The sequence below is a fragment of the Salminus brasiliensis genome, chromosome 16 (assembly GCF_030463535.1).
Source record: "Salminus brasiliensis chromosome 16, fSalBra1.hap2, whole genome shotgun sequence".
NCBI classification, from domain to species: Eukaryota; Metazoa; Chordata; class Actinopteri; order Characiformes; family Bryconidae; genus Salminus; species Salminus brasiliensis.
The window spans coordinates 19,921,443-20,027,281 of NC_132893.1; the positions used below are offsets into that span (position 1 = coordinate 19,921,443).

Sequence of the window (105,839 nt, forward strand, 5' to 3'; positions counted from 1 at the left end):
TTATACATGTTTTATACAGAAGTAAAAATTAAATAAATAATTTAAAATAAAATGGTAACTCTCAAAAAGGCAGTGGGAACATGCATCTTCTATAACTCTTCTGTCAGCACACTTACAATTTTCCCATTACCTCAAATGTCTTCAATCAAACAAGACCGATTTTGGTGGTGTGTGGAACATGGCTGTTTTTAGATATGTTACGCCATAGCATTGCTGCAGGCTTCTGTTTATTTTTATTGATAACAGTGTCGCAAGGTGTCAAAAAACACACAAAAAAAACAACTATGAGATTACTTTTTAACCCAGGCAGCAAACTTCCTGTAAGGCTCCTGGAAAACACACATACGAGCACACACGCCTGGCCAGCATGACAGGAAAGTGTGGATCACAACTGACAATTTTTCCTAATGCAGCATAATTAAGCAATTACAAATTACATAATGACCATACCAGAAAAACAGTTGAGCATGGTTACTGGCTAGCTTCTTATGTCTGCCTTTTAGACTGCATAGATCTGTCAGTTTCATAAATGCATGTTTTTACATATGCAGAGAATCATATGCTAATTCGTTGTTTTAAAATCGTGATAAAATGGTGAAAAGGAAAGACGCAAAGTGGAAGCAATATAAGCATTTCAGTTTCAGTTCTGAACAGCCTTCCAGAGCAAGTCTTAAACCCTTCAGTCATTTTAACATGCCAGATTTCCTGCTGTAACTTGTTCGCTGAATGCCTCCTGTTTGAAGCTGTTATTAAAGAAAATAGCGGTTAATTGGAGTAAAATTAGAGGCAATTTTTGTTTTCTTTCTCATTATGTCTTGCTTTGTACTTGTAATGTTTTAATGGAGACATATTATGAAAAACTCGCTTTTTCAGTGCTAGAGTATTTGGAGTGTCTACCAACCCACAAACTGCCCAATCAGACAACCTTATAGTCTTTTTGTGGGCTGCCTAGAAGACAAAATGCTGCATTCAACACACAATTCATATTCGGTTTGGCTTTCTTCGTCACAAGCCGTCTTATTTGAATTATACTGCCTCTATCTGGAAACCTCCACACACTACCTTTGCGAAGGCAGAGTTTCAAACCGAAAAATTGGCAGGTCATAGTTTTACGGGTAGCTTAGATTTTATGAAAATGAACCCTTAGTGTATATCCATCCCGATTTAGTAGCTGGAAACCTATGGACAGCAGGCTACAGCTGGGAAAGAGAGATGTGAACTCAAGGTGAAGTAAATGATCACTAAATGATCACTAGTGTAACAGGGACAAGTTAGAATACACTTAGAAGTAAAGTACAGCTGGGAGGAGTAATGAAACAGGGTGGGGGTGCTGTTGGTGCTTGATCCTTATGATATTTTGACCAAAACACCATCACACGTTTCAGTAAGACCAGAGGATTGTGGAGAAGGAGTGTAATATGTCACCATTAATTAAAAAATTCTTGACAGGTATATTCCCAGGAAAATGGTTTTTGGATTAGATTTACTGTTCTAGGAAAAGCCTTGAACTGCTGTAAAACAGTAGAATTTTATAAGGCAACATTCATAAGGTACATGGTACCTACTTTGGAAAGTCTTTCATGACAACTGACATAAACCCACATTTATAAAGGCTTATTTCAACAAGTGTTATTTGCCATAAAAGCTGCATTTGTCAGTTTTGATGTCTTTTTTTTTTTGCACCCAGTTTTCCTGCCCAATTTTTTAAAGCCCGTTTCCCAACCCACTCGTTAGTACTCTCCCCCTATTACATGTTATCATCCTGACACTAGGAGGGCTTGGACTTACAGATTGTGCTGGCCAGCATTACACTGGATGGCATTCAAGCAAGCCATCTACCTACCCTGCAAGAGAGCAGGGTAGATAGCATGCCAGTTACCCAGCAAGACAGTAAGCTAATTGTGCTCTCTCGGGCTCTGGTTTCTGATGGCAGACAACATGACCCGAAATTCAAACCAGCAGTCCTTGAGCCATAGTGGCGGCACCTTAATCTGCTGGACCACTCGGAACCTCAATGTCCTTTTGACTTTTCAGTGCCATAAAGAACCCTTTTTGGTCACGGTGCATTGCATTGCTGTAAAGAACCCTTATTAAAAGCTTCATTTGTGTAGTTGAGTGTAGTTGCAATAGCGAACGGTCTCCTCCTTCATTCTTGTTTTAGTCCCTGCCCACCCTAATCAGCCGAACCAGCAGAACCGCCCGACTCCACAGGCTGGCCCAGTGCACCCAGCCTCAGGGGTGTGGGCGTGGGTCTGTGTTTGTGTGCACCTACATGTGCGAGCTAGAAAATCCGGAAACAATCACTTCTCTGGATTCCCTCTAGGTTAAGGTGAAACTCTGTTGTTGCTGCGTCATAGAGGCAGTATGACGGCTGCAGCAGGGTGTAGATTCAGGTTCAGTGAGTGTCAGCAGCACTGGCAGAAGGAACATCCTGAGAAGGAACTCGCTGCCACCCACACAAACAGCTGCACTGTTTGCTGATCAGCTTTCATAGCCGCGGTTACTCATTTACCAGCAGCTCCAGCGGCTTCTCTTACAATAACCCTGCCTCCACAAGCTGTGACCACTCCCGACAGACTCCCGCGGTTTAAACCCCCCAGTGATAGACACTCAGAGAGACAGAGAGAGGGAGAGAGAAGGAGACTTTTTCTCACGCTCCACCACTTTCCAGATAGCAGGAGGATGATGTGATCAGTGGGCTCGGTGTGGATATCTCCTTTCCTTTAAGTTGCCATGAAATAGAGGGAGGTCTTTTTGAAGTGGCGGCCATGCATGGAGAGTGTGCACATGCTTGTGTGTGTGTGTGTGTGTATGTGTATGTAGAGCTTTGTCTCTTGTCCTCTGTAAAAATAAGATGTCACCACAGGCCCTCAAAAACCTTGTATCTCCAGAAAACGGCAACTTTACAGAAGATGGAAAAAACCTTCCTAACTTTCAATAGAAAGTCAGTGTAATAAAATCTTTTGGATCGTTTGGAGCTTTTCTATTGGGTATATTTGTCATATATTGTGGGAAATTTTCATTTTATTGCTGTTTTGTAACTAAAGCACTTAAAGCAGTAGTTCTTCATAAAATCACAGGATTTATCACTGACCCCGGATTCAGTCCATCAGCCAAGACATGCTTATCTCACTTGTGCTTCTTTAGTTGACAGCTGGACATGCTAGGCTAATGTTGCTAACAAACACTGGACTGAACAGCTACGTAAGCATTTGGTGTTTATTTGGTTGATTTTTGTTTTTATAGACTAAAGAAAGCCTATGAGAGTGTCTAGACCACCGTGATTTGTCTGCACCGAACAGATGAAGATCTGGTTGTATTTTGTTTGTATTTTTGGGTAGTGAGATGTTTTTTGGGCCTGTATTTCCAAAAATGAGACTGGTGACAGTCTAATACCAGTTTTTAGCAATGTTAGCCTAGTAATTCCCGTCATTGACTAAAGAAGTGCAATTCAGGTATCCTGGCTATGTCTTGGCTGATTTGAGTAATATGTGTTTGAGTAATATTCCCTAAGCTGTTTATGAACAACCTTTTAGTTATTTAATGGTTATGCATCGCTTTGTGGGTACACTATATGGATAAAAGTGGGGCAGGGACACCTGCTCATTCATTGTTTGAATGCAATCAACGCAACATGAAGAAAGTGTATTTTCTTCAGTGCTCACGCTTAGGTAAGTTTATTTACAAAACAAAGGGTAATTCATTTGAAATAATGACATAATTCTAAAATTACATGATTCATGATACCCATTTTTTTTTTACCAATTTTACTCATATGTTCACTTAATGTTCGCTTTGACAACTCTAACATACTCAAAATAGTTTTTTTTTAATTTTAATAGTTCCTGAGATGTGCTACTTTATAGTCCTAACAACCATAATTTATATATATATATATATATATATATATATATATATATATATATATATATATATATAATACCGATCCATTAAACTGTCACGTAAATGCATGATTCCTACATGCCATTATTGTAGGCTCTATAACGGTGTAAGATTGGTGTAACTTACAGACAGATACACATATTTTTTTCATATTAAGAAACAGCAAAACTTACCCAATCCAACCACGATCCATCCAACCACGTCCTTATAGTCTTTACCAGCAGCAACTCTAATTGCAGACATTAAATAAGTTTATGATTAAAACAATGGTCACATTTGAATAAATATCTAAATTCTGATCAAATTCAGGCACATTTAAGTAGCCCAGAATCGCCTAATAATGATGCCATGGCATGTCTGACTGTCTCTTATAAATTCTTTGGAATGTTTAGGCGAGCGAAGTCAGGTCAAACTATCAAAAAAATCACGTAAAATTAGTCTGAGGGTTAAGAGAGGGGAAAAGGATGGTATTGGATTGCCATCGATATCGGCAGATACTCAAGGCTGCAGTATCGGTATTGGTATCATATATAGCTGATATTGTGCCACCTCTAATACATGGATTGTCTTTTAGAATGAACCACTGTTTCTGTGACTTTAAGACTTTTAGCCATATGTAAATGACCTCTGTTCTGGCTAATGTGTATTGTGGCTCAATGAGAAAGCAGTCTGTGCTGAAACACTCGCACTCGTAACTTCATGAACAAGCTTACGTCAGAGCCTTGGTTTTTGTGACATCACAAAAAATAGTCATTTGAAAACAACCAATTTGTTTCCATAGCATTACTCTCTGAACCAGGGAGCGAAGCACATGCTTTAATGTTTAGTGTTTACACACCACATCAAAGTCTTTTCTTTCAGATAAGTGAGGACAAATGGGTTTTCCAGGATATGGGCCCTTTAAACCGAGGGAATCCCTTCTGTGAGTGACGTGTTCAAACTTTTGACTGCTGCTGTGTAGCGGTAATGCGCAGCGTGAGGAGCTTTTTGATGCTCGCAGATGGTTGCTGTGGTGTGTCTTCGGCGGAGCGGGATTTCGGGGGTGGGATGTCTCTCTGTGTGTGTCGGGGAATTTTGTTCACAAAGGGGATGAAGGGGGGACTCGCATGACTCAAAGGCGAGAAGCCAGTAGTGGGATCGGGGGTGGAGGAGGAGGAGGAGGAGGAGGAGGGAGCGGGGGGTGTGGGAGGAGGAGGAGGGAGCAGTGGAAGAAAGGGGAGGGTAGAGCGAGAGAAAGAGAGCGAGGGAGAGAGAGAGGGAGAGGGAAACACACTCACAGGCACATACACACCCCTCTTGGAGCTCTCGCAGGATAGACTACTTACTCCACATGGCTGGAGGAAGAACACTGTGGAGTTAACTGGAGAGAAGGAGAGAGGGAGGAAGAGCGGGCGAGAGACCCTGGGTCATTGTGGAGTGTACAGTGCTGTTTACAGAGCTTATCAGCTGGGATTCATTTATAAAGAGACAACTTAAGCACACTCCTGGAGAAGGTACGGCTGGGTTTCGTGACTTCTGAAGGTTCTTTACAGTGTTTGCTGGTATACGTGTACTCCGCACCTCTCACATGGGGTGTATTAAGTGTGTGTGTGTGTGTGTGTGCAGCAGTGAGAGAAGGAGAGAACAAGACTGGACCTCACACATTTGGCTTTTAACATTCTTTCACCTTGTTTGTACAAACCTCTCTACAAGTGCTACTACCTATTGTCTTTGTTGGACAACTGGTGCCTCTGCCTGGTGTGTGTGTGTGTGTGTGTGTGTGTGTGTGTGTGTGTGTGTGTGTGAATGAACTGTGTGAGTGTGTGTGGTAGGATTGTTTTGGGTCTTTGAGCCAAATGGCTGTGTGGTCGTAAAGCCCCCCACACCCAGACGGAGGTATTAGGATGTGATGGAAAGGGGGAGCACTCTCATCTGTCTCCCTCTCTCCCTCTCTAGTTCTCTGGTTCTTTGCCTCTCTCTCTCTCTATTTCTTGCTGAATGTCTCTTTACCACACTCTCTGCTGTAGTGTCCTCTCTTCTGAGAACTTGCAGGACGGCTTTGTGTGCGTGAGAGAGAGAGTGTGTGTGTGTGTGTGTGTGTGTGTGTGTGTGTGTGTAGCAGTGGCGTACTCCCATTCATATGAGTTTTGTCTTTTCTCCCTCCCTCCCTCCCTCTCTCTCTCTTTATGTATGTCTCTCCACCTTGCTGTATCTGTAGGGTCTTTATTTGTAAGTGGAAAAGAGGAAAGCTTACATGCAGTGTGTGTGTGTGAAATTAGTAGAGTAGTCCCATTCATGTGTTCTTCCTCTCTCTCTCTCTCTCTCTCTCTCTCTCCCTCTCGCCTCTGTTTCTGTATGTCTCTCTACCCTGCTGTGTACTGTAGTTCTTTTACGTTTGAACGGAAAAGAGGATAACTTGCATACTGCCTGTGTGTGTGTTTTCAGTGAAGTAGACCAATTCATGTGTCATTGCTCTCTCTCTCTCTCGCTCTTTCTCTGTGTCCCTCTTAGTCTCTCTCTCTCTCTCTCTCTCTCTCTCTCTCTCCCTCTCTGTCTCACACACACATTCCCTGGTTCTTGTTATTTCCCAATATCCTCTCTCTGTTTCTCTAAGTCTCTCTCCCTTGCTGTCTGCTGCATGATCCTGCATGATAAACTTAAAACTTAAAGCTGATGCCTGTGTGTGTGTGTGTGTGTAATCAGTGGAGTTCTGTCCTTCCTCTCTTTTTCTGTCTTTCTCTTTCTCTCTCTTTCATTCTGATTCCACAGTGTTCTCTTTTCTTCAGGTATCAGCTTCGGCTTTGTGCGTGCTCTCTCTTTCTCTCTCTCTCTCTCTCTCTACCCTTTGTCTCTTTCCCCTGCAGTTCTCTCTCTCTCTTTTTGGCCATCTCTATTTGTCTATCTATCTCTCCTCAGTCCCCGTCTGGCTGCAGCCTCTTTTTTGTTCTGCTTGTTAGAGCTCTCATGCCGCTCTCTGTGTGTGTGTGAGTGTGTGTGCGTGTAAGAGACATCAACACAGACCTCCCCTCCATGTCTTCTCTCTTTCACTTCTCTTTCTTTTACACCACTCACTCGCTCACAATAACTTTCTTAATCCCGTTCCGAGTGTGTATAAAGTGTGTGTGCTCCAGACTCCAGACTGTACGTGCTGCATTTATCTGCAACTGTCAGAGCTGGAGTCATCCCAGAGCACAGCACTCTGTCCGATAACTCGGCTGTAAACTGACAGAGTGGCCCTGCTGCATGTGTGTGTGTGTGTGTGGGCTGAGTATGTCCTAAATGGAACTGCCATGCCTGGAATGACTCTGAGACAATAGCTAGCATTCCAGTTTGAATGAGCAGACAGTTTTACGCAAGACTTTCTTCTACAGCATGAAGCGAAAGAGTTACAGATCAGATCAACTTCTCTGAGAAGACAACTAGATATTGGAACAGCCCTGTCAGGATTTGATTGCATCCAGCCACAAAAGCATTAGATAAGGTCAGGTGCTGAGTTTGGAATCATCAGTTATCATCTGTATCCCAAACTCCACTCCAACTCATCTCAAAGATAGAGCTCTATCCGTTCCACTACCCCACAGTCCAAAGCTGGGGGGCTTTATAGCCTTCTCGCTGAGGCCTGGCATTGGTCACGGTGACTTCAGGCTCATGCGTGGCTCCTCCAGAGTGCCTCGTTCTGTTGGCAGTGCTTTTCCATGGAGATCATAGGCTTCATGGAAGCTGTAGCCAAAACAGAAACGGCGAGAAAGACGAGACCGGACACGTGAAGGAAGTTGGACAGCGGGTGATGGAGGGAAGGGTGCAGGAAAGGAAGAGCAGCTCAGGAAAAGGGGAGCAACAAAGGGCAGGAAGGAAGTAAGACGGTCAGTGTGAGGGTGCAGAAAAAGAAATGAGATCATAAGCGAGAAAATCAGGTGAAGAGAGAAAGAGAGAGGGAGAGACTGACTGTGCTGTTTCCTTGCTGAAGTCAGGAGGTCACTGCTAAAGGATCTCAACTGTGCAGGGTCACTGCAGGAATCCAGACAGAGAGAGAGCAAGGGGGCGAGAGAGCCAGCGAGAAAGAGTGATGGTGGATCACCTGATCGTCGGTTTTTGATGTTCATGTTTACATCTTCCTTTTGTTCCTCACACGTATGAAGAGGACAATAGCAGGACGTTACTGAATACCCGTACCAGCGCCACTTGCTGTTGACCGCTAATGCTGAGCTTATTGCGAATCCATTTACAGCTGTTTAGAACTGTCTGATTGCTTTGTCTGAATGGTCGCAAACAAAGCCACTGTGACTGTTAAGTAAGTGGGGAAAATAAGAGAGAGACAACCTGTGGGTGAGAGACATTGTGATGATCAGCCAATTGCCCAACCCACTCGTTAGTACCCCTCTAGCACCTGCAATGCTCCCAACACTAGGAGGGGGAAGACCAGCACATGCTTCCTCTGATACTTGGCAAAGTCAGCCACTGCCTCTTTTCGAACTGCTGCTGATGCAGCATCACTAGACAGCCAATGCCCTCTGAGGAAAGCGCACCCCCCCCCCCCACACACACCCCAGCTCTGATACATCAGCTAATAGGGGGCCTGTGCTGGCCAGCGTGACACAGCCAATTGGCCAGCACATGGCCAGCTAGGCTCTCTCAGGCTCCGGCTACTGGTGCCAAAGCAGCATGACTTCAGCAACATTTCACACACAATGTTCCCAGTTAGACAAAAACTAAGGTTGTGGAAATGTTTGAAGTAACATCCCCAAAATGAAACAATTCAAAACATTGATTCGACTGTTTACATATTCATAAGGTGTCATTATAATAAAAAATGCTGTAATTATGTCTAACGAATTTTAAAAGCCCATATTAAGTTAAGGAAAAAAAGAATAAAGGAATAAATGTTACTGTAACGTTAGAGAGGATCGAGTGCCACAATAGGGTCCTTAGATTGTTTCAGAGCGTTCTGTGCCCCTCTTGCTCCCTCATACACACTCGATGCCTCTTACACACTCACACACACACACACACACTCTGTGCCACTCTCCGTCTGAATGGAATTGCTTCGTGTGCAGTGTTGTGGATTTGAGCCAAGCCAAACAAAGACATGCTCCTGCTCCACTTCTGAGGAGGCACGGAGAGCTGAGGAGACAATGAGCCCGTCTTACACTGTGTGTGTGTGCAAGCGCACACGTGTATGTGTGTGTGTGTGTGTATGTATTGCTGACTCTGGTTTCTGTGGTGCGCTGTGTATTTGTGCAGCTCCTTTCAAAGAGTGTGTCTGCTCTTTATCGCACTCAGGTTCCCCTGGTGCTGTCACACACACACACACACATACACACATGCTGCAGAAGGCTGATTACCCCTGCCCACCCAAACAGGGACAGTTGGCCCTTATCTGCGCTCTTCCATCATAGCCGCTGCTCACCGCACCTCAGGATGGATGGTGCCTTGGTGTTTTAAGGGTTGAGCATCACTTACCCAAGACTTCCTTCACAGGTTATCCCGCAGGGAATTGTACTGGAATCCTTATCCTTATCCAAGTTGTCTGAGGGGGTCACGCAGAAATGGAAAACAAACATGTTCAGATAAGGTTAGCTGCTTAGTTAGCAAAGCTTGCTGACAGTGTTTTATTGGATGGCTACTGACATTTAAAAGGGGTGGTGTGGGGTATGTGTGTGTGCTATGCGTTTATATGTACACTCATAAAAATGTCGGCATTAATATGTCTTCAAATGACCTATCCAAACTCCGCCCACAATTCAAATCTCATTCAGGGTAATGAATCTAGCCTGGAGTTTACATTAGCTACATCATTTTGAGATCCAGTTTAAATTGCTGTGCTGCCGAGCTCAGGGGTGGATTTGGTGCTGTTTGGGCCCCAGGCAAAAGGCAGAAAATCACCCCCCTCACCTTCAACCACAATTATTTATCAAAGGGGATATATTATACTCCTTTTTCCACAGGTTAACACAATTCCCTGGGGTCCTAATGGGATATCTTTGATGCTTTGGTCAAAAACCTCAAGGGCCCAGCTTCACAGCAACCAGTCCCTCCCCCTGTCTGAACGGCCCAGTTTAGAAAGTGTGTTTTAAGTACCTGTCCCTTTAAATGATAATGAGCCACTGCTCACCCCACCCCCACCTTGTTTATTAGTCCCCTCCACTGGCAAGGCTACAGAGTTTCTTAGACTTTACTGCTTTTCAGTTTATTCTCATTCGTCCCTGTTTGCTTTACCTAGCTGTCGTTTACTTCACCTTGAGTTCAAATCGCATACACAAACAGAGCAGTTCCCATGCTTAAAGTGGACATAATACCAGTGGCTCCAGCACAATTTTGACATTTTACATTTTACTTTTACTAAATAAAGATCAATTCTGTAATTTTACAGGCTGTACTAACTTTCTGCCTTTCGGCACAGACTTTTTTCACAGTTTGTGCAGTTTCTTATTGGGTTAAATTGAACTTTTAACCAACCTTCTGCGAAGCTTATCCAACCAATTATGGGTGGAGAATGAAACCTTTTTCTTTTTGAATGTATTGTACTGGCTATGGCCATTTAAACAGTAACTATGTGTGTGCGTGTGTGTGTGTTGTGTATTTGACCTGGCTGACCGTAGAGCTTTAGCTTTGGTGGGTCTGTGCCCACTCCCTCTTTTTTTTCTCCCCAAGTAAGTGCTAGAAGTTCACAGTATATTTGCCCACATCTGGGTTTATCTGTTTGTCTAGCTGTGTGTGTGTGTGTGTGTGTGTGTGTGTGTGTGTGTGTGTGTGTGTGTGTGTTTGTGTGTAGCAGCCTAGAGCTGCTCCTCTAACCCCAGGGCTCTGCTCAACCCTTCTGCTCAACCCTTCCACTGCAGGAGGGTGCATCGTGGTGAGAAGTGGGGGTGGATGGGCAATGGGAGTGTTTTAATGAGTGTGTGTGAGTGTGTATTGGGGTGGGGGGTGGATGACACAACTTAAATGGGTCATAGCATTGCCATGGCATGTCTAAAGCACACATTAAAGAAACCAATAAGAGAGTGCCCCGGGTCTGTGTGTGTGTGAGAGTGAATGTGTGTGTGAGTGAATGTGTGTATCTATACAGTGACCCAGTTTTCCCCATTGCGTTTATGCAACAATCACATCACCTAATGTAATCCCTGTGTTGGCTTGTCCTTACTATATAAAGTGCCATAAGCAAGCAATTGTGTATAGATATGTGTGTGTGTCTGTGTGTGTGCATGGGGGGTGGCAAACACACATGCAATCACTTATTTAGAGCAGTTTATCTCAAACATAGATAAAGTCTCACATGCCAGTTGTCAAACAAAGCTAGCACACAAATCTGAGCAGATTTAGTTCAAATAAAATGCATTTATGAAACAATTAAATGGTCCATAAAACTCACATTTCCTCACTTTTTGAAAATAAAAAAGATGGAATATGTGGACAGTGTTACAGTTTCAACGCTTACTGTTCAGTCCGTTTATTCAGGCGGCTTGTTTTGCATTCGTTGTTTTTGTGATGTTATGGAATAGCACTTTTCCATACAGCACTTTAGCTCCACCCACTCACACTAAAGTTATACAGAGTGCTTCAGGTTGGTCTGTTTCTTTTTTCTTTTTTCGATGAGGCACCAAACAGGACTGCCAATCAGAACAGAGGTCATTTACATATAACCATAGTCTTAAAGGCGCAGAAACAAAAACAGCCTGTTTTATTGAATAATGACAGCTATTGGTATTCAAAACCACATATGTATTAAAAGTGAACCATAAGGTTCAAAAATGACTTATCTATATATTTTAAATATCTAAAAATATGTTTAATGAACTCAAAGTGGTCTCTACAACAGTCATCATTAGAAATATCACATATCGACACTGTCATACACAAACTTTACAGGAGAAGGAAAAAACCTTCGTGACTTGCAGTGGAAGTCAATGTAAAAAGATTTTATTGCAAGTCATTTTTGCGCAATTCTGTTGGCCCGATCAGCATGAAATTCACACACAGTGTAAAGAACAACTGCCAGATTTCCATTATGTCAAAAAGTGAAAAACGGCAAAAATGGAGATTGTGAAGGTTTTTCCCCGACAGAGATAAAATATTGTTTATATTACACTTGAGGTGGTATAATTTTTTTCACAGTATGGCAGTAATAAGTGCCTTGTTGTCATTTGGATGATAAATTGTCATCATAAAGCTGGTTGAAGGTGATGCTTCATTATGATATTGTGTCAAGCTCCCCCCCCCCCAACCACACACACACACAAACTGTTCCTGAGCTCCATGCATAGATCAGCTGCACGCGCTCCTGTGCTTCCTGACCTTCCCTGCTGTTTCCCATTCTCTTAAGCTAATGTGTGTCTTCCTAATGCGCCGTGTCCCCCCGCCTCAATATTAGCATAGGAGTCTATGGCTGTTTAAGCGAAGAACCCCAGGGGGAGAAGGGGGGGGGGGTACAGGGGGGTTTGGGGGCTGGGGTTTGCGTTCTGGAGGAAAGAATCTGACATCTGAAAAGAAGCCTCGCAAATTTGTTCTTTCATTCTTTCCTTGTGATTTATAATTAATGTGCACTCTCCCTGGCCCTCGTCTCTCTCTTCTGCTTCTGCAGCTCTAGCTCTAGCTCTCTCTACCTCCCTCTCTCTCATTCCCTCTCATCTAGCACCCACTCTGACATCTGTGACCGTTTAAACTGGCTCGATTCAGACTATAGAGATGATTATGTCAAGAGTACTGACATTTTTCTGAGTTATTTATTAGGTATGTATCTGTATGTATGTATATTAGGTATGTATCTGTATTGGCAAGAACCCATGTATCACAATACATGAGTTACAATTCAATATATTGCGATATACTGAGATACTGTAAGCAAGATGATATATTGCATTTTTTTATTAAATCAAATTAAATATAAAGTATAAAAAAAACACACTTGCATATCCATATCATCTGAGTTAAAGAAAGGCTGACTTGTTATCCAATCAGAATAGTGGAATCTCAAGACTGAAGAGAACTCGTGAACAATGAAAAATCAAGAAAATTAACCATAGTTAAAAATTGTTATTTTGAGAATCGATACAGTGTTGCAAGATGTTATATCCCAATACTTTGACATATCAATATTTTCATACACCCCATTGTATCTTCAGAACAATTATTTTCTTAACTTTTCTTAATTAAGTTCTTAACTTCAGTGATGATCTTTCTTAGTTTTTTGCTTAAATGAATAAAAAATGACAACAAATTAATACATAAAAATAAATAAAGTTGAATAAATTTAATGAATAAATTCAAATAAACAAGTAAACAATACTTTACAATTTGATATGAGTCTATTAGCTTAACCATTTCCAAAGATACCCTGAAGCAAAACCCGCATCTACAGTTCATCAACCAGTTTACAAGGAAATCAGCCAAAACCTGTGTAGGTTAGAAGAACAAAGTTCACAGAAGATTACATCAGTAACTGTACTGGCACTTGGATGTGTAAATGTTCCTTTAGTAGAAAACATTGGTGGAATTTGTTTTTGCTGATGTTTTATAGGTTTTTATAAAGAACCCCCATTTTTAGTATTATGTAGAACCCTTTTTCTGTAGAGAGTGTAGTTTCAAAACATGTTATTCTCTCATTGGGTAAAAGTTGATCAAATCAGATGTCCTCATGAGTCAACTTTGGCCTGTAGGCTATACATTGGTCAGCCCTGTAATTAAGCCATAATACACTTGAGGTCCGTGCTGTTAGGTGAGATATTGGCACTGGTGTACTGCGGCCATTACGACTTACGACCACAGTACACCAGTGCTGATATCTCAAACTATAGCACCTCAATGTATTATTGCGATTCTACCACAGTTTTAGAACAAAACTATTCATATGATTACCCCGCTGCTAAAACAACTCCAGTCTACGCCCTTGAGTCATAACAATCGGGGAACAGTTCATCATTTCCCAACCATCCAGGTAGAGTTACAAGCAATGACCAAAACATTAGGCAGTGTTACGGGTTATATCGAACCCTTGGCTGCACACACTTCGAAAGCTGCTAAATATTAAGCAGACTTACTTTTATTTTGTTTTCACTCACATTTGAAGTATGGGACAACACTTCTGCACTGCTTATTTATGCAGTAGTACATTTGATGTCGTTTTAGGTTTTAGAATATGCTAAATCTAGCAAATCAGTGGGGAATTGTGCTAGAAAATGTGCAGAAAATGTGCATATTTACAAAAAATATTTGAGTTTGTGTGGATTTCCTCACTTGTTTTCACGCACCAGTGGTGTGCAAACTTTGGCCCACCACTGTATGTGAATGCATGCATGTGTCATTCCTCCGGTCCCCACCCACTCTCCCCCTCAAGTGTCATTAGTCTGTTTTTCCTGGCCTCCGCAAGGTGCTGCATACCAACATGTCAGATTCTTTATGGAACACCTTCATGTGAATGGAGTGCACTTATGCACATACGTGGTATGAAGCTGTAAATGGGCCATTGCTTTGGCTGAGATTAACGGACTAATCCCAGACATTCTGCCCCAGGTTGACCTCTGCTGACCCTGCACTGCTCTGGGGTCGATTGTACAGATTCTCGGGCCAAATCGGCTTTGCGCCTCTATGAGAGAAGTGCAGTGAATTGGATGATTGCTTGATTCAAGCGGAGGCAACGTAGTTTCCATGTGAGTAAAACACTAGAATCAACACAAGTCGAGTGTTTTGTTGACGTAAACACTGGAATTCACTTCAGTTCGGAGCTTGTTTAGTGTGGAGGGGCTCTAGTGTCCTCAGACAGCCTTGAGGGCAGCTTGATAACATGGCGGCATATTCCGTTATCTTCAGGGAATTATCTGTTCATTCTGGCTCCAGATCTTTGCTGAAATCTGCCGTTAAGTGATGATTCACTCGACATTTGAATGATTATAGCCGTTACATAATAAATGCATAACAACACTGTTCTCGGATCAGTACCCTTAAGCGCCCCGCTCCATTCTGTGCCTCTCTCCTTTAATCAGCTATGACCACCACAGACCGGATTAGGAATGCACCACAGCCGCAGGCAAAGCCACGGATCGTTCGCTGTCCTCTCACTTATTACAGCTGCTAATGCAGTTCGGTGACAGAGACTAAAGAACCGATTGGCGTGTGCGTGAGTGAGTGTGTACGCATGTGCGAAGGGGGGGGAGGTGTTGAAGGGGATGGTGGGGGGGTGTTGGTTATTGCTTTGTTCAAGCCTGTGTAAAGTGTGATGGAGCGACGTGCAGGGACCCAGGACAGTTGGCCCTTTACGCTACTTAAGCACAGCGGCGTGTCCGTCTCGGTGTCCGTGACTGACCGCATTTCACCAAACACTGAGGACCCTCCTTGGCCCCCACGGCCGTCCTCAGTGACCTGGAAGAGATCAGATCACTTAGCGGAAGGAGGCCCAGCGAGGCGCTCTGGCCTGCTCCACTTCTCTCAGCTCACGCTTCTTTTGAAGACCGGCCATCCGCTCTGCCCGCTGCCCGTGGCGGGTGCATGCTGCTTTTGTTGTGCTTCTTCCTTTTGCGAGGTGGCCTGTGCTCACAAAGAAGCCCCCTTAACGGGGGTGTAATCTAATCTAGAAGTGATGTATCGAACCTCAGTATGCAGCTGAAATGTATAGTGTGTGTATTCATGGAGGCCAGCCCTCTGAGGTCACCTGTAACACTTAATGAGGTTTTTAGATACTCTGGACACAGGTAAAACACTTAATAATAATAAGAGCAGGGAAAACACTCCAACAAGCAGGACCACTCGAATGGCTCTATTACTGATGCAATCAATAGTGACGGCCCTAGTTTCGACGTAACTGACAAGTGCTGTAGCCGTAAACTGTCAGTTCTGCCTAGGGTGTAACAAGTACAGAGGAACTGGTGCTTGAAAGCAAGTATGGTTGCATTCCAATAAAGTGCACTAGTAAATAGGGCTGCATGATATTGGGGAAAACTGACATTGCGATATTTACCTGAAAGTATACAGTGATTCAGCATGCTGTGATATTAATAATGCACTCTGTGTGTCCAAGGTTGGAGTCAAATAAATGATAATGGGCTAACTTGACATTGCACGACCTGCGATGTGACTATTGCGCATGCACACATTGTGATGACTGAAATGACGCTGAAACCATATAATGTGCAGCCCTTCTAGGAAAGTATTTGACATTTATGTAAACAAGCTGCCATTGCCATGCAAAATGCTTTTTCACTTTTTGACATGTTTTGATTCTGGCAGTTCTTTACATGGCCTAAAAGTTTCATGATGAATGGACCATTAGAAATGCTCCAAAATGACTTGAAATAAAATCTTTTTACATTGGCATCTATTGAAAGTTGCTAAGTTTTTTCCTTCTCCTGTAAAGTTGCCAGTGTGGAGATGTGTGGTTTCTTGCGGGACAGCAACAGAATGTTAAACAGTAACTCAGAGCAAACAACGGGTGGTGTGCATACACATATACATTATGCAGATACAGATACTGTACATAAATACTTAGTCTCATGCTTGTATGTGCTCTCCAGACACAGGAGAATGTATGTAGAAGTATATAAGACAAAGAAACATGGCGTAGTAAATACCCTCATACGTTACTGTGGCTGTACAGAGCTACTATACATTTACATGCTCCAGCAGTGAGACTCAGCCTCAAACCCCTACAGCGTATCTGCCACTTGTACGCACACACACATGCCCGCCCGTGCACACACTGACGTCAGTCTACCTGATCACACGCTCCACTGATCTGGTATCTCTGCTTAGCTCTGCTTCCTGAGGCGCTGTGGCAGAAGGGTTGAAAGTGCTGGAAGTTCGTCTGAGCTCAGTGTCAGAAAGCTCCGTGTTTTGCAGTCTGAGATGGACGTCCTTCTCTCGGCCTGTCAGTTAGGCTGCCTTTTTTTTAAATGCAGACGGGGGGATATAAGGTGTGCCAGGACTGAGCTATGTGGAATGCACTCAATAACAGATTTACATGCGTTCTTGTCCACATAAAATACATTCACACTCACAAAAGCAGATCAGCCGTAACATAGGTGTTATAGTCTTGTTACAGTGGCGTCTGTCATAGTGTGGGAAATATTAGGCAGCGACAAAGCAGGACAAAACGAGCAAGCATAAGAATCTGAGCCACTGTGTGCGATGTCTAGACCAGGGAGCATCTCCAAAGCATCTCCAAAACTGGCCGATGTTGTGGGGAGTCAGTACAGACCAAAAGTGCTCTAAGCAAGGACAGCTAGTGAATAGGCAACATGGTCGATCTACACAACATGAGGCAAATGGCTGAATGGAGTAAAGCTACACTCAGTTTAGAACCCTGATTAGTCTGTTTGTTTTTAACCCAGTGGTTCTCAGTCTTGGCCCTGCACAGTTTAGATGCCCCCCTACTCCCAACACACCTGGTCAAAGTAATGAACTAGTGAAGAAACCCTTCCTGGGGTGAACTGGGAGTGTTAGAGTAGGGCAGTTATAATGCAGGACCACTCAGTTTGCTAATTGCTCATTTACTAATATAATCTATAGTGACCGGCCTAATTTCGACCCAGCTGATAATTACCATAGACGTAGATTGTCAGTTGTGCCCAGGGCTGTGAACAGCATAGTGTGTAAGTCTCAAAATCAGTTAAAATCTCAGATAAAAATGGAAGTGTGAAGCCATAAATATCCTCTAGTGAAAGTACAAACGCATCTAAATACATTCAAGTATGGGATAATTTAGCATAGCTGAGGGCGGGTTCCTTCAACTTCAATAATCTCCTGGACTTTAAGGTTTGTAGAGTTCTCTAGAATAGTAGACTAGTTAGCCAGTATTTTCCACCCTGGTATTTCCTTGTTTCTGTGACGTATTCTTTTTGAAGAGAATTCCAGAGGGAATGCTGTTGGGAAGCCAGGATCAAGACAGAAGTGTGAAGACAGAGTCATGTATGTTTGTCAATGACGTGTTCTGCATCAACACCGGCTGTGAAACATGGCAAGTCACTCATAGACAGCGGAGGTGTGGAGTAGCAGAGGTCTCTGTGTGTGTAAGTAAGATGATGGGTGTAATCTATGGTTTCTCACAGATATAAGAATATGGTCATCTATTGATGTATCTATGTGTTTAGTGAGCTGTTGTTTCAGTCATTTCTTTCATTAAATGGACTTTTAATAAGGTGGTAATGAGCAATTGATTTATACCGTGTGTATGAAGCTGCTGTTTTATAGACCAACAGCAACAGCCCTGTTATAGTGATAGTTGGGTCTCACTGGCCCACACACACACACACACACACACACACACATACACACATACTCACATACACACACACACAGACTCGCAGAGATGAGGAGATAAGACAGGCTGTTGCTGTTGTCTCCTGAAGAAAGATGGTCAATGCTAGGATGGGCCTATTGTATTGAGTAGCTCTCATTACAACCAACCAATTCCCAGGCTGAACACCTCACTTGCAGCTTAGATGTTTGCTGTGCATGAAGAAGATACGTCTCACAAAAATGCCGTCCTATTCATGATGGAAACATTGGAGTGAACCCTCCAACCATTTGGATCCAGTCACTATTTTACTATTTTCTTGAACCCTCTTACACTAAGGAGTATTACTCAGTATCCACAGGGACGTCTGTACGAACCGATGGGGCTATTCTTCTGTAATAGAGGTTTGTAATTAGCTAACATTTGGGAATTGGGCAGTTAGACCCCGTTTACACCTGGTCACTTCATGTGGCTAGTATTGTATCCTGGTAAGATTTTAGCCACATTGCTTGTGGCTTGACCATATCCAGATATAATGCTGATACTCAAGACATATGAAGTTACTAGGTGTAAAGGGGGTCTTAGTGTTCTCCTCCAAGCGCGCTATGGTGATGTTGCGATCGTGGCAGTCTGCACGTTACGGACTACATGTGCATTGACGCAAAGGATTATGGGAAACGTAAGGCGGCAAAGCATGCATTAACACTGCCTTCAAACGGAGAGAGTGTTCTACAGCCAGTGGCTTTGATTGTGTAGCAACAGTGTCTTCACTGGGGATGTAGGTTGGTGTTTTCTACAAAGGCAGAAGTGTCCAGTGAAGAACTGCTACTTCACTCAGTCTGTATGAGCATTTGGGGTATGTGTGTGAATGGCTTTGTGTGTGTGAATGGCTTTGTGTGTGTGTTCTGTGTGTCACCTCACTCTTTGCGTGCGACATTTTTAGACTTCTCCAGGGCCAAAAACAAAAGCTGCAGTCTTTCACCCCCCTGCTTGTCCTGTCGTCTCCTCCAGCAACTCTTTGTTTGTGGGCTGAGTGTGTGTGTTGACCCAGCTGCAGGAGGATGAGATAACCCCCATGCAGCCGTTTCTTTCTTTCCTTCACTTTACTTCCCCCTCCTCATGATCTCTCTCTCTCTCTCTCTCTCTCTCTCTTGTGCACGCACCTCAGTCTTGTCAGGACTTGTATTGGCTATGGGACTTCCTGAGAGTTCGCTTCAGGTGTGTTTATGCTTAAGAGAAGAACTGCCCACCCCCTACCTCATATCTCTCTCTCTCTCTTTCTCTCTCTCTCTCTCTCTCTCTCTCTCTCTCTCTCTCTCTCTCTCTCTCTCTCTCCTGCCAGGTGCAAGAGCCAAAGCCTGATTCTGCCACTCACTCATTGTCACATACAGGCTGTATATGTGTGTGTGTGTGTGTGTGTGTGTATGCAGCAGTGTGTTTGTTTTTTTAAGTGCCAGTTCCCAAGCATTCTCTCACATCAAACTAAGCATGACAACCTATATATTTAGTTCGTCACTAGGGTGGTCTGGGGTGGTCTTGGGCAGCGCTGTGGATTTCATGCAGCACTATACTGACGTTGATAAAGTGCCATATGTCGTGGAGCCAAGAAGTAAAGGGATTCCACCAGGCCAGCAGTCAAATGTATGTCCTGCCATGTAGCTTGTAAAAGATGGCGGGTGAGACAATGCATAAAAGTTGGGCTTTTCACTTTATTTTGATGGTCTATTGTAGATGCCTTGTAGATGCTCACCTGACATGAATAGCTATTAATGCAGTGTGCAAATGCATGCTTGCACATGCACTTGAACCTAACCCCAACCTCAACCCTACCATTGAATCAATCCTAAATCCTGACCCTAACCCTAAATTGCATTTAAGAGACATTCAGTTGAATGTCAGGTGAGCATCTACAAAGCTTCTATAATAGACCATCCAAGTATTTATTTTTTGTTTCTGAATATGAATTTAAATTTTTGGAAATAAAATGTTTTAAAACATTCATTCACATAAGGCAGTGATACTTTGGCAATACTATAAATGTGTTAATCCCAATCCCAAACTGAATATAATCACATTCAATTCTGCTTAGTTTCCCTTTCTCAACTGAACTGAATTGAATTTTATTTTAAATTGAATTTGAGTTGAGTTAAACAGAACTGAATCAAAATTAAACAAATGTAATGGACTGAATTCAATGGAAGGGAACTTAAAATGAACTTGAAAATTAAATTTAATAGAACTCTACTAATCTGCACTGATTAAAAATAAAAAAATGATTAACAATAAACTGAGCTGATTTAAACTGAACTGAAGCAAAATGAACTTATCTGAACTCTACTGCATTTAATGGGACTAAAAGAACTGAACTGACGTAAACCTCACTGAACTGAAATGAACTGAAGTGATGAACTATCTGCCCAAGTCTAAATGGACTCAACTGAACTGTGTTGAATTTAACAAGACTCATCTGTACTGAAATGAATGTAATTCCAGATAACTCAATTAAACTAAATGAAATGGAATTAAACTAAACTAATCTGAACTGAACTGAAGTGAACCAAACTGAACTACACTAAATCTAAGTGAACTCTGTTGAACTGTGCTGAAGTGAACAGAACTGAACTGTATTGAAATGAGTTAAGTTTAATAAGAACTCAACTGAACTAAATTAATATAAAACTAAACTAACCTGAACTGAATCGAACCAAACTGGACTAAACTGGATTAAAATGAACTCAACAATTTCACAGAAATCAGCGGAACTGCACAGAATTAAAGAACTGAATTGAAGTGAATTAAGAGAATGTAACTGAATTGCGGCGAATCAAACTGAACTGAGGCGAAACAGGCGAGACCTGGGCTGTATTGTGTTGGGTGACACTGTTGTCTCCCTCAGACTTATGAAGAGTATGAAGGGTGCAGTTGCTTTCAGAGCGTTTCATCACTCCTCTCCTGATCAGCGGGGCGCCCTGCATCACCCTCGTCTGAATATGGAGGATTTAGCAGCAGCTTTGCAGAGAGATTGCGCACACGCCCGCTAAAGACAACAGGGTGTGACAGCAGGTGCGCTGGAGACGAGCCGTGGGCTTCATTCTGATTCAGAAGAGACACCTGGAGTAAATCTCATTTAGGAAAATTGGAAGAATTTTGGGCACAAAGTCACTTCAGACGAGAGAAACAGGCATTCACAAACATCTACCCATGTGTAATTAGTACCACACTAAAAACTTCAAAGCGTAGGTATTAGTTACACAGCGGTTATTAAAGCTTTTAAAAGGACTGAATAATTCATTCTCAGATTAAATGGTTGTCATTAGGATCTCTGTTGCTTCCGTATCTGCTCATTGGTTTCTGTAATGAGTTGCCTTGGGCCGGATTCACTAAAGTGTCTTAAGAAAGAAATTCGTAAGATGTGCTTTTTTCTTAACATCATACTTATAGTTATTATTCAAAAATCTTCTGAAGAATTTTATGATTTTTTCTCTTTAAGAAAAATTCTAAAACCACCAGTATTTAAAAAAAAAAAATGGATCTTATTTACTAACTTAATAAGAAACTTCGTAAATTTATGCTTGAGAAAATCTTAAAAATAAATCTGCATCCGATTCATGATGTGTTTCTAAATCGCAGAATTGTTCACAGCTGTGCACTTATAATGACTGATCTCAGTGTCCTCATGAAATTCAACAAATCCCAAATAAGACAACACTGGTGAACATCTGGTGAATATGCGACACAGTCATCCTATTTTCCTAAAAATAATTTTCTTTCTTATTGACTATTTACTTCACCATCACATTTGGTTCTTCTTTACTATGATTTTTAAACACTTAGTTTGATTCAGTTTTTTCTCGTTTTGCATAGATTTTAGTAATTATTGGAAAAGTAAAAATGCTTCTCACAATGTCTAAATGTAAATATGTCGTAAATAACTTTGGCAAACTTTAAATTGCATTCAAAAACATTGGACCTCATTCATCAAAATCATCCAAAAAATTCCTAAAGGTTTGTTCCTGAGCAAAGTTCAGCAACCAAAATCCAAGGGTTTTGTAAAGGCCAGAATTGTTTAAAGCTCTGCTCTTATAATGATGAATCTCTTTGTCTTCATAAATTCAACCAATCCCCAATAAGAAAACACTGGTGAGAATTGGAATTTTTGTGAAAACTGCATAAGTGAAATTCCTTCTTAAGATCGCTTGGCCCATTGTTATGAACTTCTTAGGGTTTAACTTAAGATTCTTTGTAAGTGTTTCTTAGGAAAGCTTTTGTGGACAGGGCCCCAGCCTTCCTGTGCTTTTTGAAGAGATGGGGTTGTAAATGCTGGTGTGCTGCGAAAGGGTTAATGTGATGATGTTGTGTTATTACTGCCAGAGTAATGAGCACTATGGTGTGATGTGATCAAAACTAGGGGGGAATCTCCCCTCTTGGCTCTGGTTCCAGTCTTGTTGCAGGCAGCTGCAGTTTGCTGAGTAATCAGTTGTAATGGCAGATGATTACACCGCTGTGTCCGCATCTTCCGCTGAGAAATGCCGCTCTTAGAAATATTGAGGCAGCAGTGTGTCAGACGTACCATACGTGACCGAGGACAAACATACCTACAGCAAAACCCAGAGCTGACCATCTTCTCCAGAATGTATTCGACCAGTTAGACCACTTCCTATGGCCTGTTACTCCGGTGCCGCACGTGGTTCTTTGAGCGAGAACCACTTTTGCCTCCATGAAGAATCATGTATCATGTTTGTAATAGAGATATGTGAGTATGAAGAACATTTGAATGGATTCCAGAACTTTTCATTTGCTTAAAAGGTTCTTCACACTCACTTATCTCTGTTACAGACTTGGTTCTTTGTGGAACCAAAGGTGGTTCTCCTATGGCATCCCTCAGAGAACTCTTCATAGCGCCAAAATTGTGAGATGTGTAATTGTGTGTGTGTGTGTGTGTGTGTGCATCTGTGTGTCTTTGTCTCTCTGTGTGTATTTCTGTCTCTCCCTCCTTCTGTGAGTGTATGTGTGTAAGTGTGTGTGGGGGGTATAGCTCTGTGTGACTGTGTGTGTGTGTGTGTGTGTGTGTGTGTGTGTGTGTGTGTGGGAGTGTTAATGATAACGTTCTTCAGCCAAACTCTATTTTTTGTCTGAGCAGTCAAAGCCCATCTGTACCACCACCCCCCTCCCACCTGCTGCATGTCATCACTCCATCCCTCTTTCACCCCAACACACCATCACTCCATCACCCCCTCCACTTCCCAAAAACAGAGGAGAGAAATTAGCCCCCATCCTCCTACCATTACCCCCCACTCCACTGCCTGTAACCAGGTAACCACGGTCCAGACCTGAAGAGATGGGCTGTGAGTGTCGGTGTGTGTGTGTGTGTGTGTGTGTGTGTGTGTGTGTGTGTGTGTGTGTGTGTGTGTGTGTGTATGTGTCAGCATTTATCAGCTCTGTTTCATACTTGAACACAGTACAGTTGCAGCTAATGTAGACAGATGCTCAGCTTATGAGTCAAGCGATGTGAAAGTGGTGAAATAAGCAGATGTTTTCGGGGCATTTCGTAAAAAAAAAAAAAAAGCTAGCTGTGGTGCCGTCCAAAGAGGTGAGATCAGAGTTAATCTGGCAAGGTTGGGCCTGAAAGTATTAAGAGCACGATAGCAACGAGTCCAAATAGCTGCCTGATTATCAGTCTTTGTCCAGCCCCCCTGATCCTCTCACATTTCCTCATTTAGCCCTGGCCTGTGGACATGCACTGCTCTGTCAATTACAGGCCCAAACTGCACCTCGCTTCAACTGAGCAGCTCCACTAATCCACACAGTGTTGTACTCGGGAGGGGCAATTTTCTCAATTTAGAAATTGAGTTATTGATGCCTGCCTAACATAATGTAGGTCCCTAAACAACTCTGACCTACCAGGACTCCATAAGACCTCTGAAGGTGTACTGTGGTATCTGACACCAAGACATTAGCAGCAGATCCTTTAAATCCTGTAAGTTGCGAAGTGCGGCCTAGACGGATTTCATCAGGGAGTCTGGGTGGGATCCCTGGATCACTTTTGATAGGTACTAAATACTGCACACCAGGAACATCCTACAAGACCTGCCTGATGTTTTGGAGGCATTCTGACCCAGTTGTGATCAGTCATCACAATTTGGCCCTAGCCAAAGTCGCTCAGATCCTTACACTTTTTTTCTGCTTTCAACAGTCTGTTGTCCATGCACTACCAGTATGAGCCGACGCAGTTCCGTCTAGACGACATGGACGGGAACCCAGAAAGCATGAGAATGTTTCCAGAGCATATATAGCACGACAGCTGCCACTGTCTTTATTCTCCGGTTCATGGTGTAGCAAATTTAGAGTGTTTAACATCCATATTTAGGGCTGAGTACGGTTACAAAAAATCTATAATAATTTGAGAACTACTGTCAGACTTCACTACTAAATATTTCAATCAAAAAAGGCCTTTTTTAGGAAACCAAGTTTACGAGAGTTGTCTTCTTGAGGACATAATTCATTTGAAATTGATTTGAAATCCACGACTTCATGATTGGCACGTTTCTTCACGTCCTGCGTTGTAGACAAACACGCCCCTCGAGTGCCAAGGTGCTGGCGAAAGGAGCGTTGCGTGCAGTGAACACGTACCGCAAGAGATTTCTAATCAATGTTTATCACTTCACCATTCAGTGGTGGTTTTAATGTTATGGCTAATGGTAGTTAGATCTGTAGGCCGCAAGTCTTATGTAGAGATCCTCAAATAACTTGATATTAATCTGGTGAAATGGTGGCCATATTAATAAAAGTTTAAGCTTCTAGGCTGGTTTCCTTCAAGCACTTTCCCTAAGATCATCTAAAAGGAAGGTATCACGCTGAAATCACACTCTTTACGCCTTACAGGATTGGATCTGATTCGCTCATGTTCTCCCTCCAATACGGGATCCAGCATTTCCCGCTGATATCGGCCTCCCTCTTCCCCCATCAATCTAGCCAGTCTGGGCATCTGTTAGCTGATGTAACAGAATTGGCAGTTAGTGTTCTCCTCCAAGCGTGTTCAGCTGTCTTAGGATGTTGTGTTAGCTGCAGTTCAACAAGAAGTGGTGGGCTGGCTTCTTGTGGCTTCAGAAACCACATGCTGGCTTTCACTCCTCCAGCACTGGTAGTGTTGCGTAATAGGGGAGCTTGCTCAATTGTCATTTCTTTAACATTAGAATTTAATTTTAACCCCTTGTGTGCTCACTAAAACAAGTTGTAGCGACTGTAACGAATATAAATCACAGCCTGTTAACTATGGCTTCTAAAGCCCCCTTCAGAAACATGAAATTCTTTAAAATCTCGGGTAAGGGCTTGACGGATCCCCTCGAGTGGAGTTCGCCAGCTGCCTTTAGCATAAGCGTGGAGACGGAGGACTTCTCCTCCTGCTTGAAAGGCTTTAAGGTGGGAGCAGGGAGCCGTGCAGGCTAATATATGGTAATCCCAGCGTCGGAGACTGATAAGTATGACTTTAAAGGGTCTACGGCGAAGCCATAAACCTTCAGAGATAGGGTAAAGCAGACACATATAAGGTCAGAATACAGTGCTGGGCCTGATCTCTGCTTGACTGTAAAGGGTGTGAGCAGTGTAAGGCCTCGGTGAAGAGTTAGATCAGACTCTGATCAGAGCCGCCGACTTTTAATGGAATTGCAGGACAGGGAGCTAAAAGAAAGAGCTGGGTCCAGGATTATGAGACATTGCTATCACAGGTATTGCTAGGCTCTGATAAAATGTGAGGCAGTAGCAGCTCTCTGATGCAAGGCCTGAACAAGACTGTTTGGACATTTCTTAATGTTGTCTGATGATTAACATGCATGGGTCATTGCACCACAGCACATTACACATATTAAAATCCCACTAGATCAAGGGAATTTTCTTGTAATGCATTATGTTTTCCATAAAATAGAACATAGAAGATATGATAGCATTGCATAACAGTATAGAGAGATTATTGTAGCTTTGCTACACTGATTAAATGTCATTTTATTATGTCATAGTTCGTTATATGATGGTTTACATTTAGGTTTAGTTTAGCCGTTGGATTTCCTATCCAAGCTAGCTTGCTAAATACTGGAACTCTTTATGGTTGTATAGTTAGGGAGGATACATATGGGCACCCGCACACTAGCATGCGCAAAAACAACATTACAATGGTCACTGCTCACACGAGAGGTCACCAAGGGCGCAAGACTGATCAGCTTCAGCGTGGCAGGCGTGGGGGAGGCGTCTTCCTGTTTCATTAGAATTAATAGACAGTAAATATTTACCCGCCCCAGAGACTAGCTCCTTTCTACCAGTGCCCAAGCAGACCTGACATGCAGGGGTGTGATTGCAAATTATTTTGCAATCATTTTATCTCATTTCCAACTAATGTCTTATTACTTTGACTACATACAGCACACGTTTCTTCTGATGTCTATTAACATTTGACATTTGCCAAAAAATTACACAGGCTTTGATAGTGCCACGTACCCCATATACACAGAATAGCTCTTAATAATCCAAAGCGAGAGAATATTCATATTCACGTTGCATGTGTGTGCGGGTGTAGCCATGCATTGGAATGGCATTTTTGAACCTGTATGGGTTTTTTTTTTTCTTCGTTTTCCCCACCCTGCTGGGATTCCATCTCCAGCTCTCCAGGCTGGAACGTTATCTGCCCAAGCTGGTTTTTGAATGGAAGTGAATTGTGCTGCTACCTCCCAGGTTGCTTTCATTGGCCTCCCTCTATTCCTTTTAATTCAAGATCTAAATCTTCACCACCATGGTGTGACGGATGTGTTCAGTTACCAGGCAATGAGGCTTACAGGGGAAAACGAAACCATGTAAATACACCAGAACCAGTGCTGATAAGCTTCTCATAAAGGATTTATCCAGAAACAAGAATATCTCGTTTGCTCTTCTCCTCTGCCTTCTCTCCATCTTACTCTCTTTCTTCTAATAATAACCCCAATAATAATAATAATAATAATAATTTCCGCACAATGTAATAATTTCAAAATACTGAGAAAGTTTATTTCAACATTAGTCATTATGTCAAAATACTGAGAAAATTTGTAATTTATTAAAAAAAAAATAGTCATTGTATTATATATTATTATATATTTTTTATCATTATATCTGAGACATTTGTCATTTCAACATTATGTTTTGTCATTTTAGTCATTATTTTTAAATGCTGAAAAGAATTTTTACAACTTTACTTGGTGAGAATGGACTAACAGTTATGGCATGCTTGTGTTATTTTCAGTACACATAATGTACCTAGTAATTAACAGAGGCTTATACCCCTGTTATCTGTGTAGAGAGAGAGAGTGAGAGAGTGAGAGAGTGAGAGAGTGAGAGAGTGAGAGAGTGAGAGAGAGAGAGAGAGAGAGAGGTGTTGGGTACTGCTTTGAGATGACGACTGCTACTACTACTGTTTTCAGTCCCTGTTTGTAGCTAACTGTTATACTGTGCCTACTTTAAGCTCACTTTGCTACTACTGTTTGAGGTGAGGGTGTGATGGTTTAGGTATGCAGAGAGGGCTTTGTGTACTATGCTAATGGGCTGCCTATAAGCTTCTGTTACTTCTGTAACTATATAAGCCTTGTAACTCCAGTGCAAACATAAAGAAGAGCTTCAGACAACAGACAATGTATGTGCAGATCAAATCTGGGGTAGGGGGATTGTCTGCATTTGGGGTAAATCAGTTTTTTTGTGCTGAACTATTGCTTTAAGCTAATCTCAGTGAACACCGACCTTCTCACCTCCTCCTCCCCACCCTCCACCTGTTTCTCTTTCCCCCAATGGGGAATCCATTGAGGAATGTGAGAGCTGGGGAGGCAGCCTGAGGGCCCTGGGTGGGGTAATAGTGGGTCTGTAGAATGCCCAGAACAAGGCTGCACACTATACTGTTAAAGTCTGCAGATATTATTTTTGTTCTACTGTTTAAATTATAATGTTCAATTCATGAAATACATCCACAACAAATAACCCTGGCATTCATTCATGTTCTGTATAAACAGGTTTTATTCGGTCTTCTTTCCACAAATTAAGACGGTTTAATAAATCATCTCCTTTTCCATGTATAAACACACATGCTTAATGAATAGAACGTTTAGAATTGCATTTCTACTGTTTTAATGAGCTACAATTCACAAAAAATAAAGATAAAATAGCATAATTCTTTTGCAATTACAAGCAAGCAATAACCACAACTTCTAAGGGACTGTTGTTATTGTAGCATTGGCCTTGGCAATACGCTAATGAGCCCTCTAAGCATTTAACTAATCAGGGGAAGCCAATCTGTAACCCTGCCACATCTAGATTTCACCAATGTGTTCGTAATACACCCAACAATCAGAAAGAATTATTTGTAGATGTAATCAAAATATGTTAACACTGTGTAAGACAGATATCAAGGAGAACCTGATATACCAAACACTAAAACATACTATAAACTCTTTCTTCTGGCCTACGAGTAAGCACCATTTTTGTAATTTAATGTACTTTCCCTATGAATAACTTGACACCTCACTGATGTTGCTGTATTTTATTGATATTGTTTGAAAAAAAGAACACAGATTAACCCCTTAAACAGCTTATGGCCTACTGGCAGGCCGAAAATGTTTTATTACAAACTTCTATTACCAAAGAATATGCATACACATATGCATACATAAGTCCCTGTAGTTACTGAGTTACCTTTTTGAATATGTCACGTATCAGTTGCATTTAATTGGTACAAACAAAAATAATAATACGCACTTATCGATCCAAACTACACTCAGGAAAAAACACAGCGCATCCAACAAGAACTTAAGTCTTCTACACCTTGTATACAGCAGGGAAAACATGGCAGCAAACAGAAAGCACAGATTCAGATGCAGCGTGAGCATACACGTCCTCTTGCGACAGATTTTAACCAATAAAACAAAAATTCAACGTCAATTATCATTCCACCTGCACAATGGCAACTAGGGGGCCTGTATTGTACTTTTAATTACAAAAGCTACCAATTAAGTCCTTATATTTTGTTGTACAGTATATAACATAGGTTACAGCAGTATAATCCGTTATTACATAATATGTCATTTTTTAGTATTGCATATCGTAACATGGCACTGTTGTGGTGTAAAAGATGAAGCTCGTCAAGCCTGTCTGGGTTCTACCTGCCGTGCTTTGATGCTAACTGTTTTCAACACACAAACACATACACAAACACACACCCCTCACATTAGCAACGTTTTCGTTTGCTGCATTCAACAGGTGGGATTATGATGGTATTTTGGGTACAGGGTGTGAGTGAAAGAAGGAGAGGGAGGGAAAGTGGGAGAGGAACTGGTTCTCTCCTGTTGGGACAGGCTAGGGTTTTTGTTTGTTAAGCATGGCTGCACCTGCCCAGCTTTTAGTGAATAAAAGAGGCACCTCTGTAATACTGAGTAAAGTAAGAAGATGCTATAGCAGAAACCATTATAGCCTGTTACCTGAGAACCCCCCCCCCCCCCCCCCCCCCGGTTGCGTGAGAATGAATGTGTGTAGAGGAGGTGAAATGGTAAATGCTGGGTGGGGACCTGTTTTTTAACTCAGCCAACAAACTAGTATGAACCACTTTAGGATTTAAGCCGTATTCAGTAATTATTTTATCAACTGCATTAACTAGTAAAAAAACTAATACACGTAAATAATATGAGCAACTGAAGTGTGGGCCCGCAAACAGGCTCTTGCCGTTAGACCTGGGAGATAGGGCAATGGTATTTGTGCTAAATAATATTGGACATCATACCTACTTGCAGTTTAATGATTAATGTTATTTAATATGCATTATTTCTTACTTGCAGATCATTGAAACAAGTTGAGAAACTCTGCCGAATAAACGGATTCTAAACCTCCATTAGATGCCAGATGACCTCTGTTTGTAAGTGGAGGACATTTTTCTGTATGGTTCAGTTTTGGTGAACAGTTCTTGCTGTGTTTTGGTCTTGTTTTGTGGAAAGACAACCCATCCTTTTCCATTTCTGTCAATTTGTTTCAGTGTTTGGCATTAAAATTAATATCAGAAGTTCATCAATGAGTTGTCTTCATGTGTCGTCGACACATAATGTAATCTGAATGTAAATGTAGTTATTAATGCTGCCGTTCATTTACCTCTGAAGTTGGAGTTGGGAATGAGTTGAACATTCAGATAATTGTACACTATTTCAAAACATTTCCAAAAATAGGTTAGATGAGTTTACCACTATTGGTTTGACAATGCTTTACTTGTGTTTTATAGTGAAGCTAACCAAAATATGTCCCACTTTTTATGTGCACTGTTAGCTATACCACCTGTTTACACAATATACAGTGTTTTGCACATCCAAACATCATGAAAACACATCCACTAAGAAATTTAATGACACATAAATAGATGCTAATAAACTGTGTAATACTACTGCTTTTATTACTGTTGGATTTTAAACATGGGATTGGTGAGGCTCTCCCAACTTTCTGAGTAGCAATTCCAACTTGTAGGTGCGTTTGAGTTAAAATCTCCTACTTGGAGACTCGAAACACCTGAAAACCAGGGCTGAAAAGAACGCAGCCTAAGCACATTCCAATCTAAGCTACGTCCTGAATCCGCTCAACTGCACACTCGGGAATAAAACATATAGTGCATCCAACAAGAACCTAAAGCTTGTATTTTTAGTGTAGCAATAAAAACATGGCAGCACAGGAAGCACTGATTTCGCATGCTGATCTACTGTACAACAACAATATACTGTATATATTGTAAACAGTATAGACTGTAACCTAAGCAGGCAATAAAACTTTAGCAGTGTAAACAGGGCACAGGGCACACTTACAACAATTAACACTCTGATTGAAAGCGAGTGCTAAACATTACCCAACATGTACAGTATAGCTCTTCTTCCCCAAGAAATAAAAAGCGTCTGTTAGCTTCTGCGAAATATTGCTCTCCGAATGAACATGAATGAAGACAGGAGGAATACCCTCAATAGAATAAATGGTCAAAACCGCTGGCAGTGAGACTGAGGAAGGCATCGTCTGTAGATTTCAGTAAGCTAATGACTCAGCAGTGTAGAAAGCAGACCATGTGCTGATTGCGTTTGTCTCTTTGTCTCTGCTCCCTCAATTAGGCTAATAGGGCCGGGCTGAGCGCATGCTGAATTACAGACTCAGGCTAAGAGAACAATGGAAGTCCTCTTTCCTTGTCTTCTCTCCTCCTTCCCCTCTCTCTCTCTCTCTGTCTGCTGTACCGGTGGGCTTAGGGGAGTTCTGTAACTCCGCTCTTTGCCCTAGGCCTTAAGCGATAGCGAACCGAAAAACAAAAGACTGTACGCTTGGCTAATGGGACCCGGTGCAAGGGAAGAAGTGTGCAGCCCTGTCTTTTCCCCACAGCCGTTCTTCCTCCGTCTGTCTGGGAGGTATTCTTTCCATCCATTCTTATTCCTCCCATCCCACACTCGTCAGCATTAACAGCTGCCCTTTCCCTCCTGATACAGCCCAAAAGGAGGGAGGATTATAATGACTGAGTGTCTATGGCTTTTTCCCCAACCTGTCTAAATGATTTATAGCCAGGGACGTCGTTAGTGCATACATTTGACTACAGATAAATGTGTGGCCACCGCATACAGGATGTAAGGGCACAGTTAAAGGAAGCACATTGAAATGCTAGAGTCTTGCTTTGTTTAACCTTTAGAAGTTGCATTTATGGCCAGCTATAATAAAAGCAGCTTGAATTGGGTTATTTGGCTCTTTACATTGTTATCACATGTACTAGAATTTTGGAATTTAAGACTCAAATAAATGTGAATGAATGGAAAAGGAATGGAAAATGTCGGAAATGCTGACTCAAAGCCATTCATACAGAATGTAAATCAAATGTAGATGTAATTCACTGTGTAATTAATTCTGAATATAAAATTATAATGTGTAGAAAGAAAAGAACAAATTGCACAACAGGAGCAGTAACTCTCAGTATGTGTGTTATGCTTATTACTGCAGTTCAAAAGCCATCCAGTATACTGTTAAAAAAAAGTGACAACAAATGGCTCTGTGAGCAATGCCGTAGAAGAACCATTAAAAGGTTTAGGGAACATTCACTTGATGTACTTTAGGAACCTAAACATTTTTACCCTTAAATAACAGCTTTAAAATCCTGGTGATGCTCCACTCACTTATAATAGAGAGAAAAGAGTTACTGACATGGCCTTTAAATAATGCCCTTTAGTGGCATCTCAAAGTGAGAATGCCTGGTGGTAGGGAGAGCCCAGGAGCAAGAATTGCCAATTTTCCATAGTGTTGCTTTAAAGGTTCTTTGCGCTTTCACATCAAACACGGTTCTTTATGGAACCAGAAGTGGTTCTTCTACAGGATCCATTTGTAGCATTGTTATTTTTAGGAGTATAAGCAGCAACAGTTTTAATAGTGATAGAGCGAATGAACTGAAGTGTGACGTGAACATATTTAAGGTCTACTATAATGTGAAAGGTGTCAGTATAAGAATCTGTTACTTTACATATTTGAGATGTTGAGAGATGTTGAGATGTTGTTGAGAATTCCTGCTGTGTTGAGTTTATTGCATTTTGAGGCAAGGTGCTGTGAAGGCCAAGCATAAATTTACAATGCATTAAAGAAAACCAGCAATTTATTTATTCATTTATTTTGTTTATTTATTTTCATTCATTTTCCATGTATTAATAATATCTGTTCCATCCAAAAACTTTGTTAATAATCAATCAATAATCAATACTAATTTGAGAAACAAATACTCGAGTATTCAAATTATCGGCCGAGACTGAGCAATAGTTACACAAAAACGTTAGACCAGATGTTGCAAACTGTTTACAATGGGAGGGGTTATAGGTGGGTTGTGTATAAGCTATTAGACCACTGTTATGAGGAGGAATGAGGAGGTGGGTGAGTCTTGGCCTCCTCTTGGGGTTTGGGAGGGCCATGACCTCCTCTTAAAGCCCTTCTACATTACTCTACTTCCAAGAGGCTATTCTTTTCATACAATCTGCCTTCAGAGAGATGGAGAAGGGGGGGATGCAGGGGGGTGAGAGTCATTCAGTTCCATAATCCCATTATCCTCCTCTCTCTTTCTCTCCAAAACCCTGCAGATCCACACTGCCAAATCTGCAGATGGGGTTGGTGGGGAAAGGGGGGGACATAACATCCCTCTGAAAGGGAGATAGAAAAAGCAAGAAAGGAGGAGTTGTGGGGGATTGTGTTTAAATTTTACATAAGCAACAAATGAAGGGTTTTAAGACAGTCAGGGTGGCCGTGCAGGATTCCGCTGCTTTTTGTAATTGGAAATGCGCTTGCAAAGGTTAAGTGATGACGCTCAGCAGCGCTGCTGCTACTTTTCGCTGTCTGACTCTTGCATAAGCACTGTTTGGGTGGATCGAGATTTGTTTTTCCGTAGGGGGAGAGAAGCGTGTTGATTTAGAGAGTGATGACTTAGGCAGTGCTGTTATGTAGGAGTGGGGGTTTGCGCAGTTTCGTACCTTTTCAGGACTAAAATGTCCTGACTTTGTAGAAAAAATGAGAAAATGCTGTAGTGTTGGGAATGCCGGTTTTGTAAAGCCATGTTCAGAGATGTGCAAAAGTCATAAACAGTGATATTTTTGTAAAGTTATTATCTCAGCACTATGATGTGGTAATATATTTGCTGTAAAGTAGTAGAGTGTGGTGCTTGTCAGTAAGGTAACTAAAGTGATGGTAGAAGAACCGAGTTAGATGGTCTGGTTGCTGATCTTCTCAGTGAATTCCAGACACTGTATGGGTTTGTTCAGTTCCAGCAGCAGCTCATCTGATTTCCCATAATGAAAGACTGACTTGATAAACTTAGTATTAGATTGGAACTAGCTAACACACTCACAGCAAGATACTATTCTAAGAAGACATTTGCAGAAGACAGTGCATATTTAAATATTTAAGATTGAAAAAAATGCCTTTGCCGAGTCCCTTTATCATGGAATTTTCTCTGATTGACAGAAGCCCCATATACTGTAAATAGTAACTTTACAGGAGTAGAAAAAAACATAACACTCAATAGAAGTTAAAGGAAATAAAAAAAAAGTTTTGGAGCATTTCTATTGATCCATTTAACATGAAAAAATGGCAAAAACAGATATATATATATATTACCACCCCCTTCCTTCGTCACTCATTGTCCATTGTATCAGCTCCACTTACCACATAGGAGCACTTTATAGTTCTCTAAGCACAGACTGTTGTCCAACTGTTTCTCTGCATACTCTCTCTGACTCTTTTAGCCTCCTTTCAGCCTGTTCTTCCATGTTCAGGACCCCACAGGACCACCACAGAGCAGATATAATTTGGGTAGTGGGTCATTCTCAGCACTGCAATGACACTGACGTAGTGGCATGTTGGTGTGTGTTGCTCTGGTACGAGTAAAAGAGTGGTGCTACAAACTGCTCTCATATAGTAAGCGGAGCTGATATAATGGGCACTGAGTGTAGAAACACGCCGGCGGTGTTAATGTTCTGGCTGATTGGTGTGCAATCATGTCGACGTGAACCAGAAATTGAAAGGAAATGTTTCCAACATCATATTTTACTGTTTTTATAGACATATACATATATAGACATATAGACGCTAGCACCTTCTATGTGTGTGTGTGTGTATGTGTTTTAATAACAGACTTCAGGCAGGCGCATCCCCCACAGTGAGGAGGAGGTGCTGTCCTACTAAGTGCTTGTGATTAAAGTTCCCTCTCACCCTCACTCTCTCTCTCTCTCTCTCTCTCTCTCTCTCTCTCTCTCTCTCTCTCTCTCTCTCTCTCAGTGTGTTCTGTTTAGTGTCAAAGCTGAAGCCTGGTGACAGTGAGTCAGACACCCCATAATGAAGCCTGGGTGCTGTCCCATATGACCATATGTCCAGGGCCCAGTTCCCCAAACGCTTTCCAGAACTGTATGACACAGCGGCACAATAGCATAACCTATACTGGTAGCTCTGAAATGGCAGGGTGGAAAATAAACATGCTAAAATCCAGTACTGAATATTTCTTTAAAAATAACAAAATTTTAAAAATGTAATTACTTACAAGTCATGGAAAATATTGTAATGTGCTCCTGTTGTCATTATATATAATAACATAAAACACAAACTTTTATAGTGGCATAATTTTTCACATGACCAATCATTGCCCGTATATTATATGACCATGGTATCATGAATGTGCAGTACCATGTTAACTAGCTAGCCTGGACAGTCTTTCAGCTACTAGCAAATAACAGGAGAATTTTTCATTGAAAAATCATGGAACATTAATAATAACATTAGTTATTATAACAAAATGTTAATGTTATTGTAGTCAATTTTCTTTGGTCCATTCATTAAGGCGATTTATTACTTGCCCCAGATGTAGTCGATACACCAAGACATGTTTGGTATCGTGATGCATGCTTCTTTAGCTTAGAACGGGAGATGCTAACATTTAAAAAAGACATTTTGCTTCACGAATTGATCCAAATCCTATGTAAACTAGCCTAGAAAAGCTTAGCAGTGCTATTTCAGTTTCAAACTGGTCCATAACATGGAATATCACACACTGCATAAATGGTGGTTGGTGTGGCGCAACACATACCACCACTACCTGCCACTGAGCTACGAAACCATGTTGGAGACTGGGGTTCGATTCCCGGTCTGGGTGACTATGCTGTGCTAAACCAATAAGAGTCCTTGGGCAAGACTCCTAACACTACATTGGCCCACCTCTGTAATATGAGTAACCATGTAAGTCACTTTGGATAAGAGCGTCAGCTAAATGCCATAAATGTAAATGGTCAAATCTGCTGTTGTTACTCAACACGGCTACCCCATCATTCAGCTCAATGGGGAAAATAAGTCACACCTTGTTCTAAACCACATCAATTTGTCTGTTAGAAGAATTAAGACCTAGGTTAAGACCTGTTGAATGTGTTGAGAGACGTTTTCGGGAGGGCATTTGTTAGCATCGTTAGCCTAGCATCTCCCTTTCTGTACTATGGAAGAACACATCAGATATGAAACCTGTCTTGGCTGATGGGCTGAATCATGTTTGGATCTTTAGTTGTGCACTAAAGCTGCAAGGCTACGTTTGAGTAAGGAAACTTATTACGTACTGTTATTTCTAAAAGGTTTGTGGACACCCTTTTTTTTAGTGACTTTAGTTGCATTAAGTTATGGTACTCAGTTATACAAACAGCTTGAATGGGGGGGGGGTCTCTTATTGCAAAAAAACCTGTCACTAACACCCAAACAATCTCAAAAGAACATGGCTAGGCCCAATTGGGCTCTAAGGGCACTACTATGTAACAGAGTTCAGCCTCGTAAGAGTCCCTGTTGTGGCCTTATCTGTCATGCTTCTCTCAGCCACACTGAGCTCTTTTTACACTCCCCAGAGCGTGTTCTCTCAATCGGCTCAAGCTGGAGGTCGCTAGGGGTGGCCCAGCGGTACGTGGAAAGGGGTGAACCCTGCACGTAAGCCAAAGGTCACCATACCCGATATAAAGCATCGACTGGAGGGATATCAAGCTCCCCAGCGTTATACTGTGGAGCAGAAGAACTGCATACCCTCGAGTGATGCAGCCCCCTTCAATGCCTTTGGGATGAGTAAGAGCTGCATTTCCGATCCAGAGCTTGTCATTCCACATCAGTATTGGACCTGTGGCTAAATCCTTAACTTAGGGTGAAGCTGCCTTCTAGAAGAGTAGAGACTCATTGCACTGGATGAGCAGGTGTCTGCAAACATTTTGCCATATAGTGTCTCACTTTTAAAGCTTTCTAAGCTTTGTTGTGTAGCTTATCTGACGCAGCACATCAAACACCACCTTCAATGCAGCTTCCTTTTCTTTGTACATTGTACACTCTAAAAGGGCCCCACTGCTCCCTCCAGCAGGCCGGTGAGATTTCTAACAGGTTATTGCAGTTTAATCACGCTGCAGGGGCATGCCAGCTAGCACGTGAATGAGAGGAGCGAGGGAGGAGGTAGAGAAGAGACGGAGAGTTGGTTTACTCATTGTTTCTTGTTTGTTATTATTATTTGATGGCATTAATCTTCCTAACCTGATTTGATATGGCCAGCAAAAGGCAGAGGAACTGCAGCTTCTGAACATTTGGATCTGCTTGAATTACATAAGCGGAAGGTCAGGGGTTCGACAGCAATAGATGGGTAGATATAAAAATAGAGAGAGAGAGAGAGAGAGAGAGATTAGGGATGAGATAATGAAGGAGAGCGAATGTGATATAGGATTATGGTACCATGTCTGATGTGTTTTCATGAATTAATGGGGATAATCAAGAACACAGCTGCACTATACTGGTGGAAGAGCCACTGTTTAGCAAGGAGGCTAGGAGTGTAACTAGTCGTTGGCAGGTACGTGAGTATACTGTGCTCTAAGGGGGTCAAAAACCCAGTAGACTTTATAGATGTAGGAGTGGTCTATATATACTGGAATTGTTTTCTTTTATGTTCAGTTAAGGCCACACCCACTATTAATGGATGCATTGAAAATTACAGCTGTCAGTATAACTCTTGTTTAGGGTCTGATCCAAACCGAGGGTCTCCCATTTGTCTTCTATCAAAACTACTTATTCACATTAGCCAATCATAGAAAAATAGAATAACAGGGGAGGGGCTTATGCTGTACATACACTCTCATGCCCACAATCATGCTGAAATATGTTCTTTTGAGTTTTTGTTCTGAAGTAATACTTATAAATAAGGGCTTGTCCGAATAAAAAGAATCGCACCAGACCTGAAAATATGTGCATAGTTACACATTTATTAAATATTCATCTCTTCAGAGAATACATCATCACTTTTTAAAAGTTGCTACAGCCCCACACACAGCACGTTTCTTCAGATATCCGATCTTATGGAGATATGCAGAGTGTTTCTGTATGCAAACTGTGACGGTGGGCTGTTTAATCATAAGGAAATGGTAAACCCAAATCCTACTGACCAGCCAGCAATGCTGCTCTCAGGGCAGTATTTCTGTGGTGGAGTTTCCTCCAGCTGTTGTAACAGATGAGCCGAGGCTGCAGGAAAGGAAGAGCAGGCCGTTTTAGAGGAAATGATGCGGATGAGGGGTGAGGAGAGCAGGGAGGATGAGCTGGGAAAAAGAAGAGAGAAGAGCAGCAGGAAAGAAAAAAGAGAGGAAAGAATAACGGGGCCATCTCTAGTTTATGTAACTCTACAGTGGGGTCGACTGCTGCACTGCAGAGATCTGCACATCCTTACACCAAAGCTGGAGCATCAGCCTCTCTCTCTCTCTCTCTCTCTCTCTCTCTCTCTCTCTCTCTCTTTCATTCTCTCTTCCTGTTCTGTTCTGTGTGTGTATGTGATCAGTGATCGGTCCTGCTGACCTCAGTAAAAGGAACAGGACATGATCCAGACAAACTGACCACTCCACCCCCCCCCCTCCCCAAAAAAATACACACACACATGCATGCATCCTCCTCTTCTTTTGGTTCCGTGGGAAACATTTGTGTTTAACCCATAGGGACGGACTGACATGCACACACACACACACACACACACATATATGAACACACACAGCTACAATAATATCAGAACCGGATGGGTTGGAAAAGACCAGATTCCTGCTCTGTTTATTTACTTTATTGCTTAATTTGAAAATTCTAGTTCCCCTTGACATCATGTTAAAATGTCATGAGACCAAAAGAAATGCTTCAAAAATACTACTTTTGAATAGAAGTCCGTAGGGCGGTGCTGGATCAGTACAAATTACTTTAAAAACTTGTTTACCCAACACACCTTTATAACGGAAGTCAATAGGCAGATGTTAAAGCAGGTCCAGTTACTTTAAAAACGTGTTGATTGGAGGCACTTTTATCATACAAGTCAATGGGCAGACCCTGAAGCTGTACAGATTCATTTGACAATTTGTGAACTCGAAACACCTATAATGGAAGTCAATGGGCAGATGACAAAACTATAGATTTATTTGAAAATTAGTTGATTGGTAACACACTTAAAATGGAAGTCAGTTGGCAGATGCTGAAGCAGGGCAGAATTATTGGAAAACTTGTGAACTCAAAACACGCTTATAATGGAAGTCAATGGGCAGATGCCAAAACTATAGATTCATTTAAAAAACTTGATTCAGCAGATGTATAATGGAAGATGTATAATGGAAGTCAGTAGGTAGGTGCTGATTCAGCGCAGATTCATTGGAAAGCTTGTTGATTTGAATTACACTTTAAATGGAAGTCAGTGAGCAAATGCTGAAGTGGTTATTATTAAATTATTGGAAAGCTTGTTGATTTGAAGAATTCAGTTCAGGCTACTTTGACAACTTGTTAAGTTGAAGCACACTTATAATGGAAGTCAATGGGCAGATGTTAAAGCAGGTCAAAGAACTCAAAACACTTATAATAGAAGTCAATGGGCAGATGGCAAAAATATAATTATAATGGAAGTCAGTGGGCAAATACTAAAGCAGTTCAGGGTACTTTGCAAACTTGTTAAGTTGAAGCACACTTATAATGGAGGTCAGTGGACAGATGATGAAGCAGTGCAGGTTAATTTAAAAGCTTGTTAACTCAAATCATACTTATAATGGAAGTCAGTGGGCAGATGCTTGGAAAATGCTGCAGAATTACATTAATGGAAATGTACACCAGCCGTTTTCCAGATGAGCTTCAATTTGCTGAGCAAACAGTACACTCCACTGCCATTGCTTTGTGCTCGCCTACTATCTCTCTCTCTCTCTCTCTCTCTCTCTCTCTCTCTCTCATTCTCATTCTCTCTGTCTCTCTCCCTCCATCTCTTTGGGTTAGTGGAGCATTGACTATGTTCTTCTCAAGGCTAATCCACACACTACATACTCTGGGTCTCGCACACACTGCATAATCATCCTCAGTTCTTCATGCTTACTGCAGTATGGAAATAAGAGACATCTCTCTCTCTCTCTCTCTCTCTCTCTCTCAGCATTAGATTTAGAGGAAATTAGGTCATGTTGGCATCGAGAGAGATATAATTGAGTTTGTGCTTCTGTATTGCTGCAGATTTACTGTGATCTTTACTCACGTTTTACCTTATAAAGCAGAAGCTCATAAAGGGATATATGCTACTTTCTCAGCTCGCTTGTGAAATCAGGGCAGTTTGTTTTCCTTCCTTGCTGTTGGAGATAATGTGTGGGCTTGTAGGCGAGTTGGCGCTTTTGTGTGTGTTCGTGTGAGTAAGAGTGTGCATGTGACCTTATGTACTAAGCACTTCGCACAGGGCTTTATTCTTCTTTACCTTAGGCCATGTGTGTTGTGTCTTTCTTTTTTTCCCCCTCCATTTCCGACTGTACTGTATTCTTCTATTTTTGGCACTGAACACTGTGGTACAGTTCTCTTCCCCTATAGAACTGAACCCTTGTCTTGAAGTCCCTTATTTAAAGATTTATAAACAACCTCTTTCATCTGCAGGCTTTTCCATAGGCATGACATTATTCCCCCTTTCTCTCCTTTAGAATCTTGCCTGAGCCGAGCAGCTGCGTAAGACCATGAAGTATGTGAAGAGAGACGCGCCGCTGCGGAGATGCCAGTGATGCCAGTGTTCCACTTCAGGTATTTCATCACCCTTATATGCAAAGACAGCACACAACCGCAGAAACTGTGATTAAAGCTCCAGTCAGGGACTGCAGAAACTCCCCCATGAGGTCTGAGTGGAAGGAAGGCCGTCACTGCTCTGTTTTCTTCCTCCCTTTTTTCTCCGAAATGGCTTTAATGGGAAGAAGTGTTCTTCTCCCAAGTCTTTCCAAACTTTTAGCACCTTCTGACACTGATCAGTCACCGTCTGACCCCATAATAGCCACATATACTGAACCTGGCTGTTCCTCTTTGAAGAAAGCGTATCACCCTCAATATGTGCTGATCATTGTTAGATGTTGACGTGTTGTCAGTAACCAAAGTTCAGCATCTGTGGCACCACTACTATGGCCCGGGGGACCTGAGCCATTCCACTTTGCCATCAGTGGCCAGAGTCAGAGAGTGCACAATTGACTGTGCTCTCTCTCTGTGGGTGGAGAGCTGGGCACCTAATGCTTTTCTCCGAGATTTTTGGCTGCCCGGCGATGCCGCATTGGTAGCAGTTTAAAAAGAAGAGGTGACTGGCTTTGCATGTGTTGGAATAGACGTGTTAAATTCTTACCCTCCTAGTGTCGAGAGCATTGCTTGGGGGGGCTTTGGACGAGTCTGTTAATTGTCAGTACCAAATTGGGAGATAAAGGGGAACAAATCAATTGGTTTTTAATGGATTTTTCACTAAAATCAGCAACCAAGACTCCACATTACAATTTTTGTCAAATTCAAAGTCAGACTCTAATGCCTATCTGACGTCAAATTGACGTCTGGTGCCTGCAGGGCTTGTGTAACTTATCCCTCTGTTTTTCAAGCACCACCTTTTTCCACATATCACTGTGACCTCACTGCTTTTATCCAGTGTTGCTAACAGAGCACTCTGATAGTAGCTGTTAGCTAATAGAGGTCTCTCTCTCTCCAAAGTTTTTACATTAATGTGAATTCAGTAGCAAACCATTATAAGACAACCCTTTAGATTCCATTCAAACACGGTGTTAAAGCCTGCTTTTTACTGTGTATCATAAATACATGCCGGTGTTGCCGGAGCAGGAGGTCGGCCTCAGCAGGCTGTTGTGCGTCAGAGATATATGAGGCTCTGATCACACGCTCTGCGTTGCTCTCACTCCGAGGTGTGTGTTTGTGTGGGGGTGCGCATCTGTGTCTGGATGGTGAGACTTCACTCTCCTGCCATGCACTGATTTTCTCCTCAGCAGACACTTTCTCTCCGAATCTCTGCTCTGAAGTGTGCACAGCTTTAGAAACTGTACTGAACTGCAATGGAAAGTGAGCCTTCAGCTCTGAGTGTTTACAGCCTTGAGGGAGGAAGGTGTAATGCGCTGGTCGATCGGGTTTGAGAGCTTCAGAGCCAATGTGTCACTGAGACAGCTCAACAATAGGAACAGTATGTTCTTCTTTAAACCAGCTGGTATGATAAATACTGTGTTATGTATCTTTTAAATGGATTGTATCTTGGGAAAACTAGCCTTTTTAAAAATTGGATCGATGTACTATGTAAACAAAGGGCAAAGGGCAGAATGTGGAGGGTCCTGGGGATTCCAGGACTTCCTAATTAACCTTTAGGACCCTCTGAAAGCCTCAACTAGATATATATTTAATATATTTAATAGATGCTAAAGTAAGAATGTAGGAAAATTCTGTTACAACATTTTATTTAAGCCTACTTTACCCTAGGAATGGTACATTCCTGTGTAACCAAACCGAAAACCTGCAGGGACATCACACTACAGGGTGGCGTTAAATTTAACTGATTTACCCAATTAACTGCTGGCTTTCCAGCCTTAGCTTAAGCTGTATCACCTCAAAGTGGAGTGCTAGACGCTCAAAATAAGCAATTTCTTGCTGTGTGGATGTACGAGCCTTCCAAGGATCCAGACATCCAAGAGAAGTGGATAAACCTGCCTTTTTGCCCCTAATATCCCTGACAATTTCAGTGCAAATGTTGGAATTAATGATGCATTTAATTGCTGTTGTTTAAATGAGGCACAGTGCAGGGCAACCAATCAGAACCGAGGTCATTTGCGTAGATCAGCTCTTAAACCAAACCAGCTTGTTTAATTCCCTTTAATTCTCTGATTGTGCCTCCAGATGCTAAATCATGGGGAACGTGGAGAGCCAGAATGGAGATCATGCCTTCTACGGTGAAGAGGGGCACCTGTCCCGGAAGCAGACGTCTAGGTCACTCCGGATCTCCAGCAAGCAGTCACGTCGATCACGCCACGCCTCATCCAGTAAGGCCGAGCACCGCAGCTCGGAGGCCAGCACGCGGTCCAGCAGCACGCCCAGCATCCCGCAGTCTCTGGCCGAAAACGGGCTGGAGCCCTTTGACGGAACGGACACGCTGGGAGAGTTCAGCGACCCTATCTGGGTGGACCGGGTGGCCATGAACCTGCGGCCCATGTCCTTCCACGACCACCCGGGTGGGGACCCAGCCACCACACCGGGCTCGGAGGATGGCGGTGACACGGTGGTGGGAGATGGAGAGGATGATGAGGGCCTCTACACGGGTGAGGAGACATACCTGCAGAGGGTCAGCGATGCACCTGGGGACAGCAGCAGCAGCAGCTTTAAGAAGAAGCGTTCCAAGTCTGCGGACATGTGGCGGGAGGACTCGCTAGAGTTCTCACTCTCCGACCTCAGCCAGGAGAACCTGACCAGCACAGAGGAGATCCTTCAGGATACTCACAGGGAGGATGGGGACTTCCACAGGGGACGTGAGAACCACTCTGGGGAGAGGGCCAACTCTTTGGATGAACTCTGCACTCAGAAGGCCGCCACACTTCGTGGCTCTCGGAAACCCCGCTACAAGTATAGCCGAGATGGTGAACGGACCGCAGGGGGGGAGATGACTGACGAGATGCTGTCCCCAGGAGAGGAGGACAGTGGTGGGTACGGGGCGTACACCCTACCCTGTCGACGCTCCCACTGCCTCTCTGAAGGTCCTCCCAGCCACCAGGGGGCACTGTGTTCCAGTATGCAAGGGAGGCGGGCCCAGACCTCGCATGTGAGTACCTAATAAATATGATCAATTACACACGTTTTCACTCAATTAAGCCATTCTCCCTGATGCACCCGGGACGTACTCTGGGGCCTTGTAGAAAAACGTACTGTAGTAAATATACAGCAGGAGGCAGTCAGGAGGTAGAGTTATTAAGGGCTGTATGAGAAATTCTCAGGTGTTTAGCAGAATCAGATGTGCTAGCACAGTCTAGACACTTTCCTGTTTCACAGGTAGGTAAACAAGTCATCCTTTCATGTCACCATGACAACAAAGAGACAGAAGCCTCCTCCTTAATGCTGGATCAGAACAAGAGAGAGCGAGAACAGTAGCTTTTATACAACACTGTGACAAAGCTCCTGTTTTTCACCCATTTCTGGTGGGGTTTAATGATTGAAAGAGAATCCAGTGGTTCCTCCCTTGAAACGCCTGCTGCCTTTGTAATGGTAATCAGGGGAAGCTCCCATAGAGAGCTCAGTGCAGCATGGGCTGTGTTACATGGAGAGTTCAGAATCTGCCACATTCAACTAGTTTGAGGGATCAGCAAGTAGAAGTTCAACTGAAGTAAGTTAAGCAATGACGACTGAGTCCTGTAGGTTCATCCTAAATGCTGGGAAAGTTGTGTGTTCCCATCCAGTAATTTTAAACATGCTCTTTCCCAAAAGCGTTCCTCAATGTCATGGCCTGCATTTGCCATTCCTTCTCAGCATTTTAAGAACCATGCCGCCCCAAAGCACGTCTCCAGAAAACGCAGGGAAGGGTTTTTCTACCTGCTTTGGGACCAATTTATGACTGTCTGTCCAGCTTCTTTACACCAGTGCTGTGCACTGATTTTGACTTCATCATGGGCTGGTAAAGTCACTTAACTGAGTATCTGAGTCCATTGTATTCATTTCTTAAGGTACATTGCTCTAGGCTGGGTTCCCCAAAAGCCTTTAGCACAAGGATCGTTGTCAGATGGTTGAGCGAGCATTACATTAAACGGCCTTGTTACCATTTGAGATGATAGATGATCAAAGCTGGAAACTGGATTCAATTCCAAAATTGAGTAAAGTAGACTTCTCCATCCTAATATACAATGTTTTTACTCTCTTGGAGGTACAGAAATGTTCCATTTTGCTAGCTGTGATCTAAACATCCTTGCACTTCCCAGAAATTTCTCCACTTCCCTCACTGTAATGTCCTGGATATTGTACGTCCTGGATCTTGTGAAGGTAAATTTCCTTGGGATTCTAACTCCGGCTTGCGTTCACATTCACTGTTAGTTGTTGATTCAGGTTACACTTGTGCACCTTCTTATTTTCCTCAATCACAGTGAGCATAACTCTTTTCTGAAGTCCAATCCCAATAGAAACTTTCCTTGCTTCTTTTAAAAACCTGAAAGCCCTTCAACATGGCAGCTGGGATTCTCCTGAGAGCTGGGGAAGTCTTGAGGTGTGTCCGAAACAATGCCCTATTTAGGGGTTTCGCCATTCTGCCGCTGTGTCCGGAACATAGTGCAGAATTTTCAGTGCTATGTAACAATCCTGAAATGCATTACAAATGTACAATGTTCACTACCGCACATGGAATACCCATAATTCATTGTGTTGTTCGGTTTGAGGTAGGCCGATGTCCAGATTGTTTATGCGACCCAATTGCAAGTGATTTCACATGAATAATAAGGCATCCCTAAGTTATGGACCCTATAAAAATGCCCGATATAGTGAATATGGCACGGTTTTGAACACAGCTTTGGAGTACCTAAGAAAATGACCATCCATTACCCAAGGTAACTTTACTGTATTTGACCCTCTGTGTAGGACATCACAGCTGGCGAGGGAAGCGAATACGGTGATAGCGGCATAGACGGCGTGGCAGCCGAGGCAGAGCCCCAGTCCCGGCACTGCAAGGCCATGTCCGCCTCATTCTCTGTCTACTCAGCGGCCAGTGGCAGCGTGTTTGCTGGTAGCGACAGCGGCAGCAGCAGTGGCGGAGGAGGTGCAGAGCGGTCCGGCCGAGACCAGGGTGTGTACGAGAACTTCCGGCAGGAGCTGGAGCTGAACTCACGGCAGACACGCGAGGAGGAGGCGGGGTCAGCTGTGAGTGATGAGAGGAGCAGCGGCACCATGAGCTCTGCCTACCAGTCGGATGCTCTGCTCAACATGGCGCAAGGCACGGTGCGCAAGGCCGGCGCGCTGGCTGTCAAGAACTTCTTGGTGCATAAGAAGAACAAGAAGGTGGAGCCAGCAACCAGGCGCAAGTGGAAGCGCTACTGGGTATCGCTGAAAGGTGAGGCTATTTTAAGTTGCACCCATTGCTGACACAGATGTGCAAATGCACACACACACACACAGCTTGTCTAAGCCCTGTGGAGAAGTACTGCCAATAGAATAGAAATCTCTGGAGCAGACAAACATGAACATGTCTGGTGCCTTGGTGCATTGAGCTGTGGAGCAGTGGAACTGTGTTCTTGGGACTAATGGTGCCCCATCCAATACTTAGTTGGGATACATTGGGGATGAGGTGAGCTGATGATCATCCAACATCCTGACCTCACCACACCCTTGTCACAGAAATGCAATCAAATCCTTACAGCCATGCTCCAAAACTAAGTAGAAAGCCATTCCTGCACAGTATAGAAAGTTACTTTAACAAAAGCAGGATGAACTTTTTTTGGTAATACCCTTGATTTTTATTTCAGAAGAACCAATGAATGAGCAGGTGTCCAAATACTTTTGTCTACATGTGGTTCCGAAATTGTTCTTAGTTTAAACAAATATAAAACAAATTTTTAATGAGGATAAAATCTTTACCTTGTATAGAGGTCATTTAATATTTAAAGATTCAAGAACCTCAGCATGAGATAAATGTTCTATACGTAGCACTGCACATCTGAGCCAAGATCCTTTGAGGGAAGCTTTATTTTTAACACTGTGAGCCATTAGCTCTAAGTCAGTAAGTTCAGCGCGGAATGTAAAGAAAAATACAGTGGATTTCTTTGCAGTAGTGCTGATCAGAACCAACCATGTTAGTGTGTTCATGTGTTCTGAGGTTTATATGTAATATTGATGATTGTATAGGATATGTGTTTCTTTGAGGACTGTGTACCCTTCAAACACCCTGCATGTTCTTCTTCGGCCTAAATATGTTGTAAAGCTATATCTTAGGCCAAACCCTTATCTCCCAGGAGTATCATAAAACTGCATTTACGGCATTAGGCAGTGTATTCCATGTAATAGCTAGATGTGAATGAGCCTTTAGAGGCACTTAACTCTTCAGATGACTGGTTCCTGTTAGAAGTGACTAATTCTGAGTTGGAGAGTTTCTCTAGAAGCATTTCACAGGGAACCAGTGAATAACTTTATTTATTCAGACAGAAATATTTTTAGGACAGAGAATTTTAAGGAATTTCCCTTTAATTTACATACCACATGATTGCCCGTTTAAGTTGTGGGTAGAGCTACAGCTTATCCCTACACATTTTTAATGCCCTGCTCAGTTAACTGCTCAGTTTAATAGTTTAGGTACTTGGTAACCCTTAGATATCTAGAGTTTTGCTGTACATTTAACAGACATGACCGTTATTGTCAAATACTTTGCATTTATGTGCGTATTACACGTTTCTGCCTTTATTTATTTTTTAATATTTTTACATTTTAAGACAATATCATAGATCTATGAACCAGCAATAATTCATATAAAGTTTCACAATAATATCGTGAATGGGATTCGAAGGGTTGAAAAGGTTAGGCCTATCTTCTAACCTCTGATCATGATGAATGGATCACCTGAATGGATCACCATGTCCTTGGTGACTTCTTGAAGCTCAGACTGAGTTGGCCTGTTATGCCCCAAGCGTTTTTCTTTTTCCTTTTTTTCCCCTGAATACCCATGATACCACCCGGATCTTGCGCTTCAAAAGACTACCCCTGTGTCCTCCTAATTCTATTCACTAAGACATGTAGGGTCAGACCAGTTCTTCAAAGAACCTTTGTCCCCTTCGTGGGGCATGCACTCTTAACCAGGGTCAGCAACTGCTGCCACAAAAGCATTCCACCGCGCTTTTGTCATATTCCCCTCAGGTCAAAAAAGACATGAATGCACCTACCCACCTGTATTTTGTTTGATTTAAAAAAATAAAAAATTTACTGGCTAATCGCATCAACACTCCTAAACTCATTCCTTCCCCCCCAAAGCTTTTGATCTGGATGTTTGATGCTTGTATCTTCCTCCTAACTCGATTCGATCAAAATCTAATTTCACACTCAAGTCCATTCTGATTACATCTCATTCATTATCCCTGCAACAAAAAAAAAAGAGCGCCAAAAATAGCACCAATGACATCCTTTCCTGTCCTTTGCAGAAGAAATATAATCAAATTATTCCAAAGTGCTTCCCCAAGACCTTGTGCTGTCTGTTTAAGGTAATTCGACTCAACCTGGCTGCCTCAAATCAAATCATCGTCACCCTCCCACACTCCTCATCCCAAAGAGAGACCCTCATTTTCTCACTGCCACGGGAGGGTGGAGATAAATCTCCACGCTTGTTTCCCTTTAGATTCCCATTTATTTATTCAGGACTCCTTGCAAATCTGTTCTGGCCTCTGTGAAGGCTGCCCCACCCTGCCCTTGAATTTTAATGGTTCCAACTGCCTGAGATGCCTGTCTGTGGATTACAGCTAGCAAACAAATGTGACTTGAAGGTCTAACCAGTCAGTCTCTCCCTGTCTTCTAATGGCAGATACAGTGATAAGCTAATGTCTGGTTGAAGTCTGGGATCATCTCACAGTACACAGACTTTTACATTGATAATCATTCAAGGGGATTTCCACCAATTTGTCCATGTAAAGAATCATTCATAGAGGTTTGGCGTGTGATGGTTCATTGTAAGGAGGCATGCTGTCTCTGATGTCTTCATAGTGATGGTGATCAGAACCAATCAGAACAATAGTGTTGCTGTCCTCTCTGTGTCCTCTCTGTGTCCTCTCTGCATGTTGTGCTGGTAGCTAGCGAGAAGAGCTTTAAGCCTAGCGCCTGCTCGCCAAGAACCCGGTCGGCCCGTTTTCATTCTCAGGTTGGCCCAGCGTTAGCTCTCAGGTTTTCTAGCCACTTCCCCAGCTTTTGAATGTCGCAACACAGCCCGCTGCTTTTGAGCACAGGTATTCGTAATGGAGACTGCTCGAGTCGGCCTAGCATTAGCGTTTAGCCTTTTTTATTTAGAGTCTCGCTTCCATATTCTCCCAAAGTAGCTGTTCGTTTAGCCTCGAGAAAGGCTTATTCAAATGGGCTTGATGGATGCAATTTTGGGCTTTTGGAATTGGCTCGTTTTACAGCCCTGTTTTGGTTATGCCCTGCTATTCAGCTATGTCAAGGTAAATCATTGTCCACTCTAGAGCACCTTTCAAAATACACTTTAGGCCCAAATGTGAATGTAAAACAATGCTGCAGGCGTCAGGCATATTAAAACATTTCATGAAAGAACTTTTTTTTTGGCTATGTAGTTTTTAAGAGGCATTAAACGCATCACACTCCTGGCTCCTGTCACCACCACTATAAACAATCTGGTCAATTTCTCTAGAACATAAAGCACTTCAGAACACATCACTCTGATTGACTTTGTTTGCACCATATTTAATGGTTAGGCAGAGGTTTGGAAACATTATCAAAATGCTCCTTTAAAAAATTGCACAATTACTCAACAATTAAAGGAGTCAATTGGCCGTGGCATTGATCAGCATGGTCCTGGGAACTGTTTCCGTCCTCATCTTCCTCGCTTCTTCTTTTCATTATTATTAGCCTCGCATGCTGATTATTCGAAACATCCGTATAATCTCTCTCATCTCATCCCTTCTCATCTACCCCTTCCAGGATGCACGCTGTTCTTCTACGAGACCGATGGGCGCTCAGGGATCGATCACAACAGCATTCCTAAACATGCAGTGTGGGCTGAGAACAGCATCGTCCAGGCTGTTCCTGAACACCCCAAGAAGGACTTTGTGTTCTGCCTCAGTAACTCTCTGGGAGATGCCTTCCTGTTCCAGGTGAGTGTGTTCTGATACCAGCGGAGTGTTATATATTGGGGTGCAGCAATACACACTGCTTCAAATGAATTTTAATAGAAATACTTGAGTGTGTTTAACATTGTTAAATTCAGATGTTAGATGAAGATATTTTTGGACCAAATATAGTTTGGATCAATAACAAATAGCCTGTGCCTGCTGCACCACTCTTTAACAACCTCTACAGTATATAAGTGGAGCAACTGTCTAAGTGCTGGCCCTTATGTCCACAAAGCTACTGTCTCTGGGTGGGCAACGTGCTTCTCCAAGCTCATTCCCATGTCTAATGATGTGCGCTACCAGCTGTTTGAAAAGATAGATGGTTGGTTGCATCATGTTACTCAGAAGAATCACATTCTAACCTTCACCCTGATGGAAGAAGTACTAGCTCGTGGGTGAGAACCGTGGGAGTCATTTATGTGACTATTTTATGACTGAAAACTACACTTAAGATGAGCGTCTAAAATAGACCATTACCCTCAATCTACTGAAACACTCGACTAGCCAGCAAGACTCCAACACTCTGTTAATAACAGCATATCACACAGTGTGTATGCGCATGTGTATGTGTGTGTTTGTAGTGTGTTTCAGGCTGGAATTGTTGCAGCAGTGGACCGAATTCATTACCCTCTGAAATTTGCTCTTTTAGCCTGTTTTGCTAACATTGCCACCTTCAATTACCTGTCTAATGCTTCAGATTTGTACAAATAAGGCAGCGATTTTTCTAATTTCACCATTTGATCAGTTATGTTGGATGGAGGAAAGGCCTGCATTTTCAGGAGTTGCTTCTTGTGAACCCTAAATATATCCTTCATGCTAATGCAGGGCATCTGCATGCATCCCTCAGTGACATTTTGTCATATGGCAGATGATCGGTATCATTCAGCGGGCGATTTTAAAGGTTACCACGTCAGACTTGACTTTACCTTTCCACCGTTTCTCCTATGAATGTCAATCAAATGCCTTGTTATGTTGTCGTATTGAAAATGGGATGTGACCACCTTGCACACACAAGAATAATGGATACTCTGATGAGTTTACAGCCTTAAATATTGTGGAATTTTAGCTTGGATGGAGAGGATCTAGCTGATGTTTGCTTGTAATTACAGTCCCCTATTGGTTTGCCAGTGAACAGCAATTTCCTTTTAAGGCTGTCCTTTGAACATGCTGATGAATATGATGATTACTTTTTGCTGGTCTACATGTTGATATCTGTGTGTTTGTGATCAGACGTCAGGGCAGACGGAGCTGGAGAACTGGATCACGGCCATCCACTCGGCCTGTGCCACGGCCGTGGCCCGGCAGCACCACCGCGAGGACACTGTGCGCTTCCTACGCTCCGAGATCAAGAAGCTGGAGCAGAAGATTGACATGGACGAGAAGATGAAGAAAATGGGAGACATGCAGCTCTCAGCTGTCACAGATGCCAAGAAGAGGAAGACCATCCTGGAACAGGTACCTGACCATGTCTGACCTGATATATTGAGAGGGCTGTGTTCAGAGACTTTGGCTTTGTGTCCTATAACTAGGTCTAGGCCTTATCTTCATGCTGTTTATCATCTTCGTAATAAATGACATCAGAGTGCCTGAAGAACGCTGAGCAACTGGACTTTTAATAGACATTTTGTTTGATATTTTGATGCAGATTTAATAAAATAGGAAGCCACCTTCAGCTTAAACAGAATCCAGAATAAAGGATCACACTCTTACAGATCCTCAGGTACATCTTTTGACCTGCTGTCAGCTAAGCAGTTGCTAAGCACTGATTCTAGGGTCCAGAAGATAAGACAGATCTTCAGGAAAGGGTGCTTGGATTATTCCGGAATGATGTGGAGATCTTAATGATTTTGATTGGCAGTACATGAGACCACACACACACACACACACACACACTATATGCCCAAATGGTTTATGGACATGTGATGATACATGTGCAAATATATCTTCACGCACTCCAGGCAAATGATCTGTTCAGCCTTTTTCTAACATTCCACTGCCGTGCTTTTCTACCGTGCCTGCCGTTCTGTTCCAAGAATGCTGTGCTCCTTGTGCTCAGTGGAAGCATGTGGGCCTCGATGCCCAGAGGGCAGAATCCTGCCTGCACTGAATGTGTGCAGCTGTACACAGCGTACACAGGTGGGTTAGCTGCTTCGCTGAAACACAGGTGTGTTCGGGCTACTGTTCTTCGCTCACTGCTCAGGCTCGGCTTTCTGCTGAGTTTACTCAAAGCTCATTGTGAAAGCAGTCTCAAGGACTCACTGTGGTTATAGTGGTGCCTGTTGGCCTCTCTAGGTGGCATACATTGCTTGAATCCTATTGTAATGCCTGACTCAGTGTTGGTCTTTTAATAGCTGTTTTGGTGTTCGCAGTAATTTGCAGGTTTGTTGTTTAGAGGTAATGGTTGATTATATGGGAGAAGCTTTTGAGTAGGTTTACAGTGGACTGAGAGCTGCGAGTAAATAGAATGAATAGAACTGTGAAACTGAAAACTGCCTGAATTCTGTAGCCAACGTAGCAGCGTTGCTTATTAACAGCGTTGCTTATAACTACATTATGTGGTAGTCTAATGCTAATGTTAGCTAAGCTATAGGTGTAAGCTAGCTAGTCATGTTGATCTTGTATGAAGTTAGTGTGTGTAAATAGTCAGTGATGTCTGCATTGTAGGTTTAAGCAAGTCTGTTTTGATTGTACTTATTTAATGTTATTCTAATCTGGCTTTGATCGGGGCACTTTACAAATAAAGTGATGTAGCTAGCTAGCCTGCTTATTGTGTAGCTGGCTTATTGTGCTTATTATTTATAGCTATGAGATCTTCACATTTGTTACCACCGTCTCTCGTTAACGCCCTTTGTCATGTCTAGTCAGGCCATGCACGATAATCACAATGTTTTGGGGGAATGGCTTTGGAAGTGGGCTTTTTTGAATCACTTACTGCCTGGGGCCCCAAGTGGTCCAGCGGAATAAGGCGCTGTCACTATGACGAGGATCGCTGGTTCAAATGCTGTTAGCCATCGGCAGCCGGGGCCCTGGGAGAGCACAATTGGCCTCGCTTTCTCCATGGTGGGTAGATGGCACTCTCTCCCCACATGATTCTCAGCGCTTCCCTGGCTGCACACGTGTCGGAGGGGGCGTGTGTTGGTCTTCACTCTCACTAGTGTTGGTAGGATTGGGTGTGATAAGGGGGACAATACATATGGGCTTGGTAATTGGCGATCCATACTGGAGAGAAACTGGGTAAAAAACTTAGAAATACATTTATTTGAATTAAAAAATTAAACGATAATAATAACTTGTGAGAAGGACTTGATTTTAATCAAGATTTGATTGGATAGTAAAAAGCAAGAGTTTCAAAACTCTTGATTGGTGTTTTCACTCAATACGAGGTGGAGGTTGTGGGAGGTGGAAGAAAAACAGGCTGTGATACTACTAGGAAATTTTACAGATTAGAATAGATGCACTTGTGATTACCTGCGTCGGTCGAATGTCAGACGGCCAGAAAAAGTTACTGCACTTTAACCAAAGATTACAGAAAAACTGTGATTTTGCATTTTGAGTGCCACGATCCAATGAATCTTGTGCTTAATATGACCAAGGACATAAGATAAAAAAATTCCATTTTGATGTAAGGTTGGCTGGAAAGTGTCCCGATCTAATGCTCTAGCAACAAGTAGACTAGACTAGACTAGTCATGATACAGCAGTAAAATGCAAATGTTTGCAATTTATATGCATTATATTGTATAGTTCTATCCCTATCAATTATATATAGTAATATATAGTTGTAAATCATGTTACTGAAGTGCAGATGAGGTGGGTGTCCATGCTTAGAAAGAGAGATGTGTGTGTCTATTGTTTCTGCAGTTTCAGAGCTGGAGGTGCAAACTCCTCCATGGTCTCTGAATAGAGTCAGAATAATGCCTGTGGAGGAGGTGTGCTGACTAACCAGCGCTGCCAAAGCAAGCAGCATTACTAAAGCCCCTGTCCACAACACCTACTAACACTCCACTGTAGCTGAAGAGCTCCCTCTCCAACCCATTTACACAGCTGAATCATCTGTAGAGCAACAGCCTCTGTGTTGTTCAGCTTTAATAGACAGGAATGGATGCAGGCACGATCTGTCCGAATAGTATTTTTCCACAACATTCCATGAACATGGATGAAATTCCATCTTTCTCGCAAGACCTTGTGATTGTTTTACCATGGTAACTGCCTAGCAACCACCAGGGATACCATAAAGACCACCTAGCTACACTATAGACACCAAATACGGCAACACTGTACCAACTAGTTAACTACACTATAGAAACTTCCTGGAATACCATAGCAACCATGTAGCAACACCATAGCAACCACCTATTGAAAACAGTTTCACCCGAGTGACCTAGCACTGCCTGGGAGTGGGAACCACTTAAGCTGGGCAAGCTTTCTTACACTCTTCTAGTTTCTTACTGTGGCTTCTTTAGACTGATGATATGTAAATGTTCTCTGTTCTGAACCTATGGGCACCATTCCTAATACCAGGCATGGCCTGGAGTGGTGTTAAGTCCCCCAGCATTGAGCTGTGGAGCAGTAGAAACTGTGTTCTCTGGAATGGTGGTGCTTTAGTACCTTTGGGATGAGTTGGGCATGAGGTGGGATGGAGTGGGGTTGATTTAGGAAGAAACAATGAATGAGCAGGTGTCCCAATACTTTTGCCCATGCAGTGCATGTAAGTAAATGTATTGCAAAATAACTGTGCTAATGACGTTACAACAAAAATGAAATGTTCATAATAAAGAAATTTTTACAGAATTGTAAACAGTAGTATTTCTTACTCAAGTTTTCCTCAGCCTTACAGGCTACTCTAATAGCCGTGTTGTGCTGGTTTTTAAAAGGTACACGTTTTTGATTTGTAACCTGTCCCGTATTTTTTCTCTTGCTCAGATCTTCCTGTGGGAGCAGAACCTGGAGCAGTTTCACATGGACCTGTTTCGTTTCCGTTGTTACCTGTCCAGCCTGCAGGGCGGCGAGCTGCCCAATCCCAAACGCCTGCTGGCCTTCGCCTCCCGCCCCACCAAACTGGCCATGGGCCGCCTGGGCATCTTCTCCGTCTCGTCCTTCCACGCCCTGGTACGAGTAAACACACATTTACACATTAAGATGCTGCTGGTTAATATTACTGATTAACGTAGATTTGGTTTGAAAAGTGGTGGTTTTTTCAGGTCGTTGGAAAGACGTCTAGAAAAAGACGTCCCTCTACGTCTAGAAAACATGCTGCATTGGGTGGCAGTCCTTCACTGCTTTCTTTAGAAGCGACGTAGGGATATTACATTTTTGAACAGCAGCGATTATGTTCAGAAAGATTAGTTTGGGTTTTTACACAAGATTTTTATCAAATTTTTTTCATGGCTATATCAGGGCTATATGCGGTCCCAAAAAACACATTCACTTTGGGCTCAATTTGGACCAAATCCGACAAACACAGCCCAATTTCTGACATCTCTTTTTTAGCTAAATAAAGTCCATGATGGGCCAACCAGATTTAGCCCAAAAATGACATCTGGTGCTGTGTGGGAAATTACTATATTATAAACCATATGCTGGAATTACATATTTATAATAATTTTTCGATCTAAGATTTCATTACCTGGGATACTGTACATTCTGGGTTTTATCATCGCTTCGTTCTTGATGGATTTCTCAGTCATTTTAGAATCATCATCAGCTGTGTTTATCATTCTGCACACATTTCTAGTTTTGTCCTGCTGAAAAGACGTCCGAATGCAGCCACAGAAAAGATAAGCAACAGAGTCTCTGAAAAAAGATGCAGAGACTCAAACTCTTAGTCTTTAGTTTATAGGTTTGAACACTTGGACCATTATGCAACTTTAAAATAATTGAATATGCTGTGAAATTTTAAGTACTCATCACTCCACGTCATCCCCAACTCCCCAAGTCATCACAAAAGTATTGGACGGAGCACCATCGTTCCAGAGTTCCACTGCCTTACAGCTCTGGCTCATGTTTATCTCCTCTGTAAAGTATTTTTCTATTGTCAATTCTACAATCAAATCCTCACAGCAATGCTTTAAAATCTAGTAAAAAAAAAACCTTGACAGTAGAGACAGTTACTCCAACAAAAAACGTTCTTTTTAATACCCTTAAATTTCAGAAGAAACAATGAACGAGCATGTGTCCCAATACTTTTGTCAATATGGTGTATCTTTATTCATGCATTCCCTATCTCACACACACACATTCTCACACTCATGCGTTCAAGTGCTCTCCCTTAAAACTCCAGTTCAGTACACACAGCTAGAGGCGTGTGGCCAGGCCAGGACATGAACACGGTCTCGCTGCACTCTGCGCTGTACTCTGCGCTGCACTCTGCTGTGAGCACATCAGTGCTGAATTACTAAACTCTGTACATCTGTCGTTATTGCAGCCAGTTCTGGAATGTGCAGACTGACGTGATGTGATGAATGTGTGTCCCAATCTGTATAAAAGAACAGCAGGAGAGCATGAACAGAGGAGCTCCACCAGTCGATCAACATTGCTCTCACCAGTCTGTCAGCATGGGAAAATAGCAGAGAGTTATGGGATATCACTCAGTCACTAACTCACAGACAGAGTTCGTTCTGTTCTCTTCTGCTTTTATTAATATCATCTTTTCTCATTTCTGGTCACATGTTTAGCGTTAATCGCTTTGGCACAGTGTATCTAATCACAGTCATGCTGATAAAGCACCGCTTAACCTGAACTTGGAAAATAGAGACAGACAGACAGATAGAAAGAGAGAAACAGAGAGAGTGGCAGAGGGGTGGGGGGGACACAAACAGAAAGAGACTTAGAGAGAGAGACAGAGGCGAAATGGAGAAGGAGACAGAAGGAGAAAGACAAAGAGAAACAAAGATGGACAGACAGAAAGAGAGACAGAAAAAGAGTGACGGGGGGCACAAACAGAGAGAGACTGAGAGAGAGAGACAGAGAGAGAGACAAAAACACTAAGAGAAAGAGAGAGAGAGGCAGATGAAGAGACACTGAGAGAAACAGACAGAAAGAGAGACAGGTACACACAGAAAGGCAGAGGCTGAAAAAGAGTCAGACAGACAGATACAGTAGGACAGAGAGAGAGAAATGGAGAAGGAGACAAACAGAGGCAGAAAAAGAGTCAGTTACAGACAGACAGATACAGTAGGACAGAGAGAGAGAGAAACAGAAAGACAGACAAATAGAAAGAGAGACAGAGAGAGACAGAAGGGGAAAGAGACAGAAGAACAGAATGAGAGAAATCGACAAAGACAGACAGACAGAAAGAGAGAAAGTGAGAGAGAGAGAGAGACAGAGAGAAACAAAGACAGACCGAAAGAGAGAAACAGAAAGACAGACAGAAAGAAAGAGAGACAGAAGATGAAAGAGACAGATAGACAGAATGAGAGAAATAGACAAAGACAGACAGACAGACAGAAAGAGAGAGAGAGAAAGAGAGAGAGAGAGAGAGAGTTTCATCATCAGCAGAGCTGCAGTGGATAGTCTATAATTGGCTTGTTGTGTTGAGTTTAACTGTAGGGACCTTTCCCCACATAATGTTCCCTCTGTGTTCCCTCACTGAGAGAAGAGTCCCCTCATTGTAGAAGAGTTTACCTTCCTGTTTATAAATCTCTCTCTCTCCCCCACTCTTTCTGACTCTTGCTCGCCCTTCAGCTCCCATCTGAACCCCAAAGTAAATGAACTAAACACTGCTGATGCAGATCGGACTCTACAGAGCGTTCCGCTCATCAGCGATTGCACGCTTTCTCGTAGTAGCTTAGCAATCGTGTTTTATGAGTGAGTGCGTGAGCGATTCTCTAATGACCTGTGGGACTTTAACGCTCATCTGTGCTGGAGGAGCACAGCCTTGCTGTGACTTCTCTTAGCTCCGGCGCTCTGCCCCGATGTGAATTAACCCAGAAACGCCAGACTGATTCTCCGTGTCTGCCTGAGCTGTAAAGGGACGGCATAGCATTGCGGCGGTACGTGTCTTCATGCTGTGGCCTACATATATCACCTATCATAGATCACATATATTCTCTAGTCTCAGAGCTTAGGCTCTTTACAATAAGCAGGCCATGTGGATTAGTTTGGAGCAGTGCCATAGAAGAACCGCTTTCGGTTCTCTACAGAACCTTTCAGTAGCCCTGTTCGGATTGGATTCGTGAATCAGGGGGATGTCTGTAATTATATTTCACACGTCTACTTAGTGATGAAACTCTTGCATCCGGACGGCAACCGAATCACCACAGGACTGAGTGAGTGCAGTGCCCGAATGTCTGCATCACATGGTTATATGGTCGCGCTCCATTCACAGGTCAGAGGTACACTGGAGGACGTCAGTTTCAACAAAAATGAGGTGACCACTGCCTGAAAAAATCATGGAGATGTGATTTTTGGGACCACCGTTGTCAGAGGAGGACACATGAGGACACAGATTGTCAATCTGGACCCATGTAAATTTAATCCTATTACTATCACTATTCTATCCTATACTATCCTATTACTATCCTATTACTACTACAATCCCCAGGACAGGTATTCACATCTGAGATACCCTTAAGCCAGGCACCTAACCCCTAATATCCTGAGGTAGCCGCCCACCGCTCTGGGTGTGTGTTCTTACTGCCCTAATCTCTAGTGTGAGTGTGGAAGTGTGTGTTTACTGCCATGGATGGATTAAATGCGGTGGTGAATGCCACATTTCTGCTGTACAATGGCGATGACGAGTGCTTGATCTTCATCTACGTCAATTGGTATCTTTAACTATGTCGAAAGCAGTTATAACATAGTTCATAAAGTCCATATCACTGCTTTCCAATGAAAAACATGTATCTCCATTTTTGCCTGTTTTAGTTTTCTCCATCATTTGAACCTTGTAATTCTGGATGAATAGGCCAATAGAAATGCTCCAAATTGCTTGGAATAATCTCTTATTTTATATTGACTTCGCTTCAATGCTAAGAACAGTTTTGCCTTCTCCTGTAAATTCACCATTTCATTGACAGCATCGACATGTGGAAGCCAAAAATGCCCATTTTAATTTCTCATTTAAAGGTGCACGTATTTGTCACTGTACAGCGAAATGTGTCCTCCGCATTTAACCCATCTGTAGTAGTGAACACACACACACACTAGTGAGCTAGGGGCAGTGAGTACACACACACACCCAGAGCGGTGGGCAGCCAACTCCAGCGCCCGGGGAGCAGAGAGGGTAAAGGGCCTTGTTCAAGGGCCCAACAGTGGCAGCTTGCCAAGCCCGGGAATCGAACCCACAACCCTGTTATCGATAACCCGGCGCTCTAACCGCTGAGCCACCACTGCCCACTTTTTGTGACATCACAAAAACACACTTTTCCATATGGTATATCTCTCTGTTCAGTCTACAGAACTTTAACTTAACCTAAGATTAAATGTTAATAAAGTTATAATGTTTGTATCCGGTGAACAAGGCACACTACAGGGCAACCAATCAGCCTTAAAGGCACAGTAACCAAAAAAGCCTGGGCTGGTTCCTAAATGGCCGAACGAGCATCACATGTAACTCTCTTTCTACCAGTTAGGATCATCTTCACAGTAAAACACCTTTGGGAATATTGGGTCCCTGTTGGAATCCTCACAATAAAGAGATTGGGAAATAACTTTTGGATACATGAAACCCCACAAATACACTATATGGACAAAAGTATTGGGACACCTGCTCATCCATTGTTGCTTCTGAAATCAAGAGTATTAAATAACTGTTTACCCTGCTTTTGTTAAAGTTACTGTCTCTACTGTCAAGGGAAGGCTTTCTACTAGATGTTTGAGCATTGCTGTGAGGATTTGATTGCAATCAGTGACAAGAGTGTTAGTGAGGTCAGGAGGTTGGATGATCATCATTCCAGAGAACACAGTTCCACTGCTCCACAACTCAGTGCTGGGGGGCTTTATACCCCTCTAACCCGTGCCTGGCATTATGCACGGTGCCGATAGGTTCATGTTTATCTGTTCCAGGGAGTCTTATTCTATTGGTAAGACAAGTGCTTTTGCACATCTGTGTCAGCAGTGGGTACAACTTAAAGTAGCAGAATGCATTCATTAGAAGGGGTGTCCACAAACATTTGGACGTGTAGTGATCTAAAATACAAGAACATTGACCTTTTTGTAGGTGACGTGTGAGGTTTGGCCTAGAACCCTTCATCTAAGCCAGGAACCTTTCAGGAACCTTTGTTGTTAAGAGTTAAGACCATACAGTGGTGCTCTTTATATAGAGCATTAAATGGTCGTGATCTATAAAGTTGTTAAAATAAGGGTTGAAATAAGGGTGGCATTTGTCATCATGTTTGTGTAACATGGTTTAGAGACTTAAGGCTAACTAGGCTAGGCTAGCGTTTGTCAGTGCTAATGACTGTGATTAATGTATTAATCTCCAGGCCTGGAGCCATTTGAGGCCCCTCTTGACATCTCATGTCATCTTCTTGCACCACAAGGGAAACCTGTCAAATGCTTTTAAGCCATCACATGCTATTAAGGGATTTACACATCAAATACTGTACTGTGTACAGAATAACAGATGTGTGTGTATGTGTGTGTGTTTGTGTTTTGCAGGTTGCAGCGAGGATGGAGAGCGGAGTCCGGAGACGGACACAGGCCTTGTCACGTTCGTCCAGCAAGCGCAAGAGCCGCTTCTCGTCGCTGTGGGGTCTGGACACTACCTCAAAGAAGAAGAGCAAAGGCAGACCCAGCATCAACCAGGTTTGCTTCCCCATTCACCTTCTGATGCATATAAATATATAGATATCCACCAATCAGCCATAGCATATCACCATGGTAACAACATGTAAAGTGGTAAAGTGAAGAATTGTATACATATATCTATCTAAGAATCTAAGCCACTTTGACAAGAACCTCGATTGGTCAGATCAGTTGTGGTGGCACCAGGGGGGGCTACTCAATATGACGGGTGTGAACGTCAGGCTTAAGAATTACAGTGTCAGCAAACAGATCATAGCGTTAATAGTGTGGCTAGTGTATTTTGCTGGTGTTTTGGTTAATGGTGCTTTGGTTAGAGCCAATGAGCAGGCCATCTCTAATGACTGTAAATTCAAATATGACTTTAAATCAGAAATTAAATTTTAGCTACTGAATCTACATACCACATGAGATTTCCATCTGCTAGGTAAAAAATCCCATTCGCTGGAAGTTTATAGAGGACTGAACAGCATCTGGCTGCTCTGGGACTCTCGCTGCTCTGTTTACTGAGGCTTACATAGCGCCTAGAAACCCACTCATCCGTACTAAGCACTGTCATCACTTTGTCCCGGGTGACATTTATCTTTAATGCGCATAAAACCAAAACCGAGTTGGATAAATGAAGGATGGTCTTTTTTCTGATTTTTGCAAAGTTTAAACCTTACGTATTCCAAATGTTTCAATAGAGCAAACCGTTTAATGACAAAGAATACCTTAAGCCTTAATTCAGTTGGACTGTTTCAAGAATAAGACATGCATCTCCCTAACATTTCCCGATCAGACGATAAACAAGGCCGTCCCCTCACTGCTGCTCTCTGTTTTAGGTGTTTGTGGAAGGAGAGGAACCAATGAAGAAAAGCATGGAGCGCATGTTTGAGGATGCAACCAAGGAAAGCTTGGTAAGGGAAAAATAACAGTACATACCAGTGCTCTGTGTGCTAATAATGGAAAAGTTGAATAATGGAATTTGTGTTTGTGTTTTGTGCTAAATGGCTTTATTGTGTTCTACCATAATCTACAAACTATAGTTGCAAGAGAAAGTAAGGAAACACTTCATAATTACCTGACCTTGCATTTTGACCATGATTACTGATAAAATAAGGTCTGATCGGTTATCTAAGTCACAATTTTAGACTAATACAGTCTAACTAAACTAAACATGCCTCAGTTGTACTGATCTAGAAAAAACTGGCTAGAAAAAGTAAGTGAACTCATATGAATTCATAATCTGTAGAACCCTCTTTGGCAGCAGTCGCCTACATCAATGTCTTAGACCATTCCTCCCTGCCATCGAGTTGCAGTTCATCAACATTTCTGGGATGCCTTGTAGGCACAGCCCTTTTTAGGTCATGTCACAACACCTCAATATGGGTAAGGTCAGGACTCTGACTCTGGCCCTACCAAAACACAATTGTTATATATATATATATATTATATATTATAAATAGTTGATTTACTTGTGTGCTTTGGGTCATTGTCTTGTTGCATTACCCAACATCTCTTCAGCTTGAGGCCATGGACTGCTGCTCATACATTCTCCTGTGAGATGTTTGGATACATTTTTGAATCCATTGTTCCCTCAATAATCACAAGGCCTCCAGGAAGCCTCATACCATGATTGTCCCTCCACCATGCTTCACAGTTGGGATGAGGTATTGGTGTACAGTGTTCTTTTTTTCTCCAAACATATGAGATGTCCATAGAACAGTTTTTTTCCAGGAGTTTTGCAGGAAAATCCAGGCCTCCCTTCATGAACACTGTTGTTGTTCAATGTTTTTTTAATAGTGGACACATGAATAAAAAAGCTGTTGTAGTGCTCCACTGCTATAGGGCCTGCTGTAGGTCTTTTGCTGTTACCCTCTCACTTCCTTGTGATCTTATCAGCTGTCCAGCTGTTTTCCACTGATACACACTTTTTGGTCAGCAGGCAGAAGGTTCAGCTGATGGAATGAGTTGTATTATTTAATATGATATATTTATTCAGAAAAAAACATAACATGCTTGAAAAAAAACTCACATGGTGAGATAGAGACCGAAAGAAAGGGAGGGTGGGTAAAGGACGGGGAGGGATTTGGCTCGGCTCTAGACTCTGCCACTGGGGGTCTCCTGAGACAGACATGGGGGATGCCAGACTCCTGTCCCACCAGACCCATCCATTACAGGGCTGGAGAAGAGACAGATGGTGCGAGAGAGAACAGAAGAATGACTCTATATACTGAGTGTCTGTGTGTGCACAAATGTGTGTGTAACCACAATCCCCCACATCCCCATTCCTCCCCGGCATTCAGTGTGTGTGGGCTTGCCGTCATATGGACCACCGTCAGTGTCGTGGCCAGACTGCAGTGAGAGAAGAGGGCGGGGGGGGGGGGGGGGGGTTTCTCTGTCACTCGATAGTGGAGGATAAGCTATCAGTGGGCAGGCAGCATGCTTCTGCTGACAGCAGACCTGAGCTGCTGAAAGGCCTCAAAGCAGAGGGCCAGCAGCCTTATGTGCACCCACTCTGCCCCCCTGTCACTCACACCTCATCCCATCGATCGGCCACCAGGGGCCTGGACTGCATCTCCAAGGGGCACAAAGGGATCAGATACCGTCGTGATTGGGTGCCAAGTTAATTAGATTGCGTAGATTAGTCGCAATCGGATTGGACGCAGCGTTCATTTGACACTCTTCGATCTGGGCAGCCCTGTTTAATTGTGATAAGATTGAGTAATGGGTGCAATAAAAGAGCGCTGACTTCATGCTTCAGAAATTTCCATCTGGTTATTAATCTTAAGGGGCATGTATGCAGATTTCAGTTTTCCCCTTTGCTGTCCACTCCTGACATTTGTGTGGAAACAGGCATAGTTTTTTGTGACCATTTTCCAGCCTTCCTTGATCCCTTAGAATGAAACAGGCTGTTTTTGTTACTGTGCCTTTACAAGACATACGTGATGGGGTGCTTGAATGACACGACTATCTAAGTGTTGACCGTCCGTGGCTAAGACTCGGCCCCTCTGGATAAGTAGCCTAGCCCTTACTCGCCCCCATTACTCAGAGCCCAAATGCTAGCCAGTGTGGCAGTCTGTTAGTGGATGTAACAGAATTTGCAAACATGTTGAGCTGTCTAATGATATTTACAGTTATGGCATTTGCCTGACTGTGCATCAGGCTTTTTTGTGGTGGCCAACAGTAGGAGAAAGGGGTTTGTTTTCGATTACCATTAAGGTAATATCTGTGTAGAACAGTAGAACAGTGCACCACCACTGCATGACTATACTGACTATATTAAGTTATACTACACCATGGTTATTATGTTATGATAAAAACATATGTTGCACGCCTAAGCAATACAACAGTATAGGTGGTTTGGTGAAATTTTTTATCAATAATTTATAAATAGTTCTGACCAGAGGAGGATGGGTCCCCCTTGTGATTCTTGGTTCCTCCCAAGGTTTCTTCCTCCAGCTCTGAGGGAGTTTTTCCTTGCCACTGTTGCAGTTGGCCTCCTCACTGGGGGTCTTTTTATGTTGTTGATTTCCTGTCTTTTACTTATTACTGATTATGTAAAGCTTCTTTGTGACGACAACAACAGTTGCAAAAAGCGCTATACAAATCAATTTGACTTGATTTGATTTGATTTGAAGTTTTCTTGGTCATTCAGAACTCTGTTTGACCTCCACCGCTCCTCTTAGATGCCATTTCTTAATTACGTTATGAACTGAGGAAACTGAGGTGACCTGAACCCACTTTTCTGTCTTTTTTTTTGGGCCAACAAGTGAGGACAAGTGCTCTTTGTCTCTATGACATGGGCTCACATTCAAGTCTATGCAATTATACTTCAAAGAATATGCTACTTTACCATTGTGTTGTCTTTATTTTATTTTTTAATTTTCTGCATCTTCTGCTTTCAGAAGGATCAGAGGGGGTCCATGAAAAGCCTTCCTCAGCCTAACTCAGACAGCGAGGTTTGGCTTCCAGACTACCTCACGCCGTCCTGGCTATCTCTGCCCAACGATCAGCCTGTCCTGGCCATCGTACAGCCAGGGGAGATCGCATTGGAGACATTGGAGGCAGTGTGCAAGGTGAAAGTCTCACATACACACACACACACATACACAGAGACACACCCACAGCCCTGTCAGGTCAAACTAAACCCTGAGGGAGGCCGGAAAATATGCAGTGTTCTCTTGAAACCACAGGCAACACATTGTATTCATGCTTTCGACTGCATTCTCTCTCTGCTGCTATCTTTAAATTCTCCACTATCTTATGTCAGTCCTGATTCCTCTCATACTTCCAATAAACGCACAGTGAAGGACATGCAATGCTCGCTTCTGCATTCCTCAGAGTTTTCTCAGCCGGAGGAACTGAACTTTAGTAACATTGCATTACAGCTAACCCCACCGTGTGGAGGCTGTACTGTAGAATTGCAGTAACTTAACTGGTAGAGAGAGAATTGTCAAAAGGGTGCTCGCTCTACCATCTTTCCGCTCTGATGATTGTGGAAAATTGGGCCCTGTCATTTGACCTGTAATCACCTTAACACAGCCCAACCTTCTCATTTTCCCAGCCAGCCCCGCTGGCAGACTATAATCCTGATGTGGGCTTCAGATAATCCTTTGCTCAGTGTGCTGCATCCACACCGGGAACAGGCTTCCAGTTTCTCTGCGGTTATCTTGTCTGTCTAACCTGTCTGTGACTGTGCAGAGGAAATCCTGTATGTGGGCTACTTGTCAGTTGGAACAGAAAAGTGTCTGTTTCTATCTAGATCCTCATCTGGCCTTATTTCTCTGGATTTAGTTATTTCTCTATTTCTCATGCTTTACTCAATCTGGAGGAAGAAGACCATAAACAGTGAGCTGAAATGGTCCATTGCACAGGTTCCAGCAGTTAGCATCCTGCTTCTGCCAGAGCTGTTCCTGCAATTAGCAGCAGTGCAGTGTAAGCACCAGCTGACTGAAGTGTCTGAGGTGCAAATGCAGGATGTCACAGATAGTGAATGCTGACACACCAAGGCCATTCAGCTGTTCAGGAAAACAAAAACGGCTTCTCTCTGATCTGAGCTGAATTTTTAAACCTGTGATTACACACATAGCCTGACTAATCTTAGATTAATCTTATATCTTATATATTATATATATATATGCAATGTGGGAGCTCTGGATTTTTTTTTCTTAAATATGCAGCTCTACGTGTATGCCATCCATTTTATTCCAGGCATATCATCAAACTAAGCTGAGTTACCTGAATTTGCAGACTATGAATGGCATAAAGTCACCCAACAGCAATGTAAAAGACTAGTGGAGAGCCTGTCAAGAAATGAAAGCTGTGATTGGCAGTCAAGCACCATTTCACCATAGTGATTTTCGAATGCTCTCAAAGTTCAAATATTGGTTTTGTGTTGTTTTTATTTGAATAATAACTTCTTTGCAGTATAATTTATTATAATAATTTCTTTGCATTATGTTGTCCATGGTTTATGAAACACAACGCAAATGTTAATTTCCCTTAAACACATTGCCTATAAATAGTAAAACCAAAGAAACTGATAAAGGAATTGTTACCTTCTATCTTCTGCTTTGTAGGCATCAAATTCTAGATAGCTGCCTAAAGGAGCTTATGGCTACTGATGGTTGAGTCAAGGTTTGAGGACAAAGTTTGCATTACATGGCCCTCCCATAATTTTTTTTTTTTTTGTAAGAAATGCAAACCCACCCGAGAGCTCAAATCTCAAATCCGGTTTCTTAACCATATGCCTTTTGGACATCAGTTTGACTCTTCGACTTTTCACAGTAATAAATAGATTAAACAGATATTTTGACCAAGGGTTTAAGGGGGTGCCGAAACTTTGCATGTCACTGGATATGAAAATGCATTTCTATAAAGCGCCTAAATCAAGCAATGGCTGCAGAATTGTAAATAAGTTATTTTGCAGTGTACAGTGTCTTACAGTATGACCTTTTAAATCCTAGAAATGGTTTTCTGTCAACGAACGTAATGGAATACGGTATGAGGCACTTACTGTGAATACAGTATGAGGCACTTAATTTATAGCTTCAATTTAGCCAGTGATAGTCTTGGAGTTTTTAAAACTTTAATAATTAATGGCCAGTGTCCTTTTTTAAACACCAGGCCTTTGTATACGATATAGCTGACCCTGCTGCTCATAATTGCTTTATAAATGAGAAAGGCAAAAGCAAACATCATAGAGTTGCCAGCTTGGATCACCGCTGGGGTGCTAGGAAAGGGACAGAGTTGAGAGGAGATCAAAAGGTTCAGCATTTCTCAGTGCAACCATACAGAAATGAAATATGCTGGAAAATATTCATCATTACATATTCTGTTTATGGAACGTACTGATAAAACGACTGTAACCCCTACTTTAGCAGCTTCAGCATGGACACTAACTGTGTTTTTTCCTTTTGTCATATCTTGCAGGCCCACAGCCTGGATCCTTCCAAGCACTATCTCCGCCTGAAGTTTCTAATCGACAATCAAGTGCAATTGTATGTCCCAAACCCTGAGGAGGAGCTCTGGGACCTGGTGAGTTAGGCATACTTTAGGCAGTGTATGGCTGAAAAAAGCAACATGTGGAATTGTCTTGATTCAGATGTGTACATTGTTTCCATAGAAATACACTCTGTGTCCTAATGTTTGTGGACACCCCTTCTAATGAATGCATTCATTAAGCTAGTAGAAGTCACACCTATTGCTGACACAGATGTGCAAATGCAAACACACAGCTGTTCTAGCTGTCCCTGTAGAAAAGTATTGCCAATAGAATAGGACTAGGACTAGGACCAGGTGTGGGCTAGAATTGAGCATTGAGTTGTGGTGGAGCAGTGGAACTGTGTTCTCTGGAATGAGGGTGCTCCATCCAACAATTTTGGGATGAGTTGGGGATGAGGTGTGGATGGGTGTATCATCCAATATCCTCGCTAACCAACCTCACTAACGCTGTTGTCGCTAAATGCAATCAACTCCTCACAGCAATGCTCCAAAATCTAGTAGAAAGCCTTCCTCCCTGGACAGTTGAGAAAGTTACTCCAACAAAAGCTGGATAAACTCTTTAAATGTGCAGGTGTCCCAAAACTTTTGTCCATATTATGTACATACTAAATAATATATATTCTAATATAATAGTATATATTATAATGTTATATAATATTCACATAACTACTGTAAAACTGTGATTCAGACTTTAGGGTGTGTGTTCAGAACCATTTCATGTAACATTTTCAAAGGACAGAGCTGACGCTGGCACATTTCTCTAAAATATCACATTTTGCTTTAAGAAGTCACTTTAAATGATTCTGAATTATATCTTAAAGAAGTTTACATCTCATTCAGTTGTGAACGTTTAAATATCAGTGGAATTCCCCTTTAGCTGCTGTGCAGAACCGTACACAGAGAAGCACATTTCACGTTGGACACGGTGGGGTGGGCACTGCAAAGCTCTGCAGATAAAGGCGAGGTTGAGAGCGTAACTGGGATGTAGGTTATGGTGTGTAAGAACGTCCCCACTGAGAAAGTGCTGCTGCATATATTATGAATTATGTATACTGCAGATACATGAGCATGAGAATTCACTCTGAACTCCCTTCACTTAGTCTCTCTCTCTCTCTCTCTTTCTCTCTTGTTGGAGAAAACTGTTCTTTTCTCATCTCTCTCTCTCTCTCTCTCTCTCTCTCTCTCTCTCGATCTCCGTCTCTATTTTCTCTCATGTCAGTGAAATGATCAAAGCTCACCGTTCTGTCTGTTGGGTGCGCTGCAGGATAATGATGATTTGGTGTAGATGTAAACAGCAGATTTTTGCAGTGCTTCTTTCCTTTGTTTGCTGCTTCATTTCTGAGCTGATTTTGTATTGAAATGTCTGAAAATGTCATCCTGATCTCTCCCTTCAGCTCTACAAAGAGATTGAAATTTGTACCAAAACTACCAAAGTCGTCCAGTTTGACAGAGACGAGTCCTGCACCATCGGCTATGGTAGGAACTTTCTGCTGTTTGTATTTCAGCAGCTCTGTGTGGCTGAATCTTCTCTGTTCTTTTCTCTGTTTATTTCTCTGCTCTTTTATTCTCATCTCACTTCATTTCTTCTTGTATCATATAACTTCTGTTCTCTCCTTTTCTCATCTGTTCCAATTTCCTTTCATCTAATCTTTTCTTTCTTCTCATTTCTGTCCTTTCCTTATCTGTTCTGTCCCTCTGTTTCTCATCTATTTCCCCTTTTCATCTGTTTTTTCTCTTCTTTCCTCATCCATTTTCTCCTTTTCTCACCTATTGTCTGCTTATTCCTTATATCCTCTCCTTTTCTTACCTATTTTATCCTTTTCCCATCTTTTTCTCTCATTTCTTATCCATTTTCTCGTCCTTTTCTCTACTGTTCTCTTCTTTGTCACCTATTTCCCCTTTTCCCTCTTTTTCTTTCATTTTCCCATCTCTTTTTCTTATTTTCTCATCTATTTTCCCATTTTCCCATCTTTTTTCTCTCCCTTTCTCATCTATTCTTTCATTTTCTTATCTCTTTTCTCCTTTTCTCATTTTTTCTCTTCTTTTCTCATATATTTTTTCTTTTCTCATTTTTATCTGCTTCCCCATTTCTTATCTCTTCTCTCCTTTTCTTACCTATTTCCCCTTTTCCTCTCTCCTTTTCTCATCTCTTTTTCTCATCTATTTTCCCATTTTCTCTTTTTTTCTATTTTTCCATTTTCTAATCTCTTTCACTTTTTCCCGTCTTTTTCTCTCATTTCTCATCTATTCTTTTCTTTTCTCGTCTCTTCTCACCTTTTCTCATCTATTTTTTTTCCTTTTCTCCTCTATTTTCTCCTCTATTTTCTCCTTTTTATAGTCTCTTCTCTCCTTTTCTCCTCTATTTTCTCCTTTTTATAGTCTCTTCTCTCCTTTTCTCATCTGTTTCCCATTTTCTTATCTCTTCTCTCCTTTTTTCATCTCCTTTTTCCCCTTTTCTTATCTTATCTATCCCTTCTCATTTCATGACATACATTCTCAACTTTTCTCCTCTCTTCTCTTCTCTTCTCTTCCTCGTCTTCTTTTTTCTCTCCTTTTTCCCATTTCATCTCACCACTTCTCATTTCACTTCATGGCATATCCTCTTGCTCTCATCTCACCTTTTCTCATCTACTTTCATCTCTTCTCACCCCTTCTCACTTCTTCTGTTCTTTCCTCACTAGGCTTCTCTGTAGCTGTTGTGGATGACGACGGCAGACAGCAGCTCCATATCACAAGTGTAAAAGCCAGTGGCTTGGCCTTCACTAAAGGTGAGGAAATCGGCTCGATCTGGCCTCTGTGTAAGTCTTTCATCAGAATAAGGAGGCTAATAGAGAATCACCAGCTACATTCTTTATTTGGACTTAACCAGTGGGGGCTCCACTGTCATTTTCCTTTAAAAATTGGGAACCAAAAACAATCTAGCCTGTGGGTCGGCACAGTCGTTTAGCTCAGCATGGCAAATTAGTATCGTGGCTGACAGCTGATAAGCGCTGTAGGCTACTAAGGGCCTAAGAATTCATTCACCTAGGGTTGTTACTACAAAGAGGCAGCCTTAATCTGACCCTCACTTGGCATGTTCCAATAAAGTGCCTTACTCTGCCAGTTTGCTGAGACATCGTTCAGGGAATATCAGGCTATTCAGACCAAAACAGGCTGACCCAAATCTCCACTGGGCTGGAGGAAATTCATTTAAAAAGCTTTCACATGAGGCTAGGATTAGCAGGAGAAGCAAATTAAACCCATTCCACACTGCCAGCGAGGTCGCGCCAAGCGGGCACCCATTAAGGTCGGCCTTTTTGGCCTCCAAATGCCAGCTCAGCTCCATCTGACCTCAGGCCCTGACTTCTAACACCTGATTTCGAATGCGAAGTGATCATGATGAATTCCGAGGCTGAAGAATGGAAACCAGGAAAGGTTCCACATCTCTTTCAGACATAGGATTTAATAGTGAAGCATGCTGCATATGCTGAAAACTGAATTTACCATAGATAGATAGATATATAGATAGATAATATATGGACAAAAGTATTGGGACACCTGCTCAATCATTGTTTCTTCTGAAATTACGGGTATTAAAAAGGTTTATCCTGCTTTTGCTGGAATAACTCTCTCTGCTGTTCAGGGAAGGCTTTCTACTACATTTTGAAGCATTATTGTGAGGATTTGATTGCACTCCGCGACAAGAGCGCTGGTGAGGTCAGAATGTTGGACGATTTCCGGACAGGGACCAGAGACGAGAGATATGCTTTTGCACATTTTTTGTCAGCAGTGGGTGCAACTTAAAATAGCTGAATACATTCATTAGAAAGAGTGTCCACAAACATTTGGACGTACAGTATATGTCATGTTAGTGTGCACTTCAGCAAAACCTCAAACCACAAGAGTGGTATCATTTAGCTGTGATAATACAGAAACCCCCCTGAAAGGATAGAAATACAAGCATGTGCTTGTGCGTGCCAGCCACAAATTGGCACTGGTTACTCATGCTCATGGCGTCCAGAGCGCCTTGCGCCAGTATTGGAGTGGAAAAAGTGCCCATGGCTAGACTGGGTGAGTAACCAGGCCAGTGAGCGCAAAGCCAAGTGGACAGCGTCTATACTGGGAAAACAAAGCCCCTTTTCAGAGGAAGCATGTCCCCCAAACACACTGACTACAGTGGGACTGAAATTACAGCCATGCGCAGTCAGAGATGAATGGAGGTAGAGAGTGTATCGCCTCCTGGGCGGCACGCTCCAAATCCAGGCCAGTTTGGATGCACAGCGATGGCGGCTCTCTTTGATTGCATCACGCCTGCGTTTATCATCGGGGGGCACACAGCAGAGGCGTCCAATCGAAAGCATGCGCTATGGCCAGCGCTTCCCTCCACATGCAACTAGGTCACACTCTCAGGCTACACCTGCATTGCCCTTTGCGTCTCAGCACTCGGTGACCCTGCTCTGTTACATGGTCTGAGTTGCTGTGGCTCCTGGTGAGCTCTGGGGACTGAACTGGCAGTCTCCTAGTGATAGGGTCAATATGGCACTATTTTGGATGTGTGTGTGTGTGTGTGTGCGTTGTGGTGGTTAGAGTGTTATGAGAGGATTATAGATCACAGGGTTATGGGTTCAATACCAAGGTCCACTAAGCTGCCACTGTTGGGCTCTTAAGCAAGGCCTCTAACCCTCTCTGCTCTAGGGTTGCTAGTGGCATGGTTAAGCCTGTGCTCTGACCCCAGCTTTCTAAAGCTGGGAAAACTCCTTGTGATTTTTTTTAATGGCACACTCAAATTTTGGATGATCTGAAATACAGAAGTTATTAAAGACGGTTAGGTAGTTGGCTAGTTGACCACAATTCTAGACCATGTATCGCATGATCACATGACCTACTTTTGCGCTAGTTATGTTGCGCTACAGGCAATTCAGTGATAGGCTAGATCTGTTGTTTTTTTTCCCTGTGATATCTGGGCCTGATATCAGTACGGAGTAATTTGATTTATGGCATCTTGAGTGAAAACACCAAGTGTACTTTCTGCTTTTGTGAAAGCTGTGTGAATGCACTCCAAGCCTGTGAATGTGGGACTTGAAACCAACGCCATATTTCCCCTGGTGGGTCCCACCATGATCATCAGTAATCAATTGTAGTGGCAGTCTGGCCTAATGAGTGCTAATTGAGCTATCGGATGCTAATTGGGCAGCTCATATGCTGCTAAATGATAATCAACAGAATGGGCATCAGAGGGCGAGAGAGGAGGCTTCTGTTTCTCTCTTCACTTTGGCTCCATTGTTCCGCTTTACAATGTACATGTCCAAATGTTTGTGGACCCCCCTACTAATGAATACATTCAGCTACTTGAAGTTGCACCCATTGCTGACACAGATGTGCAAATACACACATACAGCTGGTCTAGCCCCTTGGAGAAGTATTGCCAATATAATAGGACTCTCTGGAGCAGATAAACACGCACACATTGGAATCATGCCTAATGTCTGGAGTGGGCTATAAAGCCCCCCAGCATTGAGCTGTGGAGCAGTGGAGCTGTGTTCTCTGGAATGATCCAGGGTGATGGGTGTAGGGTGATGATTATGAATGCTCTTGTGGCTGAATGCAATCAAATCCTCGCAGCAATGCTCCTATTTTTTTTTTTATTGTGACATCCCTATTGTTAGGTACAGCACTAGGCAAAAATATTAGTGTCTTGAGTGTGCACAGTATGTGTTTTAGCAAATTATATGTGTGTGTGTGCAGGTCTGCGAGCGGGCGATGAGATCCTGCAGCTGAACAGTAAAGATGCAAGTCTATTGGAGCTGTCGGACATGCGGGCCGCGTTCTCTCTGCCCTCCCTCACCCTTACAATCAGCACCATACCTTCGACCGAGGACTGCCAGCATTGCCCACCGCTGCCTCGCCGCTCGGACATACCGCACCACCTCTGCACGGACATCTTCTCCCAAAACCAAGGTGCAGTCATGTACCTTACAGCCTGAGTCGTGACCTCCACCTCAGTTCAGTTTCACATAGGAGAGAGTTCCTGTTCTTAAATGTAATCAGACTGGAGCCACTTTTATTATGGGTGTAACAAGACAGTGAATCGTACTGGATCCTACTGTATCATATTCATGCTGTACTGAAGACAGGGGTGGAACAAATACATGAGTCATTAAACCTTAAATTTAAAACTATACAGTGGTGCTCAATCAGATTCCCAAGAGGAAAAAAAACTTTCATTTAGACCTTTTAACCCATTTAGTCCTTTTAAAGACCAGCAGATTTCCCTTATTTCTTCCTTTCGTTTCATTGCACCTTTCCCCACTCCTGACTTTGACTAGAATCTGTTAGCTACTTCCTAATCTGTTGGCTACTTCCCAGTCTCTTAGCTACTTCCTAGTCTGTTAGCTACTTCCTGGTCTGTTAGCTACTTCCTAGTCTGTTAGCTACTTCCCAGTCTCTTAGCTACTTCCTAATCTGTTAGCTACTTCCCAGCCTGTTAGCTACTCCCAAGTCTCTTAGCTACTCCCAAGTCTCTTAGCTACTCCCTAGTCTCTTAGCTACTTCCTGGTCTGTTAGCTACTTCCTAATCTGTTAGCTACTTCCCGGTCTGTTAGCTACTTCCCAGTCTGTTAGCTACTTCCCAGTCTCTTAGCTACTTCCTAATCTGTTAGCTACTTCCTAGTCTCTTAGCTACTTCCCAGTCTGTTAGCTACTTCCTAGTCTGTTAGCTACTCCCTAGCCTGTTAGCTACTCCCTAGCCTGTTAGCTACTTCCTAATCTGTTAGCTACTTCCTAATCTGTTAGCTACTTCCTAATCTGTTAGCTACTCCTAGTCTGTTAGCTACTTCCCAGCCTGTAAACTACTTCCTAGCCTGTTAGCTACTCCCAGTCTGTTAGCTACTTTCTAGTCTCTTATCTACTCCCTAGTCTGTTAGCTACTCCCTAGTCTGTTAGCTACTTCCCGGTCTGTTAGCTACTTCCCAGTCTGTTAGCTACTTCCCAGTCTCTTAGCTACTTCCTAATCTGTTAGCTACTTCCTAGTCTCTTAGCTACTTCCCAGTCTGTTAGCTACTTCCTAGTCTGTTAGCTACTCCCTAGCCTGTTAGCTACTCCCTAGCCTGTTAGCTACTTCCTAATCTGTTAGCTACTTCCTAATCTGTTAGCTACTTCCTAATCTGTTAGCTACTCCTAGTCTGTTAGCTACTTCCCAGCCTGTAAACTACTTCCTAGCCTGTTAGCTACTCCCAGTCTGTTAGCTACTTTCTAGTCTCTTATCTACTCCCTAGTCTGTTAGCTACTCCCTAGTCTGTTAGCTACTTCCCAGTCTGTTAGCTACTTCCTAGCCTGTTAGCTACTCCCTAGTCTCTTAGCTACTTTCTAGTCTCTTAGCTACTCCCTAGTCTGTTAGCTACTTCCCAGTCTGTTAGCTACTCCCTAGTCTGTTAGCTACTCCCTAGTCTCTTAGCTAGTTTCTAGTCTCTTAGCTACGTCCTAGCCTGTCTCTTAGCTACTCCCTAGTCTCTTAGCAACTCCCTAGTCTCTTAGCAACTCCCTAGTCTCTTAGCAACTCCCTAGTCTATTAGCTACTCCCTAGTCTGTTAGCTACTCCCTAGTCTGTTAGCTACTTTCTAGTCTCTTAGCTAGTTTCTAGCCTGTTAGCTACGTCCTAGTCTTTTAGCTTGTGGCTAGTGTGTTAGCTAGTTTCTAGTGTGTTAACTGTTGGCTACACTGTCAGCTCCTGCCTTGTGTGTTAGCTGGTTAATAGTCTGTTGTGACCAGTCTGTTCACTTGTTCCTAGTCTGTTTTCGCTTGTTCCTAGTCTGTTAGCTTATGGCTAGTGTGTTAGCAAGTTTCAAATGTGTTCAATTTTGACTACTGTATCAGCTCATGGCTTGTGTGTTAGCTGGTTAATAGTCTGTTGTGGCTAGTCTGTTAGCGCTAGTGTGTTAGCTAGTTCCTAATCTGTTAGCTTGTGACTCGTATCTGAGCTAACGGCTAGTATGTTAGCTAGTTAAAAGTCTGTCAGCTTGTGACTAGTGTGTTAGCTAGTTTCTTGTGTGTTACCTAACTACTGTATCAGCTTGTGGCTAGTGTGCTAGCTAGTCTTTTGTAGGTTAGCTTGTGAGTGATGTGTTAGCTTGTGGCTAGTGTGCTAGCTAGTCTTTTGTAGGTTAGCTTGTGAGTGATGTGTTAGCTTGTGGCTAGTGTGCTAGCTAGTCTTTTGTAGGTTAGCTTGTGAGTGATGTGTTAGCTTGTGGCTAGTGTGCTAGCTAGTCTTTTGTAGGTTAGCTTGTGAGTGATGTGTTAGCTTGTGGCTAGTGTGCTAGCTAGTTTTTTGTAGGTTAGCTTGTGAGTGATGTGTTAGCTTGTGGCTAGTGTGATAGCTAGTCTTTTGTAGGTTAGCTTGTGAGTGATGTGTTAGCTTGTGGCTAGTGTGCTAGCTAGTTTTTTGTAGGTTAGCTTGTGAGTGATGTGTTAGCTTGTGGCTAGTGTGATAGCTAGTCTTTTGTAGGTTAGCTTGTGAGTGATGTGTTAGCTTGTGGCTAGTGTGTTAGCTAGTTTTTTGTAGGTTAGCTTGTGAGTGATGTGTTAGCTTGTGGCTAGTGTGATAGCTAGTCTTTTGTAGGTTAGCTTGTGAGTGATGTGTTAGCTTGTGGCTAGTGTGTTAGCTAGTCTTTTGTAGGTTAGCTTGTGAGTGATGTGTTAGCTTGTGGCTAGTGTGTTAGCTAGCTAGTCTTTTGTAGGTTAGCTTGTGAGTGATGTGTTAGCTTGTGGCTAGTGTGCTAGCTAGTTTTTTGTAGGTTAGCTTGTGAGTGATGTGTTAGCTTGTGGCTAGTGTGTTAGCTAGTTTTTTGTAGGTTAGCTTGTGAGTGATGTGTTAGCTTGTGGCTAGTGTGTTAGCTAGTCTTTTGTAGGTTAGCTTGTGAGTGATGTGTTAGCTTGTGGCTAGTGTGTTAGCTAGTTTTTTGTAGGTTAGCTTGTGAGTGATGTGTTAGCTTGTGGCTAGTGTGGAAGCTTGTTCCTAATCTGTTAGCGTGCTAGCTCAAGGCTAGTATGTTAGATGGGGGCAAAAGTCTGCAGTCCCATTCTTTTGTCCCTTATTTTGTACCATCATAGTGTTGCATGCTCTAATATTTTAAAAATAGAAATATTACAACGGAAAAAAATAGATTCAATCTGATACACTCTTGTGTTGCGTCAAATGGTGAATTCTGGGAATTTATTTCTATTATTTGCGGTCCTACAGAAGATAGGCCAAAACAACACTCCACCATAATGATAATGGTCAGCTCCTGATGCTAAAAATGGAGTGTTTTTTAGCATCAGTAGCTGAGGAGTGTTTTTACACTACTGGCGGATATCTATTGTGAGGAGTCCCGTACAAACCTGAGCACAATATGGCTTGTGAAGTGGGTATTTTTTATTTCCGTCCAGTCATAAGAGTTGTATCACATGTACTGTTATTATAACGACCGTCCCTCTGATAAACTAATTCAATGGGACTTTTAAGGAGGGAACACTCAGGAAATGCTCAATACAGTGCATTTCCAACTCCAGAGTCCAACTGTAGGCTGATTGTATCCTGACTTGTGGCCATTGCTCAATTTAAAGACTTTAATAGGGTCTCAGAGCACAAAGCTCTAATTTGTGAATTCTCTGCCTTTGGAGGATTTCTGAAATTCATCTGTAAGTTCATAATTTATGGCCGATTTGGTTCATTTCGTGCCGCATGAGGTTTGAACATGTGTATCCCTGCTTAAAAAAAAGATTGATTGAGCTTACATTTGTTTGATCTGGCTGCATTGGGGATAAGACGGCTATTAGTTATTAGGCCGTACTTTTTAACTGCAGCCCAAATCGTTTTTGGAAATGGAAGGACAAGAGGACTAGTCGAGTGTTTTGCCAAATTGCGTATTTGGCAGAGCTCTCAGTTATGTCTGTATTTCACCTATAATACCTACTGAGTATTGAAATGGAATTTAGTCTGTATTAGTGCGACAGCAGTTCATCCCGCTCTCTGTCTCTCGCCTGACCCTACGCTCTTGCTCCCTCTAGAGGACATTCTGGACGAAGTGCCTGGGCTGGTGTTGGAGAGCCCAGGCCGCGAAGGCGTGGAGGAAAGGGCCGGTTCAGCCACAGAGAGCAATGGAGATGGCCTGGGCTACGAGCCAGACACTGAGACCGGACACAAGGTGAGACAAGATAAATTTAAGTCAGTATACTGTGCCTGCAGTTGTTCGTTTTGCATAAACAAGATAAGGCACTGTGGATTAGGGGTTTCCACAGAGCGTTTGGACAAGCCAGAACATCACATTTACAGATCTGCTCCCCAACCAAATCCTGATGGTATCCAATAAAAATGTTTCCGGGTTTTCGGGTCGATTTTTCATGCACATGAGGAAGTCCAAAAAGATCAGTTCGGGTACAATTTAACCTGACCTGATTGGATACGTTTTCAAACTTGCCGATACGGGCTTGGTTTGTGCACATTACGCTGTTTTCTCCAGTTCTCTGGTTTCCTACCACCTCCTAAAAATGCACACGGTAGGTGAACTGACTGAACTGGCTAAATTGTGAGCGAATGGGTGTGTGTGGTACCCTGTGTCAGCCTTGTGACACCATGTCCAGGGGGTGTTCATGCATTGCATAGGCTTGGGACCTGGCTGTCCTGCCTTGTGGAGCACTCCTGGTAGGTGCTGATCACTGCATACAGGGAACACACCACTAGCACGTCGTCTAGCCGTCACAATTTGGCTTTTGTCAAAGTGTCTCAGATTGTTATGCTTGCTCATTTTACCGGTCACTTACTGCCTAATTCATCCATGCCTTGACATGTGCCACTGTAACCAGATCATTCATGTTATTCACTTCACCTGTCAGTGGTTTTAATGTTTCGGCTGATCGGTGCATGCATATTCCAATTAATTACTGCAGATTCAATGAAAAAAAAAGTATCTATATTTTAGTTCGTTTAATTAAGCAATTGTGAGAGCATTTATGTACAGTATGCACCGTAAATGCCCTAGACCTCAAATCCCACCAGTAAATACCACATTCACAAGGCAGGGTGCTATTGCGGGGGGACCTGATAAGGACAACTACTCACAGAGCCGTGGGTCACTGAGAATGCCATACAGATTACCCAATACTGGACCACAATAGAAGGGTGCTGCTGGCGTGTTAGTATCATTATCAGTCTATTCAGCAGTGCTTCAAAGCTGTCCAGAGCCAGGTCTCGGAGTCTCTACCTGTAGCACATGTTGCCGTGTTGTCTGCGAAGCGGCTGGCTTAGTTTTCACCTGACCAGGGTTCAGACTCACGTGGAGTGTCCTGCAGGTGTGTCACAGCCTGTTCTCTCCCGTCAGCAACCTGACTGAAGCACAATGGGGCCATCTCCTGTTACACTTCATTATAGACACCTACATAGTGTCTTCTTTGGCTACAGCTTGTTGTGAGCTGTAGGCTTGTATAGCTGGTAATATTTCAGCAAGGTTTCACTTACACAGAGCACACTACCTGGCACATGTTGAGGGCGGGGATATTATTGCATTGGGGTTTGGTGGTAAACAGCTGAGTGTTTTGCTGCAACCTAATGTGACGTCAGCAACCTGTGCTTGAAGTGCACGGAGGGCACCAGAGGGGAAGAACACACACAGACAACACACACACACAGTGTTTGCATTCCTACATTTTTGGGGCATTTTAACTTAGTCTTGGTATTGAGGTGTGGTCATCATGCTAATACTAACAAAGCTAACAGTAAACTCAACTCAACAAGAAGAATGGCTACTATTAAAATCTTAAGTGAGAATTTTTTTAAAAATTCCATAAAAAAAAACGATTAGTTATATATTTTTAGATGTTTTCTAATTTAAAATATATTTACATAATTAATTATGTTCCCCATAAACTGCTAAATACACACACACACACACAAGCAGTGTGCCCACTGAATTATGGTGATGGTGCACACACAGCTTGCAATACTATCTTTGTGGGGTGTTTCCATTAATTTTAGTAATGAATGTGCGGCCAGCAGTGCTAATGCTAACAATGCTAATGCTAAGCGTAGCCTCCACAGCTCCACTGCCTTTAAATAAAATAAATAAATATATTTTTGGAAAAAAAATACATTTTTATCACATTTACAGTAAGAATTTCTTAAATATAATTATACTAGGAAATTTGTCTTAGATTTTGTTTTAATTTTCTGATACTGCATTATATATATATATATATATATATATATTATATTTTTAGAATATAATAAGTATATAAAAATATATATTTTTACTTATTTTTCAGAATCTGCTCCCTAAACTGCTACATACACACAGACACAACAGCTATGAGCACTAAATTATAGTGATGGTACATTAATGTGTCCTATTGAGGTCAGTCGGGTCAATAAAGAGTGCAGCCAGTCATGTGAGGGGGGAGACGGATACATACTCACTGTTTCTCTCCTTGACTCTGTGTGTAATGCCTCTATGTGTAAAAGGGCTGGATGGATGTCTTTTGTATTTTGTCTGCTTTATTTTTTCACACAGGAGGGAGCAGAGGGAATGTGTGTGTGTGTGTGTGTGTGTGTGTCCTTTTCTAATTAAGATGACGTCTCATTCGATCACGCTCAGCGCAGTTGATTTGCCTCAGTGTAGGTTCAGCAGCCAGACTACAGTCGCCACGGTTGTCACCTTGATTACCTAAACCTCCGCTTAAAACTGACACCCGTTTCCTTCCCTGTAATTCACAGTTCCACAGATCACACAGATCACAGCATACATCTCACAGAGTGACGCTTTCTACAGTCAGTGAGGAGAAAGGACGGATAATACAGCGATTCTTTTTCTTTCTTTTTATCCACACATACTCTTCCACCCCCCCCTTTCTCTCTTCATCCTCTCTCTGCAGTCTCGTTAACTGCTCCCTCTCTTTCTCACTCACTCTTCCTCTTTCTCTTCCTCTCTCTCAATTCTCTATCTTCCCTCTCTTTTTTCTTTCCCTGTCTCTCTCCCTTTCTCTCTCTTTGTCCCTTACTATTTCTCTTTCTCCCATCTCTCTCCTCTTTCTTTACATGCCCCTCTCTCTTCGTCTCTCCTGATCTCACTCTGTCTTACACTCTCGCTCGCTCTCCATCTCTCTAGATCTCACTCTGTCTTACACTCTCGCTCTCTCTCCGTCTCTCTAGATCTCACTCTGTCTTACACTCTCGCTTTCTCTCCATCTCTCTAGATCTCACTCAGTCTTACACTCTCGCTCTCTCTCCATCTCTCTAGATCTCACTCAGTCTTACACTCTCGCTCTCTCTCCATCTCTCTAGATCTCACTCTGTCTTACACTCTCGCTCTCTCTCCGTCTCTCTAGATCTCACTCTGTCTTACACTCTCGCTCTCTCTCCATCTCTCTAGATCTCACTCTGTCTTACACTCTCGCTTTCTCTCCATTTCTCTAGATCTCACTCTCTTACACTCTCGCTCTCTCTCCATCTCTCTAGATCTTACTCTGTCTTACACTCTCGCTCTCTCTCCATCTCTGTCTTACACTCTCGCTCTCTCTCCATCTCCCTAGATCTCACTCTTTCTTACAATCTCGCTCTCTCTCCATCTCCCTAGATCTCACTCTGTCTTACACTCTCGCTCTCTCTCCATCTCCCTAGATCTCACTCTCGCGCTCTCTACTTTTTTTATATGCTCCTCTCTCTCTCGCTCGAACTCTTTCTCGTTCTCTCCATCGCTCTGCTCTTTCTTTATATGACCCCCCCCCCTCCTTCTCTTCCTTTTGTTTTGCACTCTTGGCCTCTATTACTTTTTAGCTTTCTTTCCTTCTCTCTCCTCTTTCTTTGAGTCTCTCTCTCTCTCTCTCTCTCTCTCTCTCTCTTTCTCTGTGTCCTTGTCGCGTTCGCCCGGCCAGTCGTTGTCAGTAATTGAGAAGTGAATAATCAGGCTGTCTCTCTGGCCTGCGCTCCGGCACACCATCTGCTGCTGAGCTGCTCGTTTAGCCCTAATAACGCCTCGCTGTCTGTGTGTTCATGTCTGTTCCAGACTGAACACACTCCGGGTGCCCTCCTCTTTGACTTTCTCTAGTGTTTTACCACCAGCATTGAGACGAGCACTGCGCCATAAGAACGGTCACCAGAAATCCTGGAAATGTCCTTTAACACTGGTCTGCTGGGTTTGATGTCGCTGCATTCTGACTGGGCCTACTGCCAGTACTAATGTACACTGGACCTGGACTGTCACCACCCTCTGTAAATACACTAGTCTAAGTTCATGTGCTTAACAAAACATCAGCCAAACAATGAGGGTAAGCCCTATGCTAACTAACCCTGCTGCTACATTATCATAATTATATTTATGTTAATTAAATAATTTCATCATTACATAATGAAACTGGACTGAAGTGTCTAAAATGGTACAACACACTGATCTGAGAATCAAACATCATCTTTTTCTACATTGGAATTAGTAGAAAGACACCATAGTGACAATGCCTTAGAAACAAGCTAGGATATGATAACAATCACCACAACAATCTCGGATACCAAAATTGGATATGACCCTAATCACTTAGCAACTCATTAACAGTCTGCCATAACCGCAACCACCTGGACGCTCCATACCAACCACCTAGAATGCCCTGACAAAACCCTAGCAACCACTTTTTAAGCTACTTTAATAACAATTGTCTAGCCTACCATAGCAACACTTGGCAACCACCTGGGATACTGTGGCAACTGCCTAGCATCTACTGGAATACCACAGCAAACCATCTAGCCATACCTCAGCAGCCCCTAAGCAATTCCATAGCAGCCAACTAGCTACACCATAATAACCACCTGGGATACTATAGTAAGTGCATAGCAACCACTAAGCAACTCCATCGCAATCCCCACCAGCAACATAGGAGACAATAACAACCCCAGGCAACCTACCTGGCAACCTCTTTGCAAGCGCCTAGCAACTCCATAGCAACCAACTAGCTACACCATAGAAACCGGCCAGCCACTCCATAGTAACCACCTAACAACACCATAGGAATCACATGGGATACCATGACAACCACTTAGCAACCACATAGCAACATCATAGCAACCGCATGGTACACAATTGTAACCAGTTTGTAATATCATAGCAATTATTTTGAACAACCAAACAATTAGTTACAAATGAACCTAAATCAAAAAAATTATAATTATTAATATTCATATAATATTCTGCTCTCAATCCTTTTCTGGTGGTTGTTTTTGCTGTTGTTAGCACCTCCCCCCCCCCTCGACTAGTCCAGTCTTAGTTATTCTAGTTACTTAGTCATTAGTTCTGGAGAGACACCAGAACTAGTGCTCAGAGCAAGGGCACATCAATTTCCCCACTGGAAGGAGGTGATTATTTATTAATGCGAGCTATCAGTGTGTCTGGAGCGTCTCACCTGCTGCCACTCAGACGTGAAGTACCTGATGATTAGTAGCTGGCGGCATGATTCCGGAAGCAGCGCGTTAAGTCCAAACAAGCGCCATATTTGTCCTCTTCACCCAGCTTGTTAAAGCAATTGCTGCTTCTGTGTAATCAAATGATCATCTTCAACAGCTTTATTTAGAGCCCAGAGGACCAGCTGCACTTGTATGCGTGTGGGCCGGAGAGAGTAGGTGGTGGGGGGGCAGGACGTTTAGACCCCATCATCCTACCCCCTCCCCCACACCCCCTCACCCTCACCCTGCCCCTACCCTTTCCCTTTCTAAATTGCACTGCTTGTTAGTGTTATTATCTTATAACTTGTTTTTTTTTTAAACTGGAGATGAATGGCAGTGGAAGGAGGACGCCTCCTTTAATTAGGCCTGCATTCTAATTGCTGGATTATGTGCGTCGATTCAGATTGCTTTGTGCTGATAAATTACAGAGATGCACGCCGGAGGGAAGTGGAGAAGAGGAGACATACTTCATTAGTTTTCTCGTCAAATAACGTCTGTGCGCATTTCTGATGAGGCGGCCTGGGTGATAAGGGTTGCCCTTGAAGCGCAGAGCCAGCCAAGCTTGCGTTATTTGCGATTTGGTGCCCGCTGATTCCAGTTCTGTTGACTTTAAGCAGCAGTGAAACACTTCCTATTCATATAGCAACAATTCTGTGAAATTACACATATGGAACTACACAGTGACCAGGAAATGGCGGGGGTGGGATATATTAGGCAGCAAGGGAGCAGTCAGTTGGTGCGTTGGAAGCAGAAACAATGGGGAAGCATAAGGATCTGATCCACTTTTTAACAAGGGCCTAATTGCGATGGCTAGACAACTGGGTCAGATCTCCAAAACAGCAGGTCTTGTGGGGTTTTCTCAGCATTCAATGATCAGTACCTTCTAAATGTGGTCTATGGAAGAACAAGTGGTGAACATGCCAAATGGTCATGCTCCCTTAAAGCTCATTGATCCAATCCATTGAGGCCCAACCTCGCAACTTCCAGGACAACGCCCAGCATCTGCTGGTTTCGTCTTGGTACCATGTACACCAGAAGAACCTCAAAGGTCTTGTAGTGCAGAGTCAATGCCCCGACGGTTCAGAACTGTTGGTGCCACAAGGGTGCCGAAACAATATTAAGGAGTGGTGGTTCCTCAACTGTGGTAGCCTCACACTCTGGTTCATACAGCTTGTGGATTCTTGTTACAGTGGAGGAGGTTTTTGAGGTTCTTGAGGGACCACCATGCTGGTGGAGCTAATCGGGTAGCCCTCACTGAGGAAAAGAAACAGACACAGATGAAGAACATTTCCCAGCAAAACTGCTGAAGCTGCTGAAGTTGCTCAACAACAATGGACTGGCCACTCCAGTGTAGTATTTTATGTCCGGCAAAATGATCAGCCAAAACATTAAAACCACCTGACTAATAATGTGTAGGTTCCATTTGTGGCACCAAAACGGCTCTGATCTCTCTGAAGGTGTCCTGTGGTGTCCTGACACCAAGACAGATCCTAGAGCAGATCCTAGAAGTCCTGCACGTGGTGAGGTGGGGCCTCCATGGATCGCCTTGGGGCTTCACAATCCTAGTGTCGGTTCACCGGTTGTCCTTTCTTGGTCCAGTTCTGGTAGCGTCCTGGGAACACCTCACAAGACCTGCTGTTTTCGAGACGCTCTGACCCAGCCGTCAACAGAAGAAGCTACCGAAAGACATAACGTATGCTATTAATGAGAAGCTGATGAACACATGACCACAACAAATTCAGGGCATCACTTTTTCCAGTCTAGCTCTTGTGCTGTGAGGGCTGGTGAGGTCGTGTTTGAGCGGCCGGGTGATAAGAGGACGCCTCTGCTCTCTGGGGAAGGAAACATTTGCCTTCCTGTCCCATGTGTCACTGCTCTGACAAGATGAGGGCCCAGGGGTTTCCTTAAGCAAATGAATAAGGACCTTGTCTATGTGTGTGTGTATGTGTGTGTATGTGTGTGTCTGTGTGTGCGAAGGGAGGGTTTGCGGTTAAGGTGTTCAAAGCTTACTGTGTGTCCTAGTTGAGATTCCTTTGGCAGCAGGAGAGTGTGTGAACAGGCTTGGACTTGCTTCCTCTCTGTCCTGCTTTCGCCTCCTCTCCCTTTCTCATACTTCGTTGGATTTCCCTCTCTCTAGCCATGGAACTGCCTGCGTGGATGGAGGTTTGATTCCCTTTCTTTAGCTCATTTTGTGCCGTTTATCTCGTTTTCCGCCTAAAACGCATTTCGGCTTTCTCGTGTCCTTGAAATGTGCGCAGTGTTTGATGTTTCCATATAAGGCAGGATTATAAGATCAGGAGTTTCGGAGCAGCAGTTGTTTATCCCAGTTGTCTTGCGAGTCTTGAAGTAATGGCTTTAATACGTGTGCTGCCTATTCTGCTTTGGCTCTAGCTATTCAAGCCTTGGTTCTAGCATGTCTGTTGAGCTTTGGTACTGGCTGGTATATTGGGAACTGTGTGCTGTTGCTGTCTAGTACACCCTGGTTTGTAGCATCTGTGAAGCAACAGTTGAACTAGAACTGGAAACCGCCTGCTTCTGCCTAATTCTATATGTTAGGTCGCCTCTTATGAAGCGTCCCTCTGCTTTGTGCGCCACCTTGAAGTGCACCACATGACTCCATTCTCCACCTTCCTTGACATACACTGGCAGCTTGGAATCCCTTGCCATATTAACAACCTGGACGGTACCTCAATTTGGCACTTTTTTTGAAGACTTTTTGTGGAAAATAAAAATCATGTTGACACCAAAAAAAACAACATCGGCTTGACGTCAACCTCCAACATCGGACAGACCTAGATTTTTAGTTGAAAATGAAAGTTTGGTTGATGCCGAAACCCAATGTTACCTCGACATCAACCTCCAACATTGAGCAAATACTTCATACTTCATTTATGAATGTCAATAATCTTGTCAGTTCTTCAATCTTTTACAGCTCTGTTTATCATTCAGGACATATCTAATGCTCCTGGTCTCCTTCATGTTGTTTGAGGTGGCACCAAACTCACATATTAGAATCTTTTTAGATATTTACCTGCAACTGAACAGGTTTTAAATAGCTGGAAACCCTTTATTTCACGGCCTCGAGTAGCATTTGGAGAATTTTTGTGAATGGTGGACCTGCAGGTTTAGTTTGTATACATCTGAACTCAGGACCATATGCTTTGTCTGGACCAACAAGGATGGTGTTTCTACTAAAGTGGCCAGTGCAGTAAAAGTTAAAAGTGCAGCAGCAAGCATCTGTGCTGCTGGGCTGCAGTCAGACTGTTGTAATTGGATGTCGTGGTGGTGTTACAGTGTGTGATGTGCTGGGCGAGTGGGGGCGAGAGACACCGCTGTTTGATGAGCCTTTCTCTCCAGCCCCTGCCCCTCCCCTCCTGTCTCTCATCCTGCTGCAGATGGGATTATTATTGTTATTATTCTCTCTCTCTCTCTCTCTCTCTCGCACGCTCTGTATCTCTTTTGGTCTCTCTATCTTTTGCAAATCTACTTCCGCCAGAGCTCTGTTCTCACTGTCCGTCCTCCTGAGAGAAGCTTAGAGAGAGAGAAAGGGAGAGAGAGAGAATAAGAGAGACCAAGACTGCGAGGGAAGTGTGAGCAGGGAGGAAAGGAGGGGTGAGCTGAAACTGATAGATCAGGGTAGTGGTGTGGGGAACAGAAAAGAACAGAAGGTTCCTCCCTTTTTGAGCACTGCCACAGCGTAGGTTCTCACACTCCTTGTCCACTTCGCGGAGGAGATAAGCTGAGGGTGGAGTGAGGGTTGGTCTTTCCTTTAGAGGTCACCCAGTAGTGACCTCTGTGACCTTTGTATGGGCCAGCATGCCTGTGCTGTGGAAGAACAGGAGCTCTAAGCGCTCCTCTGACTCCATCTGTGACGTGCTGCAGCTGGTGAGCCTACCTACACCTCAGTGTTTATATGCGTGTGTGAGTGTGTGCAGAGCATGTGTGTGTGAGTGTGCACGTGCCATTCAGAGTGTTGCATAACCACTCTTGCTTTGCTTTTTCAGTCTGAGTTTCTGTTGGTTTGTGTTTGTGTGTTTTGCTGGGCTGACAATTGATTCAAATAATGAATCGCAGTGAATCAAATAATTTGGGAGGGTTTCATTGCGAGTCATTGCACGTATTCAGTCACGTTTCAGCTATATGAGGAGCCATTTTTGACGTTTTTCACTTTTTGACATTATGTGAATCTGGCAGTGATTCTTAACTTATCAAAATCTCATGAACGGACCTATCAGATTGCTCCAAAATTATTTTGACATTTACGTCCATTAATAGAAGTAGAAGCTTTTTCCCTTATTATGTAAATGTAAAGGGATACTTTGGCATGACAGCGCCGATTTATAGGCATATACACTGATCAGCCATGACATTAAAACTGGACAGAAGGTGTGAGGTAAAGAACATTGGTCACCTGATTAAAGTAGCACCTGTCAAAGGGTGAAATCTGCACGTCAGGCTGCTTCTTGAAGTTCTTGAAGTTGAAGTGTTGGACGCAGAAAAAACGTCAGGCAGGTCATGTGGGGTGTTCCTGATATGCAGTGGTCAGTATCTACCAAAGGGCTCCAGGGAAGGACATTGGAGGGCACACCTCACAACTTACTGGACTTAAAGCATCTAATGCTAACATTAGTCTTGGTGCCAGATACCACAGGACACCGTCAGAGGTCTTGTGGAGTTCATGCCTTGATGGGCTGATGATGCCTCATAGCTGTTTTGGCAGCAAAAGGGGGACCTACACCCTATTATGCAGGTGGATTTATTGTTATGGCTGATCGTTGTGTATCCAGTCAGTGATTCCAACTCCTCAACAGCGGTAGCCTCACACTCCTAACGCTGGTTCAGACAGCTTGTGGATTCTTGTTGTAACAGGTTTTTGAGGGACCTGTAGCTGGACCATGCTGTTTCTACTGCTATTGCTTTGGCTGGTTGTTGATTTAGCCATAGGTCTCCTGTGAGCACTGTCCAGCATAGTCTGCTGAAGGTGCTGAAGGTATCGCTTGCCACGCCATTCAGAAGCTGTATTTGAACTAGAGGGTTACAGTCATGGATACCTACCACAGCAACATCATTACGACATTCAGCATGGATGTTACAAAGGAGAAAACATTAAAAAATAATAATAATAATGAATTAAAAAGGTGTTGCGTCACCACATTACCACATTAGCTCTTTTGTGTTGGTCATTTTAAGGCGCTATCTGTCTCCGTACATCATGAATCAAACAATTAATCATTTGCTGTAATTCATTTCTGTGTCTGTCCATCAGTCTGTCATTTGCTTATCTCTGAGCTCTTCAGTGGCTGTCCAATTAGATTACGGGGAGGCTGATGGGCTGTCAGTCTGTCTCTCTGTGTTAGTCAGGGAAGAGGCCACGTCTGTCCTTTACCCCACCCTACACCGATTCGTTCCACTTCTGGCCTGGAGATTGTGAGAACTCAGGTTTGCAGGGGCTGAAGCAAAGGGTGGGCGATGATGTAAAAGTCACTTTTACACTACATTTATGATATTTCATCTGATCCAGATCTAATCCGGAGCGAGTTGCACTTGAATCATGTTACACAGGTCAGTGAATGTAGGGTTGGGAGACTTGCCCAAGGATTCTTATTGGTGTGGCGTGGTATGACCGTCCATCCAGACAACTGAACCCTGTTCGGCCATGGGGAGAGCAGCGTTGTTATCCACTATGCTACACAAGCGGCGATAATTGATCATATTACGTGAGGACTTTCCCACAGTACGTCGTAAACATCTCATAACCTTAGGAGATAAGGGTTGTACCTTATAGCGTTTCTAGTTCTAGTACAGTTTATGTCTTGCGGAAAGCGTGTCATGGCGTAATTTATAATGATAATAATAAAAATGAATACAAACTAATTAAAGAAAGAAATAAATGAGTCACAGAAGTAAAACATGAACAAATTCATTAAACAAATACAGTAAGATACATAAATAAAGGTGGTGTGGCCGAAAATCTATGAAATAAATAAGTTAATACCACATTTATGATAATAAATAAATGATCATCTTAATATGGGACAAGATTTGTTTATTCATGAGAAATAAAAGACTGTTAACTGTTATAGAAGTAAAAAATAAATACGTTCATGAAATAATGAAATAATATGGGGCACAGAACAGTGAATAAAAAATGAATGTGGTCCAAAATGTTCTAAAATAAATAAATAATCAAATAAGCATATTCATATTTATATGCAGGAATGCTCAAACCAGCCCATGCTAATGAAGTGGGCAATACTAATGTAAATCTAGTGTGTTGGTCCAAGCCAGTCTGTCTGGTTAAGCTTCATGACTCTGGGTTTTGTGGAGTCGACTCAGACTCCTCTACTCCGCTTTGTTTAAACCAGGACTGCCCAAGAGCCACTGATAAGGGATATAGCAGAGATTTATAACACTTTTAAACATTGTTTTAAACCCAGGTTTGTGAGCTGTTACAGATCTTATTAATGCAACAAAACCGGCCTCAGCATCATAGAGCCTATAGCGCACAACGGCACTGCTGAAGAGAACAGCTCAAGCAGCTACAAGACAAGGGGAAGTGCTCCTGAAACAGTCTGATCACAAGTCAGCTTCTAATTTGTGCACCAGAATGTAACTGCACTGTCTTTTTTTAGGTGGAACAGAAACTGTAGTCAGGTGCCTAATGCTAGCCTAGAGCTGCAGTACACACAGTAGGTAGGCTTGAGATGCTAAACACATGCTCCACAGTAGCAGTTTAATTTCAACACAGCAGCTTTTAGTATAATGTCTAACGTCATCTGACTCACTGTGTCAATGATGTTGAACCAGTTGACATTACATCTACATGCTTCTCGTCTCAGAAACTGCTGTTAGCCTTGACTTACAGTCTCTGTCAACACAGCAGGAGCTGGACGGGTGGCACTGCTTTCAGAAGTGTGTCAGTTTAGGCTACCTAATTAGCGAATTTGGTTGAAATACAGAATTACACAAACCTATCAAATAAATAAAAGAATGCTCATCTAATTATTTATGTTTTGATGCCCCACATTATTATTATTATTATTATTATTATTATTATTATTTGCTTTTATGTTATTATTTATTTATTCATGTTTTTCCCCCCATTTGAATTAATTGATGTATTTTATTTCCTCTATTGGCTCCATATATATGTGTCTGCTAACATCTTTACCACAATGTTTTATGGTCAATTTTTGCCGCTTGTTGTTGTCATTTTGCTATACATAATTTCTTATTTCAAAATTTCTTACTTAATTCTATAGTATATAGTTACATTTACGTTTAAAAGGGTCTAGTCAGCCCTTTCACTATTTCCATTTGTGTCAATGTGAAACACGTGGATGTGAAAGGTAAAGGATTGCATTTTCAAAAAAATAAGGCCATACACACCAGTAACTGTTAATCACATTCAGATCATAATAAAAATGCTCTGCTTTTCTATACTACTGTTTAGAGGTTTGGAGTCAGCGTTTTTAGTATGATGAACCTCAGCTGATTGCAGATAAATGTATAAAACAATTCCACTCTTGTCCGATGAAGAGTGCTGAACGGCGCTGAAGATCATTTTAAAATGATCTTGATAATGTCCAGGATGCCATGTTTCAAAAGTAGTGATCAAATCCCGAGGGCACAAATTCAACATTAAATGATTAGAAATGAATATTTGCAACAGCATTATTGTTGTATATTTTTGATACTTGAAATATTGACTAATATATTGACTACATCTAAAAAAAAAACACTTTGTATGTAATTTATGATATTTAACTATATGCTGTATAAATTATACATTAAAAACAACAAATTATGAACAAAAAACATGGAAATCCACTTATGTCAAGGAGATCTTGGTTACTATTAAACTAAATAAAACTAGACTTGATGCACATACATCATGAAGGAACCTACAACAGGTTTAAGTCTCAGATGTTCTCAGATCTTTGACAGATCAGGATGTTCGCATGATCGGTCCATTTTGACAGCAGGGGTTTCCATAGGTCTTGTCCACAGAGAGTCAGTGTGGCTGCAGGATGTAAGGTGTGCCTCTGCTTGGCCTGTAAGAAGGCCTGAAAGCACATCAGCTCTTTTCAGAGGGAACCTTGGCTGTTAGGACCGGTAAGCCTCAACATGGCGTTAATGTAAAAGTCTATTAAAATTTGCTGGATAAAAAAACGTAATTAATGATTAGAAAATAGACACAATACAGCATGATTAGATACTGTGTAGTATGATGTCTAATTGCAAGCTGTAAGAATATTTAAAGCTCTGTTTGTGTGTGTGTATACACTTGTGCACTTGTGTTCAGACTAGATAGGGGCAGTTTGAAGGGTGAGAAAAAGATGACGCAGAGCATGCGGCCGGAGGAACTGGTTGAGGTCCCGTGATGGAAAACTGGCTCTGTGTTACATTTCCCAGAGGAGAGCAGCTGGACAGTAGCGGAGGCAAGGGAATAAACACGGAAATGGAGTGAATGCTGGAATAGAGTGCTTTGCATATCAGAAGGTATCATGGAAGGAATGATTTACACACAGCGGCCTTCTGAAAGTTAACGCTAAAGCCTGCCTTATCATTATACTTCAGCTTGAAAGCCCAGTGTTTGGTGTCAGACTGCAGAAATGCTCCAGATACCTTGTTTAATCCATTTATCCTGGCTGATTCCTGCAGTGCATGCTGGGATGGCGTCCTATATTTCAGTTTGGATGGTGAAATTACATTTTTGTTTGCGCATCTTCGATTGGAAGGTGCTCCACAGTCATCAATCACAGAGCTCAGGCTATTTTTCTGTTGTCTGATGTGTGTGATGGGCGTTGAATTATAAAAGTGCCTTGGTCGTTTTAACTGCGGATATCAAGTTGGATTGGTTTTCTTCTAGCCGTTTGTGTTTTTAGCTCATCTGAGCCGCTTCTTGTTCCGTTCTGTCATTGTTAAGGATGTTTAATGGGAATCATATCTCTAATTGCCTTGCTCTCGTTCTCTGTGTGTGTGTGTATGTTTGTTTGCCTAAAACTAAACTGTAGCTGGCAAAGCCTGCTTGTCCACATTTATCTCTCTTGACCAATCATCAGCAAATAACACAGTTGACGCAGATCATCAGCTGTAAAGACAAAAACAGAGCAAATGCTAATGTTAGCCATGTGTAAGCGTTTTTTTTATAATAAGAGAGAGAGACTGCAACCACAGTCGGTCAGGTTGCAGCTTGCTAATCACTAAATTAGCTCTTCAGCTTAGGGGAGTTGACCACTATATATATATATATATAGGGCCGTGTGTATGTCCTCTTTGTGCATAGTAAAGCTACTGTGTTTTCTATTGCTATGGAACATGCACAATTCTACCTTTATTGTTGGATGCGCTGCCGATCACTAACAGTTTTCAGTGATTTGTTTGATCAGTGTAACCAATGAAAAATTACCAATATATTCCTAATCATTTAATTTCTTGCTCAAATGGTAGCTTGTGGCAGAAGCACAGCAACAAATCCATGCATTTCAGCTTTTTTGCATCATCCTAGATAATGACTAGCTAGAGTTAAAAGACGGAAATCGCTCCTTCTTTGCCGCTGCATTAAAAGGATTAGAATCAAGAGAGTAAGAGACTTGTCTAATGTCTAATCTAGGATCAGCCCAACCCTGATTTGATCATCATATTTCACATATTCCCCTCACACTGGGACTGTAAACACAGGCTTTTATGCACTTGATGATATCACCAGCATCTCAAATGCAGAAGTGAGAGGAGGGCCAGCCTAAGGAATGGGTCCTGAAAGGGGGTGTGGCATTCTAAACCTGAACAGACAAGTCATGATCAGTTCCTTTGCACCATCTTGCCAGCGTGTTCATGTCTCCGACTGCTTGCTATGTTTTTTTTACTGTTTTGCCTTCCTGTCCGTTCAACTTCCAAGGTATTAGGCTTAATTACACAGTTATTTCTATAAATGTTCATAATTTAGCGACTATAGTAACTACAAATTATTGGTAACTTCCTCTAGTAATATGAGAGGGACACAACGTCTTATGGTCGAAGGCCGTGTGAGTAATTCAATCTCTCTCTTTCTCTTTCCAGAGTACGGAGCAAGTGACCGCATTCTGCCGCAGCCTTCATGACATGAATCCTGCGGAGGCCCTGCCATCTTCCTCGTCGTCTTCCTCCTCCTCTTCCTCATGCATACCCAGCCCCATCTCACCCATTCCCGCACCCGCCACCCAGCGGCAACTGTCGGACGCGGACAAACTCCGCAAGGTCATAAGCGAGCTGGTGGACACGGAGCGCACCTACGTTAAGGTCAGCCCCCACTGGAGTCATTTCATTACTAACACATTTATTATTATATTGTTTTAATATGAATAAAATCTACTACATAAACATGATTGTCTCTCAGTTCACTTACCTTTGCCAATATTTATGAAGATGTAATAGATATATTTTATATTCAGGTTTCATGGTCAGCAAGTCTTTAGAGTGTTTAGCGTTAATGAGAGGGGTTTTACTTTTTACTTAGGGGCTAAATAGACCTAAGAGCTGAACAGGCCTTGTGTAGAGTTTAAAGTGCCCACACTTAAGTGCCTGAAGCTACACTATAGCATGTGTTCAGTGACTGGCTAAAGTATAAAGACACATGATTTGTTTACTTACTAAAGCCAATTAGCCTCTGCTTTGACTGCAGGCAAGGACTGCATATTCTAATAATGTGGCATTACCTCTGAAATACCTTAATATCTCTCTCCTTTCCACCCCATAATGTTTTCTCTAGGACCTAAATTGTCTAATTGAGCGATACCTAACACCTCTGCAGAAGGAAAACTTCCTCTCTCAGGATGAGGTGAGTGCCACAAGATTGCATGGTCAGAATCCATAGAACTCATAAAACCTAGCTTGTGTCGTTTCCAAACTGTGGTTGACCAGTTGATGACACAACTGTGAACCAGGATAAATGGGACAATTGTAAAGAAAAGTGTAAGAATCATAAAACATGTTGAAGTGACAAAGTCACGGTCATTGTTGTGTGCATTTGCAGCTGGACGTTCTCTTTGGGAACCTGCCAGAAATGGTGGAGTTCCAGGTGGAGTTTCTGAAGACTCTGGAAGATGGAACCAGACTAGTTCCAGATTTGGACAAGCTTGAGAGAGTGGACCAGTTTAAGGTATCGTTATTTATATATTAATATATATACTGGTTCTACATGGCACATTATCAGTTGGTGTCAAAAAGCTCTCAACGGTACATCGAATGATCAAATGATCAAGTTTCACAGCTGTACTTGTACGTGTCCTTGTGTGTCAGCAGTACTGGTTCTCAATCCTATGTTTTCCAATGATCAAGTAGTTCTCAGTGTTATATTATAGAATTAATTGGTTCTCAATGGTACATTATTATCAAGTGGTTCTTAATACTACCATTATTAAAATATCAAGTAAACCATAGTAAACTGCCTTCTTCTTGTTCTGCTCCACAGAAAGTGCTCTTCTCACTCGGCGGCTCCTTTTTGTACTATGCGGACCGTTTCAAAATTTACAGTGCTTTTTGTGCCAGCCATACAAAAGTCCCTAAGGTCCTCACCAAAGGTAAACCCACCCTACCACTCAGCCTCCTATTTCTCTCATCTTTTAAAAACATGCTGTAGAGAAGAGATCACAATGCAAAAACATGTCACTCCTCATTGTGAGACAGTCCACGTGAGCTTTTCACACTGATTGAAACCTAGTACTCTCCTTTTTGTCCTGTGGACACCTTCCAGCTCCGGGAGCAATATTCTCACACTTGCACCTTTTTTTTTGATGTTTTGAGAGCATTGGACCAAAGTTCAGTAAACCCTATATGCTGTTTTTCTTCTCTTGAGAAGCTGTGGTTTGGCTGATATGTGAGTTTCTTGTGAGTTTCTTACAGTAAACACAGGCTACTGTTACTGGTTCCACAGCGTCTTTTCCAAGGGGAGTCCCAAAGAAGGCCTTTTTCTGCCTCTCTGTGCTTGTGCCAATCCCCAAGGCCCTTGTTTACACAGCACAATTTCTTTTCATAAGGCTTGGCAGGAAAGAACAGTGAATAACTAAAGATGAAGTCATGTTCAGTGTACAGCAGAGAAAGTGTACGGTGTTCAGCCAGCCAGCCATCCCATCCCGCTGGGCTCAGTGCTATAGGCTGGGCTGAAACAGAAAGGGTAACTGTTTAATGTGCAGTCTGAAGCACCCAAGCATGTACTTTTAGAAACGGGAGGTGAGCCTTTAAGTCATTGAGGAATTTATAGATTTCCATTTTTTGAAAAATACTGCCTCGCTGTGGTGACTTCTGCACACTCTCATGGGCATTTAGCCCTCAACGAATGTCAGTCAAAGTCAAAGCACAGGGTACATGCCGGTATTGTTGAAATGCATTTGAAAGAGGGTTTTTTTTTATTGCTTCTGAAGCCTCCATCATCTTTTTTGCAGCTAAGACTGACCCGGAGTTTAAAGCATTTCTGGCTGAGAGGAACCCCAGACAGCAACACTCCTCCACTCTGGAATCATATCTGATCAAGCCCATACAGAGGGTGCTGAAATACCCTCTGCTGCTGCGAGAGCTCTACTGCCTCACTGACCCGGACAGCGAGGAGCACTACCATCTCAATGGTAAGTACAGTAGCTCAAGGCCAAGTACTTATAAAAATGATACATGGAATTTGCCTGATTGAAAGGGGTCCAAAAAATGTCAAACAAAATAGACTATATGTCCAAATGTTTGTAGACACCCTTTCTACTGAATGCATTCAGCTGCTTTAGGTTGCACCCTTTTTGCAAGTCTACACCCACACACACACAGAGCTTGTCTAGTCGCTGTAGAGAGGTATTGCCAATAGAGCCCACTGTTACTGTCCAGTCACGAATGGCCTGTTAAAATTATCAGCCAAAACAAAAATTTTATAGCATCTTATGTTTTATTTATAGCACAATTATGTGGCTTCAACCTACAAAAAACATTCATAACAACTGCCATAAGCCTGTACAGCGTTTTAACGTGCGTCTCGAGTGATCTGAGCAGTGCACCTGGCATTTTAAATGTATCTCCTGTGACCGCTGTAGGAGGAGCATGGCACACATTAATATACAAATATCTAAAAATAATAATAAGCCACATTATTGCCTTTATCCGTTAGTTAGTTAGTTTGTTAGTGTGGCGTGATCAGCTAACTCATGCAGACGGTGTGGTCTTGTGGTTATTACGTACTTTCCAGCTGGGGCAGTGATGCCGTTTATTTCTGTGGGCGGTCAGGGCGTTGCTGTTGGGGCTGCATCGAGATGCTTTGGCACCTCTGAATGTGGTCTGAGTGATCGGATTACAATTCGCCCATGATGCGCATTGTATCACGTTCACACCTGTACTTTGTGCTGGCCGCTTATGATTGGATCACCCAGGACGCTGTTAACGGCAGGTGTGAACGGGGCCTTCTAGAGTGAAATTACATCAAAAGTTGTCAAAAACAGATTCTGACAAATGATGCTTGGACTAAACCTATAAATCTATGTCTTGCTGACTCGCAAAAGCCTTGCATCTCCAATTTCATCGTTTTCCACTTTTGACATTATGTGAATCTGTCAGTTTCTCGATGAGTGGACCAATAGAAAAGCTCCGAAATGACGTAAAATCTTTTTACATTGACTTCCATTGAAAGTTAAAAAGCTTTGTTTCCAACTGCCTGTGAAGTTGCCATTTTGGAGATGTTTGGAGATGTTTTTTGTATGACAGCAACAATATGTACATGCATGTCAGCTGTCATTAAAGACTTGCCGATCTTCAGCAAAGAATTACCAAACAAAAAGTGAAGTTTGTTAGTTGAAGTAAACTTTGGATGCGTTACTGTAGACTCTTCCTTACTGTCGTCTTTCATCCTGTACAGTTGCCATTAAAGCCATGAATAAAGTTGCGAGCCACATCAACGAGATGCAAAAGATCCATGAGGAGTACGGAGCTGTGTTCGACCAGCTTATCAGCGAACAGAGTGCAGACAAGAAAGAGGCAAGAAGGCTGTGGTTTTGTTCACTTTGTGTGGAGTAGTGTGGGTTTGATGGTTTTGCAGTTACTGTGCAATATTTACAGCTTGTTTCACACAGCAAAAGAATAATCCAATGCCTGCAATTTCCCAAATTTCTCCTGCTCCAGGTGGCCGATTTGTCTATGGGTGACCTATTACTCCACGCTACAGTGGCCTGGATTAACCCCCCACCATCTCTGATGAAGGGAAAGAAAGACCCTGAGCTCGCTGCCTTCGGTAAGCTAGAACGCGTGTATGAGTGTGCATGCGTGTGTGTGTGAGGGTGATGGAAAAGTGGGCCGCCGCTTCCCGGAATAGCATCCTGTCTCTTATTCATCAGTCCATGCACTTCTGCAACTGCCGTCTTCGGGCCCACCGGCACTGAAGAAACCACTTTGTCCGGTGGCACTCTGGACATTAATATTGCAGTCGCCAGGCTTCATGGGCTTTCTGCAGACAAGGAACGTTTGAAAGCATTTCAGAGTAGCGGGAAGATGCGGAAGGTTGATTTGCCCCGCAGATGTGGGTTACTGATTTTTCTTCGGGTCACGTTTTGCTCTTTAAAATGCTAAACTAAAAGGACCTTAAAAAAAAGAAGAAAAAAAAGAAAACACAGAGCCTGAAGCTTTACTTAGTCAGCCATCTGTGCCGGGAATTCTTGTACAATTTGACATGGTTTTTCTCATTCCAGACTAATGCCTTTCTGCCTGCTCTTCTTTTTCTTCCAGTTTTCAGGACAGCCGTCGTTTTTGTGTACAGAGATTGCTCCAAGCAGAAGAAAAAAATCGTGAGTGCTTTTCTTCCCCGCTTTTCCTCCATTATGCATTAACAGGCTGCTAGGCTTGCCGAGCAGCAGGCCCGGCACTTTTAGTAAGTGCGAGCTCTTCCATTATAGTGCACACAGAGCGAGGTGCCTAACAGCAGCACTGCTAGCACTGTCACTCCTAACATGTCTTCCACATTTTCTCCTTGTGCCATAAGTGACTAAAGGCTTTGGCACCTGACATGGACATGGACAAAAACCAGATTAGCCCAAATGTAGTCCATCAGCCAAGACAAGTTTGCTGTCTGACCTTTTGCTTCTTTAATTTGGCACTGAAGCTACGAGGCTAATGTAGATAATAAGTAATGGAAGCTTATACGATCTGTGTTAGCATAATGAAAAATGCACGTTTCAGTGATTTCTGAAAGTGTATGACGGGTCATCAGTCTTACCTAGAACTATAGTCTATACAAACTGCTGGGGCTATTTTTTGGTAATAATGATAATAGACGTTTGCAAGAACACCTTTGGTGTACGAAGCTATAAATAAGAGTAGTTAAGCACAGGGCTTGACTTGAATGGGGTGCAAAAGCCCCCCAGTAAAACTTCCATTCTCTTTAACACCCTTAGGATCAATGTCATTGTGTGAAGTCTTATTAAAGTCAAATGGCTGTGGACTAGAAAAGAGCTTATTGTCTTATTTTATGTAAACAAATCAACATTAGATGTGATAAGAAAGTCATAGTATAGCAAATGTATGTTATATACAGGACTGTGCAATGTTTTAGACACCATTATTAATTAGTAAAACACAAATATTAGAATTAATACAATAACTTTAATACAAAAAGCAGTGGTTTTACATCATTGTGCTCATCCAGCAGCTGGTTTGTTAAATCAGTGCTTAACGGTGTAAAAATCAGGTGAGCTGGTGACAGAACTGAGCACATTCATGCTCTGGCTCTCGCTGGAATAGCAACCATTTAAAGTTTAGCTTTATCATACAGGATCAGAAATCACATAATCTAGACACCAGCCCGACACACTCACGGATGCCAGTACTGGATACTTTATAAACTGTCAGTTTTTCATTACTTGCCTCTCATTTCTGTCTTTCTCTTCTCTCTGTAGGGAACTTCTCATAGAGCTTCAGTGTCTGATGAGCGAGACCCGTTTCGATTCAGGCACATGATCTCCACAGACGCTCTCCAAGTCCGCACGCCCACCAGTGAGTTTCTTTCTGACACACATTTTTCTACACTCTACAGCCTTCTTTTCTCAATATGTTGAAAAACTAATAAACTCTTTAATTTTAGCAGAAATCTTAAGTCGCATAATGTAGTTTTACACATTGTATCCAGGTTCTGCAATCTGTGGACTGATCCGATGCATGTTTTCAGAAGCATGAACTCACCTGAACTGAACTGTTGTGTTACAATAACTCTCAGTATAGTTAATTTCAGTTTATTCTACATAAGTAAATGTAGTTCACTGAACTCATCATTTGTATTCCTGCTCATAAATGCTGACAATAAACAAACCCTGTTGCAATTGATTAAACATTAAGAATGTGATATTAAATATTTAGATGAAGTGATTTAAGCATTTTTTTCGTCCAGATGAATTGGCCGTGGCCTTGCAAAGTGTCATGTGGTGCGACCCTGACTTATCATAAATTAATGAATTTCCTTCATTTTTTTTTTTTTACAAATTCTCAGTGATATAACATTGGTAAACAAAGATTTTGCATTACTTAGGAGTTAATAATTATCTTATAATAAAGGACTATCTTATCTTATCTTATTTTTATTCCATAATGTGACTAAAGTAGAGTTTTTTCCAAATTTGAGAGAATTATAAACCTGCTAGCTGTCTCTGTGGGACTTGGCAAATTGGCATATTTTGCAGCATCCTCTTTTTGATCAATGCAGGTGATTTTTTTTATTTCATGGTCACACCACATGATATCACAGGACAGGACTACATAACACATTGGAAATCATGCCAAATAGGGTATGCCTGCTTCTAGGCTCCCCCTACAGTCAGGAAGTGTAATTCGCGCTTCGAGCAACCCCTAAGGGACCTGCTTTACACATGCATTTCTTGACTAGCTCAGTGATACCAGTGAAAGAAGCATGTGGACCGAAGGTGATGGGTAATAAACACAAGATTTTACTTGGGTAGATTTTAAGTATGACTTGGGTCATGCAGCGCGACACAGTTCTAATGTGCATTGTCCTGCTGCTGCTCCAGACTTACATAGTGCAGTCAGCAGCTTGCCAAGCCCAGAATGACAATGACTGAGGCACTATTCTCTCTGTGTCAGTGGAGCATCATATTGATTTTGTAGCTGTTCTTATAAGATACAAGTGCTACATAGTGTTGCTTTAAAACAGCTTGAGCTTGATGCATAAATTAGCAGTTTCTCTGCTGTTTTTGCAGCACGAGCCTTAATCATTCTTGCAAACCCATTTCTCATTCTCATTTCCCATCTGGAGTTCTCACAAACCTACGTGCAACTAGAGACACACACATGAGAGTCCAGGCTATTCCTATCCATTTCCTGAAAACATTTTGCTCTCTTGCTCTGTTACTAAATGTATACAATTCCCTTTACATTTACTCCCTTCTTCACCCCGTATGGAGGTCACATGTGCTTCACAAGGCTTTGTAGGAGCAGCATGGTGCGTCTTTTTATTTTTTTACGAGCTCATGGCTGGATTGCCGTGCATGTGAACAGGGAGTAACTATGACCATTGCAGTTATTGACCTCCATAGAGGTCAGTGCTCTGCTTATTAACTCAGCAGGCCAATGCTCTGAAGTTCGGTAACCTTGCCCCTGATGCCGAGAGAGCTTTTAAATGTTCTTCAGGCATGCTTAGTCTCTCCGGAGTTTAACTGTTAAGCATCATTCTCTTACTCTCTGACCGTTCTTCTGGAGCGGCCTTTTGTAAACCCTTCCAGCACATGTTTTGGTAGTCTAGGTTAAAGTTGAGGTTGCATTAAAGTCAGTGGATAAATACTGCTGTGGCATGTTTGTGCTTTTCTACAGACTCTGAAGGCACGGCAGTGTGTGAGATCGTTCACGTGAGATCAGAATCTGAAGGGAGACCAGAGAGGACTTTCCACCTCTGTTGCAGGTAAGTTCTTCATTATAGAACCATGGTTTCTTACAGATAAGATTAACAAATTCCTGCACAGATCCCATGCTCTCAAAAGCTGAATTCACAAAAGTCACCCTTCACATTGTAATACACTGTAATTCTCGCACAGAATGTCAAGCATATCTTGATTTAGCACTTTTGATCGTCATGGGCGCGTTTACACTTTTACATGATCTCATTTCAGTGACGAATGAGACTTCTGTACAGAAAATGTCCAAACATGTAAGGCTGCTCTGTTCTGTTCCAGTTCTCAGGACAGTAAGAAGGACTTCCTGAAGACGGTGCACTCAGTCCTGAGGGACAAACAGCGTCGGCAGTTGATGAAGACGGAGAGTTTGCCTCTTAATCAGCAGTACATTCCGTTTGGAGGGAAACGCCTGAGTGCACTGAAAGGAGCCCGGCCCACTATGAACAGAGCAGGTAGCTGAAATGTCCTGCTTATCATAAAAGCCCAGACAGGTTTTCTGTTTGACCTTTGCTTCTTTAATTTTGCACTGGAGTGATTCTATATAAAGATGAATCAAGGCACAGGCAAAATTCAGGCTTAAAGACTGCGGTTACTAATGTTTTTAGCTGTGTGACATACTTTTGCTTGGACAACACTGTGCCATACCCCCAAAACACGTACATTTTTGATTACTTTAAGGCCGATGTGGGTTGATTTATACACGTTTGCACAATGCCGACTGGTGCTCATAGGTTTCTATGAATTTTTAGCTACTTAAGCTCACAGATTCATTGCAAAACTAAGACGTAAACTCCTGTCCTGGCTGGTTTGATACATTTAGGTTAAGAAGGATAACTATGAACTAAGAGTTCATATTAGGGCTGGCGCGATACCGATACTGCAACCTTGAGTATATGCCGATACCGAAGGACATGCATCTTTTTTACCTCATCTTAGACTCCTAGATCCCCTTTTTTAGGCTTTAAAGAATTTATATGAGACAGTCCAACATGCCATGTTATTGTCAGGTAATTCTAGGCTCAAAGAATTATCTAGGCTTATATATATAGGCTCTATATTTACTAATGTAAATATTAACTGAATTTTTTTCAAATTTTACCATGTTTTGATCATTAATTTACTTCACGCCTGCAATTGGAGTTGTTAAGACTATAACCACATGGTATAAGTATTGCTGCTTGTTATAATCTCTGTGTCTGTCTGTAAGTTACACTGATCTTGAGTTATGAAGCCTGCATTACAATGCATTCATTCTTTTTTTTTCTGATATCCCATCCAGTAAGTTTGGCCAGTATCGGGCCGATACTGCGATTGGTGCACCCCTATTCAAATTCAAGCATATAATCCAATAACCATTCATCTCCCATTGTTGTTGTTTTTTATTTGGCTTTTGAGAACTGTTGCAAACCCCTATATTTGCACCTAACCGAAATCACATAAGGAAGCTTACGCTAATGCAAAATTTCTCTCCCTTCATCTTCTGCAGTTTCAGATCCCACTCGAACCCTCGGCCGCAGGAAGCTGATCCGGAACCGCTTCACCATTGACACGGACGTGGTCTTCGATGGTAACTCCAGCCAGGACTTGGCCTCCTCTACGGACTCCCCACCTCAAAGCCAGCCTTCGCCGCCCCAGAACACTCGCGACACCGACCGCTGGGTAGAGGAGCAGTTTGACCTGCGGCTGTACGACAGGCAGGCGGACGTGAAGGAGACAGACATTCTCAGCGATGATGACGAGTACTGCGAGTCGGTCAAGAGCTCTTTGGCCGAGCCCAGCCTTGAAGAGTCTTTCGAGGCTCTTATTGCAGAAGGGGAGGAGGACGGGGAGGAAGAGGAGGAAGTGGAGGAGGGTGAAAAGGAAAAAGACAGCGGTCTGAATCAGGGCTCAGAGGACAAGCTGTCACTCAAGCTGCCTGAGAAGTCCCACGGCCCGCTGAGGCTGACTCCGCTGCGGAAGCAGTGCGCTGTGGAAGGCGCCGCTGCAGAGAGGGAGAGGGAGGTCATCTGGGTCCGCAGAGATGACTTCAACAGCGGCTGCAACAGTGACATCTTCTGAGCGGGAAAGAGCAAGGCCATGGGAAGGCCTTGTTTATGGAAGCGTGGAATGCTGGACGTCGGGGCCAGTTTTCTAGCCATGGATTAAGCTTACCCTTCAACGGAACGTCAGTGAAATCTCAGCCGCCAGTGTAAATAATTATGAAACCCTGACTGAGCTCAATCTGTGTCCCATAAATCCATAAGCTTTATGGAAGACTGAAAGAGAGACGGGACGCTCTCATCTGCCTTCATCAGACTTCATCAGACGTACTGTGCAGACGCTACTTCCAGATAGGGGTACACATTTGGAAGCCAGGGTTGGAATCTGATATTCACGGGATGTGGATACATTTTTTTGGCCAGTCCGTGTAATAGGTTTATGAATTACATGCCACAGGTGAACACCATTCACCTGCAAAGTGTGACCTTCAGGTCAAGCCTAGAGCTTAAAAAAAAACAAAAAAAAAACTACTTTGGCCATACAAGTGCACCCCTACTTTCAGACAATCCTACAGAACACACATGTTCTTAACTTATTAACCAGTACATGGAGCCTATATGCGGATGAACTCAAGCTGCTGAAAACGCCTCAGTGGACTCGTACGGTCATAGCACCTCATCCCATGGCTTCTTTGAGAGTTTACAGTAACCTACTGTACAATCATGTTGTCTATAGATTCTCCACACACTGACATGGTGCATAGCGCGCAGTCCTAACTTGTAGGCAGCTACACTTCCTTTCACTGAACTTGTTTTGTTGCCAAAACTATTTTTGCAAAAATGTGGGTTTTTATTTTTAGTTTGTTTTAGTTGTTTCTTTCTTTAGCTTTTCAACTGCTGCTCACTTCTGCTATTCTAAAGGGCTGCCATGATGGCGAAGAGTCTGTGGCTAAAGACTGGCTAACTCAGCGCAAGCCTTGCTTTGCCCGACGGCGAAGCGCTGACGACTCCATCCAGAGCACAAAAGCATATTATTTCATATTGTCCCATGGAAAGTCGCGTTTAGCATGTCCCAAAAACACCTTCATTCCTTTGTTACCTTTCTTTCTGTTCCTCATTGGCTTTACTGTTTACCCGACAGCCCAGTATTACCCAGCCCTAATCACTGAAGGGATGTTGAACTATTATTACTGATCCTGCTGTACTTGAATTTCATGTTGAGGTTGATTAGAGACAGTGTAACGCCCTGACTTTTCAGCCCTGTCCACTGCAATAATGTGAGTATTTTTCTGCTTCGAGGTACACGGCTCATCACGACCCCCCCTCCCTTTTTTTTCTGGTGTACTACTGAACGAAATCGCCACTCGGACTCAACATGGACACACACACATGTATGGTATGACATGACATCACTGACTGGTGCACCGTCATATTGTAAGGAACTGCACTTAGCTGTTTATGAAGTAGCAGTGAGTGTCTTTAAGGCCTATTTAGATACCAGTACGCGAAACCGAGGACTTGAGCATGAGTTTGGACCTTTTATGCCATTTTCTACGCCGTTTGTTTCGATCATGGTGGAAACAACATTTTGCTGAAAGAGAAAGAAAGTATATTTTTAACACGGACGTGTTGTGAAATGCAATCACTTACTGTACCTGTAGTTCTACAACTTTTTTGGCTTAGAGAGATGTGTTGTTTAACAGAAGTGTAAAGATTCCTTAACTTTTGCCCTTTGCATTTTTGAAACTGTGTACGTTCATAGGTTTGTGGACTACGATTATTGTTCTCCTCAAATAAATTTTCCTTATTTATATTTGCAGTTTAAATGGAGTTACCTAGTTATGGTCGCTAATGGGCAGCACACAATTATTTTTGCTTCGAAGGTCAAAGCCAAAGAATGCATTTATTCTGTATTTTAGTTGGCTTGACTTTGATTGGGGTGCAAAATGCTCATGAATGGCAAAATGCTGTTTTACAAGCCCATTTACAACCCTGTTATTTTGCCAAATTGTTTTTTTACAGAGGGCTTGTGGGGAAAAAAATTATACGCTCTGCTTTTCTTAACTTGTTTACGGCACTTTTAGAAAGGGTTATTAAGTGCCTGGCCACTTCCTATTCTCCCTGCCGTATCAAAAAATGACTGCAAAACACAAAAGGGAGCTTGCGAGCAAGTCCTTAATGAATGGAGATGAATGGAGCTAAATGTTTAAAAACTCCATGAAAGTTAAATAGTGTCTAGCCACCTGTATAGATTCGTCCTTTTAATTTTGGAAAATAGAAAGATGTATTTCACCAAAAACTCAAGTAAACATAACTGTATCTTTCTATTTTTCTACAGCAAATGGGTTTTGGGCAATAGAGAGGCCAGGTTTACTGCTACTTAGTGCTGACTAGTTGGTGACAACAAGGTCTGAGGTTCACTGAATATAGTTTTCCATTCTACGGCACGTTTATGCTTTGTAGCTCCTTGTAGATCTTACTGGTTCACAGAGGCTGTAACTCATCTGTTGGGAGTTTAAATATCCTCTAGCCCAAAGGTTAGGAACTCTGGTCCTGGAGAACTATTGAGTGATGGGAATAATAATATCTGGTTAACCACAGTCCCATGGTCAGAAACGGACCAGAGGTTTCTCCAAATTTTGCAAGCCAATAAATGAGCCACAGTCCATAAATTGACACCTGCAGAATGGGTCTCAGAGATCAATAAATGTAAGTAAGAACAGGGTGGGTGCTTCTGATCAAAGTATGCAGTAAACACAGCTGGTGGTGATAATATATAAAACACTGCCTGACATGTATATAGCAGAAAATGGTCAGAAGGGGGCAGTATAGTATCACAGTTAATGGAAGTCTTGTATACTCTATTTTAATGAGAGGCCCTTTAGGCCAATATTTAAATACACACACACACACACACACACACACACACACACACACACATAGCTATACTCTCTCACACTTGGCCAATAGGGCCTCTCACTATTTCCTCCCACAGATAACAAAGGTTATTAAGGTACACAATGGCAAACTAATCATTTTGGTGATGTCATCATATTGCAATGCTACTAGATACCTCCAGAATAGTTTATTTCTTAGTAGGTATTGTCATGTCAGTCGACTACACACTCAACAGTACGCTCTCTCTGTCCAAATGTTTGTGGACACAACTTCTAATGAATCATTTAGCTATTGTAAGTTGCACACACTGCTGACACAATGTGCAAATATACACACACAGCTTGTCTAGTACCTGTGGAGAAGAACTGACAAAAGAATTGCCTATTGACACCATGGGGTATAAAGCCCACCCCCCCTACACACCCCAGCCCCCAGCAATTAGCTGTGGAGCAGTAGAACTGTTGGGATGGGATTTGGGATGAGTAGACTGTCTTCCAGGGCAGTAGAGACAGTTACTCCAACAAATCCAGGCTCAACTCTTTCGAAATACCCTTGATTTCAGAAGAAATTATGAATGAGCAGGTGTCCCAATACTTTTAGACATATAGTGTAATTTTCACTTACCTCATAAACAATCAGA

General features: G+C 42.6%; 1 protein-coding gene across 4 annotated transcripts; it reads left to right on the plus strand.

The window, feature by feature from the left end:
- Positions 1–5,164: 5,164 nt before the first annotated feature.
- tiam1a (TIAM Rac1 associated GEF 1a) lies at positions 5,165–104,114 on the plus strand. Of its 4 annotated transcripts, none has more exons than XM_072658620.1 (28): positions 5,165–5,396; positions 29,941–30,017; positions 40,597–40,693; positions 42,812–43,727; positions 45,524–45,992; positions 49,571–49,743; positions 50,992–51,216; positions 54,684–54,869; positions 60,360–60,506; positions 61,328–61,402; positions 64,394–64,564; positions 66,921–67,025; positions 68,387–68,468; positions 69,674–69,760; positions 72,717–72,929; positions 77,016–77,152; positions 92,488–92,706; positions 93,176–93,244; positions 93,440–93,565; positions 93,878–93,986; positions 94,848–95,027; positions 96,293–96,411; positions 96,556–96,664; positions 97,156–97,214; positions 98,322–98,418; positions 100,243–100,330; positions 100,602–100,774; positions 101,809–104,114. In XM_072658620.1, exons 4-28 carry the CDS (start codon positions 42,822–42,824, stop codon positions 102,378–102,380), a joined length of 4,896 nt encoding a protein of 1,631 aa, XP_072514721.1. In that variant the 5' UTR covers positions 5,165–5,396; positions 29,941–30,017; positions 40,597–40,693; positions 42,812–42,821; the 3' UTR covers positions 102,381–104,114. The 4 variants fall into 4 exon arrangements, with proteins under 4 accessions (XP_072514721.1, XP_072514725.1, XP_072514722.1 ...); XM_072658624.1 differs by having other exon boundaries at positions 64,397–64,564; XM_072658621.1 differs by lacking the exon at positions 29,941–30,017.
- Positions 104,115–105,839: the final 1,725 nt, after the last annotated feature.

What these genes read in the sequence shown, in the direction of transcription:
- tiam1a (XM_072658620.1), top strand. Translation starts at nt 42,822, where the DNA reads ATGGGGAACGTGGAGAGCCAGAATGGAGATCATGCCTTCTACGGTGAA. An exon ending in ATGCAACCAAGGAAAGCTTG is followed by an intron (nt 61,403 to 64,393) that starts GTAAGGGAAAAA and finishes TTCTGCTTTCAG; the next exon opens with AAGGATCAGAGGGGGTCCAT. An exon ending in ACACTGAGACCGGACACAAG is followed by an intron (nt 77,153 to 92,487) that starts GTGAGACAAGAT and finishes TTCTCTTTCCAG; the next exon opens with AGTACGGAGCAAGTGACCGC.